The sequence below is a fragment of the Saccopteryx leptura genome, chromosome 3 (assembly GCF_036850995.1).
Source record: "Saccopteryx leptura isolate mSacLep1 chromosome 3, mSacLep1_pri_phased_curated, whole genome shotgun sequence".
NCBI lineage: Eukaryota > Metazoa > Chordata > Mammalia > Chiroptera > Emballonuridae > Saccopteryx > Saccopteryx leptura.
In genome coordinates this window covers 244,160,000-244,292,706 of record NC_089505.1, presented here as the reverse complement: position 1 = coordinate 244,292,706, position 132,707 = coordinate 244,160,000, and the positions used below count along the sequence as shown (strand labels likewise).

General features: G+C 47.3%; 5 protein-coding genes across 8 annotated transcripts; 3 read left to right on the top strand and 2 right to left on the bottom strand.

Annotated features, from left to right (window-relative positions):
* Positions 1-15,349: 15,349 nt before the first annotated feature.
* NOTO (notochord homeobox) lies at positions 15,350-20,936 on the top strand. Its single transcript, XM_066372711.1, has 3 exons — positions 15,350-15,737; positions 18,108-18,322; positions 20,739-20,936. The coding sequence occupies exons 1-3, from the start codon at positions 15,350-15,352 to the stop codon at positions 20,934-20,936; spliced, it is 801 nt and encodes a 266-aa protein (XP_066228808.1).
* A 1,763-nt stretch (positions 20,937-22,699) lies between these two features.
* Positions 22,700-37,093, top strand: SMYD5 (SMYD family member 5). Its single transcript, XM_066377977.1, has 13 exons — positions 22,700-22,841; positions 28,350-28,458; positions 29,207-29,346; positions 30,078-30,199; positions 30,604-30,673; positions 31,275-31,379; positions 32,296-32,358; positions 32,583-32,653; positions 32,945-33,051; positions 33,441-33,497; positions 34,301-34,395; positions 35,476-35,546; positions 35,641-37,093. Exons 1-13 carry the CDS (start codon positions 22,746-22,748, stop codon positions 35,777-35,779), a joined length of 1,245 nt encoding a protein of 414 aa, XP_066234074.1. The 5' UTR covers positions 22,700-22,745; the 3' UTR covers positions 35,780-37,093.
* A 438-nt stretch (positions 37,094-37,531) lies between these two features.
* Positions 37,532-41,481, bottom strand: PRADC1 (protease associated domain containing 1). Its single transcript, XM_066377978.1, has 5 exons — positions 41,329-41,481; positions 39,363-39,463; positions 38,735-38,844; positions 38,313-38,480; positions 37,532-38,087 (listed from the first exon to the last, which is right to left on the bottom strand). Exons 1-5 carry the CDS (start codon positions 41,393-41,395, stop codon positions 37,967-37,969), a joined length of 567 nt encoding a protein of 188 aa, XP_066234075.1. The 5' UTR covers positions 41,396-41,481; the 3' UTR covers positions 37,532-37,966.
* A 241-nt stretch (positions 41,482-41,722) lies between these two features.
* CCT7 (chaperonin containing TCP1 subunit 7) lies at positions 41,723-62,320 on the top strand. Of its 2 annotated transcripts, none has more exons than XM_066377976.1 (12): positions 41,723-41,879; positions 47,738-47,891; positions 48,505-48,611; positions 52,409-52,534; positions 53,213-53,265; positions 54,434-54,605; positions 58,115-58,279; positions 59,040-59,228; positions 59,837-59,934; positions 60,310-60,442; positions 60,912-61,118; positions 61,946-62,320. In XM_066377976.1, exons 2-12 carry the CDS (start codon positions 47,864-47,866, stop codon positions 62,165-62,167), a joined length of 1,500 nt encoding a protein of 499 aa, XP_066234073.1. In that variant the 5' UTR covers positions 41,723-41,879; positions 47,738-47,863; the 3' UTR covers positions 62,168-62,320. The 2 variants fall into 2 exon arrangements, with proteins under 2 accessions (XP_066234073.1, XP_066234072.1); XM_066377975.1 differs by lacking the exon at positions 41,723-41,879 and adding an exon at positions 42,490-42,650.
* A 2,617-nt stretch (positions 62,321-64,937) lies between these two features.
* FBXO41 (F-box protein 41) lies at positions 64,938-103,121 on the bottom strand. 3 transcript variants are annotated; one of them, XM_066377971.1, is made up of 13 exons: positions 102,651-103,121; positions 76,336-77,374; positions 73,979-74,204; positions 73,447-73,520; positions 72,813-73,168; positions 71,742-71,983; positions 71,384-71,499; positions 71,110-71,262; positions 70,837-70,932; positions 69,459-69,577; positions 69,127-69,285; positions 68,246-68,361; positions 64,938-68,111 (listed from the first exon to the last, which is right to left on the bottom strand). In XM_066377971.1, the coding sequence occupies exons 1-13, from the start codon at positions 102,778-102,780 to the stop codon at positions 68,049-68,051; spliced, it is 2,889 nt and encodes a 962-aa protein (XP_066234068.1). In that variant the 5' UTR covers positions 102,781-103,121; the 3' UTR covers positions 64,938-68,048. The 3 variants fall into 3 exon arrangements, with proteins under 3 accessions (XP_066234068.1, XP_066234069.1, XP_066234071.1); XM_066377972.1 differs by lacking the exon at positions 102,651-103,121 and adding an exon at positions 93,066-93,304; XM_066377974.1 differs by lacking the exons at positions 64,938-68,111; positions 68,246-68,361; positions 69,127-69,285; ... (7 more) ...; positions 73,979-74,204; positions 76,336-77,374 and adding an exon at positions 100,609-102,247.
* Positions 103,122-132,707: the final 29,586 nt, after the last annotated feature.

Genomic DNA, 132,707 nt, shown 5'->3' with positions numbered 1-132,707 from the left:
CACTTGTGGAAGAGCCTTAAAAAGGTGACGAGAGGCTGGGAGAAGTTCTGGACTGCTATGCAGGGCCTGTGACGAGTCTACCCTCTTCTCTCTGATCCTTACCCCCCAACATCTACCTGCAAGACACATACCTACACCCCACCATCAGCACCACAACCACCACCACCATCATCACATCACCATCATCATCTCTGTTATCCTCTTTTCTGAGCACAGAGACCTCTTTCCAGGTTTCTTTCCCTGTCCAACTCCATCTGCTTACAAGACTCTTAGAAAGGTCACATGCATCACAACCCAACTCTTTTTGTGCCTTTTTTTTTTTTTTTTTTTTTTTTTACAGAGACAGAGAGTGAGTCAGAGAGAGGGATAGACAGGAACAGACAGACAGGAACGGAGAGAGATGAGAAGCATCAATCATTAGTTTTTCATTGCGCGTTGCAACACCTTAGTTGTTCATTGATTGCTTTCTCATATGTGCCTTGACCGCGGGCCTTCAGCAGACCAAGTAGCCCCTTGCTGGAGCCAGCGACCCTGGGTTCAAGCTGGTGGGCTTTTGCTCAAACCAGATGAGCCCGCGCTCAAGCTGGCAACCTCGGGGTCTCGAACCTGGGTCCTCTGCATCCCAGTCCGACGCTCTATCCACTGTGCCACCGCCTGGTCAGGCTCTTTTTGTGCCTTTCTATTTCAGCAGTGCCCCTGAGTTTTTGGACACTCAGGCCACATTTGAATGTTGATGATGCAAATTAGGGCTGAAGCCAGGTAGGTTGTGATTTTTTAAAAACAACTAATACTTTTGCTTGGTTCTTATACTGGTGTTGGAAGTTCAGTCAGTTAAGACGAGTTAAGACTAGTTAGTCCTTAGAAAGAATTTACTTTTTCATACTCTCTTCTCTCACAGCTCCATCCTCCATTTACCCTCAGGGAAAAAGCAATACCCCCTTCCTCCTCTAAGAGCTGTGAGCACAGAGGAGAAATCAATTCAATTCAATCCAATTTCAGCCATTTAAATGGACACTTTCATTGTGGGATTTAGAGTTAGTCAGACCTTGGTTTGAATTCTGACAGTTCACTAGCAGTAAACAAATCGCTTAGCTCCAGACCCAAAATGGGAATCACGGCATGATTGTGGGAATCAACAAGGTGCATAAATGTGTACCCTACACGGTGCCTGCACCACAGGGGTTCGGTAGAGACCACTCCTCTCTCTCATCCCTTTCTTTGGACTGGACAAATAAGGGGAAAACAGAATTTGATTCAAGAAGTATACGCCTGACCAGGCGGTGGTGCAGTGGATAGAGCATCGGACTGGGATGCAGAGGACCCAGGTTTGAGACCCTGAGGTCACCAGCCTGAGCCTGGGCTCATCTGGTTTGAGCAAGGCTCACCAGCTTGGACCCAAGGTTGCTGGCTCGACCAAGGGGTTACTCAGTCTGCTGAAGGCCCACGGTCAAGGCACATATGAGAAAGCAATCAACAAACAACTAAGGTGTCGCAACAAAAAACTGATGATTGATCGGTCCCGTCTGTCCCTATCTATCCCTCTCTCTGACTCTCTCTCAGTCCCTGTTAAAAAAAAAAAAAAAGTATGGGTTCATCTACTATGTGCTAGGCACTGTGGTATTCATGGCTAGTGGATAAAACAACGAATACAGTGCTGACTGGGGTTTGGGCTTATCACAGGGCATGGTATAGAACATGACCTAGAAGCTCAGAGGCCTGGACTCAGTTTTGCCTTTTGGGCAAATAACTCCCAATTTAGTTGGATCTCAATGTCTTTCTTTTTCTGTACAATAAATGTCTTTGACTAGTTTGCTGCTAACTTTTCAGCCAGCTCCAAAGTACTCTAAGAGGGTAGAAAACAGACTAGTCTCACTGCCCAGGGTTGTTTGCCCTGGTCCTCGTCCTTCCTCCCAGATCATTCCTTTTTTCCTCTGTTGCCCATCCTTAGAGTTGGGAGTCCCAGTGGATCCATAATAGCTAGCCCTTCTCCCTTCTCTTACAACATTTTCTTTCTGCATAACCTCACCCACTCCTTGCCTTCCTTGGTTTTCCTCTCTTCAGAGGTATGTGCAGAGAAAAGCCTCCTTCAAGGGGCCTTCCTGAACTTTGAAGTTCTAACTGATCTTTGTCCTTCATATTCCCACAGAACTTGCCCCTTTAGATTGACAGTTGTATTACTTAGTTTTGGATGAGTGTCCCTGCTCCTTCCTCCCCTGTCATGAGATTGTGAGTTCCCAATGGGGAGAAACTGTTTTCTTCATTCCTTTGTACCCCTCATAAACCCAGCACATAAAAAAGGCCTCAAACAAATAGATGTTTGCTGACTTCAGTCTAATTGAAGAGTGTAGAATTTCAGGGACAGTCTTAAAAGCAGCATACATTTAAAAAAAGTTAGGGAACAGTAGGTAACTGCAAAGTGTAATGTGTGTTAGCAAATACAGTGCCTCCTCTGTGTCACTGTGCATTCCGGGGAGGGAGGAACAAACAAACAACCTTGTTTGCTCTTGCCTGTCAGGTGCAGGGGACTCAGGAGGGGCAGAGGAGGGGAAGAGCAGGTGTGTGCTGGAGCTGAGACCGCAGCGCAGAGGGAGGCGGCGTGGGCTTCCCCCGAGGTAGCCCCAGGCCTGCTCATCCTGCAGGCTGGCCTTCATTCGACACCTGATGTGTGGGGGCCTCCATCTCAGCTCCAAAGACCTGCATATTCCCCAGCTTGCACATTTCTTCTGGATGAAAAAAAACCTCCCTTTGGAAAGATAAAAGAGAACAAAAGAAACAGAGGGAGACCCTGTAAGAGAGTGAAAAAAGAAAAAAAGGGACCAGGATTCACAAGGGGTTTGGGAGAAAGGGCAGTGCAGGGGCCTCCCAACACATCTTCCCCAACACGCTAGGTCCCCTTATTAGAGGATCCTGACTAGGGCTCAAAATGCTGCTGTCTACAGCTATGCTTCTTCCTCAATTGTAAGGAAGTGTCTACAGAAATAAAAGCTTTAGCTCACCAAGAATTTATTTGAACATACCAATTAGGGGGTTGTTTTTAAGTACCCTGAAGAACTTGGAGAAAGAACATGAGTCAGGGCTTTACATTCCCAGCTCAAGGTAGGGGACCTGAAAGTGTCTATGGCTGTCCTATGGGACAAATTACGTTCCTAACCTCACAGGTCTCTTCTGTTAAAATTAGGTAACTGATTGACAAGGACCGTGGAAGTTGGGATGAGACATATGTGGGCAGATTCCAGTAAACCTGTGGGCCTTGAGTCCCCAAGTTCTTCTGAACTTCCTTTCTCAGTAGAAATAGCCCTTCCATCTCTATCTGAAGAGTCTAGTCTCCCCTAGCTTGAAAGACCTGCAGAGGCTTTCCCTGAAGGGGTGGTCTTGATTTTTCTCAGGATCTACCTGCATCACTTTTCATTGCTTATAGACTCAAGTCCAAAGGGTGAAATGCAAAGCATGATTCATGAGAAGGTATGATACTCACCAAAATAATTGCATAATTTTGCCAATTTATATTAACAGAGTCCTAGGACAATGTATAAACATAGATCCCAAAAGTGTGGGATCGGAGTGGAAGGAATATAGTCAGATTGAGCTGAATTAATTATGAGGGACTAAGCAGAGATTCCTGATTCAATGTGTTAGCTTGAGTGGTTCTAACAGTTTGCTCAGTTGGTTGATTGCAATCTGGAAGCTGAAATAATCAAACTTGTTTGTATACTATAGAAGAACGGATCCAAAGGCTAAGGAAGATTGGAATGCTAGATTTATTGTATAAGACCTGTTTACCTGTTCCCTAAGTATGTGCCCAGGAAGGTCCAGAAGTCACTTCTTTTACCAAGCCTGTGAGAAATACATTAATGAGGAAAGGCCTGATATCCTTGAAGAGCTCTATTGTGGCTATTCTCTGTAAGCCAGAACTAATAGCAGGATTTTATGCCATTGAACCTGGCTCCCTAAATTCAATGGGGATGATAGGATCCCAGGTTAGTAGGGACCAAGTAATGGTACTTAATCACCAAAGACAAATAGGTATGGCTACTGTAATAGGCTCATAAAAATGTGGCCATGGTAGAAGGAATGGGGGCTCTACATATGCTTAGTAACAGATTCCCACTCACCAAGAGCAATCTGGCTATAGCCATTGCTGAGTGCCCAACCTGCCAATAGCAGAGACTGACACTGAGCCCCCAATCTGAAAATCAATCAGCTAATTGGCGTCAAGTTGGTTACATAGGAAGGAAGTGGTTTGTTCTCACTGGAATATCCAGTTACTATGACATGGATTTGCTTTCCCTGTCCACAATGCTTCTTCCAACATCACCATCCATCAAGTTATAGAATGCCTTATCTACTGTCATGGCATTCTGCAGTCACATATCAGGTTTCTATATGTACCTGGGTCTGTTTCTGAGGTCTGCGTTCTGTTCCACTGGATCTATCTCCGTTGTTTTTTGTTTGTTTTGGGTGTTTTGGGTTTTTTTTTGTCATCTTTTGACTTGGATTCTTCCCATTCATTTATTCAGATCTTATTTTATGTCCTTCAACAGTGGAAGGACATTACAATATACATATCTTATTTCTGATTTTAATTGGAACTGCTCTGAAGTCTCACGTTTTAATATGAATCTTGCTATAGGTCTTTGATCACTTCCCTTTATCTTTTAGTGTGGTAAAAGGTATACTTTTAAAATAAATGTTGAATTTTATAATTTTTCTGTATCTACTAAGATCATTATATATTTGTCTTTTTTTATATAAAACTTTATTCATTCATTTTAGAGAGGAGGGGGGAGCAGGAAGCATCAATTCCCATATGTGCCATGACCAGGCAAGCCCAGAGTTTTGAACTGGTGACCTCAGTGCTCCAGGTCAACAATATACCCACTGCACCACCACAGGTCAGGCTATATTTTTTTCTTCAATCTGTTTTTTTTTTTAATTTAACTTTATTTATTCATTTTTAGAGAGGAGAGAGAGACAGAGAGGGAGAGAGAGAAGAGAGAGAAGGGGGAGGAGCTGGAAGCATCAACTCCCATATGTGCCTTGACCAGGCAAGCCCAGGGTTTCGAACCAGCGACCTCAGCATTTCCAGGTCGATGCTTTATCCACTGTAGCACCACAGGTCAGGCTTCAATCTGTTTATATAGAGTACTACTTTGATGACTACCTTTTACCCTGAAGTTTGCTAAAAGTTTTCATTTTTAAAGTGATTTTAGAACTTTATCAAATGTTTTATTCTGCATCTATTAAAACTATTACATTTTTCTTTAATCAGTTAGTATGATATACTCCTTAATAGATTTTATGATGTTGAACTTTCTTATATTCTTGGGACAAACCTGATCAAGACCTGATCATATTATTATTATTTTGTTTTAATTTTTAATTTATTGTGTTGCCATGGTTTCATGATCATATTACTATTTTTATATAAATGGCCACATTTGATTAAAGATATTAATACCTTTAAATTTTTTTTTATTTATCAATTTGAGAGAGAGAGAGAGACCCAGAGAGAGGACACTTTGATTTGTTTTTCCACTTATTTCAGCATTCATTGGTTGGTTCTTATACGAGCCCTGACAGCGATCTTTCTTCTGTTTTCTTTAACTTTTTTCTATTGATTTTTTTTCCTACTTAAGTTGAACACAGTTCCTTTATTGTCAATCTTTATTTTAATTGTTACTTTTTGTTTTAGAAAGTTTTAAATATAAACAAAATCAGAAAGAATACTATAATGAAACTCCTTGCCCTGGCTGGTTTGCTCAGTAACAGAGCAAAGGCCTGCCATGCAGATGTCCCAGGTTCATCCCTGGTCAGGGCACACATAAGAAGTGACCATCTGGTTCTCTCTCTCTCCCTCTCCCCCTATCTCTCTCTTCCCCTCTCGCAGCCAGTGGCTCAGGTCAAACATCAGCCCTGGGCACTGAGGCTAGCACAGTTGATTCGAGCATCAGCTCCAGACAGGGTTGTCAGGTGGATCCTGGTTGGGGTGCGTGCGGGAGTCTCTCTATCTCACCTCCTCTCCCTTAAAAAAAAAAAAATCCTGACCAGGCAGTGGCACAGTAAATAGTGTCAACCTGGTACTCTGAGGACCCAGGTTCAAAACCCTGAGGTTGATGGCTTGAGCACTGGCTCACCAGCTTGAGAGCGGGGTTGCTGGCTTGAGTGTGAGATCATAGACATGACCTCATGGTTGCTGGCTTAAGCCCAAAGGTCGCTAACTTGAAGCCAAGGTCACTGGCTTGAGCCCAAGGTCTCTGGCTTGAGCAAGGGGTTACTGGCTTGGCTGGAGTCCCCCAGTTGAGGCACACATGAGAAAGCAATCAATGAACAATTAAGATGCTGCAACTATGAGTTATGTATCTCATCTCTCTCCCTTCCTGTCTATGTGTCCCTGTTTGTCTCCGCCCTCTCTCTCTCTCTCTCTCTCTCTCTTTCTCTCACTTTAAAAAAGAAAGGAAGGAAGGAAGGAAGAGAAAAAGGGAGGAAGGAAGGAAGGAGGGAGGGAGGGAGAAGGGAGGGAGGGAGGGAGGGAGGAAGGAAGGAAGGAAGGAAGGAAGGAAGGAAGGAAGGAAGGAAAGAAGGAACCCCATGCACTTAACAGCCAACTTCAACAATTTGGCCAATCTCATTTTGGCCAGTCGCCAACCCGAGATTTTTTTAAATCAAATTTGGACACCATTTATTTTTATGTATAGTCATTAGGTTTTTCTAAAATATAAAGACTCATTATACTTTAAAAATACCATTACTGTACCTCTAAAAAAATCCATCAGTAATCTTTCATGTCATCCAATATCCAGTTCACAAATTTCCTCAGTTACTTCATAAGTACTTTTATAGTTCCTTTGGCTCCTAATAAGTTTCAATTATTGCAATTGGTTCGTATGTCTCTTATGACTCATAACCCATAGGTTCTCTTTCTGTCTTTTTATTTTCCCCTTATAATTTATTTGTTGATGAAGATGACTAGTATGTCCTATAGAGTGTCCCATAGCCTGGATTTTGCTGACTACATCTCTATGGTGTTATGATGTTGCTCTGGCCAGTATATTTCCTATGAATATGTAGTTAGATCTAAAGATTTGATCATATTTGTGTTTGATTTTTTTCCCCCTTACAACAAACTTTATAGGTAAAATTGTATATACTTCCATGAGCGGGCATATAATTTCTGGTTGTCTTTCTGTTTGTGATGTTAGGAGCCAGATCATTGCCATTATAATTTATGCTGCTTTCTTTCCCATCATTTGTGTTTCCTGAAGTTCTCTCTCTAGTAGATTCTTCAGGCAGAGATTGTGGAAACAATAGTCCCATATTTTTTTAGCCCCTCACAAAAACATCTTAAAAGCAATCTGAAGAACCATATAACTAGGAAAACCTATCCTGGTCTACCCTCACTCTAGAATATAAACAATCATCTCACTTAAATACAGGCTAAAAGTCTCTGTCTTTTATGTCATGTGAAATCTATTTTGTCTGGATATTAGTATAGACACTCCTGCTCTCTTTTAGTTGGTATTTTCATGGAATATCTTTTCCCATCTTTTCACTTTCAATTTGCTTTTGTTTTTAGATCTCAAACGATTCTCTTGAAGGCAGCATATAGTTGAATCTTATTTATTTATTTATTTATTTGTATTTTTCTGAAGCTGGAAACGGGGAGAGACAGACAGACTCCCGCATGCGCCCGACCGGGATCCACCCGTCATGCCCACCAGGGGCGACGCTCTGCCCACCAGGGGGCAATGCTCTGCCCCTCCAGGGCGTCGCTCTGCCACGACCAGAGCCACTCTAGCGCCTGGGGCAGAGGCCAAGGAGCCATCCCCAGCGCCCGGGCCATCTTTGCTCCAATGGAGCCTCGCTGCGGGAGGGGAAGAGAGAGACAGAGAGGAAGGAGGGGGGAGGGTGGAGAAGCAAATGGGCGCTTCTCCTATGTTCCCTGGCCGGGAATCGAACCCGGGTCCCCCGCACGCCAGGCCGACGCTTTACCGCTGAGCCAATCGGCCAGGGCCGAATCTTATTTTTTATCCATTCTGTCCATTCCTGTCTTTTGGAGAGTTTATCCATTTTCATTTAAAGTAATTATTGATAAAAAGGGACTTACTTCTGTCATCATGCTGTTTTCTATGTCCTTCATTTCCTACATTACTGTCTTCTGTTTAGTTGATTTTTTTATAGTGAAATGTTTAAATTCCTTTTGTGTATATTACATAGTTATTTTCTTGTATATAAATACTAAGGGAATTACATTTAGGATCCCAATGTTATAACATCCTAATTTGAATTTATACCAACTTAACTTCAATGATATACAAAAACTCTGTGCCTTTTCAGCTCCATCCCCACTTCTTTTGGTTGTTGATGCAAAAAAAAAAAAAAAATTACATCTTTATACACTGTATGCCCCAAGACAAATGCATTAGTTTCTTAAATTATGTAGAAAATGGATTTGGAGTTAAAAACCAAAGTTATATTAATATTAGCTTTTACACTGATAAGTATTGTTTTGGTTTAAATATATTAGTCTCTTAAAGCATGTAGAAAACAAAAAAGTAGTTAAACTATTGATACAATTAACTTTTATATTTTAAATTCATTTAAAACTTTTGTATTTCAATTTCAAATTTTGTATTTAAAATTTTGTATTTCAATCCATCAATATTTCCTTTATAGCTTCAAATTTTAATTCATCTTTTAAATCTTTTTCTTGGCCTGACCTGTGGTGGCGCAGTGGATAAAGCTTCGACCTGGAAATGCCGAGGTCGCCGGTTCGAAACCCTGGGCTTGCCTGGTCAAGGCACAAATGGGAGTTGATGCTTCCAGCTCCTCCCCCTTTCTCTCTCTCTATCTCTCCTCTGTCTCTCCCTCTCCTCTCTAAAATGAATAAGTAAAAAAAAAATAGTTAAAAAAAAAAAAAAAGTAAATCTTTTTCTTAAAACCTACTCAAAGATTGATTTTAGAGCTAATTGTAACAGGTTAAATAATTAAGTATCAAAAAATAACAGCAGACTATCTTCATGACTTGGAATAGACAAAAGTTTCTTTTCAAGGACACAAGAGCAAATCATTAAACTTTATGAAAATTAGTATTTTTTTCATAAAAAATTAAAACAGCCTGATCAGTGGAGGTGCAATGAATAGAGCACTGGCCTGGGACACAGATCCCAGGTTTGAGACTATGAGTTCGCGTGCTTGACCGTGAGCTCCTCCGGCTTGAGCGTTGGCTCACCAGCTTGAGCAAGGGGCTACTGGCTTGAACATGGGATCATAGACATAACTCTGTGGTCGCTGGCTTAAGCCCAAAGGTCGCTGGCTTGAGCAAGGGGTCACTGGCTCGGCTGGAGTCCCCCAATCAAGGCACATATGAGAAAGCAATCATTGAACAACTTAAGTGCTACAAAGAATTGACACTTCTCACATCTCTCCCTTCCTGTCTGTCTGTCCCTATCTGTCCATCTCTCTGTCTCTCTCACTAAAAAACAAACAAAAAAACCCACTACATTTTGCTAAAAGTCATATAGCTAAGGGATTTCAACTTACATGGTCTATTAACTTCTCTTGGTCTAGTTACTGTTTACTTATATGTAAACTAGAAAGCCCGGTGGTCATACGAAATGACCGCTGTTCTAGATTTATAAATTGTAATTAAAATGATTTGTGCAAAGGTGTCTGCTAATTCAAACTGAATTACCCAGGGCAGGCGGTGAGGACGCCCCTTTGCTTACTGCCCCATGGGGTTTCCTCCTTCTACTTGCTTAATTGCTTAAAGTAGAGTGCAATGAAGGAAACCACTGGCGGTACATTTCTTAAGAGCCACCGCTAGCTCAATAAATAAAGGTGATTTAAATAATAAAATGTTAATTCACATGTCAAAGATCTCTTTACACAACATTTCTTGTGTAGATCTTTCCATCATTTTTAAGCTCGCCTTGCAGAGGACCATCAATTATTTTTAATTTTACGTCCGTTCTTTCACGAACTCTTTTTTTTTTTTTTGTATTTTTCTGAAGCTGGAAACGGGGAGGCAGTCAGACAGACTCCCGCATGCGCCCGACCGGGATCCACCCGGCATGCCCACCAGGGGGTGATGCTCTGCCCATCCAGGGCGTCGCTCTGTCACGACCAGAGCCACTCTAGAGCCTGGGGCAGAGGCCAAGGAGCCATCTCCAGCGCCCGGGCCATCTTTGCTCCAATGGAGCCTCGGCTGTGGGAGGGGAAGAGAGAGACAAAGAGGAAAGAGAGGTGGAGGGGTGGAGAAGCAGATGGGCGCTTCTCCTGTGTGCCCTGGCCGGGAATTGAACCTGGGACTTCCGCACGCCAGACCGACGCGCTACCACTGAGCCAACCGGCCAGGGCCCTTTCACGAACTCTTGAACAGGCAACATAAAGTTGATCATGTCCAAATGCAGGCTCAGGTAAAAAAATGCCAACACGCTTAAGCATTTGGCCCTGAGACTTATTGATGGTCATAGCAAAGGCAAGTTTTACAGGAAATTGTCTACGTCTCAATTGAAACGGCAACCCTGTTTGAGATGGAGCCAAATCAATTCTTGGAATGACATGTATTTCACCTTTAGAGGAGCCAGTCAAAGACTTAGCTATTATGACATTATTTTTCAATTGGAGAACCTCTAGTCTTGTACCATTGCAAAGACCCCTTCTGGTGTTAAGATTTCTTAACAGCATAATAATTGCTCCAATCTTTAACCTCAATTTGTGAGGTGGCATGCCAGAAGGCGGGACTATTTGAATGCCATGGCAACTTCACCCCATTGGCTAGTACAGTTACGCAAGCAACCAATAAGCTATCGGCGACAAACAGACACTTAAGCCGCATATAATAAAGATTTGAGATATTAATGTCTATCCTCAGCCTGACCTGTGGTGGTGCAGTGGATAAAGCATTGACCTGGAACATTGAGGCTGGTTCAAAACCCTGGGCTTGCCTGGTCAAGGCACATATGGAAGGTAATGCTTCCTGCTTCTCTCTCTCTCTCCTCTCTAAAATGAATTAAAAATCTAAAATAAGTAAATAAATAACAAAGTAAGGAATACAGTGCAGAGTGTGGTAACATTTAGGTTTTTAAAAATATGTGTGTGTGTGTGTGTGTGTGTGTGTGTGTGTGTGTGTGTAGGCTTGCTCACATGTAAGCATAGGAATAAGAAAAAAAAATGTCGGTCTGCACAATTTGGCTCTGTTGCCCTGTGTCAGCCATATGTGGCTGGCATATTTAATAAATTTCCTCCTTTAATAAAACTTTTCAGCCTGACCAGGCGGTGGCGCAGTGGATAAAGCGTTGGACTGGTATGCCGAGGATCCAGGTTCGAGACCCCAAGGTCGCCAGCTTGAGTGCGGACTCATCTGGATTGAGCAAAGCTCACCAGCTTGGACCCAAGGTTGCTGGCTCAAGCAAGGGGTTACTCAGTCTGCTGAAGGCCCGCGGTCAAGGCACATATGAGAAAGTAATCAATGAACAACTAAGGTGTCGCAATGCGCAACAAAAAACTAATGGTTGATGCTTCTCATCTCTCTGTTCCTGTCTATCCCTCTCTCTGACTCTCTGTCTCTGTAAAAAAACTTTTCAAAAACTTATTTGGATCACGTGCCTCTATGAATACCCGCGGATTGATGGATTTAGTTACTTTACAACATTTGGCGCCCAACGTGAGGCCTACGGTGTTTCACGTCACCGAGTAGAGGCACCCTGAATTGGACGGACTCTACGGGGAGCTGCCCAGGGCCCGCTTGAGAGCCGAGGAGAGGTGCGCCACCTGAGACTTCCAGGGCTCCTGGTCCTCCTGTGGGGTTCAGACAGTTCCCTGGTAGACACCCTCGGTTCCCACATTTGACAATTTGGACTATTTGGCAGAGAAATAAAAGAAGTAAGGAAAAAAATGTCTATCCTTGGGAACTTACAGTCTGAGGAAAAATCAGTGAAATAACAGAAAATAGATAATTATGTACTGAAATATCATTAATTATGTACTAAAAGTCCAAAAACTAGAGATTCACTGACCATACATTTTACCTAAAAATCAGCACCAAAAGACATAAGAAAATGTTCATAAGCCTTCCACTATATCAGTTTTGTCTTGCTGCTGACTGATTAACCTATCGAGAGTCTCAGACCAGATACAAGTACTTTATAAATCTGGCCCCATCCTATTTCTCACTGCACCCTATTAAGAAACAGTCCAGCTCATCTACCATTGTAAATGACTCTTTCCTCCCCATAATAGTTACCACTTAGCTAAAGACACAATCTCATTTAATTCTTGCAACAATCCCATCAGGTAAGTATTATTTTCTTACCTAAGAGATCACTCCCTTTTACAAGAAATTGAGGCTTACAGTGAATAAGCCACTTCTCCAGAGTCACTGAATTGTTCAGTAATAGAGCTGGGATGTGCAGGCAGGTTTGTCCAACTCCCAAATCCACATTTTCTGTCACTGTGCTCCAATGTTTCCCAACAGCATGAACTGCTGTCTTTGTGGGTCTTGTCCCCCTTTTCACAAAGCATGCATTGGCGCCCTGGCACTGCTATCTGGGTGGGTCTTGGGGTCACACAGCCCCTCCCTCCCAGTGGAAAAGCTCCTCAAAAAGAAACATGTTGAGCTTGACCAGGTGGTGGCGCAGTGGATAGAGCGTCAGACTGGGATGCAGAAGACCCAGGTTCGAGACCTCAAGGTCGCCAGCTTGAACACGGGCTCATCTGGTTTGAGCAAAGCTCACCAGCTTGGACCCAAGGTTGCTGGCTTGGGCAAGGGGTTACTCGGTCTGATGTAGCCCCACGGTCAAGGCACATATGAAAAAGCAATCAACGAACAACTAAAGTGCCACAACGAAAAACTGATGATTGATGCTTCTCATCTCTCTGTGTTCCTGTCTGTCTGTCCCTATCTATCCCTCTCTCTGACTCTTGCTCTGTCTCTGTAAAAAAATAAAAATTAAAAAATAAAGTACTGCCTGACCAGGCGGTGGCGCAGTGGATAGAGCGTCGGACTGGGATGCAGAGGACCCAGGTTCGAGACCCCGAGGTTGCCAGCTTGAGCGCAGGCTCATCTGGTTTGAGCAAAAAGAGGTCACCAGCTTGGACCCAAGGTCGCTGGCTCGAGCAAGGGGTTGCTCAGTCGGCTGAAGGCCCTATGGTCAAGGCACATATGAGAGGGCAATCAATGAACAACTAACATGTCGCAACGAAAAAAAACTGATGATTGATACTTCTCATCTCTCTTTGTTCCTGTCTGTCTGTCCCTATCTCTGACTCTCTGTCCCTGTAAAAAAATAAATAAATAAAATAAAAAATAAAGTACTCTTTAAAAAATAAGAAAAATTAAAAAAAAAAAGCTCATCAGCTTGGACCCAAGGTCGCTGGCTCGAGCAAGGGGTTACTCGGTCTGTTGAAAGCCCGTGGTCAAGGCACATATGAGAAAGCAATCAATGAACAACTAAGGTGTCGCAATGCGCAAGTAAAAACTAATGATTGATGCTTCTCATCTCTCAGTTTCTGTCTGTTCCTGTCTGACTCTCTCTCTGTCTCTGTAAAAAAAAAGAAACATGTTGAGAAATGGGTTGGGGTGGGGGAAGGTCTAGAATCTTGACCCCAAATCTCCCAACACACACTGGTTCTGACCTTAGGTGAGAACCCTTCCTGAGAGTTTGCATCCCACCCACGCCCCTTCCCCAGGCTGTACCCTTATCTCTAGCAGCTCCTGACTGACCACAGTAAGCCTAGACCTAGGTAGGACCAGTTGGGTCACTTGCCCATCGTTTTACCCACAGCCTTATGCTCCAGGTTGCGGGGGAGGGGGGGGGCGCTGCTCAGAAGGCGGAGCCAGTATTTGTTGAAATGGGAAAGGGGGAGGGGCAGGCAGCTGCCCACCCAGCCAGGTCCCTCTGGCTGACACTTGCCAAGGCAGCAGGGGAATGTTTGTATCCGAGTTGATGCCTATCACCAATGACAAGGAACTGCCCTGCACCTGATTGACTAGTTTCAATACTAGGAATTGATTTGGGGGGGGCAGAATGCCATGGGTAGCCTGGCAATCAGGCCTTCCCCCCAGCCCCACAATGATAGCATAGTGCTCACCATGCACAGATCAATTTTGAACGCTTACATGTGTTACTTAATCTGCACAGCAACTCCATGAAGTAGCTACTGTACTACTATCACCATTTTCCAGGTGAGGAAATAAAAACAATAACGTGTAATATGACCAAGAGCAACAGCTAGCAAGAACTGGTTATCCATCTTTAAACAGGGGTAGAATGCCTGCCCATCATCTAATGCAGGGGTCCCCAAACTACGGCCCGTGGGCCGCATGCGGCCCCCTGAGGCCATTTATCAGGCCCCGCCACACTTCCGGAAGGGGCACCTCTTTCATTGGTGGTGAGAGGAGCATAGTTCCCATTGAAATACTGGGCAGTTTGTTGATTTAAATTTACTTGTTCTTTATTTTAAATATTGTATTTGTTCCCGTTTTGGTTTTTTACTTTAAAATAAGATATGTGCAGTGTGCATAGGGATTTGTTCATAGTTGTTTTTTTATAGTCCGGCCCTCCAACGGTCTGAGGGACAGTGAAATGGCCCCCTGTGTAAAAAGTTTGGGGACCCCTGATCTAATGCAAGGAATTTTGTAGGCCATCAACTCCCATGCATTGACAACAAGTTAGTGTGTGCAAATCTGGAACCGTTACAGTCCTTCCACCTCTTCGGATATAAGAAAGACTTTTCCAGTGGAGCCCAGTTAATGTGGGTACAGAAAGTTCCTGGAAAGGTCCTAAAGAAGTGGTAAACAAAAGTGTTGGCCGACATGGAAAGTGGCTGGGTAGACCAAGTGAGAAATTTACTTTTCACTGTGATTATAAACAAGATATTTAAATTTAACTTAAGCAAATGTAAAGGTCTGCGTAGTCACAGGTGAATCTGGCTCGGGCTTCTGCTCCAAAGACGGCGCGTGTAAGCATAGGCCTGACGGAGCCTCGGTGGCGGGCTGGCCTCGCCCACCATTACCAGCGAGCTACAAGAGTCCCTCCCGACGACACCAGACGGGGCATTCGTAAATGAGGAAGAACGGAGGGAGTCTGCTCACTGGCGCTCTGCGCCCCTCCTCTCGCCCGGCACTCGAGCGTCCTGAGCGCACAAGCTTTGGAGGGTGGAGGCCCCGCCCGGGCCGCAAGAAGAAAAAGTCGCCCGCTCCGCCCTGTCCCGCCCCGCCCCGCCAAATTTAAGAGCCTCCGCCGTCGGCTGGGACTGGCCCTGGCCAGCAGTAGGTCTCCCTATTGTAGGGTGTTCTCACTCGGCCCTCGCGCTGCCCTCCGCGCGCGGTCCCGGCCAGGACTGCGCCATGCCCAGCCCCGAGAGCGACCAGGTGCGGTCCCCGCGCTCAGGCTGCTCTCCAGCGCCCGAGCCCCCCGCGCTTCAGCGCAGCTTTGCGGACCCGAGCAGGTCCCGCGCTCCCAGGCACCTCGAGTCCTCGTTCTCCGTCGAGGCCATCCTGGCAAGGCCCGAGCCCCGAGCGCCTGCCGCCTCCCTGCTGCCCGTCTCTGACTGCGCCGCCTCGGGCATCTGGACCGCTCCCTCCTGGTCTCCGGCCTCGGTTCTACCTTGGGCGTGCCCGGCTACATTGCTGCCCGCCTACCTGAGCGTGGGGCTCTACCAGCCGTTCCCCCAGTCCCCTACGCTGGGGCTGCGCGTGGCTCACCTCTGCGGCCGCCAGGGCCTCGGCGTCACAGGTATGAAGTGCTCCGGTGCCCACGCCCAGGGAAGCGGCGGGGTAGCTGAAGAGTGGAGGCCACGACAGTATGCAGAGAATAGAAGTCCCTGAATTTGAGAACCGCACACGGCTGGAGTGGGAAGGGGCCCTATGACACTTGACCTTGCAGTTGAAGCTAAGGCCCGAGGGAACTCGCTGAGAACAGCCGCTGGCGCCAGACTTCCCCGCAGGCTGCTGAGGGGGGGAGAAGGTGTGTGTGAGGGCGGGTGCAGAGCCAGAGACAGGCCAGTGGGCCAGCGCAGGGCTCTGAAGGCTACCTAGGCCAAGGTTGGAACTGCAGGGGACTCCGCCCAGGACTTCGTCCTTGATGAGGGATTTATAGTCCTTTGCTCCCTCCCACATCCCCTTTGGAGAGCGCTTGGAGGCACAGACTATTTTCCAAAGTAGCTCTCATAGTGAACTCATAGCCCTGTCTTAGCCAGGTGAAGCAGATGCTACAGGCGGTGCTGTTCAGCGGGGAGCTGCTAGGAGCTGGCCAATCCCCAGAACCCAAGGCAGCCTTGCTGTTCACGTCTGTCTGAGCTTATCTCCACACTGAACCACTCTGAGCCTGCTTGCTTCTAGTGCTCTGGAGTGCAGACACTTATATCCCTATGAGAATTTCACTGCTGTGGCAACTCTCCTCTAGCATTAACGTTCACCAGTAAGAGAAAAACCCTTTGTGGCTCTCTAGTTCATGCTTCCCCATGTCTCCATGAAGAAAACCAGCAAAGTCAGTGCAAGCCTTATCAACCCACATAAGATTGTTGTAACACAGTCCTACCTATTTCTACTCCCTGCGCTTCTCCCACCTTCTCTTTCCTCAACCCCTTTCAGTTGGAGAGAAACCCTAGGTTCCCAACCCCATCCAAATCCATGCCACTGCAGCTGGGAGCGATGTCCATCACCCCAAGTCACATTTTTCCAACCTCCCCACATGCCTGAGGTCTGAATTGCAGTTACTACTTAATATTAAAGTGGTCTCATTTTCAAGTTACTGGTAGTTTTTGCATAGGTATTATAGTCACACAGTTCAAATGTCAAAATATTTACTTAGATGGAGAAATTTCTTCTAACACTAGATGGCTGACCTCCAGTCACCTAGTTTCCCCCACCCACAAGCAACCAATGACACCAGTTTCTTTATTTTTCCAGCAGTATTTTATGCATATTTAATACCTGACTATAAACACACATACTTTCCTCCCACACCAGACACTCTCCTCTGCACCTTACTTTTTTCAGTTGACCATATAGCTTGGAGATTTGTCCATAACAATCCATACAGACCTTCTTTACACCTCAAAGTGGTCCACTGTAAGGATGTACTACAATTTATTTAATCAGGCCTCTTGCTATTATGCTGATGCTTATGGTAAGCCTGGTGGGCCCAGTGGTTGGTGTCCTGGGCAGCCACGGTCCTGGCCTCACTCCGCCTTCACTGGAGCAGCCTGGGAGCCTCCCCAAAGCTAATGGGAACTGAGTGGCTTCGCACTAACTTCGGTTCCTCTATCCGAAACACTCCCCTTCCAGATCACGCAATGGCTCACTTTTTCATTCTTTTTTAGTTATAACTCAGGTACTGTGCCTTGGTAGACGAATCTTCAACCTCGGCGAGCTAAATAGCACCTTTGTGTGTATTAGAAAAAGTCACTTCTTCCTTCAGGCAGACACAGCACTTTGTCAGGGGGCAACAATTGGCCTGTGGAGAGTAGGCAGAATTTCAGACTCCACTTACGCTCTCAGCTGAGTACTCATGCACAGGGCACAAGCTGTACATAGTGGCTCCGTTCAAATGAGACCTCAGTGAGGTGGTTCACCTTTCTAAGGTTGCAAACTATCCCCCACAGCATACACACACACATTCAACTTTTCCTTCCCTGCTTAAGTCTTTGTGTTACCACTAATCATTGTCTGACATACTCAATATTTTCTACTTTTATACAGGGATTTTCTATTTTGTCCTGGAACCATGCCTGACACATAGTAGACATTCAGAAAGTATTGGTTTAATGAATGAAGAAGGGGAACCCTTGAGGGTCCCTTCTCTGCCCATCCTGTAGGGTTTGCTGAGGTAGCCAAGGAGAGACGGAGGTTTGGCAATGCCTCTTAGGGCCAGAGGTTAACCACTCAGCTGGAGAATAGTAGAGGCAGAAGAAGTCACAACATTGTCCCTCTATCTCACTTGTTCTCTATTATTTCTGGACAGTTTCTTCCCATTATGTCTCTTACTGTGTTACCTGGCCAAAGGCAAGATGGAGCACTGGGGCTGTGAGCTTGCTTTCACCCCTCCAAGATGGATAGGTTGGTGGGTGCTGGCTAACCTCCTCTCCTGCTGGTTACTCTTTAGGTTTGGAGCTGGCTCACTGCCCAGGCCTCTGGAGTCCCCCAGACTGTGCCCCAGCAGAAGACTTTCAGGACACTGAGAGACCACAAAAGAGGATTCGAACTATGTTTAAGTTGGAGCAGCTGGAAGAGTTGGAGAAAGTGTTTGCAAAACAGCACAACCTAGTAGGAAAGAGCAGATCCCAGCTGGCAGCCCAGCTCAACCTTACAGAGAACCAGGTAGGAGCAGGGACTCCTGTGTGGCCCAGGCTGCAGCTAGGACAGCCACTGTTCTCCGAAAGGCCCTGTGCGGTGGCTGGAAGACATGGGCTTCCTTCCTCTGTGCCAGGCAGTTGGCGGAGACAGCCCTAACTATTGGCATACTCTCTGTGTGATGAGAAAAATGGCCCCATTTGAAATTACATTATGGAAACAACACATGATATTAATCTAGATATTAATCTAGAACTTTATATTTCCATGCTAAATAAGGGGCTGACAGGGAAGTTAAGTAGCTAGTCAAAGAGTTAAATATTAAAAATAATAAACATGCCCTTGACCCTTCCCCCACACTCCCTTCCAGCTACTGCACCATTTCTCTGCTCTTTCCATGGACAAATTTCTCAAAAACTAGTTATGTTCATTGTCTCCATGTCCTCACTTCCCATCTACTCCTTAATTCATTCCAATACGAATTCTTGCCCTATCATTCCTTTGAAACTTCTTATCCAGGTCTCTAATGACCTCTGTGTTGTCAAAGTCAAATTACGCTTTCCTTTCTTATCTTACTCCACCACTCGGTACAGTTGACTTCTTATTGAAACACACTCTTCTCTTGGCCTCCAGACACCACATTCTCTTGGTTTCCCTCTCAGCTGTCCGCCCACTTCTTCTCTGTTGTTGTTATAGGCTATACTCCCCTTTGTGACTTCAAAATTTTCTCCCCAGCTGACCTCATTTACTCCCCTGGTTTTAAACACCATCGATAAGCCGATGACTCCTAAACTTGTACATCTCACTACCTTCTGGAGGTTTCCACTTGGATGTCTTATGGGTAGGCATGTCAAACTTGCCTCTAAACCTCAATTCTTTTTTTTTAATTTAGATTTTATTTACTCATTTTAGAAAGGAGAGGAGAGAGAGAAAGAGGGGAGGAGCCAGAAGCATCAGCTCCCATATGTGCCTTGACCAGGCAAACCCAGGGTTTTGAACCAGTGACCTCCAGATTGATGCTTTATCCATTGCACCACCACAGGTCAGGCCTCTAAATTTCAATTCTTGACTTTTTTTTCCTCCCCAAATCTGTTCCTTTCCCCACAGATGATCCCACCATCCATCCAGCTGCTCAGAACACCTAGATTTCCCCTTTGCTCCCATTTCCAATCCATCAGCAAGACTTGTCACCTCTACTTCCAAACACAGCTGGAATCGCTTCATATCTCTCCCCTGCCCCAGTCCATTTTAGCCCCAGCTCTCCCTAGAACAGCAAGAACCTCCCAGCTGTCTCTTTGCCTCTCCTTTCATCTTCACAAAGCAGCCAGATGATGTGCCATACACTTAAGATATAAATAGGACTATGTCACATGCCACTTAAAAGCCTTTTTAAGTTGCCTGACTGGTAGTGGTGCAGTGGATAGTGCATCAACCTGGGACTCTGAGGCCCCAGGTTTGAAACCCCGAGATCACTTGCTTGAGCATGGGCTCATCCAGCTTGAGCACAGGTTCACCAGCTTGAGCACAGGGTCACTGGCTTGAGCATGGGATCACAGACATGATCCCACAGTCACTGATTTGAAGCCCAAGGTCACTGGCTTGAGCCCGAAGGTCACTGGCTTGAGCCCAGGGGTCACTGGCTTGAGCAAGGGGTCACTGGCTCAGCCTGAGCCCCCCAGTTAAGGCACGTATGAGAAGCAATCAGTGAATGACTAAGGTGCTGCAACTATGAATTGATGTTCCTCATCTCTCTCCCTTCCTGCCTGTCTCTCTCTCTCTTTCTCTCACTAAAGAAAATAAAAATTTTAAAAAGGCCTTGAAGTTGACACTGCTTTCCCCTGACTTTCCTGGTCCTGGGTAATCTGGCCCTCACTGATCTCTCTCAGTTTCTCTTCCTTCACTTCCCCTCTAATTCTCAGTTGTGCCAGTGATGCTGTCCTCCTCTCTGGTTCTCAGATACTCCAAGCTTGGTTCTACCTCAGAGCCTTCCTATGGGTCATACCCTGCCCTGGCCTGCTTTTCTCTGTCCCCACCAGGCTGGCCTCCCATCCTCTGATATAAGTGCTAGCTCCTCAGGGAGGCTGAAACGCATGTGTGTACCTCCAATTGTTTACATATTTGTTTGTTTTCATGCTTGTTATTAGTCTCTCTTCACTAGACTGTAAGCTTCATGAGGGCAGGGACCATGCCTCTGTTTTTCTCCACTGTATTATCATCACCTAGCGTAGTGCCCTAGTACATGCTAGGAGCTCAATAAAAACTTATTGGATGAATGGATGACAGAATGGCAACTGGAATTACAGGGAAGGATGTTTTGGAGGCAATGCTTCCCTTAGAAGAAAGAGCAAATTTTGGTCAGAGTAGAGTGGGTACTGTGGAAATGGGAGAAGCAGTGGGAACTGCTGGTCACATTCTGATCTCTGCCCACTGCCTCCAATTACAGGTGAGGATCTGGTTCCAAAATCGCAGGGTCAAGTATCAGAAGCAACAAAAGCTGAAACCATCAGCCGCATCTGCTGTGGCTGCTTCCCAAGATGAGCCCTCCAGCAGCTCTGACACCATCACCCAGAGAGAAGATGCTGAGTCAGGGGTAGACAGCCAAGGACTGGGATGGAGATTCAACCCAGGCTGTCTGGGCTAGCTCTTCCAGAGGACACTATTGGACCTCCCTGCCCCACATCTTAACAAAGAGCCTCATTGGTGTCAAGGGGCACCAGAGGAATCTGAACTGTTGAGAACTTTTCAACATTGACTCCTGGGAATTGCAATAACGCAATGGAAAGGAGCACAGACTTTGGCCCTCAGCTATGTTCTTGGCCACATTACTGAACTTCTGAGCCTTTTTTCTTCACCTGTGTAATGAGTGTGTTGATACTTTAGACTTCCTAGGACTAAGATGATGTCTGTAAAGCACTGACAGTACGCTAAGCCCGGTGCTAAGTATGCAGCAACTATTAAGGCTTATAGGCCCCCTTCACTTGGGAGAGTGGTGCCTGTCTCAGCCATAGCTTCTCCAGGGATTAATCTTTTCCTGGCCTGGCTGTGGAGGAGAGAGGGCCTCCTTGAATCAATGTCTGGGCATAGAAGACTCTTCCCCAACAGAAATGGTAAAGTTGACAGTAAAAAGGAGAGAAGGGTGGTCCATTTTGTCCACTTGTCCTCACAGGGTTCCCCAGAGTTTTCTTGTTTTGTCTGAACTGTTAACACTCTCAGAAGGAGCTCAGGCCCAGCTGCCTCCTTGAAGCAGATACTCCACCCTGACCACCATCTTTCTTTCTAGCTATTCTAGCTACCCTCCCCCCCACCTCATTTTTATATAGACTAGAGAAATTTGGCACTGCCTTTCGCAAGGTTGACATTTTATCATAAACTCTGCTGTATTTTCACAGGGCATTATTTATCCCTCTTCACGATTCTGACTCATGGTTGGTTTAGCTCTAAGAAGCCTAACTTCCCCAGTGAGGACGGCCACCAGCACTTCCCAAGCTGATTTCGCTGGGTGCTGAGGTGAGCAGGTGAAAGGAGGTCTGCCCTGCCACCTGGTGGTGAAAGAGGGCAAGGCCCCCACTGCTCTCGCGTTTTCCGAGACAGGAAGGTAGGGAGTCGAGTCAGTCTCGGAAAACCACCTGCTTCCCAAGGCGGCAGACCATCCTCTCCTGGACACCAGGCTGCAGGCTTGAGGGAGGCCAAGGTCTGGCTCCAAGAATCCTTCACATTCGTAGGACTGTCTGCCCCGCGCTCAGAGGGCCCACGGAGAAGGGAAATCTTGTGCCGGACTTTTTGGCGTAAACTAGTCCGTTCCTTTATTTATTTATTTTAAATTTTTTTTTAATTTTATTTTTATTTTAGAGAGGAGATAGAGACAGAGAGAGGTGGGGAGGAGCTGGAAGCATCAACTCCCATATGTGCCTTGACCAGGCAAGCCCAGGGTTTCGAACCGATGACCTCAGCATTTCCAGGTCGACGCTTTATCCACTGTGCCACCACAGGTCAGGCTAGTAGTCCGTTCCTTTAGATTGAGGGTCAGAGAGGGTAAGAGTAACGCTGCCCGCTGCTGTCCTATCCCTCGGCTGCGTCCAAAGACTGCTTTACTCAAGACCGGCCAGTAAAAGGAAACACAAACATGAACTGAGACAGATGCACACATCAAAACTATACATGCACACCGGCTCTGATACCAATACACACTGGCCCCGAAGACAGAGACAGACGCAAAACTGCACAGATGTAAAAGCACAAAGGCAGGCCCAGCTCCACCCAGTCAACAAACCAGTATACCTAAACATAGACCTAAGTGACCCAAATTCGGCTTCACGAGTAAGTAGGTAAACCCTAGCAAGCCAACGGGACCTTCACGTCGGGGGCGGGGCCAGGAGGGGCGGAACCAGGAGGGGCGGGATCTCCCGGGTCCGGTCGGGGTCATGGGTCAGAGGGCGGAGGCGCGCCCAAGATGGCGGCCTCCGTGTGCGACGTGTTCGCCTTCTGCGTGGGCGTGGCGGGCCGGACCCGGGTCCCGGTGGAAGTCCGCTTCGTGAGCAGCTCCAAGGTGAGGCCGGAGACGAGCCCGCCCCATCCGGCCTTGGAGACAGCCCCGTGGGAACCCCATGCCCGGAGCCTAGAGGCTCCGACGCTATGGCTCAGCCCCTGCTCGCGGCCGGGGGGCTCTCTGTCCCCTTGCACAGGCTTCCGGGGCGGTCACGCGGTGTACCCGAGCCTTCAGAATCTCTGTGCGCGCCCCTTTCCCACGAAACCGGGCCGCCAGCGGGCGGCGGTAATGCGGCTGTGTCTGGCAGAGCTGGGGGCGCCTTGGGCCTCCCGACCCTGATGAACAACATTGCTTCTGGGCTCCGGGAGCTGCGGGCGGGGAGGTGTTGAGCACTGGGCACTGAGGTATAAAAAAGCGTGGGTCCTCGGGGACCTTTCTGAGTGAGAGTTGGGTGGGAGTGAGGAAGGGCCTGGGACTGCTAGGGAATTTGGACCAGAGCCTGAAGCCTGTGGGAGCTTTTGAGGGTTTGAACAGGAGAATGATGTGATTTTGTCTTTTTATTAGTTTTTTTTTTTAAGTTCGTTGTAGAAAACAATTGAAAGTGCATGTAAAGAAAAGATAAAAGTCACTTAAAATCCTTTTTTTGTGCAAATGTATTAAAATATAGAAAAGAAAGGCCCTTAGCATGAATAACTCTTAGCAGAACTTACTTTCTCTAAAACAGACTTTTGGCAGGACTTACTTTTCTAAAAAGACTCCCTATTCCTGGCTTTGAGTCTGGTCTCCCAAACTGTGGCCTTGGGCTAGCTTTGCAAGGTTGCAAGTGTTCTCAGAATGTTTCTCCCTGAATTAACCCTATAGATAAACATTGTAAGAAAGCTTGTTTCACTGCTATGTCCTACTGCTATGCTTCCTCTCCTCCCCATTCCTCAATCAGTATGTAATTTTGTCTTTAAAAGCCAGCCCCAAACTGTGTTCGCCGCCGCATTGATTTGAACGACTTAGGTCTCCATGCGGTCGCTCAGCCGGGTTAATAAAGATTTCTTAATTTGGCTTCTTGATTGTGTGTTTGGCAAGATGTCTATTTCTCACTGTTCCAATACAACAATATGTGTATTAAAATCATAATTTTAGAAACTGCGTTTTGATACTGCAGTAAATCTATACCAATAAACCTTTTTCTGTGTATTCATTTTTAAGAGCTAAAAAATAGTTTTAGTTTATTTCATGGGAGGGTTGCAGTTTCCTCAACCAACTATTTCTTTATGGGCCCTTATGTTGTGTCTTATTTTTAATCCCTGTGGTCAGAGATCTGGGAGCTCATTTTCTGGGTGCATATCCTTTTCTCCAGCACTATTTTCTTTTCTAGTTATCTTTGCCAGTTGATATGTGCAAAATGGTATTGCTTTGTTCTCATTTACATCTCTGTTTATTAGTGAGGTTGAATATTCTGTGCAGGGCCTGTATGTATCCTTAGTTCTTGCCCCTCCTGCTGTCAGCATCTTCATACTTATCCAGTTGCCCAACCCAACTTTCATTGTCCTCATATTTCTTTTTTTAATTTTTGTTTATTGATTTTAAAGAGGAAGGCAGAGAAAGAGAAACATTGATTTGTTGTTCCACTTTTTTATGCATTCATTGGTTGATTTTTTTTTTTTTTTTGTATTTTTCTGAAGCTGGAAACGAGGAGAGACAGTCATACAGACTCCCGCATGCGCCGGACCGGGATCCACCCGGCACGCCCACCATGGGGCGATGCTCTGCCCACCAGGGGGCGATGCTCTGCCCCTCGGGGCATCGCTCTGCTGCGACCAGAGCCACTCGAGCTCCTGGGGCAGAGGCCAAGGAGCCATCCGCAGTGCCCGGGCCATCTTTGCTCCAATGGAGCCTTGGCTGTGGGAGGGGAAGAGAGAGACAGAGAGGAAGAAGAGGAGGGGAGTGGAGAAGCAAATGGGCGCTTCTCCTATGTGTCCTGGCCGGGAATCGAACCCAGGTCCCCCGCACGCCAGGCTGACGCTCTACCGCTGAGCCAACCGGCCAGGGCCCATTGGTTGATTCTTGTATGTACCCTGATTGGTTGATTCTTATATGTACCCCAACTGGGGAATTGAACCCGCAACCTTGATGTGTTGGAACAGTGTTCTAACCAGCTGAGCTAACTGGCCAGTGTTGCCCTCTTTTCATACAAGGGACACCTGGAGCGTTCCTCTCCATGAATGGAAAGTTAACTTTCTTACATCTCAGCCTCAGCTGCTCACGTCTCCATCTTCACCCCAGGGCCTCTAGTACTTACAGATTGATGGTGTCTCAGTTGCATCACTCCTGGCATGGAAAAATTTTCACCTTTACCATCACTTAGCTCTCTGTCTCACATCCCCTTTCTTTCTTCACTTCTTCTGTCTCTCTTCATTACTTCAGCCCATCTGCTTGCCTAATTGTCCTGTCCCATCCTTCTATCAGAACCTAGGCCCTGGAAGAATGAGCTGGCTGCCCACTCCATGACTACACCTACTGTGCTGCCTGAGAAAATCACATGCCTACCCAGACTTAGTGACTAGGTAGATTATCATGGGCTCTTTGCATCTATATTCATCAAACGAGATTGGTTTGTGATTTTTATTTTGTGTCATTTCCCCAGTTTACCACATCAGTTATGCTTATTTTTTAGTAAAAATGGAGAACAATTTTCTCTGTTATTAAATAGTTTAAATAGTATGAGAAATATTTGGTTTGACAGAGCTGGCTCATAAAATCACATAGACTATGGGCCTCAAGTCGGGTGGTTCTGAGCACTTTATTGCTACTATAGGTACTGTATTGGCAGGAATTCTTTTTAAACATTTACCAATTATTATGCCAGGGACATGACCAATCACAACAGAAACCTGATCAAATACAGTGATGCCAACCAGCATGCCATACTGGTGCATGGTGCATATCAGCCACAAAATAGCACTGCTTATTAGTCTGTATGGGCTTTATTGCTCTTAAGTTCAGCTTTGGCAATTTATATCTTTTGTAAAGTCATTCATTTAAAAAAGGTTTTTAAATTTACTACATAGTCTTAGAGTTTTGTGCAATCTTTTTCATAAAACTTACTTTTCAAATTGGAAATATATTTGCATAGTTTGTGCCTTTTACATTCAGGTTCAGTCCCCTCCAAGCTTCTTAGAAATATGAATTAGAGCCTTTTCTTGAAACACTTTCTTTTTTTGTTTTTTTTTATTAACCCATTTTTAATGTTGCCTTATACATTTTTAAAATAATTTTTGTTAGGATTGTACTCTGGATGGTCAGGAGGCATGAGGATGTACATGAACGTTCGTACTACTCGAAGGGTTAAGTGAGAGGTGGGGAGGCAGAGAGAAGAGAGACAGACTCCAGCATGTGCCCTTCCGGGATCCACCCAGCAAGCCCTTTACGGGGTGATGGCTGCCCATCTGGGGCTGCTGCTCCATTGCTCAGCAACTGAGCTATTTCAGTGCCCGAGGTGAGGCCATGGAGCCATCAGCACCTGGGGCCAACTTGCTAGAACCATTGGAGCTGGTCTAGCGGGAGGGGAAGTGAGAGGGGGTAGAGGGGTAGAGAAGCAGATGGTCACTTCTCCTGTGTGCCAGACAGGGATTTGAACCCAGGATCTTCATAGGCTGTGCTGACACTCTACCGCTGAGCCAAGCAGCCAGGGCCTTGAACCACTTTTGTGTGTTTTGGGATGAATGGTTTTGTAGAGGAACAGCTCTACTAGTTTTCACTTTATTTTGATTACTAAATATTTTCTATATTTGGTTCTCAAGAAAGAAATATTTATCTAATATTGAGATTTGAGATTGTCAGAGATAATGTTCATGTCTTTTTGTCCCATAGCAGAAGGCCAAGTTTTTATTTTGCTAGATTGAGTCCCAGGGGTTGCAGGGCATAGAGCAGTGGTAGCCAACCTGGTCCCTACCGCCCACTAGTGGGCATTCCAGCTTTCATTGTGGGTGGTAGCGGAGCAACCAAAGTATAAATAAAAAGATTTAACTATAGTAAGTTGTTTTATAAAGATTTATTCTGCCAAACTTAGCGAAAATCCGACATAAAGTACTTGGTAAGTAATTATTATATGCTTTAACTTGCTGTAACTCTGCTTTATAAATTTTATAAAGTAAAGTTACTCCCCTACTTTATAAATCACCATTACTGTAGAACCGGTGGGCGGTTAGAAAATTTTACTACTAACAGAGATACAAAAGTGGGCGGTAGGTATAAAAAGGTTGACTACCCCTGGCGTAGAGGCTCGTTTGCTGGAAAACAACCAAAGTGCACCTATGGCTTTGTGCAGTGGTGTTCCAGTGGCCTCACTCTACCGTTAGAGCTCTGGGAGCTGTTCAGAGGGTTCAGATTTGGGGCTCATGGGTTACTGAGTGCCTGTCCTGGTCTACACTTCCCTGCTGCTTTGATTTTGGGAGGTGCCCCTGTCTAGCCAGAGCTCCATTGCTAGAAGAAAACAGGGTGCTACCCATGAAACCACATGACAAGACATTTCACTGCTGTGCTGATCATTTTTCTGTCCCTTTTTGTGATAGTTCAGTGTTTGCAAGGTCAGCACCTCCTTCTCAAGTAAACAGTGGGAGTAAGTGCCTGGTAGTGCCAATAACTTCTCTAGGTTCTAAAGCTGTCTTCTGATTCCCTTTGCACTTCTGAGAGATGGCAATTCAGCAGCTGTCTTCACATCTTCTGTGAAAACTAGGGTGCTTTAGACCAACATTTCTCACTTTAACTGCATGTGAATCACCTGGACATCTTGCTAAGGTAGGGCCCGAGATTCTGCATTTCTAACAGTCTCCCAGCTGATGTCTACAGCCAGCCCATCCACTCACTTTGAGTCGTAAGGAGCTAGAGCTCGTGAGGCACATTCACCTGTGCTGTCACTGCATCCTGGAAACTACCTGGTTGATACTAAATACACTTTTCTGTGGGGAAACATCCAAATAACTGAAGCAATGGTCAAAGGTTCACAGCAAATAAACATTAGGATTGGGGTTAAGATTAGTCATTCCTTTTCAGAGTAACCCCTGAGAAGTGTCAGGTGCTAGGAACTATGCCAGGTGCTGTGAGTATCACTTGACCAGGGAAGTAGGGTACATGCCCTCCCGCAAAGCTAGACCTCCTAACTGGGGTAGAATTTCTTTGCAGCCATTAGCAGCAGCAGCACTGCCAGCAGAAGGGACATGTGGGTGACTCAGAGAAGGCTGCCCTGCTTTATCAGCTCCTGGTACAGGAGGCCCTATAGGCTATGAGTTTGGCCCTTCTCTGGCCATTCTAAAAATTCTCCTGCAGGTGGTCTGAGGTGGCTGACATCCCAGGCCCTCTGTTCTGAACAAGGTGAACAAAGTACAACTGAAAGGTCAGAGCTGCATTTTCAGAGGAGGCAGCTCTGGGAGTGCTGACCATGCTCCATGAACCCTCCAGAGGCAGAGGCCTGCTGAGAGGCAACATATGGGGGTGAGGCTAGGTGGCCCTCCGGGAGCCTTGAAACTATCCTATGTCTCTTCTAATGGCCGTCCTGTTCCTTCTCTGTTCTCTTAGGGAAAGGGGCTATTTGCCACACAACTGATCCGGAAGGGGGAGATCATCTTTGTAGAACGGCCCCTGGTGGCTGCACAGTTTCTCTGGAATGCACTTTATCACTACCGAGGTGAGCACATCTCTCCTGCTCCTCAAGGCTGCTGGGCCCCACTGCCCTTGTGCAGGGAGGAGAGCTGCATATATCCCTGCTGGCAATGTCTCTGGGACTCTAAGCGGAAAGGCTCTTCTGTTGGAGAACTGCCCCGGAGAACTATACCTCTGTGAGATCTCAGGCTGTCTGCGACTGTGAGCCTATAGGAAAGAGGCTCTTCTGAAGTGCTCCCTGGTGGAGGACTGTCACTCAGGTGGAACTCAGTCTAGCCTCATAGTATAAGGGACTGGACGTCTTGATGAAGGGTTCTGTGCCAAAGTGGAGCCCGCTACCAAGAGGTGGCCGCATGCCCCTTGGTGAAAAAAGGCTGTGTTGGTGATCAGAAGCCAGCCACATCCTTTTTCCCCATACTTTTCTTAGGCCACAGAGAAGCTGTGGAAGGTGGATCAATTTCTTTCAGAATGTGGAGAAAGCCTAATCTGGGGAAGGGAGGGGAGCCCCACAAACTAAGTCCCATTGAGAAGCAGGGTGATTGTAACAGGAAGGATGGGGACTTCAGAGAGGGAAGAGGGAATCATCTACCTTTGACTGCATGTGAAATTCATTCATTCCTCTCATTCTTCACCATATTCATTTACTCACTTCCCAAACATTTCAAGCACCTATTATGTATTTGGTACTATTCTAGCCCTGGGGATACTGCTGTGAAAAGGACAAATGTGGCCTCTGTTCTCAAGACACTGTCATTTCCGGCTTTCTCCTTCAGCCTGTGCCCACTGTCTGCGGGCACTGGAGAAGGCAGAGGAGAATGCCCGGAGGCTGACTGGGAAACCCGGCCAGGTGCTGCCTCACCCTGAGCTGTGCACTGTGCGCAAGGACCTTCACCAGAACTGTCCCCACTGCCAGGTGAGTGTCCTTGGGGAGTGTCCCTGAAATGGACTGATGGGAGAAACTGTAGTTGAAGTCCTCTTTGCAGAGACAGAGCAAAAATGGACCTGGTGCCTGACCTGTGGTGGCGCAGTGGATAAAGCGTCGACCTGGAAATGTTGAGGTCGCCGGTTCGAAGCCCTGGGCTTGCCTGGTCAAGGCACATATGGGAGTTGATGCTTCCAGCTCCTCCCCCCTTCTCTCTCTCCTCTCTGTCTCTCTCTCTCCCTCTCTCTCTCTCCTCTCTAAAAAATGAATAAATAAAAATTAAAAAAAAAAAAAAAAAGATTTCACTCCTTTAAAAAAAAAAAAAAAAATGGACCTGGTCATGGCCCTTGAGGAATAAGACATTGTAGGATAAGACATTGAAAAGGTTTGCTACTGTTCCAGTTTTGTCATCCCTGTTCCAGTCGTCCCATTGTCTGGAAAATAGGATGGTTGGTAACTTGCCCTCTTCCTAAGAGCCTGGTGGGGGCTTTCCCGCTATGTGCTATGTTGTTTTTCTGTCCCATGGATTTATAAGCCTCAGTGAGTAGCCACCCCCTCACATGCCCTTTTATAAGCCTCAGTTAGTAGGCACCCCTGGAGCACTGTGTGCTTTCTTATGCCCCAGTGCTGCTGCTCTACTGCTCAGGGGCCGTTTGTGGAAGGAATGCAGTTAGAGGAGGCGAGTACCATATGGGACATCTGACCTCCACCCGCTCCAACAGGTGATGTACTGCAGTGCAGAATGTCGGCTAGCAGCTGCTGACCAATACCATCGCGTCCTGTGCCCCGGCCCCTCCCAGGATGACCCGTTGCATCCTCTCAATAAGCTTCAGGAGGCATGGAGGTAGGTGGCATTTCATCTAATTTTATCTTTATCCCTACCTTCCTTCCTGCCTCACTGCCTGCCTGCCTGGGCTCAACAGGTGCAGCCATTTTTTTAAACTTACCGTCCCCCCAAGATTTCCCCCACCCCTTATTCTTAGGGTTAAACAGAAGTCACACCATCCAGCCCCCTGCCATTAGTTTGAGCTGCCAGTCCCACTATCCTCAGCATTTTGCACACTCACAAGAAGAGCCCCATTAAGCCCACAGGAATGTACAGTCCTGTGCAAGTCCTTGCTGATGGCTTTCTCTCTGGTTATAAATGAGGTTCATAGGAAGGATTCTTTGTAGCAATCAGACTGGACTTCCTTAAAATCAGCTACTTGGGAGGAACTTTCTCAGCTAAACCTTTTTCTTTCTCCCCAGGAGTATTCACTACCCCCCTGAGACTGCCAGCATCATGTTGATGGCCCGGATGGTGGCCACAGTGAAGCAGGTGAGCCCACATGACCCTTTTAGGAAAGCTGATTCTGGCCTCATTCAACCCTTGGCCTCAGTTTTCTCCTTACCTCTAGATCCTGGCTTGGATGCAGAGTTCCTCCGGGGCTTTCCAAAGGATAGCTTCTTACTATGTAAATCTTAGAAGTCATGAACCATAAATCTAATGGGGGTATGGGGGCTCATCTTGCCTGTAGTCTTTGACCTTTGAAAGGATTTCTTATGCAACAGCAATCCATTTGATTTGTAAGCACTGCTTTTTTAGGATTATGTCTCTGACATAAAGCAAGAGAAGCCATACTAACCCCTTCTATGAAAATATTGTTGCTTCTCGGCCTTATTCTGCTGTTTTTCCAAGTGTTGTTGAATTGGCTAGATTAGCCCCAGTTGGGGAGATGGTTAGGAGGAAGTCCCTAGTCAGTGGAAGGATCTACCTCCAGGCTCGGGTGAGATGGTATTTCTCTCATGGAGGGGCTTTAGAACACAGGCTACCCTTCTCACAGGGGTGACAGTAAGAATGTGGGTGTCTGTCAGTCCATGTGTGCATATTCATGCACAGGTATTTCTGAATGTGACCCTGAAACATTTGTTCACTGCAGGCTAAGGATAAGGATCGTTGGATCAGGCTCTTCTCCCAGTTCTGTAATAAAACAGCCAATGAGGAGGAGGAAATTGTCCATAAACTCTTGGGGGACAAATTCAAGGTTGGTCTCCTGTAACCCTTCTTCCCCAATAGCCTGGGATATTCTTTTTTTTTTTTTTTTTTTTTACAGAGGAGAGGGAGAGACAGAGAGAGAGAAGGGGGGAGGAGCTGGAAGCATCAACTCCCATATGTGCCTTGACCAGGCAAGCCCAGGGTTTCGAACCGGCAACCTCAGCATTTCCAGGTCGACGCTTTGTCCACTGCGCCACCACAGGTCATAGCCTGGGATATTCTGTGGCTTCCTGAGGGGAGCTCTACATTTGGTCCCTTCCCTGCCAAAAATCTGTTCGAGGACTTACATTCCTCCCGCCATTTGCCTGGGAAGTGGGGTGATGACAAAGGAAGGAGGGGTGCCCTGATAGGAAAAGCAGGACCTCATGAGAGGACAGTGGTGGGCAAATCAGGTATAATGAAAAATGGAGAGGTGGGGGTCCACAGGGTCAGGGAGCAGTGTGGAACAGGAGAATTTCAGCTGCCAGTGTACTGAGTGCCCTCTCCCAACCAAAGAATTACAAATTCTCACAGAGGAGAGCAGATTTCCCGCAGGGGCTGCCTGCAGGTGGAAGCAGATGTGTGAAAGGCATCTGGAGGGGGCCTTCCTGCACTGAATTCTGGGAGTTAGGCTGGTCTGCAGGCTAGTTAGGGGAGCCTGCAGGGTGGTGGTGAGGACAGATGTTCTAACCATGCTTCCGCAGCCCTGCTGGTATGAACACTAGAAGATAGGGAGGGATATGGGGTTTACCACTGAGTTGAAGGATGTTGGGAGATAAAGACTGTGTGGTCTTCCTTTGCCCCCAGGAAAAGCTCAGTCTACAGAGCTGGCCCTTTTCCTTCCTCATAGGGCGTTCTGGGCCCTGCCTGGGTGCTAATGGGAAGTCCTCATAGATGCATGTCTGTACCTGTTTTTCCTAAACCAGGGCCAGCTGGAACTGCTTCGGAGACTCTTCACGGAGGCCCTTTATGAAGAAGCACTCAGCCAGGTGAGTGTGAGGTGGGTAGGACCAGTGTCCTCCACAGTCACTCCAGCCAGCTCTCTAGCAGCAACTGGTTCAGCATCTTCTACTGGGGCAGCCAAGCCACAGCTGACTTAGTTTTCTGGAGTTGGGATGGGACTGACTCACAGAAGACCTTCTGAACTGAGTTGTATCAGGAAAAAAAGCAAGGGGCTATAACCTGAGTTCTCATTTTTCTTTCTTCTTGACAGTGGTTCACTCCAGATGGATTCCGATCTCTATTTGCTCTTGTTGGGACCAATGGTCAAGGAATTGGGACCAGGTTAGGAAACAGTCTTCTAGCTATATTAGATGTGTCTCTTAGGGCTCTACTGGGAAATTGAGGAAGGTAGTCACGGCTCCTTTCCAGATGAGGGTGGGGCAGGGTGTGACTTTGGTCAGAGTGCTAGACTACACACAGTAATGGGGATCAGACTGAGCTAGGAGTCTGCTCCTCTTGGGAGCCTTGGTCTGCTGGGGAAGACAGGGTCCCCACCCTGTAACTTGCCTGGAGGTGGAGAGCCCTGGGAGCTAGGCCTGCTGCTCTCTAACCACGGTTGCTTGGGACCCCCAGCTCCCTGAGTCAGTGGGTCCACGCCTGTGATGCTCTCGAGCTGAAGCTTCAGGACCGCGAGCAGCTGGATGCTTTCATTGACCAGCTGTACAAGGACATCGAGGCAGGTTGGTGAGATGGAGACCCCCCCCCAGTCCCATGGTGGATACAGTCTTCCCTCAGGAACCTCCAAGTTAATGGTGGGAGACATAATCCTATGTTCCTATGGGAAGCTTCAAATCTGTCCAAGGGACACACAGATGAGAAATGGCCGTTAAATCCTCACACTCACTTGGCAGAGGCTTGATGCTGGTGGTGGGAGACTGCTGGACAAATAGAATACAATCATTTATATAAAAGCAAGGCTTCAGAGGTTTAAGTTCAGGTGAAATGGTAGGGATCGGGTACATTAGTGTTGTGGGGTGGCAGGACAGTGAGGAAGTATCTTTCCTTATAAACCTAGTTTCCTTTTCCCTGTAAAATGGGTAGACTAACATCTGCATGTTACTTCTTACAGCAACTGGCGAGTTTCTTAACTGTGAAGGATCAGGCCTCTTTGTGCTTCAGAGCTGCTGTGAGTCCTGGCATTGAGGAGGGTGGCCGTGTAGTTGCAGTTCATCTTTTGGTTTGCCCCTTCTAAATTGAGAGGGTGGAGTCTGGAAGTGGGGTTAAATCTGAGCTTCCTTGGCGATTCTTCTGGTTGGTTTTGGTCCATCAGTTTTTCATTCATTCCTGCACTGGACTGCTGGTTCCTTGAATTTATACATATATAAAACTTTCCAAGTGGGCCAGGCCCTCTGCCTGGCAGGGCATTGAGCTCTGATTCTCTCAAAAGGTGCATGAGCTGTGCACCTCCACTGCCCTGTGAAATTTGGCAGGGAAGTGTGAGGACCTGGGCCCTCTGGACCTGCCCTCAGGGAGCAGGCAGTCCCCACCTGCTAGGAAGTAGAGTCAGCTCAGACTATTATCTCTTCTAGATTTCAGCCTCCCAGCCTCTGGCTTCCTTACTGCAAACCCCTCTTCCCAGGTTCCATCCAGAGCCACTCTGCCCTCCCAAACTAGGCTCTCAGAGGGCTTGGCTCAGCTGTTACCAATAAATGTCCAGTAATAGACAGGACTGAGTGAGTGGTCTGGCATGGGCAGCCCTTTCATAGCCCTGCCCCTCTGTGAGACACTGGGAACACAACGTGGAATCAAGGTGACCAGTGAGGAGGAAAATGGGCAGGCACGGACGGTGGGAGAGGGAGTGGTGTGGGCATGCATTCGTGTCTGCTTTATGCTCTTCAGGAAAGGGCCCTGGACAGGGAGTGCTCTGCAGAGTTGGGGCTGTTATTTGTATTAGTTAGCTTTTCTCATTAGCTGCCTCTCATGACTCAGGCAACCACAGCTGTGTCCCCAATGCAGAGACTTCCTTCCCAGAAAACAACTTCCTTTTGCATGTCACTGCCCTGGAGGATATTCAGCCAGGAGAGGTGAGAGGGCTGGGAGCTGTGGGGAGTATAGGGGTGGGCAGTGGGCCTTGTAAGTTTTCTCTAGAGATTGGGACCAGCAGTGGCTAGGGCCCCAAGTTCAGGCTTTGAGTTGAATCCGCCATACATCAGAGCATGTCTTTCTGCCTATGAAAATGCTCTAAGCCCACCCCACTTTAAAAAATAACTCCAGGAGGCCTCAGAGCAGTTTTTGAGAGATAGCTCTGTGCCAGGTTCTTGTCCCCAGACACCTTGTTTTATTATTATTATTATTATTATTATTGATAGAGAAACTGATTTGTTGTTCCACTTATTTATGCATTCATTGGTTGATTCTTATATGTGCCTTGACTGGGAATTGAACCTGCAACCTTGGCATATGGGTACCACATTCTAACCAACTGAGCTACCTGGCTAGGATCCCCAGCCACCTTTTGGTTAACTAATCTACAGGGTTTTGTTTTTTTTTTTTAATTTATTCATTTTGGATGGCGGGGGGAGAAAGGGGAAAAGGAGCAGGAAGCATGAACTCATAGTTGCTTCTGTTTGTGCTTTGACTGGGCAAGCCTGGGGCTTCAAACCTGTGACTTCAGCATTTCAGGTTGACTATCCCCTTCGCCACCACAGGTCAGGCTAAGCTGCAGATTCTAAGAAAGCAGGAGATAGCTCTTTGTGGCTTGGGCTATGGGGAGCTAGTGTGGGTTTGGGGTCTTGGCAGCACAAAGCCTGGTTGAATCGTCTTCCAGGGCAGGTAGCATCACACCAAGATAATTTCTGAACGAAGATAGCCACTGACCTTAGCCCTTAATGCCTCTAACCATGGCCTGAGGCCAAGGCCAACTGCAGTCCCCTCTTTGCCTCAAATGACCTGCTTGTTAGGTGACCTCAGGTTGTTAAAGCCTCTTAGAGATCTGCTTGCTGAGAGCACAGGGGAATGGGTCAGGGCTGCTCACACCTTCATAGAAGGGCAGCTCAGGCCTTTGGGGACGGGGCAGAAGGTGGGGATAGGGTAGTGGTTGGTGAGGCCCTCATCCCATTTAATAGAGAGCACAGACTGTCGGTCCCCACTTCTCTGCCCTCCAGGAAATCTGCATCAGCTACTTAGACTGCTGTCAGCGGGAGCGCAGCCGCCACAGCCGCCACAAGATCCTCAGGTGCCAGCTAGGGGAGTGGCGGGCAGCTGGGCTCGGGTCCTGCATCTCAGTGGCTGTCTGACTTTTCACTCTCACCACCCTCTACCCCCTGCAGGGAGAACTATCTATTTGTCTGTTCCTGCCCCAAATGCCTGGCAGAGGCTGATGAACCCAATGTGACCTCAGAAGAAGACGAAGAGGAGGAGGGAGAGCCAGAAGACGCAGAGCTAGGAGATGAGATGACTGATGTGTGATGTCACCCTGCCTGGAAGGGGCCCTCCCCAAGACTGTCAGAAAAGGGGGCCTCCCCTCAGAGAAGAGGCTGGAAGGAACTCTTCACCCCCATTGCCTGCTTCACCCCTTTTCTAGCTCTGTTTTTGCCAGAGGGTAGGACAGAGGCTGGACCCTAGGCCCTCCACCCCCCTCCAGACTTCATGCCCTGGACACTGCTGCTGAGTGGCTCAGGTTCCGTGCTGTCACTGAGCCTTTCAGAATTGGCCTCTCCTGAAGTACTCCACTCCAGAGTATGAGCAGCTGGAACCAAGGTCAGGGTCTACCAGTGTATCTTCTCCTTTGGCCCCATGGCTATGCCTACCCACCCATTGGAGGCTTCGCCCCTCTCTACTTGCTGTAGAGGGGCAACAAAATGGCAATCTGAGAACAGCCTTACTTTATTGAAGGAGAGAGGTGAGTTGCCCTCACCTTCTTCCCCACCTTCCACTGTTGTAGCTCATAAGGCAACTGCCTGACTACTACTAGCACACTGAGGGGGGCAGATAGGGGGAACTGGGCCTCCAGAGCACTTTCCCTAAGACTCTGCCAGGGAACACTGAACCGGGGGAAACTACCTCCCTCTCCCCACCTTCCCATTCCCACCACGTGGACATCTGGGGGAGTGGAGATTAACCCCTCCCCTGAGCTCCACAATCTCTGTATCTTGTGCCTTGCCTTTCAGGCCCTGGCACAGTGGCTGATTCCATGGGGTATAAAAAGGTCTCTGCCTCCCTCAGGAGGGACATGTGAGGGATCATCACCCCTTCCTCATACCCTTTTCCCATCAAGGACTCTGGCAGCATGGCTAGACCTGGGGAAGGGGGGGGGGCGGGGTGACAGGCCTGTCTGTGTTCCTTAGGAGCTCTAAGTTAATGTCGAGGGGCTCTCTTGGCTTCAATCTCCATCGTTAGGGTCTCCACAGGAACAACAAAGTCTTCCAGAAACCGAGAGGAGCTGGGCTAGATACTCAGGAGATCAGCCCTGACTGTGTCCCCTTATGTCTAAATTAGCACTACCCCCCTCAGTCTTAGGTTGGGTGCTGTGGGAATTATAACCCATCACTCACAGTTCCTTTCTGCCTACCTTCCCCAAGGGGTCTTCCACATCCCCCTGCCAAGGGGTCCCGGGAAGGCCGGTGCCTGTCCCTCGGGCCCTTCCCTAGATTATGAGCCAGGTGGAACCTGCCTATCTGGGCTGCTGGACTCATTCCTTCACTGCTTCACTGCAGCCAGGATCCCCTCCCACCACCTCCTGCCCACTGTTCTCAATAAAATGAGTGGTGACAGGCCTCTGAAGGAGTGCTTGGTGGAGAATGACTTGACAAGCTGCCAGAGCACGCAGCAGTCGTGTGGGTGGTGAAAAGGCGCATAGGATAGACCTGGTAATGGCAGTAAGTGGGAGTGCTAGCTCCTTAGTTTGGGCTCATCTCTGGTCTCATCTACACTCTGCTGTGCTAATATTTTAAAGCCCTAGAGCAAGGATCCACTGTGGTGAAGTATGGATTCCCAGCACCAAGATGAGCCTTCTCCCCAGGGAAGTAAGGCTCCTAAGATCTTAAGCAGGAGGCTGAGTTGAATCCAAGATTAGCAGTCTGAGCAGTAGTCCTAAAGGATCTTAGGTCATTTATTGTCTTTGGGTCTCAATTTCCTCCCCTCAACACAAAGGCATGGGACCAGAATAGTGATTTTGAAGGCCTCTCCCACCCATGTGCTCTTACTCTAAAACACAGTTGCAACCCTGATGAGAGGCTTTATTGCTAAAATGTCAGTGAAGATTTAAGTCCCCAAATACTAGCTCCTTAAACCACTCCAGCAGCTGCTGTGAAGGACACTGTGAGGATACCCTGGGTGGGGGAGGCTTCAGTCAGGTGGGATGTGACAGGTCACAGATGGCTCTCAGGCTACCTGTCTTTAGCCCCTTTAGTGCCAGATTCTAGCCAATTAGCCCTGGGCCATGATGGGTCTTACATCTTCCCATAGCATGAAATACCCTTAGGGACCCTGGGGAAGAGGAAACAGTGGCATGGCTTCCCTTAGCCTAGCCAAAGCCCAAGCCTTTTTCCTCTCCCTGGCTCCACCTTCCCCAAATGTTATCTCAATGTCTCAAATTCCTGGATTTCCACTCCCCAGCCCAGAGTTGCTTATGGCTGGAAGGTAGAACCAACTCTTCTACCAGAAGGTCCAGGGCGGTTGCAGCAGCTCAAAGGTGGGGATGCTGGTCACATTGACTGGGATGGAAATGATGGCCCACGGCAGTCCATGCTGTTCCAGGGAGCGGCGGATCATGTAGCTGTGAGGGCATGAAGAAAAGTGGTGATGGTCACTTTCTCAGCACCCCATCATGCCCGACTGTCCCCACCACTCTGGGAGTTCCAGAGCCCAAGGACATTTCTGGCCCTCCACCTGGGGCACCCCAAGATGAGGCTTGCGGGAAGGGACTGGTGATTGCCCTTGACCTCCCCAAGTCATGGCACCCAGCCTGGCGCCAACACAGCCAGAGACAAGGAGCCCTCACCCATCTCGGCCGAGCAGAAAGAGGGCAGGGATGTCAGCTGTGCGCTGGGTACTGTCCTGGATCATCTCCACGTAGAAGCTGTCATTGTCAACTGCATTGTCGGAGATGATCACTGCCCGCCCACCGTGCTCCTGCACCACCCTGGTCTTGGAGAGGAAGGAACAGCCCCTGGAAGAGATCAAAGGAGAGGCAAGGCCTTAGCTCCCCCTCCCCCAAGCCATCACCTAGGAGCATGAAAGAAGGACCATGGGTAATTTTTAATAAAGGCTCATAAATAAATGGCCAAAAGGCATGGATAATCTTTAAGACCCTTAAAATAATAAATTATTTAAAAACAATTTCAAAGGACCACCACCACCATTGATCTTAAAATCTACCCTATTCTTGCCCTCCCCTTGTGCCAGTGCCTGTCCGCTCCTCACCCCCTCTCCACCAGAGCAATCTGGTCCTGGATGAAGAAACCGTTGCTGAGTTCTCCACAGGCCTCTGAAGGTTCCGCGGGGACAAGGTGAATCTGCTCATACCTTGTGTGCTGAAGAACATTTAGATAGATCAGACTGTGAGAAGAGGCATCTACTTTAGGATTGGGCTGATATCCCACCCTATCAGTTCCTCACAAAATGTAAAGGAAAGGTGTGGAGAGGTTTTTTGAGTGCTGGGCACTTGATTCTCACAAAGGTTTATCTAGTCATCCTTACCTCTTTCCACAGGATAAGCAGCGGAGTTGGTATAGACCCAGAGAGAGGAAGTAACTTGCCTTAAGTCACATTATGAAGAGGCAGAACTAGCAGAACCCTTGGTTTTTCACTATTTCATTTTCCCAAAGATAGCTGGTCCCTCTATGGTGCCCAGGTCTGTATGATACCTAGGGAAGTAGCTGGGAGCCCTTCCATCCTGCACTGCAGCCCCTAGAGGGCAGAGTTGTATTCTGTTCCCTTCCCTGTCCCAGCACTCAGGTACTGGTTGAAAGGATGAGAGGGATTAACACTTCAGTTTAGTGGAAAGAAGATGGTAACAGGATCAGAGAGGAGGGAGCCTCCCTCGACTTACAAAGATACCACCAAAGTCCTTTGCAGGTGTAGCTGTGAAAATGTATCGAATGTCTCCAGGACTCAGCACTTGAAAGTACAAATAATCATGTATGCGTAAGCCTGAAAAAGAAAGAGTACAGGTGAGAAAGCTCCATGAACCCTGTGTCTTCAACTAGGCTGTCTATAGTCTGGGCCTCGGGCCCCAGCTTCAGCCAAGCGGATTCTCCAGCTGGGTGGAATAGAGGGTCCCTTTCCCAGGGAGGATAGAGTTGATGCAGAGTTAGCAATCCCTGAAATTTATAAATGCTGCTGCTTACAAAGGTGAGCCAGGAAGGCTAATAGCTCTAGTGTCATCTTCGAGGATTAATCTATCTTTGCTCTGAAGTGGACCTGAAAGGTACAAGGTGGAGATGTGGTAGTCTGGGTAGAAAACAATTCTCACTAAAATGTAAAAGTTGACTCTCCCGTCTCACTGCTATCTTCCTAGTCCACCACTATCATTTCTTGTCCTGACTGACTGGTTCATCTTCCTCCATTCTTTTTTGTGTGTGTGACAGAGAGAGGGACAGACAGGAAGGGAGAGGGATGAGAAGCATCAATTCTTTGTTGCAGCACCTTAGTTGTTCATTGATTGCTTTCTCATATGTGCTTTGACCAGGGGGCTACAGCAGACCGAGAGACCCCTTGCTCAAGCCAGTGACCTTGGGTTCAAGCTGGTGAGCTGTTCTCAAACCAGATGAGCCCGCGCTCAAGCCAGCAACCTCAGGGTTTCGAACCTGGGTCCTCTGCATCCCAGTCTGACACTCTATCCATGCACCACCACCTGGTCAGGCCATCCTCCTCCATTCTTGCTCCCTAAGGTCTATTCCCAAACAACAACTAAGGATCTTTTTTAAGTGAGAAGAGGGGAGACAGACAAAACTCCCACATGTGCCCTGACCAGGATCCACCTGGTAACCCCCGGCTGGGGCCAATGCTCAAACCAGTCAAGCCACCGGCTGTGAGAGAAAGAGAAGAGGTAGAGAGCAGATGGTTACTTCTCATGTGTGCCCTGACTGGGGATCAAACCTGGAACATCTGCGTGCTGGGCCATTGCTCAATCCACTGATCCAACTGGCTAGGGCCCAAGGATCTCCTTAAAACATCTTAAAGCAAATATGATCATGTCACCCCTCTCATGGCTTCAATACCCATCAACAGCTTACCTTTGGACTTAAAATCTAAACTATGGCCTGAAAGGCCCTCCTCCATCTGGCCTTTGGCTGCTACTCCAACCTTATCTCCTTCCTCTGCTCAAGTTACACTAGTTCCTTCACTTCCCTGTGTGCCAGGGTTGGGACTGATTGTGCCTTTAGTTGGCCTTGTCTACTGCCCAAATCATAGCCACCATGTAGAGCTCACATGCCTTGGCACTGGGCTAGGCATCCTTTTATCCTGAGAATGAGGGCTTGCCATCAGATACAGATACACTTCCAGGAAGCCTTCCCACTAAACTCTCCCTCCACCCCCATCGTTGCCTGGCTTTTGCATCTGTTGATATTTGTAAATTAAGCGTGGTATACATATGAGTACAGCTGTTTATATTTCTCTGCTCTTACAGGTGCAAACAGGTTGTCTGTGTACGTATGTGCTTGTGTGTGAGCCCACGTGTAGGAATGTGTGTTCCTGTATGTGTGTGAGTGCTCACATACGTATCACCAACATGTAGGATCTCTAGTTGTTCCTTGCTCCTCCTCTTGGTCGCTCACTGAGCCACCTGGGTGGGCATTAGTGGGGGTAGAGGGAAAGTCTTGCTTCAACGTGGGGAGATGAGGCTCAGAGCCCACCCTTAGGCCGCGTCTAGCTCAAGTTCCGGAGGAGCAGCACCTACCCACTCCAGCACGGGCGAACTCGCCGGTTTCCAAGGTGACCCATGGCCCCCGGCCCCAGCTGCGCGCAAGCCAGAGGGCCTGCCTGGAAGCACAGCCCCGCCCATTGCCGCTCACCGTGAGTCGCGATGCACGCGGTGAACCAGAGCGCGAGACAACACCAGCTCGCGGCGCCGAGGACCATCTCCAGGGCCCGGTACTGCGCCGCGCTGCCTTCACCCAACCCGCCGCGCGTTGCTATCCGGACTTCAGCCTGACAGCTGCTCCGGCCTCCCGCCCCCAGACCCGCTCTTGCTGTTGGTTGGCGAATGGCGAACGAGTCCTATGGCTGATTGGCTGAGGGGCCTGCTCATTTAGCCACACTTTCCACCTCTGCGCCTTAGCCCACTTCCTATTGGTCAAGAGAAGTGGAGCCGAGGGTTGATTGGTCTAAACTCTTAACAATAACTGCCCAGCCACGCCCCAGCATTTCTTAGTTTGGATTGGATTTCCCTGGACCTCGCGGGTGGTTGGGCTGTCGGAGGAAGACTGGAAATTGTAGGTGGGCTCCTGAAAGAACTCGCTTCAGCCACCGAAAGTCTTGGTTATCACTTCTTGTGGTCTTGGCACGATTATGATTTGCCTTATCCCAGCTGAGCTTTCCTCCTCCACGACCCCTCCTTGGAAAGGTATTCGTTTAGCACCCAGGTGATCTCCGGAGACCCCCCCGTTGTGCTCGTTCTCTGCCCAGTTTCGCCAGTGCTTGCGCGTTCCCAATGGTAGAGCTGAAGACGCGTCCAGATGTAGCCCACCCTTGAGGAGGCCCTGACCAGTGCAGAGCCAGAAAGTGGGCATTGATTGGCGCTAGGTACCCACGCCAGCTTTTCTACCACTTACTGTGCAACTGTGACTTTGGCTACCTTTCCTAAACTCTCAGCCTCCGTTTCCTCATCTATAAAATGGGTACGAAACAGTACTAACGTGATAGGGTTGTGGGCATTGAATGAGATCACTGATGTTTTGAGCTTACTTAGCATAAACTTTGCCCCACAGTCAGCGTTCAGTAAATGTTTGCATTTATTTCGTTCCTTCGTCTGGAGTCCGGGGCGTGGAGAGGGGTTATGCAATTAGGGATAGTAGGTATTATGGTCCGAGCAAAGATCCTTCAAGCTCAGAGAAAAAAAAACGAACACGACTAAAATTTGGCGAATCTACGATAGCAAACGCTTCTCCCCAAAGCGCCTTCCGAGGCTCCGCCTCTGGCCCTTTTAGCCACACCTACTCTCTGGTGGCGAACCATAGAGGGGCGGAAGTGGTTCGTCCCCTTCCTCTCCAATCCAGCGGCTGGTCGAACGTTCTGGGGACTTTTTTGGCGCGGGGAATTGTGGGGTTGTTGGGCGGCCCGGACGCGGAGCTAGGAAGAGGAGTTGCGAGCCGCTGAAAAAGCTTCCAAGATGATGGTGAGTGGCGTCTCGCACATACTTCGCTATCCGCCGTCATCCGCTGCCATCTGGCCCGTGGCGGCGACGCCTGTCCTGGACCCGTCCCATAGGGCCCTCCACTGCTTACTATTTCTGTCATCGCTCTGATACTCTGTCTGTGGGCGACCCTGGTCCGCGGTGGCCTGGCTCGGCCCAGGCGCGGAGCAGGGGCCCTTGGCTAGGGCTATGTGGGACTTCAGTGGAGGCTCTAGTCCGGCGGGCTGGGGACTACAAGTCCCAGGGTGCTTCGGGGTAGCGGACCCGCGTCGGGGACCCGATTTTTAGATCCCCCCACAATCGTAATCTCTGTTACACTAGTGCGGGTTGTGCGTGCATAAGCAATCGGTGGCCAGATTTAGGAAGTCTTGGCTGCCCTGGGAAATGCGGGTGTAAAAAAGTGTGCTTCCTAGAATAGATAGAGCTCAAAGTCTCAATTTTGGTCTGTTGATGTACCCCACCCGCCTGTTGCATGTATGGAAACAGACCTCTCTGCTCATGTTTCATTTATTCACTCATTAAATAAACACGTTTAGTGCCTACGGAATGTACCATTCCCCGCTGGTTGTTGGGGTGTAACTCCTCAGCTAGGAGAATGGGCAGGGCAGGAGGAGATATTGCATTAGAGGTGGCCCTCCGGATCTGACATTAGACCAGGCTTTCTGTTTGGCCACCTAACTGTTTCATTTTCTAGATGGGGGGAGGGAGGGAGTGAAGCCTGGAGGCTCCCAGTAGGCCCCCTCCACCCCACTTCCACACAGCGCATTCCTTTTTTCTCCATCTCATAGCTGCAGGTACCTTTCATGGGTCCCAAGCCTCTGTGGTAGCTCTTGAATTGCTGTTGAACAGGTCCAGCTTTTAAAAGGCTGTGTGTTTCTGTTTTTGCTTTGGGTGAGGGTGTATATATTTTTTTATTTTCCAATTACAGTTGATATTCAATGTTATTTTGTATTAGTTTCAGGTGTACAGCATAGGAGTTAAACAGTCCTAGTTACAAAGTGTTCCTCCTGATATTTCCATTACTCACCTGGCACTAAGGAGGGAGATGTTTAAGGGAAAACCCTGACTGAGGTACTGCTTTCTGTGCACTTGTCTGTACACATTCATTTTGGCCTATCTGAATCAGTGCTCTGGGTTGTTGTTTTTTTCCGTGCTTCCTGTAGTTTCTCCCTGTCTTGGTAGATATCAAACTGACACATATGAAGTAATCATTCTACTACCAAATGTCCTGTGAATCCACCTTGTATCCAAAGTAGAAGGAGCCTGGCATTAATCTGTGTGTCTTGTCCCCTTCATACCTCCAGTAACTGCCATTTTTCAGTCCATCTTCAGCATTACTTATTCCTAAAGTCATCTTTATCTTCTGTGCAGAGGCAGCCTAGTAGGACAATGAGAGTTAGGGCTCTGGAGCCATGCTGAATGCCTAGTTTTATAATTCAGCTCTGCCTCTTACTAGGTGTGTGACTTTGAGCATGTTATTAAATTTATGGTCCTTAGTCTGTTATAGGGGGTTATATTAACTGATACATACAAAGTGTCCAGCATGTAGTAAGCACTCAGCAAATGTTGGCTATTTCTCTAGGTAGTGGCTTGTTTTCTTTCCTCCCCATAATCCATCCTCATGCAAAGGCAACCATGAGAGTTTTGGTTGCCTTTCACAGAACTGAGATCAGAACCAAAGTTCTGTCTGGCTATAAAACCCTTCACTAAGGTGCTCCAGACCGCCACAGTTTTTTCCTGAACTGAGCCCGGCTCTGGTTCCCTGCTGTATTGTCTATGTGAATGTGAAATTTCTATCACCAAGAATCTTCCTTGCTGTCATAGAATTAGTTCTTTATATTCTAGAAACCTTCTGTGATTGGAAGAGAGGTAAAAGGGTCCCCTGAAATCTCAGCCTTGTGACTTTGGCACAGTTTGTACAGAATGTATGTCTTTGCCTTTGGTGTTGAGCACTGTAAACCTTGAAATATAAATACCTGTTGTGGTTTTGTAGAACATAATGCTTAATAATGCTTCAGGAACATCATTAAGCTGCAGTTTCCAAACCTTCCGTGATACTTTTGGCAGATGACTGGATTCTGCAATTGTTTCTCTAATTACGCAAAGATGAGTGAAATTAAAAAGTAACTTGGGGACAGAAGTTGGGCTTTCCATAGCAGTGCCTACCCCTGGGCAATTGATAGCAGAGGACTCATCCTGCTTCACCTGGCTTAGCTCAGTCTAACTCCGCTACCTTTCCCTCCCCATAGGCTCTTTACCTGCCATTTCCCAGGGGCCTGCAAAGCATGGGGAACTTGGGAACAGCATGGTCAGCTGCTTCCCAGCCTTTCTTGCTTTGTACTTCATTCTCAGTGAATGCAGTGTTACCATATTAGCAATGCTTTTCCAAAAATAAGCCAGTGCTCTCTCTTCATTGCTTATATCAAGCACTTTCAGGTACATATATTTAACAGTTCAATTTTCAGCATCAAAAGTTGCTGAATATTAATTACTTCATAAGTGGCCAAATCTAGGCACTTTACAAATTGAGATTGTTATAGTCCTTACCTTTGGGAAGTTCATCCTTTAAGAAAGGATAGCAGCCTCACCTGTGGGTGGTGCAGTAGATAAAATGTTGACCTGGAATGCTGAGGTCATAGGTTCAAAACCCAGGCTTGCCCAGTCAAGGCATATGTGAAAAGCACCTATGAGTTAATGTTTCCCTGCTACCCCCCCTTGCTTTCTTCTCCTTCTCTCCCCCTCCTTTCTTCCCTCCTTTCCGTTCTCCCCCTTTCGCCTTTCCCCCCTCTCTAAAATCAATAAATCCTTAAAAATCTAAAAAACTTAAAATAAAAATCTTTTTAAAAAGTGAAATAAAAAAGAAAGGATGGCAGTATAAAAGCTGTGCACAGGAGGAAGTGAAGACAGCGTTATGGGATCCCATGTTCAGGATGCCCCTGTTAGCTGCTGTTGGGAACTCCCTAGGAGATGGGGGCTGTGAAGAATTGCTGGCCTGGTGGTAAGAAAGTGGTGTTGAGAGAAGTGGCCAGTGGCTCTGTAGATGTACAATTTGAAGGGGGAGGTGAGAAAGGTCCACAAAAGTGTTGGATAAGTTAGCCCTTTGGAGGGATAGGAGAATCTGTTGAAGGCAATAGGAAGGAATTTAAGACTCAAGTTGGTTTTTACTTTATTTTTATTTTATTTTATTTTTTGGGGCAGAGACAGAGAGAGTCAGAGAGAGGGACAGACAGGAAGTGAGAGAGACGAGAAACATCAACTCTTTGTTGCAGCTCCGAGTTATTCATTGATTGATTTCTCATATGTGCCTTGACCATGGGGCTACAGCAGACCAAGTGACCCCTTGCTCGAGCCAGCGACCCTGGGCTCAATCTGGTGAGCCTTGCTCAAACCAGATGAGCCCACGCTCAAGCTGGCGACCTTGGGGTCTCGAACCTGGGTCCTCCGCGTCCCAGTCTGACGCTCTATCCACTGCGCCACCATCTGGTCAGGCCGGTTTTTGCTTCAAAGTGAAGACTTCATCTAAACCAGCAACCTCAGCATTCCAGGTCGCCACTTTATCCACTGCGCCACCACAGGTCAGGTAGCACGTATATTATTTCGTTCAAACACACAGTCACAATCACTGGGAAGACTGAGTCTAGTTTATGAGCTCATCTCTGAAGGTTAAAGCTTGAATGCAGAGGCAGAGAACATTGGAGCAAAGGTATTTAAGCAGGCCCTTTAAAATAAGAAAGTACCCCTTCCTGTCTTACATAGTTCCTGCAGCAGGTCTGCAAGTTAAACCTCTATAGGGGCCTGACCAGGCCGTGGTGCAGTGGATAGAGCATTGGACTGGGATGCGGAGGACCCAGGTTCGAGACCTTGTGAGCATGGGCTCATCTGGCTTGAGCAAAAAAAAAAAAAAAAAAAAAAAAGCTCACCAGCTTGGACCCAAGGTCGCTGGCTCGAGCAAGGGGTTACTCCATCTGCTGAAGGCCCACAGTCAAGGCACAAATGAGAAAGCAATCAATGAACAACCAAGGTGTCACAATGAAAAACTGGTGATTGATGCTTCTCATCTCTCTCCATTCCTGTCTGTCTGTCCCTATTTATCCTTCTCTCTGACTCTCTCTCTGTCCCTGAAAAAAACCGCACAAAAAACCTCTATAGGGATAGTGACTGTTTTGGAGGCCGTTGCAAAATAGAAAGATAAACTTTGGGATATCTGATTGGGGATGAGTCACAGGAAGCTTTATGGAGCCAGTATGAGAAATGGAAAAATTGCTGTGTGGATTAGATTTGTTGTCATTTTGTGAGGCAGAACAAAGGTACTGTTTGCTTCTCTGCCTAACTACAGTACTTCCCTACACGCCAGCTAAATATTGGTACAGCTGCCTGCTTGGGCATCTCCAGGACAACACCTGAAGCTATGACACCTTGGGTTTTGCATCAGTGCCCCATCTACTTCTCTAGGATTAAGCTGTAATGTTAATAAGTGGATGTTTTGCTGGAGGGTGAACACTGAGCATGGCCTGCTGCTTCCTCCTGTGCTGTGACCTAATTCTTCAACACGGAATGGGGTCAGAAGTTGAAAAGGCTGTGCTCATTCAGCTGGGCACTGGAGAACATATTACTATTTAATTTGTTCTTTTAAGCAAAATCATTGCTTCTTAAACCATTTTCTAGCATATCTACCAGATATGCTGTGGGTTTTTTTTAAATGATTATTTATTCATTTTAGAGAGGAGAGGGAGAGACAGAGAGATAGAAGTGGGGGAGGAGCTGGAAGCATCAACTCCCATATGTGCCTTGACCAGGCAAGCCCAGGGTTTCGAACCGGTGACCTCAGCATTTCCAGGTCGACACTTTATCCACTGTGCCAGCACAGGTCAGGCCGGATATGCTGTGATTTTAGCAATGTGTTGGAGACAGAGGCTGTTTAAGGAATGGATATGGTGGACAGTGGGGGAATGTGATTTAAAAAGACTTGCAGATATTTATGTTATGGGAGTATTTTTCCTGCCCTTCCGTTTTGAGTCTCATTGTAATAGATGATTTTTTAAAGCAGTTGATTGTTCTTTCTTTTCTAGCCCACACCAGTTATCCTGTTGAAAGAGGGGACTGATAGCTCCCAGGGCATCCCCCAGCTTGTAAGTAACATCAGTGCCTGCCAGGTGATTGCTGAGGCTGTAAGAACTACCCTTGGCCCCCGTGGCATGGACAAGCTCATTGTAGATGGCCGAGGTAAGTCTGCAGGGTTCCTTAGGCCAGTGTGCAGGACAAAAGGCTTCTGGGGTGCATTGGAGTTGGCAGAGGTTGGCATCAGAAAACTCCTTGCTTTTCAGATCTCTAAGGGATTGCTCGCTATGAGTGGCTCCATTTCATATGTGGTTCTGAAAGCTGAGCCCTGTGGGAATACAGGGAAGAAACTGGTCTCAGGAACTGTTGCCTTATAGAGAGATACAGCCTAGAAACATGAAATAGAACCATCTGGCATTTCCTGTGATCACTTCCATTGTATCATGTTGCCAAGACAAAGAGCAAGTTTCCTTTTATGTTTTAGTGTATTAATTGACATGTGAGATACTAGGATATTAACTACGTTAAGAATATCTAAATGTTTACTCTGAATTGTTTTAAAAACATTTTCTATATTCAATTGCAGTGTGCTAAATGCTGCTCAGAGAAAAGTAAAAACTCAATCCTCAGAAGCTTATGATTTTAGGAGGCCTTTTGTGTACAGAACCCTCTATAAAAAGATCAGTTTATTCCTGCTATGATCCCCTCTGCCCCATCCCAGTAAAGGTGCATTAGCTTCAAGTCTTTACGTTTTTACTTTGTATTTTCGCCTTTTAAGGGAAAGCCACAATTTCTAATGATGGGGCCACCATTCTGAAACTCCTTGATGTAATCCATCCTGCAGCAAAGACTTTAGTGGACATTGCCAAATCCCAAGATGCTGAGGTAAGAAAATCAAGCAGATGTGTTCAAATGGAGGTTTAAGCACATGCCTGCTTGCTGCTTCATTCTCTTCTTAAAAGTCTTTGATTATATATCTAAAACTATCATTTCAGAAGTATGTAATACATGCTTGTTTAAGTAATACTACAGTGTGTCCATAAAGTCATGGTGCACTTTTGACCGGTCACAGGAAAGCAACAAAAGACGATAGATATGTGAAATCTGCACCAAATAAAAGGAAAACTCTCCCAGTTTCATACCTATTCAGTGCAGTTCAATGTGGGCTCACACATAGATTTTTTAGGGCTCCTTAGGTAGCTATCCCGTATAGACTCGTCACTGACTGATGGCCTACCAGAACGGGGTTTCTCCACCAAACTGCCAATTTCCTTCAACTGCTTATCCCACTGAGTAATGTTATTCCTATGTGATGGCACTTCATTATAAACGCACCTATATTCACGTTGCACTTTGGTCACAGATTCGAATTTAGCAAGCCACAGAACACACTGACCTTTCCTCTGTACCATCTACATCTCGACTGGCATGGCCGTGGGCTGCTCCGCTGTATACACGGTGTTACGTCATCATCTGTGCATGCGCACATGCTGCCACATCATCCTACAGAAACTGGGTTTTCCTTTTATCTGGTGCAGATTTCACATTTCTATCTGTCTTTTGTTGCTTTCCTATGACCGGTCAGAAGTGCACCATGACTTTACGGACACACTGTACTTAAAATTTGTACCGTTCCACCACTGTAGCAGAGATCTTAGGACTGGGTGCTGTCATTCATATGAGTTCTTAGGTAAATAATTTAAGCTTATAAGATGGAAACTTTTTTTTTCTTATTTTTTATAGAGACAGAGAGTCAGAAAGAGGGACAGATAGGGACAGACAGACAGACAGGAATGGAGAGAGATGAGAAGCATCAATCATTAGTTTTTCGTTGGGACACCTTAGTTGTTCATTTATTGCTTTCTCATATGTGCCTTAACCGTGGGGCTTCAGCAGACAGAGTAACCCCTTGCTCAAGCCAGCGACATTGGGTCCAAGCTGGTGAGCTTTGCTTAAACCAGATGAGCCTACGCTCAAGCTGGTGACCTCGGGGTCTCAAACCTGGGTCCTCCGCATCCCAGTCCAACACTATCCACTGCGCCACCGCTTGGTCAGGCGGGGCTGGAAACTCTTTAAGATTTCCAGTCCCCCATCCCCAAACCCCGCCTTTTTTAATGGTAGTAAAATTTACATAACAAAATTGATTGTTTTAACAGAAATTATTTCTAATGTTGGAGTCTTTATAGTAAATGTAGAGAGAGACAGGTTTGTATTTTAGAAAATTACAGATGTGCCCTGAAGTTATATGGAAAAGTTTATTAGGACCCTATACCCTATAAAACAGAATGGCTGTTCTAAAATTAAAGTGAGAAGAGTCTAGGTTTGACCTGTTAAAGGCTTTTAGCAAGTGAATAATATATTCTGGCCAGGAATTTGGCAGCTTAAACCCTTTGTCACAGTAAACCTTTTCCCTCTTGAGAAGTTTTTACATTACACAATGGATATTAGTAAGTTACAAATAAAATTTTTCCAAATCAGAGATTTTGAGCTCTTACTCTTTCTCCCTCATTAGAAATAATGTTAAATGTCATTATAAAAAATTGCCATGTAGGCCCTGGCCGGTTGGCTCAGTGGTAGAGCGTTGGCCTGGCGTGCAGATGTCCCGGGTTCAATTCCCGGCCAGGGCACACAGGAGAAGCGCCCATCTGCTTCTCTACCCCTCCCCCTCTCCTTCCTCTCTGTCTCTCTCTTCCCCCTCCCGCAGCCGAGGCTCCATTGGAGCAATGATGGCCTGGGCGCTGGGGATGGCTCCTTGGCCTCTGCCCCAGGCGCTAGAGTGGCTCTGGTCACGGAAGAGCGACCCCCGGAGGGGCAGAGCATCACCCCCTGGTGGGCAGAGCGTTGCCCCTGGTGGTTGTGCCAGGTGGATCCCGGTCGGGTGCATGCGGGAGTGTCTGACTGTCTCTCCCCGTTTCCAGCTTCAGAAAAATACAAAAAAAAAAAAAGATGAATAGCCTGACCAGGCAGTGGTGCATTGGATGCATTGGATAGAGTGTCGGACTGGGATGCCGAGGACCCAGGTTTGAAACCATGAGGTTACCAGCTTGAGTGTGAGCTCATCTGGTTTGAGCAAAGCTCACTAGCTTGGACCCAAAGTCGCTGGCTTGAGCAAGGGGTCATTCGGTCTGCTGTAGCCCTGTGGTCGAGGCACATATGAGAAAGCAATCAATGAACAGCTAAGGTGCCTCAATGAAGAATTGATGCTTCTCATCTTTCTCCCATTCTTTCTATCTGTCCCTCTCTCTGTCTCTGTCACAAAAGGAAAAAGAAAGATGAGCAGACTAGTAACGTGCTTATTCCAAATAGTGATTAACATATAAAGGACTTTGCCTGGTCCTGGGAGGTTTGTTTTAGTGGGACTTGACTGTAAAATTTTTTTGCCTGACCAGGAGGTGGCACAGTGGATAGAGTGTTGGACTGGCACGTGGAGGACCCAGGTTCTAGACCCTGAAATCGCTGGCTTGAGCCCAAGGTCTCTAGCTTGAGCAAAGGGTCACTTGGTCTGCTGTAGGGCCCCCCCCCTCCCCCCGTCAAGGCACATATGAGAAAGCAATCAATGAGCAAGCAGTCAACGAACAACTAAGATGCTGCAATGAATAATTGATACTTCATCTCTACCTTCCTTTCTGTCTGTCCCCGTCTATCCCTCTCTGTGACTGTCTCTGTCAAAAAAAAAGTTCTTGTAAACTCCTAAGGGCTTTGTACTCCTTAAAGAATATTTATCTCATGCCTCTTATTACCATGGCTATTTGTTTTTTATTTATGGGGTGACATTGATCTCTAAGAGTACATGATTTTCAGGTAAACATCTCTATAGCATTTGAGCTGTTGATTGTGTTGTGTACCCATCACCCAAAGTCAGATCATTTTCTGTCACCATATATTTATCTCTCTTTACTCCCCTCCCCCCCACCATTCTTCCCCTGGTAACCACTTCACTTTTATCTATGTCTGTGAGTCTCAGTTTTATCACACACCTATGTGTGAAATCACAGTTCTTAGCTTTTATGATTTACTTGTTTCAGTTAGTATGTTCTCAAGGTCCATTCATGTTGTTGAAAATGGCATTATGTCATCGTTTCTTATGGCTGAGTAGTATTCTGTTGTATATATTTACCACATCTTCTGTATCCAGTCCTCTGTCGATGGTCACTTTGGTTGTTTCCATGTCTTAGCCACCATGACTAATGCTGTTACGAACATGTGGGTGCATGTGTCTTTGCATACCAGTGTTTTTGAGTTTTTTTGGGTAGATACCGGTAAAGGAATATGGTAATTCTATTCTTAAGTTTTCTGAGGTATCACATGGTTATTTGTGACATTGTATTATAAATATGACTGGGACTGTTTTATTCATTATAGTGCCTTTTATGTAATAGATAAGTTTGCATATATGGTTTCATATCCCAACAAAATTTAATTGTCCAAATCAGGCTTCTTTGCAGAATGGGCCTGGCTGGGGAATTAATTTTGTAGCACAGGACTATTTGATGGAATGGATACCTGACTTACGGTATCACCTTCCTTCCTTCCACTTGTTGCAAACACCTATGCTTTCATATTAAAACTTCACACCCATTTTAAAAGTGCCATGTTTAAAGGGGTAGGTTGCTGGAAAATGGAGTTTTGGGGCTTTATCCCTGATCAGGAGAAAACATGAATTTCCTGTCATTTTCTTCCAGGTTGGTGATGGCACCACCTCAGTGACCCTGCTGGCTGCGGAGTTTCTGAAGCAGGTGAAACCCTATGTGGAAGAAGGTTTGCACCCACAGATCATCATCCGAGCTTTCCGCACCGCCACCCAGTTGGTATGGGAATCTTGGCTCAGTTGGCCTTGTGCCTGGGCACCTTCATATTTCTATTAGGATGATAACTGTTACTGAGTTGTAGAAAGACTGGGCAGAGTTCCTTGGATATTTTCTGAATTCTCCCTAGGAACCTCAGTTCTGCCATTCTGCAGCTATTTGAGATGTTGCTTTTATGGACTTTTGACCTTCATTCTGTGACCTGTCACAAGTCAGTTCCTCTAGGCCTCACTTTCCCCCTTCATTATCTCTGTTTCAGGGTGGTGAAATTAAAAGGAGATATATGAGAAGCGAGATATATGTACATCTAATTAATATATACAGTGCTAGAAATTTTGCAGATGTTTTTTATAAGCCAGAAGGTTTGGCTTAATCTAGAGTCCTAGCTTGTTTTTATTCATTTGTTATTGTGTGTTACCTGCATAACCAGAGCTAAGTCCTGGACGTATCCTTATGATTCTTCACAATTGTACCTGTTCTACATTTCAGATTATGGGAGTTTCCCAGACTATAGATATTTACATTGTTCTGGACAGCTACCAGACTTAGAAATGTTGCTTCAGCAATAGAGTAGAAATGCTTAAGATTTGAAATAAACAGATGAGAGACTTGTAAGAGAGGTTGAGATCCACTTCACCAGTTGGTAGGGTGAGAGACTCACTCAGCTTCTGTTCTTTACAGGCAGTCAACAAGATCAAAGAGATTGCTGTGACTGTGAAGAAGGAAGATAAAGTGTAAGTTATGGGGCTTTGTCAGAAGCTTGACTTCCTGTAGCCAAATTGGGTGCAGAAGCATGTTGTAATCCCTATTATGTGCCTGGGACTGTTTGGCTTGCTAGACCAGGGGTCGGGAACCTTTTTGGTTGAGAGAGCCATGAACGCCACATATTTTAAAATGTAATTCCAAGAGAGCCATACAACGACCCATGTACATTAAGCATTATCCAATAAAAATTTGGTGTTATCCCGGAGGACAGCTGTGATTGGCTCCAGCAATCCGCAACCATGAACATGAGCAGTAGGAAATGAATGGATTGTAATACATGAGAATGTTTTATATTTTTAACATTATTTTTTTTATTAAAGATTTGTCTGCGAGCCAGATGCAGCCATCAAAAGAGCCACATCTGGCTCATGAGCCATAGGTTCCCGACCCCTGTGCTAGAAGACCCTTGACTGTGCCCCAGTCCACGCTGCACAAAAGAGGCTGGTAGACTGCAGTTTAAAAGCTGTCATATATGTGGTCATTGGCTGCAGTCACCATCTGTCACTGATAATAATGCCTTAATGATACAGAAGAAATTGATGAGGTGGAGCTCCAGTGGCGCAATCGGTTAGCGCGCAGTGCTTATACAGAAATTGATGAGGGCTGAATTTAGAAGCTAGAATGGAAATCACCTCCACACTGCAGTAGAATCAGACAAGAGGGGCTTTTTTTTTTTTTTTTTTTTTTTTTATTTTTTATTTTTTTTCATTTTTCTGAAGCTGGAAACAGGGAGAGACAGTCAGACAGACTCCCGCATGCGCCCGACCGGGATCCACCCGGCACGCCCACCAGGGGCGACGCTCTGCCCACCAGGGGGCGATGCTCTGCCCATCCTGGGCGTCGCCATGTTGCGACCAGAGCCACTCCAGCGCCTGAGGCAGAGGCCACAGAGCCATCCCCAGCGCCCGGGCCATCTTTGCTCCAATGGAGCCTTGGCTGCGGGAGGGGAAGAGAGAGACAGGGAGGAAAGCGCGGCGGAGGGGTGGAGAAGCAAATGGGCGCTTCTCCTGTGTGCCCTGGCCAGGAATCGAACCCGGGTCCTCCGCACGCTAGGCCGACGCTCTACCGCTGAGCCAACCGGCCAGGGCAAGAGGGGCTTTTTAAGAGCTGATGCAGGCTCCTACCCTTGTGTCCCAGGGAGCAGAGGAAGTTGCTGGAGAAGTGTGCCATGACCGCTCTGAGCTCCAAACTGATCTCCCAGCAGAAGGCCTTCTTCGCTAAGATGGTGGTGGATGCGGTAATGATGCTTGATGATTTGCTGCAGCTTAAAATGATTGGAATCAAGAAGGTACAAGGTGGAGCCCTGGAGGTAAGCCTGCTGCAGCTTCTCTAGGAAGCTCCTGCTCTCACATTGATCTGTCAGCTTGGAATCAGAGGAGAGCACACATTACAGGGTAGAGGAACACATGTAGGACTGGAAGTCACGCTTGGGCTGTATTCTCCACACAGCCACGATTGGCTGTGACTGTAGGTCCATTGAGTAACCTGTGTGGACCTATATTTACTTGTCAGCAGAGTGAAAAGTGAAGTGGCTGTTTTTCATATCTCAGTGTTGATGTGGGAGGGACCACAGCTAGCTCTGATAAATTATCTCTGACCCTCTCCATTAATGAATCTGAGGAGTACTTCTAGTCCATTCTTCTCCAAAAGTGTTACACACTCCCTTCTTTATTCATTTATTTTGAGTAGATGATACATAGTTCAAACTGTATTAAAGGACCTAAAGGAAAAAAATAAATGTCCCCTATGCCACTTCTGCCCAAGTCGACCACTATAAAGTGTGTGTCCATTGAGAATGATCTGTGTTTCTATAAACATATGTAAATACTGCTTTCTTAAACACAAGTGCTTGCTTATAATATATAGTTTTTTGTCACTTGTTTTTGTTCATTTAACAACATACTTTAGAACAGTGGTAGTCAACCTGGTCCCTACTGCCTACTAGTGGGTGTTCCAGCTTTCATGGTGGGCAGTAGCAGAGCAACCAAAGTATAAATAAAAAGATAGGTTTAACTATAGTAAATTGTTTTACAAAGATTTATTCTACTAAACTTAGCGAAAATCCAACATAAAGTACTTGGTAAGTAATTATTATTATATGCTTTAACTTGCTGTAACTCTGCTTTATAAATTTTATAAAGTACAGTTACTTCCCTACTTTATAAATCACCATTACTATGGAACCGGTGGGTGGTTAGAAAATTTTACTACTAACAGAAATACAAAAGTGGGCGGTAGGTATAGAAAGGTTGACTACCCTTGCTTTAGAATATGATCCATATTACTTGTAGCTCTTAATTCAGTGCTGCCCAGTTAAACCTCCTGTGATGATACGGTTAAATATCTGCACTGTCCAGTATGATGGCCATTAGCCTGGTGTGACTACTGAGCACATGAAATGCAGCCAATACAACTGAGGAACTGAATTTTGTATTTAATTCCATTTATTTAAATTTAATAAGCAACACGTGGCTCATGTCTGCAATATCTCACGCATAGCTGTAGCTCATTTTTTCTCCACACAGTAGTATCTGTCTGGAAACATTCTTCGATGCTGGTGTCTCCGTGCTGCTTTGGACCTTGTCCAGTCTCTGGCCTGCCCTACTTCTTACTAGACTCTTCCTTTGTGACTTCAGCCTGAAGTGATTTGGGCAGGGCAAGACCTGCTTGACATATTATAGCCTGGCCCTTCCCTTTTTATCTTTGACATTTACCCTTCCAAATTGCACTCCCACTCTGTTCTCCTCCCACTCTTGTCACGGCACATGTCAGTGGGCTGAGGGTCTCTCTGTGTCATAAAGCTGTGAGGACTCTGGAAGTCAGCTGAGCCATGTCTGTTGTTGGCTGCAAGGACTGCTCATTTTCCAACCCATTCTCTTCATTGTGGCTTGATGACTTTGCTAACAATCATTTCATCATCTCCTTGGCCTTCCTACTTCTGTAAACCCTTGAGATTAGACTGGCATCCACTAAACTCTAAACTAGACATCAGAACTAATAATGTGACCTTTGGGAGAAAGCCAAGAGCTTTAAGTCACACCTGTGTTTTCCTTAGACTTTCCTACATTCCTTAAATGCATGTAAACACTAACAAAACCTCACATAAACAATTCAGTGAATGATGGTAGTAATTGTTTACTTAGTCTCAAGATTAAACTGATCTTACCTTTATCTTCAGCCTTCTCTCCTGTGAGCCTCATGCTCCTATATCTAACTGCTGCTGAGCCCATTATCTTATCCTCCAAACCCATTGCATTTTCTGTGTTCCTTGACGTAGTTGGTATTACCGCCGTATTCAATCATGCAAGCCAGAAATCGGGTCATCCTTGAAAACCTTTACATCTCCTCACAACCTGTCAACCATTGTCTTATTTTTAACTACCAATTTACTATTTAGTTTTTTTTGTCAATTAATTTGAAAGAGAGAGAGACATCAACCTGTTCCTATATGTGCCCTGATTGGGGATCAAACCCACAACCTTTGCATATCAGGATGATGCTTTAATTAAGCTATCCAGCCAGGGCTATTTACTTTTTTAATTTGTGTCTTTTACTATTCCCATGACAACAGTAACCACCCTTCCTCTAGTCTTGTATCCCCTAAATCCATTCTACTTTCTATGGTAGGGTGAAGTTCCCCAGTTTATTACCTTATGTGTAAAACCTTTTGGGTTTCTACATTCACTACAGGAGAAGAGCCAGGCCTTAGCTGAGCTAGTAAGATTCTCCTAAACCAGTCCCTGATTTCTGCTTTATATTCCAGAGACTGCAAATGCCTTATTATTCCCCAGTTCCACCACACTGTCTCTGCCTCTTGGCAACACCTCTTTCTTCCTTTTTTTGTATTTGACTAATTTCTGCTCAGTCATCTTGACTCAGCTAAGGCTTCACTCCCTTTAGGAGACTGTAGATTTGAAGTTTGCAGGAATCTGTTCACTGATAGGCTGCTGTATTATAGATCAGGACTGTAGATTAGCACTGGCAGAGGACATTCAGGTCATTGAACTTAATACTCCTTTTTATGGAGTAGGTAGGTCATTTAGTAAAAAAGATTTGAGATATGAATCTAAGTCTTCTTATAGTGCTAATGTCAGTCCCATGTGCTTTCTGTTATGCCTTGCTATTAAATCCAGCCCATAGGAAGCTATGTTACTGAGCAAGAGGTAGGAGTTCACATTTTAAGGGATTGAGATGTGGGAAGCCACAGTACTAGCCTGAGAACTGTGCAGGAAATTTTTGACCTTTATGATCTTTTGGTTTCATCTGAGAAGAGAAAGCATCAAGGCTGCAGCAAACACGTCAGAGAGAGAGAAAAAGAGAGTGTGTGTGTGTACATACACATATATACGTGTATGTGTATATATATGCAGTGCAGGTAGGGAGGACTATGTGTAGGTGTATGCAGTAGAAGACTCAGGTTAGGAGTTGGGATCAGAGGGGAAAGCATTGGACAGCCTTTGCCTTATTCATAAATGCCTGTCTCATTTGCTGTCACTGTAGGTAAATACTTAAAGCCGTATCCTTTGGCACCTGCATTGGAGGCCAGTCTTAGAAGAAAGCTTAAACGGGCCTTTACCATGCCCAGCCTCTGCAAACTGAATGATTTTCCTTCATACTAGAGAGATAACCAGAATATGTTTTGTATTTTTCCCCTTTTATGATAATAGAAAGGTTTTGTTGCAACAGTGAAATAATGACACGGTTAACTCTTAGGTTCACAGGAATGGATGTGCATTAGTCCAACACACCACTGGCTTGATTTCACTTCATTCCAGTAGTGAACTGTTGAACTGTTCATTTTTGTTTTTTTTTAAACAGGACTCCCAGCTGGTAGCTGGTGTTGCATTCAAGAAGACTTTCTCTTACGCTGGGTTTGAAATGCAACCCAAAAAGTACCATAATCCAAAGATTGCCCTCTTAAATGTTGAGCTGGAACTGAAAGCTGAGAAGGATAATGCTGAAATCAGAGTCCACACAGTTGAGGTATGCCTGCTCCCTGGAAGTGGCGTGGAAATGAGCAGCTCTCAAAATCTTGAGTCTTGTGGTTGTCTCGGGTCCAGCTCTGTGGGTCCCATTATCCCCCTGTCCCCTAAATATTGATGTCTAAATACTGAACCCCTTCTTTCCTTGCTCTTCCCTGAGTGACCTGGACTTGAAAGGATTTGGATAGGACAGACCTACTGAAACGTTTTCCTCTGGCCCCAGAAAGGGGCTGGCCAGGGCTCTCTAGCTACATGGCGAGCGAGCCTGGTATTTTGATTCCTTTGGTTTGGGCAGATGTGGGCTCTTCCCATTTGAGACTGGGTCCTATGCTGCAGAGACAGGTGTACTCCCATCATTGATATAACCAAGGCTATCTCTGGAGGTAGCAGTGTCACCCAGCTGTAAACAGGTACTCTTAGGAAATTCTTCCCCAATGCAGAAGGGGTATTGATGTTGGAAGTTCCATGGGTGAGTACTTTGGAGGCGGTTAGAATTAATCCAAACTAAACTGTTTTTCACACCTTGTCAATGCCAGCTTTTAATCCTGGGGTTACTTTCTGCTTTCATGTTTGGAAGTTTTAGGGGGTTCCTCAGTTATCTTACAGGGTCCTTGTTTATTTGGACTGAGGAGAGGCTCTTGTTTGCCCCTGTTGACTCCCAAATAAATTGGCATACTTTTATCGTGGGAGGTATATTTTAGCTCGCCATATATGCTGACCTCCACTCCAAAGCATCCTCATCCTTTTCTGGGTCTCCTCAGGATTATCAGGCAATTGTTGATGCGGAGTGGAACATTCTGTATGACAAGTTAGAAAAGATTCATCATTCTGGAGCCAAAGTCGTCTTGTCCAAACTCCCCATTGGGGATGTGGCCACCCAGTACTTTGCTGACAGGGACATGTTCTGTGCCGGCCGAGTGCCGGAAGAGGATCTGAAGAGGACGATGATGGTAACTGAGTTTTCACAGGCTGCTACTTGGCCTTTGTGGCCCTGGCAGGGGTGGGGGATTATTTACCTCTGGCAGACAGGAGTGCACTGTCAGGGTGGCATGTGACTCTAGGCCTGTCTTAACCCTTTTTGCCTTGAAGCACTTCATTCCAGTGTGCATGTACTCATGTACAAAAATTAGTCTCACCAGAACGAGTTAGGAAATCTGATTTTAGAGAAAACCCAGCAGTAATGCTGTGACTAGCTGAATGCACCCAAGTATTGATGCTTCCGGCCAGTATCTCACCAGACGCCCAATCCTGACTTATTGGCTGGGCCTAGGGCACGCTGGTTTGGGGGACGGGTGTTGGGTAAACCAAAGAGTCCCCATCCATCTCTTTTCAACTAGGTGGTTTGCCCTTCATATGTCTTAGTTTTATTTTGTTTTCTTCTTTCAGAGGAGTAAAAGTCAACTAGAGGCCAAGGGTGAGGATGGGTTGGCCAGTGCAGAGGGCTCTGGGTCACCAGCAGAATCCAGCATGGGAACAGGCTCTGAGGCTAGGTGGCGGGAAGCTTGCTGGCCTCAGTGAGCCTTCACTGCTGGATGTTCTTGCCTTCTTTGCTCCTCAGGCCTGTGGAGGCTCCATTCAGACCAGTGTGAATGCACTGTCAGCAGATGTGCTGGGCCACTGCCAGGTCTTCGAAGAAACCCAGATTGGAGGCGAGAGGTGAGCTGCACGCCTGGGCTGCATCTTGGCGGAGCTCAGGAGACTTGCCTGCATCTGGCTTCCTGCCATTCTTGGAGTGTGCTATACAGCACGTGCTACTCTCTTTTGAAGTCTTGCCTCTTGGGGCATAAATAGCTCAGATATAATGGTATTTTGGAAGGGAAGATCACACTGGGCCTAAAGTTTGACTCCATAATCTTTTATGTCCCAGTGGTATAGCCCCAGACCTTCCTAAGAAAGTATGTTTAAGGGTGGGATTGGGGAAACTTAGTGAAAAACAGAAGAGCAACTGCTGAGTGTTGGGAAGACTGGTGAGGTCAGAACACAGCAGCATGGCAACAAGAGGTCACAGATTTGATTTGACCTTGGATGTAGGTACAACTTCTTCACCGGCTGCCCCAAGGCAAAGACTTGCACCATCATCCTCCGCGGGGGCGCTGAGCAGTTTATGGAGGAAACAGAGCGGTCCCTGCACGATGCCATCATGATTGTCAGAAGGGCCATCAAGGTACTGGACTGGTGGCTTCCTGTCTGCACAGCCCTTTCTCCCTTCCAAGCTAATGAGACTGGATTTGTGTGTTGATTCCTTCCCTGAGTGGCATTCAGGCCTTGATTTGCCTCACAAATCATAGAGAAACAGCCTCAGTCTCTCACATAAGTCATGCTGCCTTAACGGCCAAGACTTGTTCTTATGAGCTAACTGTGGAGCTGAGGTAGTCAGCCATCCCCAGGGTGTGCCAGTGTCCTCAAGGTACAGATGACCTTGAAGATGGTCAGAAACCATGAAGTTCAGTAGGTTGAAGCTGGGATGTGCTAGACAAGGTCCATGTTTAGGCTTCCTGGAGTTTGGGATGAGGGAAACTATGAGGAACCATTCTATGAGTTGGGGACCTACTGGCTAAGTGGCCCAATTTTTCTGTGGCTGGAGCTTGGGCCAGGGGGTTGCTTGTATTGAGAGATGAGTTTGGTCCCTACAGAACGATTCCGTGGTGGCTGGTGGCGGGGCCATTGAGATGGAGCTCTCCAAGTACCTGCGGGATTACTCAAGGACCATTCCTGGAAAACAGCAGCTGTTGATTGGGGCATACGCCAAGGCCTTGGAGATTATCCCACGCCAGCTGTGTGACAATGCTGGCTTTGATGCCACAAACATCCTCAACAAGCTGCGGGCTCGGCATGCCCAGGTGGGTGCTGCCTTTCCTTCGGGTCCGGGGGTCGGAGGGGATGGGGCTAGATTCTGAGTGTGCTGTGAACATGGAAACTGTGTGCTCAGCTCAGATAATGATGCAGGAACTAAACTCAGTACCAACTAATTGTGCCTCCTTTGAGTGCAGAGGCAAAGCCACAGTGCCAGGACTGGGGGTCCCAGGGTTTCTTCAGTGCTTCTACCAAGGGTGTGATCACTCCTCACAGGGCAGTAAGAGGAACTCGAGGAGCCCTGTGGCCCCTGCCTGGAAGCACTGACTGGTGACACATTCCCAAGCCTGGCTGACACTCAGACCAGCCATGGTGCTATCACCTCCAAGTTGTCACCTCATTGAGAACTTTGTTATTTAGCAAATGTTTAAGTGCTGGGCACTCTGACACAGCAGTACTCTATGAGTGACCTTGCTTCTGACTTGTGTTACACAAGTCACTTCACCTGTGTCTCAGTTCCTCATATAATGAGGACTAATGGAAGCAGCGAAGTAACACAGTGAGATAAGGGATTGCACAATGTTCTCTTGAGAAATGTGGTTTGATATGTTTTAAGGTGACCTGAGGTGAGGTTTCCCCAAAACAGCAGCTTGCCAGGAAGAGGGCCATCTCCAAGGTTTGAAGGGGGTGGTTGTCAGGAGCAGGACTTCCAGGTTCCTGTTGTGATACCACAGGCTGGTGCCATTTTCCTCATAGCAGTGCTGACATGTTCAGAGAGCCGGGGTTGCTAACACGCCAAGTGTCTGGGACAGAGGGTGGGTAGAAAATGTGAAAGCAGTTCCATGTTACCTCCTCTCTTGTCCTGATCTTTCAGGGGGGCGTGTGGTACGGGGTAGACGTCAACAACGAGGACATTGCTGACAACTTTGAGGCCTTTGTATGGGAGCCAGCTATGGTGCGGATCAATGCCCTGACTGCAGCCTCAGAGGCCGCATGCCTTATTGTGTCCGTAGATGAAACCATCAAGAACCCTCGTTCCACAGTGGATGCACCCCCGGCTGCTGGCCGGGGCCGAGGTCGCGGCCGCCTCCATTGAGAGGTAGCCCGCCCTCCCAGGTGACTGGCAGGCTGGTAGCAGGGCGCGCTCACTCTCATCTCGGTCTGGAATTGCTTAATTACAAGGAATGAGTGGTGATAGGCCCACTCTGTTCTAACTGCAGGTTATTTAAATAAACTTTAAGACTGCAAATTATTGTGGGGCAGGAGTTTTACTTATAAATATGTTGACTACAGCTCAGGATTTAGAAAAATTGTCTTCCCTCCTTTGAGCTGTCTTCAGCGGCTCTGGTTAAGACAGAGTGCCTGCAGGGAGCTCCACCTGAGTGGCCCCTGTCCCGAAGTTTCACTTTGGTATCTTAGTCCCAGAAGTGGCTGGGAAATGTGGAGTCGCTTCCTTTTCTGAATTTATCTCAGCCCTGGCCTAGCCGGACCTTGCTTCCAGAGTTCTTCTGGATATGAGTAAATGTGTTAACCTGACCTTGTCTGCCCCTTCTACCTCTATATTCTTTTGGTTCAGTCTTTTGGCGTCTCTTAGTCAAGGTCCTGAGGTGGAGGGCTCCTGAAGGAACGTTTTAGGTCATTTACTTTTTAAACCATAGTGACTTTTTTTTAAAAGACTTTATTTATTCCATTCTTTTTCAGAGAGGAGAGAGAGAAAGAGACAGAAAGAGGAAGAGAGAGAGAGAGAAAAGGGGGAGGAGCAGGAAGCATCAACTCCCATATGTGCCTTGACCAGGCAAGTCCAGGGTTTCAAACCAGTGACCTCAGTGTTCCAGGTCGATGCTTTATCCCACTGCGCCACCCAGGCCAGGCTGTGGTGACTTCTTAGAAGTCCATGAGGACATGGCTGAAGGAACACCCACCTGGTCTCATTTTGCTCACTTCTTACCAGTGCAAGTTTGGATTGGCCAGCACATATTAGCTGGAAATCAGTGTCTGCCTCTTGTGGTACTAGTTCTGAGAGCTGGCCTGCAGCTAGCTGTCACTGGTCATTGTTGAAACTAGAGGTAAATAATAGGTCATATTGAGCCACTGCAACTTTTGCTGGATACTGGGAAGTGATCTCCTCCCTCCACCCACCGTTTGGGTAGTGTGTGTGTGTGTGTGTGTGTGTGTGTGTGTGTGAGAGTCCAGCCACTCCTGGGTGTGTGTGTGCATGGTGTGTGTGTTGTGTGTGTGTGTGTGAGTCCAGCCACTTCTGGACTCAAAAGTGTGTGTGTGTGTGTGTGTGTGTGTGTGTGTGAGTCCAGCCACTTCTGGACTCAAAAGTGTGTGTGTGTGTGTGTGTTTTGTATGTGTTTGAGTCCAGCCACTCCTGGACTCAAAAGTGGAATGGGGTAAGGTGCAGGTCTAGATTTTGGAATCCAGCATAACTCCTCTAACTTGATAGCCTTTGGGTAAACTAATTTTTCTGCATCTCAGCTATAATAAACATAACAGCTGGCTCAGAGTTGTGGGAATAAATGCTCATCTACTTGTTTGATACTAGAACCACACACAGTTTAGCTTAAACACCAGTTTGTTTTTCTCATTTTTAGTATTTTAAGACCCGAGTAACCAAATCAGTGGGGCCTCATTTGATAAAATAAGGAAGTTGAAGCCAGACTATGTTGGGCAACATGGTCTCTCCTAGGCTAAAACCTGATTGGTTAGCTAGAGCCTCCGGAGGCAGCAGCCAAGCCAGTGAGGGCCTGCCTGCTGCTCCTGCTGTACTTTTGCTGTGGTTGCCCTTACAGGTGGTTTCTCCTGGCTCAGACATGGCATCCCAGACCCTGAAAGGGAGTGAGCTGTGGCAGGGCACTAACCAGCATGGCCTTCCTCCAGTGACATCTGCAGCCCAGAGACAGGTTTTCTAATGCTTTGGTAGCCCTGGTGCCAATCAGGTCCTCCACCTCCTTCAGCTGCAGAGGGCTTGGCAACACAGACCCAAGATGTAGCTACCTACCATTTATTTCCCCGAGGCACATACTCCAGTTTCACCACTTTTTATTGGATACAAAGCCATAAATTCTCTGATGCCCATGTGAGTCCTTTTACATACATACTCAGGTACATTCAGCAAAGGGCACCAATGGGTGGCAAGGAACAAAGTGCTGGGATGGTGATGCCTGGGTGGGAAAGAAATGGGGCTAGTGGAGGCCCCCTGGGGGCTGGAGGTACAGGCACCACTTGAGAAAACAAAACCAAAAAACGCGCTCCACCCCTCTGCCTGATGTGCTTGGGGTGGGGGAAGCGATCCTCACAGCAGGCCCATTGCAGCCTGGCTGTGCAGGGAAGGCAGGGCCTGGGGGTCTGTGTGGAGGTCCCCACCAGCAGTGGCCAGCCTAGGTCACCCCGAGCCTCTGAATGCATAACCCCTGCCCATGCAGAGTTAAGGCTGGGAAGCCCAAGGCTAAGCCTCCCTGGGACCATGCCAGTGATGACAGGTAGAAGCTTGGACTCATGGTGGGGAAGCCTGCCTGATTGTCAGGGCAGTCTTGGGACTGGCCAGGTTCCCAAGGGTTTGGGGAGGGAGTAGGAGCTGGCTGCCTTACTTGGCCCTGGTATCTTTTTTCTTCACCCAATCCTACACCTTATTCTCAGGCAAGGGCTGCAGAACACACTTGTCCAGGAATAAATACATACACACGATACACAGCAATATATACAGAAATGCAGGCCTTGGACAGGCTAGGTGAGAAACCAGGGCTAGAGATGTGCTAGGCCCCTGGGGGAGGGAATGACAGGCTGGGACAGAGCCCATCAGTTTAACTCCTCTGGGCACTTCGGCCCTGACCCACTCACCATCTCTCCTGTTTTCACCCAAGTCCAGCAGGAACTGGGTCTTTGGCACCGATAGTCACTCTGTTAAGGTCTTCAAGTTAGCGCCTTAGAAGGACTGGGACCTGGGCAGCTCCCCACTGTGGCCCAAAGGACTAGAGACAGGACCAGGGGGACAGGCAGGACCCAAAGGCAAAGGATGGAGCCAAACCTTGGAGCAGCAGGCCTTAGGAAGGAGGTGGCTTTTGGGGGGAAGCAATTCCTGAGGGGCTGGCTCAAACTCCACTCATGGTCTATAGGTGGTCTCTCCTGGCCAGTAAAGAGCCCCAGTTCTTGGCAGCCCATTCCCTCTGGAATCCAATCATCTACAGCTTTTCCTTGTTCCCTGCCAGTGTGGAGGCAGCTCAAATAAAGCAGGACATCACTCAAGCCAAATATGCCACACTCCCCAGGTGCTGGGGTCAGGCTGTGTGGCAGGGAGGTTGTAGGGACACCAAATGGCCACCACCCATGGGCCCTCCATTCATGCCTGGGTCCCCTGGAGCATGCCTGCCTTGGTTTATTCTCTGAACCTCCTCTTTGCATCATTACCTGTGAGATACAGGTGAGTGAAGGATGGCTGGACCCTCCATCCCTGTTCCCCAACATCAGCCCAGCTGTATGGTTGCCAAAGTGAACAATGGAGCATTCTAGCCAGCAAATGCTCCCCCCTTAGCAGTGGGGCTCATCCCCCTGAAGAGGCAAAAATAGCACTGGGTTGGTAGTGTGGGGGCCTGCAAACCTGCCAGTTCTTGGGACAGGCATGAAGTCTGAGCCACATGTCTGTCAACCCGGGGGCGAGTGTGCAATGGGACATGCCATAACCATGTTCCTATTGACAGAGGCCCAAGAATGTGCAATATACACTTATACACATTCTTCACTTGGCTGGAAAATAAAGGGTGGGGAACTTGGTGGGTTTTCTGGGAACAGCCAAACCCATGAGGCAAACTTCCCGCCAGCAGGAGATGGTCTTGTTCACTCAGCAGCCCGCAGTGCGGTGTTGTACAGGGCTCTCGCACAAATGAATGAATGAGCGACTGAACCTACTACTGGCATCAGTCCTTTCAGCACCACCTTTCTCCCACTTCAGCTCACTGCCCATGCACTGTGACTTCCTCTCCCAGTGCTGATGCTGGGCCATCCCAAAGGGCACCTATCCAGGGAAATTGCCCAGAACCTGTCTTCAGGGACTGAGGCTTCCTGAAGCAGAAGTCCCTCAACAGGGCCGACTCTGGCCAAGCAGAGCATCCCTTTGTGCTTTGTCCAAGAGACAGACAGGGCAGCACCTCATGGGGAGCAGGGGCTATGGAGGGTGCAGTGAGAAAGGACACCCAGGGCAGCCAGGCCCTAAGTGGACTTCCACCTCCCTTCTAGGCCAATAAAGTTGTGCTTCTTCCCATGATTTCTGGGGACAAGGCTGGAGAGATGGGAGTCAATAGAGCTGCTTTGGGATAGGCTTTGTGCAGGGCAGAGCAGGGAGTTAACATGACACCCTTGGTATTTGCAGTCTACTAGGAGCAGGGCCAGAACAAGCCATGGGAAGAAAAGCCATCAACAATGAAAAGAGCTGGGTGTAAAGCCAGGGAGCCTGGGTGCGCTACTGAGTTTGGGGCCCAGGGGTGGGGGGCTCGATGCAGGGTAACCCAGGGCTGGGGCTTGATGTCCAGCCAAGTTGTGGCATAAAGTTGGGTCCCTGGAAGGAACTGAGACACTAGAACCCAGTCCCAGCCAGGCCCTGTGCAGAAGAGATGGAAGCCCTACAATGAATCTAGGTGAATGTTTGAAAGGACTTCCCAAGTGAAGGTTGGCAGGACCACAACCTCTGAGACACTGGGAATTCTGAGGAGGAACTGGGAGACCTGAGTCTTTAGAGCCTCAGTGCTGGGACCTGGTCCTGTGGGAACCATGTTGGGGTCAGTGAAAAACCTCTCTTGCATTCTGTGGCTTCTAAGCCAAGTGGTTCTGGTTTGGGCCCCAAAATGGCACCCCAAACAAAAAACTCCCAACAAAGCCCTCAGCCCATGGGACTAGTTGTGACCAAGGAGGGGACAAGTTCAATGAGTGTGTTCAGCCTCGTTCTTGGCCCCACAGGCCTAGCTCCCTTCCAAGGCCATATCTATAAGAAAACTAGCCAGACAAGGAAGCAAAACAGACCACCCTCCTCTGGCCTCCCAGAGGCCCCAGCATAAAGGTTAGCCCTGTGACTCCCTCCCATACAGCCTCAGGGACCCAAAGGCCATCAGAGTCCTGTCCAAGCACCTGGATTAGAAGGACATTCCATGAGGACAGGAACTGTTTCTCATAGGTGACGGGGTTCCCAGGGCCTTGCCCCCCAAAGGCTTGAGATTGCTGATAGGTATTTAGCTCTGGTGTTTTGTGGGGTAAGTGGTTGTTGGGAGGAGGGGTCTTATTTATATCAATAAAAACGCTTTTTTGTCTTCCTGGCAATTTACCCCTTTGGGAGGGATGGTCTCAATGTCCTTGGGGAGATCTGAGTGAATGTTTACCCTTCCAAGCCCACTCCCACCACCTTGCTGTACCCCCGACCTTTGGCTGACCACTTGCCCAGACTCCTAGGCCTGTGTTATCCCAGAAGAATGTAGACCCAAGCCCAAGTAGGCTGTCTGAAGGGTTGCTCCATAGAGGGCTGGATCAGAGCAGAGTGGGAGAAGAGCCCTCCTTACCAAGTCTGAGCTGCCTGGAGGAGCCCCCTCTGGCCTGGGACTTAGCAGAGGACTCTGACCAGGAGGTTGGGCCTCAAGAATGGAAGCCGAGCCAGAGCAGCCTGAGCAGCCAAGGAACCACTGGGGGGCTGGGGGGGGGGGAGTATTGCAGATCCTCAGAGAAGACACCAGGTACTGGTGGTGACCCAGCTTGGGGATTGGGTGGGGGCTGGGGAGCTTCTGTTCAAGCTCCTGTCCCGGAGAGGTGGTGCCCAGGGTCAGGTCTGTTACTCTGCTGTCCCAGAAGGAAGACAGGAAACTGTCAACCCCTCCCTAGAAGCCAGAGATAACACCAGGCTTCCAAAGTTCCAGTCCAAATCAGGGTCCCTCTGGAGGTCCAAAGAGAGTGCCCTGGTGTGGGGCTGGCAGGGGCCCTGCCGCCCCGCACCCGGGTTAGCAGCCGCCTTCCACCTTGATGTGCAGAATCTTGGAGAAGCCGGGCCTCCTTCGCAGGGCCTGCAAACCAAACCTGGGTTAGTTCCCTCAGGGTCAAATCATCAGGGTCACACAGGTGAGGCCTGCACATCACACTCCCGTCACCGCCCCAGACTTGGGCCCTAGGGTCTTAGGTGGCCTCAGAGCCAACTCACCTGGAGTTTTGTCACCATGTCTTCAAACAGTTTCTGGGCCTCAGGACTGCTAGGCTCTTTGAAGTAATCGGCAATCCCAATCTGGACCACAATGGACTTGAGGTTCCGGCAAATGCCTGGGGAAAGGTGGGTAAGGTGGGGCCTGTGTTTGGCCTGGGCAATGGGGCTGCCTTCTCTCCTCTCACTAGTGAAATCATCGCCCTCCCAACAGACAGTCAAATGCCAGAAACTGGGACCAGTTCTGGGAGCAGACTCAGGCTACTTGGGGGTTCAACCAGACAATGGGACATGGTGGCCAGTGGTATTAAAGGGCAGAGGCTGTGGTGGACTCTGGGAGGATGAGTGGTCAACGGCTGTGCAGGGACTCTGGGAATGTCACTGGCAGAGGGACCATGGTGCTCCGGCCTGGGCATTTAGAAATGAATCACAAAGACAGAGCAGCTGAGGGGAAGCTAGGGCATGGAGGAGGGGAGACAGGGAGCAAACAAGTTGGGAGCAGAGGGCTTAAGGGATTGGACATTGCCATGAAGTCAGGAGAGGAGGAGCAGGAAGGTCAGGAGGCTGAGAGGGTCCTGGAGGTCATGATTTTGAAGGCTGAGCACTTAGTCTGGCGGTCAGTCCAAGGCACAAGTGTGGGTAGAGCACAGCACAACAGATGTCTGTTGAACTGAAATACATGGACCAGATGCTGGAGGGCCTTGAATCACACTGGCCTCAGAAGACAATGGTGGCAAAGCCAGGACTAGATCCATCCCTGGTCAGTCTAACCCACTGGCGCTTGCTGACTAGGAGTGATAGGGAGCTGGTTATGCTACTTGCTGACAAGGGATGATAAAAGGCAGGCAACACTTGTAGCCCACCCTGCATTCCTCATCACTCACTGTTGAAATGCAACAGGGCCTTAGGGGTGACGGGGGTAGCCGTGAGCACCAGCATCTCTAGTCCTTTCAGGCCTTCCCGGCAGACCTCAGCCGCCACCTCCTGGGTGATCTCCGACACGTGGTCCAGCTCCAGGACCTGCAGCCGCATGCAGTTTCTTGCTAGGAAGGGGGAGAAAGGAGAGGTCATGCTGACAAACTCCACAGGTCATCTCCTACCCAGTTCCCTGACGTTCCTCTCACCACCCAGGCTGTAGCCCAGAGTTCCTCTGAGATTTCAACGTCACACCCATGTCTGCTTCCCACTAAGTCCTCGGGCTCAAGGAAAGACTCACCAAGTGATGCCAGGCCCTGTACTCCACAGCCGGCGCCTCCAACCCCCAGAGCCCTGAGGTGGGGCCAACAGCGACCAATCATCTGCAGGCAGCGGTTACTGAAACGCGTGGGCTGCTGGCTGGAGAACAGCGGTCGGGGAGGGAGGGCCATCAGGAAAGCCTCTGGTTGCATGACACCGTAAGCCTGCTCCTTCTCAGGATCCCCCCAGGCAAGGGCCTCACCAACCACCCCAGTTGCTCAAGTCAGAAACCTGGGACCATCCCTGAGTTCTCTTCCTTCACCTCCTGATTCTGACCCACGAATTCTGATTCCTGAATAAGTCTTCAACCTACAGTTCAGACCACCATCAATATTCACCGGGATTATAACTAGACTCCCTGCCAGTTCATCCTCCAAGCTGCTGACAGTGAGCCAGTCATTCCTAAAATACTTAAAATCAACAAGTGATTTTAAGTAAGCCAAGAACAACTGAGCTAGGCCCTAGGGATATAGTGGTGATGACACAGACATGGTACCAACCCCGAACGAGTGGATAGTGGGTAAAGGGGGGGGACAAAGAATGTTACTTGTCTGATGTAATCCTTTTTTTAAGATCTAAAATACCACAATTGCTTCCCCATACTTTCTAGATAAAATGCAAAATCTAAACCCTAGGCAAGGTCTTCCTGAATTTGCCCCACCCTGCCTTTTCACAGTCACTGCTTGGCTGTGCCTACCACTCACACCAAAGTTTCTGTTTCCCTGAACACTTCATCCCTCAATCTCGCCCAGGCTACAGACATCACTCTGGCGTCTGTCACATGCTTGGTACCATGGATGTGGATATGGACATTTACAGCCTCTGACCTGAGAACCATAGGTCTTGTGGAGACTGAAATATAGAGAAACTATTGCAAAACAGACTACAGCAGAGGTCAGGAAAAGGTACAGTAGGAATGAAGGCAGGAGAGCAGTGACAATTCTACCAGGGTGTTGGTGAAGGGACACTGGAGGGCCTGGAAGGAGTTGTCAAGTGAAGAGAGGGCTTGGAGGGCAAGGTGCTGGGAGCAGAAAAGCCTGACCCTGACATGTTTGAGGAGCTCCAAGGAGCACCATAAATGTGAGCTCACACTTTGGACTCTTCAACAAACAGCTTTTTTTGTACTTTATACACTGACCATCCTGAACTGCCTTTCATATGCCAAACCAACCAATGTCCTTCTAGCTAGGACATGACTCCAGGTCTGATTTTAAGCCTTGCTCCTAACACCTAAACACACAGATTGAAGAATGTGAATTTGTCTCCCAACCAGCTGATGGAGTGGGCCCAGATCTGCTCAGTCCTCAACGCCAGATCCCACCCAACTCTATCCCCTGCTCACCCCCGCCAAGGCTCACCAGGGATGAAGTGGCGCCACCTGGAGGGAGACAATCTCTCTGCAGCCTGCACCCAGGGCCCAAATGACCTCATGGCCAACGGGATCTGTGGCACTCCTGTTGAAAAGACAGAGCTAGGGCCACCCACCCTGGTGGCCTCTGCTCCTTCCTCTGGGACATACAGCTCTTAGGTCCCTTAGCCTGAGAGCCCTGGGGGAAGGGTATGCAGAGCCCAGGGACCCCTTGGGCCTGAGGCCAACCCTCTTAAGGTTGTATCCGGTGGGGTGGACCCACCTGTAGGTGACAGCCTGCAGGGCACGGCAGTAGCAGCTGGCCAGCCAGAGCGAACGATCGGTGAGGATGTTGGGACAGTGGGAGATGCGCAGAATCAGCAGGTTGCCCCCCGCCGCTTTCAGCAGGGATTCCAACCCTGCTTCCAGACAGCCACTGGGGATGGCCAACAGGTCAGGGGGTGGCTTGTGGCCACCTCCTGCTCTGGGAAGCATCCCCACTTAATTCTGGGTCTGTAGCCCTGGAGCACCCACCCACCCACCCACCACGGCCTCACCGGGTGCTCCGGGCATACTCCTCCTTGCTCTCCTTCTTGCCTCGCTGCCGAGGCTTCAGATTCTGCAGTGTCAGTGAGTGGGCCTGGGTGCACCACTGAGCCAGCATTGCCAGGAACTGCAGAGAGAGAAGGGTTACCTGGGGATGAGGGTTCTGAGCTTGGTTGGCTGGAAGGACAGCTCCAGGATAGGAGGCCCTGTGAGAGCATTTCAGGAAGCCAAGCAAGAGCTGGGGTCTTGTAAGAGTGGCAAGGACCAGACGTGGAGGGGCTAGACACTGGAGAGGGTGGTGGCGGGGGCTGGGGTCAGTTCACAGCATGGATGAGTGGGAGGGCAGGGGCAGCAGGCAGACACTGGCACCTTGGAACAGACTCGGGCATTCTCGAGCAGCACCCGCGTCCAGACGGCGGGGTGGCGGGCCACAAAGCGCCAGTCCCGGCAGACCTCAGCAGCATGCAGGAGTGTGCGTGTGTCCAGGTAGGTGAAGATGCAGAACAGGGCGGCTCGCATCTTGAGGATCTCCGGGCTGATGACCTCATTGGAACGCGAGGGGCTGCCTCTCTCTGCTCGCCGACCCCGCCCACTGCCTCCCTCAGAGCGGGCTGCACAATACCAAAAGGTCAAAGGTGAGTGTGGAGGATCAAAGGCCAGCATGGGGATGTGGACGGGAGCTAGGGTAGGTTAGGAGCTGCAGGGGGAATGGGCATGAAAGACTCCTGCTGGGGAACCAGGCCTTGGGAGGGAGGACAAGAGGCCTCTGCTTCCTCCTCCTCTGCATCACCTCCATCCTTAATTTTCCAAATAAGAAAAAGGTAGCCTTTCTTCAAGTAAATTCTTTTTAAGATAATATATGATCCCATAGTCTAAACTCGCCCCAGATGAGGTAACTGAGTCAAGTTTGGAGAAGGAGAGGGTTTAGAGGGCTAAGGCAAGGCTGGATAGAAACGGGGACTCTATGAACAGAAGGCAGGTGGAAAGCTGCCCAAAGCAGTCACGGGGGTGCGGCCATACAGCCTTACCGGAACCCTCTCCCTTCCTGACCTTCACCCAGCCACATATGTCCATGGCCTTGTTTGTATATGGGAAGGCACCCCCTCAACTGCTCCAGGGACCTCAGAGTCCAGAGTTAACACTCAGCTACTCTCCTGTAAATGTCAATGAGCCCACCACATAAATGGACTCCTGTAGATGTGGCACCCCTGTGCAAAAGCCAACCTGGGTGCCCTGTGCTGCAGTGTTGCCCTGTCACGCAAGCTCCTGCCCAGGCTTGCAGGGTGCTGTGGGAATGTATCATTCTCATTGCAGAAAGTCTGGGGCAAGTGGAAAGGAGGTGCAGGAGCCAGGGAGAGGCACTGCCTCATCCCTGTGTCCTCTGATGGGGCCTGTACCACAGGACAGCCTGGCCTCTCTGCCCACCCTCCTAGGACTCACCTGAGAGCCGGCAGCTACTCAATGGCCCAGCCACAGCAGGCCCAGGACAGGGGACATCCGAGGGGCCCTCAGCCTCTGACTCGGTGGTTCGGGAGCCCACATCCGAAATGTCACCCTCCTCCCCCTCCGTGCTGTGTCGGCGGGGTCTGCGCTGCCAGTTCTGAATGGCTTGGCGCCGCAGGCCTGAGATTCGAGGGGCCTGAGCCCGCTCTGAGCCATTGGCAGCCTGGGCCCGTGTGGCCAAGCCCCCAGGGCCACTGTCCTCCGGGGCCCCCTCTTCTGGCCGGGGCAACTCCAGACTGTCACTCTCATAGCAGCCTGAGCTCTGGGATGCAGCTGGGACACGACTGGAGGCCCTGGGGTGGGGTGGACCAGATGGTAACAAGTGAGAAGAGAGGGGCACCAGTCATGCCTGAACTCCCCATCCCACCCCCACCACCAGCCAAGGGCAACCCACCCACTCTACTTTCCAAGAGTCCCCCTCTAAGTGTGAAAAGGCAGACAGACAGAGGTGACCCAAGGAAGATGGGGAGAGGAGGAGCCAAGCCTCCAGACAAATCAGCCATCCAGTGGGCCATTGGATCTTTCCAGGGTGAGGGTGGGCTGCGTGGGGCGGGCCGGGCCCGAGGCTTACCCTGTGCTGGGAGAGGAGCCATGCCGTGACACGGCATATGTGCTAGGCATGGCCAGGCCCACGTGGTGTTCTCGCTGAGGGCCCCCAGAGCGGGAGGGAAGGGAAGGGGGGGCAGTAGAGGCAAGAAGATGAGAAGGAGCAGGTAAAACGGTACAAGATGGAGAGAAGAGGAGAGAGAAGAAGAAAACAGTTGGGAAAGATAGACAAATAGACAGACAGACAGCTCAGAGAGGAAGGCTCACCAGCCCCCTCCGCACACCCATCCAGCACCCCAGACCCCATTTGTGGTTCCTGGACTAACATTTGCAGGGACAGACCTCTGAATCACACCTCACAACAGGCTCAGGGGCCTGCACTTCTGCTATTTCAGAGGGTCTCCCCTGTTCCTGGACCCCCTACTTCAGGCCTAGAGTGTGCTCATGGGGAAGAGCCAAAAGAGGGAGCATTTCAGGGGAGATGTCAGGCCATATGTGAGGGGTATATGTGGAAGCCAGGTGTGCAGGTGGAGGAGGGAAGGCAGGCGGGCACTCACCATTCTGCCTGGGCCCCGGGGCCCGGGCCCCGCACCACTGCCCCCAGCTCCACGGCCCAGGCTGGTGCTCGGTGTGCTGCCACAGCTGCTGCTGATGACCTGCAGCTGCCGTTCGGCACGGTCAGCCCGCTCCAGGAGCTCCTCAATGAACTGCTGCAGCCGCAGCTTGGCACTGGCCTCGCGTGCTGCCGTCTCCTTCAGGAACTGGTCGATCTGCACCACCTCCCTGGGCCCGGAGCAGCCTCTTACCCCAGTGCCTCAGCCTGGCTGCCCACCCACCGTCTGGAGGAGGCCCTGGCCAATGGGGAGCAACATGCGCACAGCTGCCTACAGCGTCTCCTTATGGTCACACGGGCACACACAGAACAAGCCCAGGCGAACTGTGCCACACAATGGCATACACAGAAATACCAGCATATACTCACACCTCGCCCACCGGCCCCAAACACACAACTGGACACTTCTGTTCCCCGTGGAAATACTCATAGGTATACTTAGTCACACACAGCCGCCTCCTGCCTCCAGACACACAGGCTCACAGTCATACAGCCAAGTAGGCAAAGTCCAATATATAGCCCCACACTCAAATATGTGTGTTCATCCTGTTCATTCACAGCACACACAGTCTAAGACAGGCACAGTCCCACCCATACATTCAAACCCCCCCCCCCACATTTTTCAGACATGTTCTCAGATGCAGAATCATATTTCCAGTTGCACTACCACCCTCTAGGACAGTGGTTCTCAACCTGTGGGTCGTGACCCCGGTGGGGGTCGAATGACCAAAACACAGGCGTCACCTAAAGCCATAGGAAAATAAAGCCGAGGTTGAACGACCAAAACACAGGGGTCGCCTAAAGCCATGGGAAAATACATATTTATTATACAATACATTTTTAAATAAAATATGTATTTTCCGATGGCTTTAGGCGACCTCTGTGTTTTGATCGTTCGACCCCCACAGGGGTCGCGACCCACAGGTTGAGAACCGCTGCTCTAGGACATGCACATACACAGAGTATACAAGAGTATGTAGTCCTAAATGCATTCACAGTTGTTCATGCATCTACTCAATATTGACTGAGCACGTTCTCAGTGCCAGGCACTGTTCTTAGGTATTGAGGACACAGCTGTGAAGAAGGCAGAGAAAAATTCCTGCCACCACAGAGCTTATATCACTATGGGGACAAATAACTTATACATATTTCATAATCCTACATCTAAAGACCTGAGACATAAGGAGAAAGCAGCAAAGAAGACTGAGAAGGAACAATGAGATAGAAGGAGATCCCAGGAGAGCATCCTGGGAGCCAAGTGTCTCAAGATCAGCTGTGTCAAATGCTGCTGACTGGTCAAGTAAGATGATGGCTTGGCCTTGACAACATGAAGGTCACTAGTGACATGGAGGGCAGTGGTGGAGGTGAACACCTGATCAGAGTGAGTTCAAGAGAAAACGTGGAGAAAGAAATTGGAGACAAGGAGGATAAACAATACTTAAAAGAGTTGTTCTGCAAGGAGGAGAGAAAAGGGGCAGCTCAAGGGAAAGGGAGGTTGGGGCAGATAGGAGAAACAAGCTTATGTTTGTGTGCTTTTAGGAACGATACAGTAACAGGGAATATCTGATGAAGGCAAAGGACACTGAGAGAATTGAGCTGTCTTTTAGTGGGCAAAAGGGAAAAGGACCTGGTGCCATAACACAGGAGCTAGCCTTGCCTAAGAGAACAGAGGCCCTGGCCGGTTGGCTCAGCGGTAGAGCGTCGGCCTAGCGTGCGGAGGACCCGGGTTCGATTCCCGGCCAGGGCACACAGGAGAAGCGCCCATTTGCTTCTCCACCCCTCCGCCGCGCCTTCCTCTCTGTCTCTCTCTTCCCCTCCCGCAGCCAAGGCTCCATTGGAGCAAAGATGGCCCGGGCGCTGGGGATGGCTCTGTGGCCTCTGCCTCAGGCGCTAGAGTGGCTCTGGTCGCAACATGGCGACACCCAGGATGGGCAGAGCATCGCCCCCTGGTGAGCAGAGCGTTGCCCCTGGTGGGCGTGCCGGGTGGATCCCGGTCGGGCGCATGCGGGAGTCTGACTGTCTCTCCCTGTTTCCAGCTTCAGAAAAAAAAAAAAAAAAGAGAACAGAAAAGGAAGAGTAATAGTCTTCACAGACAGGCACACGGTCATACTGCCAGGGACTCACAGTCCTAAACACACAATGTCAGGACAGTCTTGGCCTCACATGCACCACCATTATATTCTCAAGGCCCGTGAGCCACATCCCGTAAGCCAAAACCACATACACAGACACACACACACGGGCATCCGCTCAGGAACATTCGCAGGCACGTTCACCAACAGGGCCCTGCAGGCAACTCACTGCTGCTTGCGGCTCAGCTCCTGTTCTTTGTGCACCAGGTCCTGCTTGAGTGAGGCCAGCAGCTCCACACTCACGTCCACCTGGCGCGAGAGCTCAGAGGCACGCTCTTCCAGCTCCTCCTTCTCGCGCCCCAGCCGTGCACTCTCCTGCCTCGCGGTCTCCAGCTCCGCGGCCTTGCGCTCTAGCTCGGCCTGCAGCCGGCCCACCTGGCCTGCGATCTTCTGCTCCACCTCTTCGCTCAGGCGCTCCAGCCGCCGGTCCACCTCCAGCTTCTCCAACGCGCGGATCTTGAGACGCGCCAGGCCCTCCTCGTAAGCCACATCGGCGGGCGAGGGGGAAGCGGGAGAGGCAGAGGTGGGCCCGGGGCAAGGGCTGGGACCCGGGCCGGGCGGCGGCGTTGAGCACGCCGAAGAGGCCACGGACTTTCGAGCGAACAGCTCCCCCAGGGGGATCTCAATCTCGCGCAGGGCGTAGCGCGCGGCGGCGGCAGGCACGAGGCCGGGCTCCGCCAGCTCCTCGCAGGGCAGGCTGGCGGGCACGAGGTCACCAGGGAAGTGGGCGAGGGGCGCGTGGTGAAGGTGGTGGTGCAGCAGGTGGGGCGTGGCGGGCGACGGCCCGGCTGCCTGCTCCTTGCCCTGGAAAGACGTACTTTCGAAAACTTCGCGCCGCGCGCCAGGCACCGCCAGCAGGGCGGCAGGTTCGGGCGCCAGCGGGAAGCCAGAAGCCGCGGCTGCAGCGGCCGCAGCAGCGGCACCATCGCAGATGCTATTGGTCTTGGAGAGGATGTAGAGTGTCTCGTACGTGTGGCTGTACTCTAGGTGTGCGCGCAGCGACGACAGGCTCCGGAAGCGTTTGTGCTCCCCGCAGCGCGGGCAGCGGTAAGGCAGGTCCAGCGAGGCCATGGCCCCGCCGCCCCCGCGGCGTCCCAGCTCCACCGCGGCTGCCCCGCCGGTCAACCGGGCGCACTCATGGAGGGCTGCGGAGACTTCCCCTGCGGGATCAGGAAGGCTCAGGGCACCCGCAGCCAGGGGCAAGGAGGCTAGAAAAAAGGGAGTAAATCTTAGGAGGGGGTATCCCTGCTCCTCCTTCTCAAATCCCGTATCCCCACCGGTGAGAAAATTGACTTGCCAGGCAAAAACCTGCCCATAAGAGAGGCGTATGGGGAGAGCCATGGCCTAACCTAAAGGGGGCTGGCCTGAGCATTCTGGAACCTGTATGAGGGTTTGTACATGTATGAGGGTGAAAAAGAATGAGAATGTTTTAAGGGGGGGGGAAAGCATTGTTTTATTTATAATAGTTCTAACCTGGACATAATCCAAGTGCTCAGTAGTAGTAGAATGAATAAACTGCAGTATATTCATAATGGAATATTACCCAGCAATGAGAAAAGGAACAACTGGTACATGCAACAACATGGAAGAATCCATTTGATGTTATGTTACATGAAAGAAGCCAGACAAAAGTGCATACTATAGGATTCCACATATGTGGAGTTTAAGAACAGACTAAATTGAAGATGACAAAGTCAGAATAGAGGTTACCCTTGGTGGCTCTATGGACTGGGAATGTACAGGAGGGAACCTTATGTGATACAGGTGTGTATATATGTAAACAGTCAAGCTGTACACTTAAGATTAGTGCACTATACGTACTTGACTATATGTATGTTACATTTAAAAAAATCCGTAAAAGAAGATGCTTATTTCCATGTCATGCAAAATATACCCATAAGACAGGCTGGACTACTGGTACCATGTTGCAATGACCAAGATGTCACTTCACCTGATAAAACCTCTGTGTGTGTCATTATTTGTTCCTGCCCCTGCTTCTGTACCACACCCTCCCATCCCTGCCACTCCAGGAACGTAAGTCCTTTTCTCATATTTCTTTGCTAGGTTGTTTTCCAATAAGTGGCCCTGCTCTGCCCTTTGCTCCTAGTGCCATGATATCTGTCCTTCCCAGGCTCCTTCCGGCAAAACCCACCATCCTTCCTAGAATCCCACCTCTGGTCCCTGACCTTCAACTCCCACTGTCCATCCCTCATCATCTCTGGCTTCTGCTCACCCTTTCCCTGCTTCATTCCTCACTGCCATCCTCTTCCTAACTGCCTGCAAACAGGTTTTAACCACCCTCTGCTGTCACTGTGCTTGGCCCTGGATCACAGACCACCTGCTAATCAGTTCAGTTGTCACCAGGAGTCTTCACCCACTTGATCCCTTGGCTGATCCTCTTTTTTTTTTCTTTTTTTCTTCTTTTTTTAGATTTTACTTATTCATTTCTTAGAGAGGAGACAGAGAGAAAGAGAGACAGAGAGAAAAAGGGGGGGAGGAGCAGAAAGCATCAACTCCCATATGTGCCTTGACCAGGCAAGTCCAGGGTTTCGAACCAGCGACCTCAGTGTTCCAGGTGGACACTTTTACTCACTGTGCCACCGCAGGTCAGGCTGATTGATCCTCTTGATCCCTCAGTCTTCATAGGCTGCCATTAAAGTGCCTAATTTGGATTCTCTGACCTCTTCCTCTTGCTGCCTTCCTAATCTTCCTGTCTCCTGATGGGAAGTCTTCACACCCCCTTTGCCTCTATTTTCTCCCAGGCAGTCTGATTTACTCCCATAGGTTAACTCACACCTTAAACCCATTAAGTCTCAGCTCTGCCTCTCCATCCTGACCTGCTCGAGTTCCATTTGCTTTGGCATTTCCACATGGATGTATGGGTGTATGATGTCTGTTACCTTTAAAAAAATATATTTATTGATTCATCTTAGAGAGAGAAGAAGAAGAGGGCAGAGAGAGAGAGAGAGAGAGAAACGCGATTTGCTGTTCCACTTACTATGCATTCATTGGTTGATTCTTGTATGTGCCCTAACTGGGGATTGAACCCGCAACCTTGGCATATCAGGACAACGCTCTAACCAACTGAATACCTGGCCTGGTCCTGATGTCTGTTCCCTTTGCAGCCCAGCACCCAGCCCTCCTCCTGAGAAAAGCACCCTGCCAACACTTTGGGGAACCATTATTCCTTTCTTTCTATGTGGCCTGGGGCGGGGGTTGATGGTTCACCCCTGTGATATAAGCCTTGTTGATCAGAATCTTAGGATGGGCACATATCACTCAACTTGAATCAGAGTCTTTTGTCATTGAGTTAATGAGTTCTTTCTCAAGGACTTCTCTAGAACTATAGGGGCGGGGGTGGGGGGAAGCATCCTCTTTGAGCTCAGGTTTCTAAGCTAATGGTGAGGGCCAGAGCTTCGAGGGCCACCTTTGGGAGGAACCGCTTGGGAATGAAGTCAACACAAAGAAGCAGAACTGAGATGGAGAGAGATTCTTCACACTGTTTGAGATCCTGGTCTGTTCAATTCTGTGAGCCAGTCAGTCAGTTCCCTTTTTTGCTTAAGCCAGTTGGATGTGGGTCTGTGTTACATGCACCAGGAAAAAAGTCTTAACCCAGAAATTAGAATCAGGAATGGAACTTTTTTTTTAAAAGTAATAGACTTTAAAAAGGAATGAGCTGAACTAAGGGGAGGGGTAAAACAATAGCTCCTGCTCACTCAGAAGTCGGTAAACCCTACTACACAGCAGCAAAGCAGCGGACTAAACTCTCCCACTGCCTCTGGAGCACAGATGGTATTCCCACCAAGGCTGGAACTTTAGGGAACGTGCAGAAAAATGTCAGTGTTGGGGTGTATCCTTTTCCATAGCCTCAGTAAGGTCCAGTAAGAAAAATACACATGGGCTGAAGGGGCCCATCTGAAAGCAGAGAGGAAGAAAATGCTGCTGTGCCTAAAGAAGCTCTTTGCCTCAGGCCAGTAATACAATATGGCTGAGAGTCAGATAATTAAGAGCTAGTTCTCTGCTTCTAGCTAAAGTCAGCTCAGGCAAAGACAGGGAGGCTGGAAACACAGAGAGAGACAAACCTGGGGCCTGACAGGCTCCTAACTCCCCAGACCCTCCTGAACCCCTCCTGCTGTGCCCTCCCAGCTCAACAGAGGCAACCACTGCTTTCATGATAAGCAGTCTCCCACTGGGATGCAGGTTGTGTGGGAAGGGGCAAATGAACTGTGCCTCCCACTCTAGAGTAGGGATTTGAATTGCCCAGTGGCAGAGGCCTAGCTGAGGCCACAGAACCATGGGGCTCCTGGGATGTGCAAAGCACCAAGGCCTGTTGCTAAGAGACAACTCCTCCTTCTTCCCCAACACCATCACCAGGGACTCCATTCATGAAATAAAACTTCCAGTGAGGTCTCTAGTTTGGTTAATAGCTCTGAGGATGACTGAATGCAAATTGACTGAAAGCTTCCAAATGATTAGGGAATTGCATTGCCAGACCAAAAAAGAACCCACCACCCCCAAACCTGGAAAACAAAGGCCAGGAAATACTTAGCTCCTACAGTTGCCCACCCACCAAAGCTGCACCAATGGAAAGGGACTCCTCAGTGGCCACAGAGCAAAAGCACAAGGGTGGCTGTCTGAAAGAGCAGAACCAGCACCAGAGCAACCAATAGGGAGCTAGGGAATCTCATCCTCACCAAGTGGCTGGGCATGTGGAGCATGCTATGGACTTGTGACCACTGAGTGCTTTTCCTCATCTCCCCTCTTCAACTGGGACGTGTTTGTTTCAGCTATCTGATTGTTCCTCCATCACTGTACTCTGGCCACACACTGAAAGACCCTGAGGGGCTAGCTCAGTACCTTGCCAGACAGCCCACCAGCAAGTAGGGCTGGATGTGGTACCTAAGTGAGAACTTGGAATGTCTCCTTCCAAAGATAGAACAGTGTGTTTTGATTTTTGTAAGGTATAGTTGCATCATGATTTTTTTTTTTAATTTTTTATTTTATTTATTTATTTTTACAGTGACAGAGAGAGAGAGACAGATAGGGACAGAGAGACAGAAACGGAGAGAGATGAGAAGCATCAATTATCAGTTTTTCGTTGTGACACCTTAGTTGTTCATTGATTGCTCTCTCATATGTGCCTTGACTGTGGGCCTTCAGCAGATGGAGTAACCCCTTGCTTGAGTTGAGCCTTGCTCAAACCAGATGGGCCTGCGTTCAAGCTGGCGACCTTGGGTCTCGAACCTAGGTCCTTCTGCATCCTAGTCCGATATTCTATCCACTGCGCCACCGCCTGGTCAGGCTGATAATTTTTTTTTTAAATGCATGGAGCAGGGAGAGGATGGGTAGATCTTGGATAGCCAAGAGGTAGAATATAGTGAACATGTATTTTTCTTCTTTTTTTTTTTTGCTGCTCAGCTCCAGTCCCCCTTTGTGGATAGACCCCCAATTTTCCCTTAGAGAAACATTCCCCCGCTTTGAACAGTTGTTTGGGTAGGGCTGACCCCCTCCAGGTGAGCACACATGACTCAGCCTGTCCTTCAGTCACATGATCCTTCAGTCATAGGCCAACTTAGCCACTCAAGGACCTGTGCTCAGCTGGTAGAATGTAAGTCTGGATCTGCTCTGTCTGTCCCCTCTTTGGGCAAGAAGAAAGAAAAAAGACTCCTGATGACATTCCCTTGAGTAGCCAGATCCAGGTGTGCCTGAAACTTTAAACCAAGATTTTTCCATTGTGAGAGACAGCAAACTCTTTTTGTTGCTTAAATCACTTGAGTTGGTTGCCCGTCACAAGCAATGAGACTTTAGACTAACACAATGACCCACGGTGTCAAAAAACAAAACTTGGACTTCCTCTCATCCCCTCCCCAGCATCCCTATTTCCTTCAGTGGTGTCACTGTCCTCCCAGTCACACCCTATCCACTGGCCATCTTAATTATTCTCTCTGCTAACCATCAAGACCTACTGATATTTCAACCCAAGTGTTTTCATGCTTCGTGCTTCTCTGGGCCACTGCCTCCTCACACCTGGACTGCTGGCCCAGCCTTCAGTCACACAGCTCTGTTGCATCCTGTATTAGGCACCAGATCCCTGTCTACAAATGACTCCTGCTCATGCTCCTTCAGTGGCTCCCCATTGTCTATTAACTGCATCGAAACTCTCAGCTTAACACTTTGGCCTCACTGTACTCCTCCAATTTGAATATGAAAAATGGCCTGGCTGTTTCACTTGCATTTCTTTACTATGGCTGGACATTTTTTTCACATGTTTATCAGTCATCTGCATCACCTAATGGCTTGCCTATGTACATTTTTATACTAAACATTCATATTTTCTTATTGATTTACAAAGGCTTTTTATAATACTGATCCTTTGTCATTTATATACTACCAATATTTTTCTCAAATGTGTTGATTGGCCTTTCCTTTTACTTATGGTCTTTATTGATATACTGATGTTTAAAATTTGCTGCAGTAAAAGTTTTATGATTTCTGATTTTGTTATGCTTAGGAAGTCTGCCCCTACCAAAATTTATATATAAAATTACATACATTTCCCTCCTTCCTTCCTCCTTTCCTTTCCTTTTCCTTTCTTCCTTCCTTCCGAGAGATGCAGACCCCCATATGATCCCTAACAGGGATCTACCCGGCAAACCCATCTAGGGCCGATGCTTGAGTACCAAGCTATTTTTAGCACCTGAGGCTGATGTGCTTCAACAGAGTGATCCTCATCACCTGGGGCCATGCTTGAACCAATCAAGCCACTGGCTAAGGGAGGGGGAGGGGGAAGAGGAGAGGGGAGAAAAGGGTAAGAGGGAGGGGGAAGAAGCAGATGGTCACTTCTCATGTGTGCCCTGACCAGGGATTGAACCTGGGACATCCATATGCCCGGCTGAGGCTCTATCCACTGAGCCACTGGCTAGGGCCAATGTTTTCTTTTAGTACCCTGTAATTCCTTTTTATAAAAGTACAGAAAACATTTTTTTTATTGATTGATTTAAGAAGGCAGCAAAAGAGAAACATGCATGCATTGGTTGATTCTTGTGTGTGCCCAAACTGGGGATTGAACCCACAACTTGGTGTACTGGGATGATGCTCTAATCAATTGGTCTACCCTCCCAGGACCCAGAAAAAATTCTTTTGTTTTTCCACTTATTCATTGGTTGATTCTTAATTGTGTCCTGAACAGGGAATCAAACCCACAACCTTGGCATATCAGAATGATGCTCCAACCAACTGAGCTACCCAGCCAGGGCCCAGAAAAAAAAATCTTAATTATGAGCTTTAAACAATCTTAAAACCATAAACTTACAATGACTCGGTAGTATGCAAATACCTCAGGCTGTGTGGCTTTCTTTTATACACTGGAGTTAATCCAGCTAGATATTTTTGGCATGTGTCATGAGACAGGGATCTAAAAAACCCCAACTTTTTGTTATGGTCATTTTCACACATATTCAAAAATAGAGAAAATATGATGATGAATTCCAATGCACCTGTCTTCCAGCTTCAACTATTATTATCGTATTTCCCCAAGTATAAGATGCGCCCATATATAAGATGCACCTTAATTTTGGGGCCCAAAATTTGAAAAAAAAATGTATTATGTAAAGTTATTAAACTCAAGTTTTATTAATCATAAAATTCATACAATTCCTCATTCTCGCAAAAAAGCAGGAAGTGCAAGTAAAATCTACAATCACTGTAGAACATGCACTCAGTTTTTAGATCCCAAATTTTTTGGAAAAGGGTGAGTTTTATACATGGGGAAATATGGTAGCTCACAGTCAGTTTTGTTTCATGTGTATACTGCTTCCCTGTTTCATACTTGCCCCACCTGCCACTGGGTAGTTTTGAGAGAATACTAGGTGTCATATTATTTCACCCCAAATACCTTATTTTGTATAAGACAGGACTTAATTTATTTTTTAAAAAACTAATATTTAATAATTGTTGTAGTATCACCTTCCTTGAGCTATATATATTAAACCCCCAAAGTACCCTTGAGCATTAAATACAAAAGATGTTTCTCTGAAAAGACCAATAAAATAGCCTTCTGGCAAATCTATTCAAAGAAAAACAAGAAAGAAAACAAATACATAAAACTATAATGACAAAAGGGATATAAATGACAGACAAGATTTTTTCAAATTATGGAACTGCTACTAGGTACAACTTGGCGCAAATTTTTGAAAATCTAGATAAACTGAAAGCTTTTCTATGAAAATATAAATGATCAAAACTGGCTCAAGCCTGACCAGGCAATGGCACAGGGGACAGAGCATCAGACTGGGACACAGAGGGTCCACGTTTGAAAGCCCAAGGTCACCAGCTTGAGTGCAGGCTCATCTGGCTTGAGCACAGGCTCATCCAGCTTGAGCATAGGCTCACCAGTTTGAGTGAGGGGTCGCTGGCTTGAGCGTGGGATCATAGACAGGACCCTATGGTCGCCGGCCTGAGCCCAAAGGTCGCTGGCTTGAGCCCAAGATCACTGGCTTGAGCAAGGGGTTACTCGCTCTGCTATAGCCCCACACACACCTGGTCAAGGCACATATGAGAAAGCAATCACTGAACAACTAAGGAGCTGCAACAAAGAATTGATGCTTCTCATCTCTTTCTCTTTTTGTCTGTCTGTCCCTAGCTGTCCCTCTTTCTGGCTCACTCTCTGTCTCTGTCAAAAAAAAACAAAACTGACCCAAGAAGAAATAGAGCCTGACGAGGCAGTGGCACAGTGATAGAGCATTGGACTGGGATGCAGAGGACCCAGGTTCAAAACCCTGTAGTCGCCAGCTTGAGTGTGGGCTCACCAGCTGGAGCATGGGATCACAGACATGACCCCATGGTCTCTGGCTTGAGCCCAAAGGTTGCTGGCTTGAAGCCCAAGGTTGCAGGTCACTCATTCTGCTGTAGCCTCCCGGTCAAGGCACATATGAGAAAGCAATCAGTGAACAACTAAGGTACCACAACGAAGAATTGATGCTTCTCATCTCTCTCCCTTCCTGTCTGTCTGTCCCTATCTGTTCCTCTCTTTAAAAAAAAAAGAAAAAAGAAATAGAAAACCTGAATAGACTAATAACTATAGATAAAACTGAAAAAGTTGGCAAAGTGACTAGGGATATTATAAATAGCGTTCAGTTCACATACATACCACTGTTCAGGAACAGGGTTATTCTGTAATGTATGGTCAGCATGGCGTTAAGACACTTGTGTGCCTGTCCATCCCAGTGAAGTGCTGGTCCCTCCTGTGGGGACACCTTTCAGGGCCTCGGAAGTAGCCAGCCTTCTCCCCTCCCCCATGTGCTTTTGAAATACCCTTTGCCTCCGCAGTACCCTGATGGAGTAAGGGGAAGGGAAAGTCTGGGGGTGCAGGCCTGTGTGTGGATGTGCAGGGTAGAAGAAGGAAGGGGCCTCTAGGGTCCAGGTGGCTCTTCACCTGAGGCCTGCCTTCCACAGAGTTTCCCTCCATCTGCTGAAGCTAAGGAACGACTATGAATGATTCTTAGGGATATTTTTGCCTACATGCATATACCTCTTCCACGTGAACATGAAGCTTTGCCTAAGTTCAGGCAAGAAGGTGATGGAGGCAGGGGGAGGAGCAAGAGAAAATATAAGAAAAATAGAAGTGTTGTCTATTCAAATTCCATCAGAATTCTGTACTATGAGCACCATGGCAGAACAGTTGGAGGTTTTCCTTTGTATTCTAGTCTCCCCAAATCAGCAACCTCTGCAGCCCTGAGAGCCTGCCTTCTTTCAGCAGCCTAGCGCTGCCTCCTCAGCATCCCAAATATCTGTTATGCTCCTTCCGCCATCTGAGAAGCCTATCTCAAGTCTACTTTCTTTTTTTTTTTTTTCAGTGAAAGGATGGGAAGCAGAGACAGACTCCTACAAGCACCCCGACCAGGACCAACCTGGCAAACCCACTAGGGGGCATGCTCTGCCCATCTGGGGCATTGCTCTGTTGTTCAGCAACTGAGCTCTTCTTATAATGCCTCGCAGGAGAACATGGAGCCATACTCAGCATCCACAGCCAACTCATTTCAATTGAGCCATGGCTGCAGGAGAGGGAGAGGGAGAGGGAGGGGGAGAGAGAGAAAGAGAAGCAACAGGGAGGCAAAGGGGAGGAGAAGTCAATGGGTGCTTCTCCTGTGTGCCCTGAATGGGAATCGAACCCGGGACATCCACATGCCAGGCCGACACTCTACCACTGAACCAACCAGACAGGGCCTCAAGTCTACTTTCATTTAAGTCAGCGGTTCTCAACCTGTGGGTCGCGACCCTTTAGGCGACCCCTGTGTTTTGGTCGTTCGACCCCCGCCGGGGTCGCGACCCACAGGTTGAGAACCGCTGATTTAAGTCCAGTTCAAGGTTTTCTTTGGGTAGAAGAACCAATCAGAGACATTATCTTTTTTTCTTTAAGGCTTTCAAAATAGGTGAGCCTCATCTCAAATAAGACCAACTATCTCAAGATGTGTGTCTTCTCTGGCTCCTGTCTCCTGTCACATTCTTACATGTTGACTCCACCAGAAACACAGATAATCTTGCATTTTCATGGCTTCCACTGTCACGTGGTCACTGAGAATTCTTGCAGCGAATATTTCCTGCAGTGAATGTTATTATTTTTATCTGTTCAGCAATTCTTCAATAACAACATACTGTCTTCTTTGGTGAGCTATTGCTCCCCACTTCATGTGGTTCTTACAGGGCTACCAATCCTAACAGGGTGGACACATGACCCAGGCATGGCCAATCATAGTACCCCCATCTTTTTGGCCATAATGATTGACCCAGGGATGGGCACATTCCTTAGGCTGAGCCAACAGAGTCCTTCACTGAGAATTTATGTGAAAGATTAAGGACTCCTGTTGTCCCTCTGGGATCATACGCTAGGATAATAAAGCTGTGCATGGCCTTGTGGAACCTCCAGCCACCACTCATGCATGGTGGGAAAAAATGTGGCAACACTCAAAGTAAAGCTGAGCTACAGGCTGGAGTCTCTCTTCATTATTGAGAACCTCGGTAGTTATGCCCAAGACCCACTCATCCCCTTTCTTTCTAATTATATGAATTGAAACACTTTTTTGCTTTAAATAGTCTGAGTTAGATTTCTGTCACTATCAAAAGTCCTAACTGATACTCTCGCAAATCCATATTTCTACCTAGAATTCTTTCCTACACTCTATTCAAAGATGGGTTCATTCAACGTACATTTACTGAGTACCTGCCCTGTGCCATGAACTATTCCAGGTGTTGTTCTAGGTAAGTTGAAGACACAGCTGACAAGATCCAATCCTTGCTTTCAGGCAGCTTGTGATCTTCTGGGGCAGATGATGGTACTGGGTGAAACAGCCATGAGAAAAATGCTGGCATGGAAATCTACACTTAAGTTAGCCTGAGGACCCCCCCCAGAGGTAATAGTATCTAGAATGACTCTTAAAGAGGAAAATAATCAGGTGAAGAATGGCAGTTATGAGTTTGGTGAGTGGAAGAAAGGCAGAAAGTAAGAAGCGGAACAGCAGGTACAAAGGCAAGGAAGTGAGGAAGAGTATGCCTCCTTCAGGGAAGGGAGATGTAAGCTCCATGAGGTAGAAACATTGTCTCAGTTACTGCCACTTCCCCAGCTCTTAAAAACAGTGCCCCGCATGGGGGAGGTGCTCAGGAAGTGCTTGTGGGATGATGGAACTGCAAATACTGAAATCAGAGATACAGTTTAGAGAATGGACGACAAAGGGCCAAGGTAAGGAAGAAGGATGTTGGAACATGAAGTGGAAATTGTTAGACAATGTAGCAGGAGTGCGAGTGGGGAGAAGGATGGTTATAGGAGCAATTAAGGAAGGAGAGTCAAGGAAACTTGGTGACAGAATGATCCTGGCCAGTACATAAGGGAAAAGTCCAGGCTCAGGCTCAGGTCTGGGTTTTGAGAATCTAGATAGATGGGGATGTGGTTCAGAGGGTTTTGGGGAGAGAAAATGAATCTGATTGTAGAGTCCATGAATTTGAGGTTCCAGTCAGCCTTGGAAGAGATATTCAGTAGGTTGCAATATGGAGCCGAAAATACAGTTTTGGCAACTTGAGCATAAAAACAAAGGTGGCCTGACCTGCGGTGGCACAGTGGCTAAAGCATCGACCTGGAACACTAAGGTCGCTGATGTGAAACCCTGGTTTTGCCTGGTTGGGGCACATATGGGAGTTGATGCTTCCTGCTCCCTGCCCCGTGTCTGTCTGTCTGTCTGTCTCTCTCTCTCTCTCTCCTCTCTAAAATGAATAAATAAAATCTTAAAAAAAAACCAACAAAGGTGGATGAGCAGGACCAGGGAGAAGGTGCAGAGAGGAGAGGTAGGGGAAAGGTAGATCCTTAGAGAGGCAGGGAAGGGAGAAGAATCCAGAAGTTACTAAGAACCAACAGCAGAAATGGGAATTTTGGTGGGAAATCTAGGGAGGAGAAGATGGAGGGAGGGAGGGAGGGATGGAGGAAGGGAAGGAGGGAGGGAGTGAGGAAGGAAGGGGTGGGCAATAGTGTGAAAACCATTGTAAACAACAGGGGATGACAACTCACATCATAGCAGAGTGTTGGAAAGGTCCACTGGTGACTTTAGACAGACTGCTTCGATAAGCCTGGCTGCGGGGCGTTGAGGAGAGAGTGAGGTAGCAATGTAAATAGAGACAGAGTGGACACAAGCAGCTCAACCGTGAAGGGAAGGTGCTCACATGGGAGAATCCAGAAGTGATAGTGAAGATGAGAGACACCTGAATATATTTAAATGCGTCTTAGAGATAATCTAATTCTAACCTGTACCATCATTTCCGCTAACCTGAGGCACCAATAATTCAATGCCTTAGACCTGAAATTTATAGCAATTCTTTTTTATATTTTTAAAAATTATTTTTATTTACTTATTCGTTTTATTGCACGTTGCAACACCTTAGTTGTTCATTGATTGCTTTCTCATATGTGCCTTGATCGCGGGCCTTCAGCAGACTGAGTAAACCCTTGCTGGAGCCAGCGACCTTGGGTTCAAGCTGGTGGGCTTTTTCCTCAAACTAGATGAGCCCGCACTCAAGCTGGCGACCTCCGGGTCTTGAATCCGGGTCCTCGGCATCCCAGTCCAATGCTCTATCCACTGTGCCACCGGCTGGTCAGGCTATTTATTCATTTTAGAGAAGAGAGAGAGAGAGAGGGAGAAGGGAGTGGAGGAGCAGGAAGCATCAACTCCCATATTTGCCTTGACTGGGCAAGCCCAGGTTTTTTTTTTTTTTTTTTTTTTTTTTTTTTTTGCGTTTTTCTGAAGCTGGAAACAGGGAGAGACAGTCAGACAGACTCCCGCATGCGCCCGACCGGGATCCACCCGGCACGCCCACCATGGGGCGATGCTCTGCCCACCAGGGGGCGATGCTCTGCCCATCCTGGGCGTCGCCATGTTGCGACCAGAGCCACTCTAGCGCCTGGGGCAGAGGCCACAGAGCCATCCCCAGTGCCCGGGCCATCTTTGCTCCAGTGGAGCCTTGGCTGCGGGAGGGGAAGAGAGAGACAGAGAGGAAAGCGCGGCGGAGGGGTGGAGAAGCAAATGGGCGCTTCTCCTGTGTGCCCTGGCCGGGAATCGAACCCGGGTCCTCCGCACGCTAGGCCGACGCTCTACCGCTGAGCCAACCGGCCAGGGCAAGCCCAGGTTTTTGAACCGGTGATCCCAGCATTCCAGGTCAACGCTTGATCCACTGCACCACCACAGGTCAGGCCTATAGCAATTCTCTTTTAAAAAGATGCTTCTTAGAAGTAGCAAGTAGAGAGGGAGAGGATGAAAAGGATATTTCAATGTTAGGTGACTCAAAGCTTAAGATGCTAGCAATGAACTCACAATGCTACAATACTCACCGTCAAAAGTACTTATGTTTCCTAACTTGACTAACATCTTTATTATCTATCTACTCAGCACCCTGGTATCTCTGAATTCTCAAAGTCCCCCTGAGATCTCATCAATTACTGATTTTTGTCTATACTATCTTATAATTATTTGACTCTATGTCTTGCTTTTTCTATAGCCACTGCTCCAGCCCTATTATCCTCTTCTATCTGGGCCATTGATACTGTTTCTAACCGAAGTCTCTTACTCTTGTCAGCCCTATCTTTTGCCTGTTTGCACATCAAATCCTGCCCTATATATACATTGCAGGGCAGGAACAATGCTACTGACTCATACCCTGCATCACATACAGGAAAAATTATATATTCTTAGAGGAATCACACTAAATAATGGATGAATTGATTGGTTTATGTAACCAAAGTGATTTCTACTACTTATTATCATGGAACTGGGTAAATTTGGTTATAGCTAAATCAATCCAAGAATCACCTCAAATAACAAGTGTTTCCCTGGCTCTGCTCGTCACCCACTGGGAGGTAAGAACTTGCTGTGTCTTCCCAACATTGTTGCTCTAGCAGAGCTCCAAGGCTTAAGACTTGTCATTCTATTTTATCCGCTCAACAAAATTATGTCAAACGCATTGCCTGTGCCAGGCACTAGGGACACAAAGATGAGTAAGACAGTCATGCCTTCACAGTGCTTGCAGTCTAATCATCAAAACAGTGAACATTTACCTACTAATTATTCTGGTCAGACACCACACTACTCATTTAGTCCTCAAGATAGTGCTGCCAAGTAGGGGTATCGTCTCCACTTTAAGATGAGGAAATCAAAGCTCAGAGTGGCCAAACCACTTGCCCAAGGCTAGTAAGTGACCACAACAGACTGTTGTTTTGATACAAAGAATACCTCCTAATATTCAGTCCTTATGTGGTCCCTCCCACATAGACACAGAGCTTGGCCACACGACTTACTTTGGCCAATGGGATGTCAGCAAGCCTGAAGCAGGCAGAAATTTGATAAACAGTTATACATTAGGGCTTATCCTCTTAGAATATTTCCTCTTGGGATCCAGCTGCCATATAAAAAACGTGGGCTAGACTACTGAATGATTAGATGCCATGTGTAGAGAGACCCAAATGTGTGAAAGGCCATCTTGATATTCCTTTCCAGCCAGTCTCTTAACTGAATGAAGCTGAGAGGTGCCAAGTGAGTCCACAGTCACAGCTAATCCACAGACCATGAGAAATAATAAATCATTGCTGTTTTAAGCCCCTCAATCCTGGGAAGGTTTGTTACACATCAGTGAATAACTGAAACAGTGACAAGGCAAGTTTTGAACCCAGGACTTCCTGAATGACTTCAAAACCCATGCTGTTGGTTTCCCAACACTATGTTCCTTCTGGTTGGGAGTGGACTGTTGTACCAATACTACAAGAGTCACAGGTTGGCCCACAGGACCACTCAATATTTGTTGAACGAGTAAATAAAGGATAAGATGTGCTACCAAAGAGGTAGGACAGTCCAGGGAATTCAAAGGCAGAATGGCAATAACCTTAAAACAACTATGACAACCCCTTTACTGCTACAAATGTTCCAAAAACAAAAACAAGGTAGGCATCCCTAAATCTAGAAACAAGTACTGTATGTGGGCATCACCAAAATCCCTCTCTGTGTCATTTTCTCTGTTAAATGAAGATTAGGCAAAATTGAGAAGTTAAGAGAGCTTGGTTATTTATGGTCATTTGCCCTGTCCCCAACTCACCACCATACTGCTGGCATCTCCTCTCCTTCCCACTTGGCCTTCTGGGCCCTCTTTTCATATAAAATCCACATACAGAAAAGAAGCAGAAAAGATAGAAATTACAGAAATGGAGGAGGAAGATTTGGATGTTAACAGATGACCTCATAGGACAAAGAAATGAAGCTGTAGCTCAGTTGTTTCATCTGCCAACAGGTGGAAGGAGGTACTCTAAGGATGAGGAGGCAGCTGGAGTGGTCCCTGTGGGTGGAAATAAAGGAAGGTCCCCTGACTCTCTAAATGCCTCTGAGTCCCCCAAGACAGCAGGAACCCTAGCTCTCCACACCAGAGGCTGTGGCCCCACCATGTATACCTCCCAAAGTAGTCACTAAAGACTGGTGAAGACCCACAGGAGTCGCAGGAGTCAATGCATCCAGGCCTCTACTTCCTGGCAGTCCTTGCACTGCCTACTCTGTGCTAAGCTTCCCCTCATTCATTCTCCAGCTCCTGCAAGCAGGCACACACCTCCCAAGGTCACATAGACATAGCTCCCGCACCTGGACCCCACACCCAGAAAACCATCTAGGCCCCTCGCTGCACACGCAACCTAAGGAGAGAGCAGGCCCCACTCTTACTCACAGGTAGGAAGTGGGAAGTGCACACAGGTCTGTATCACACACCCACATGCAAAGCAATGCAGTGGGGCACAGGCATCCAGATCACTGTGGACAGTCACCAGCAGAAGCACTGGGATATGAGGAGACAGAAACATGGGGGCACACACATGCACCCCTCCAGACCTTCAGACCTTCACACGTGCACACCAACACGCACACAGACACCTAAACCCTCCCACCCTCAGACACCTTCACAGGTGCCCAGGCAGGCCTCAACACCAAGCCCTTCCCCCACCCCCTTTCAGAAGCAGGTGGGGAGGGCTGGGGTTTGAGGGCGCTCCCTCTCCTTCCCTCTGGCCCCTGCTCTCCAAAGTCCAGAGTCCCAGTGGGGTCTGGAGCCCGCCCCGCCCCCCAACCAGGCTCGGGAGCGACTAGCGGGGGTGGGGTGGGGGGTGGGGGGATGGGAAGCCTGGTCTCAAATTGTTCTGATTTTAATTCCTTAAATTAACCCCTTCTTTGCCTACGGCTTGGCCTGCCCAGAATTCCTCCCAGTCGGGTCTGGCAGTTTCCGGGCCTCCAGAGGGTTGTGGGTGAGAAGGAAGAGGAGAGGGAGGTAACGGCTGGGGTCCTCCCTGCCTCCCCTCTCCAGAAGGAGTCCCGCAGCGCGCCCGCGACTCGCCCTTACCTCCTCCACCCCGCCGCGAGGCCAGGCCCCGCGGCCCTCGGATGGGGGTGCAGAGGCAGCCCCCGCGTGCCTGGTCCAGATGTAGGGCCGCCTCGGGGCCTCGGGTCTCGTTCCCCTCCTCAGCCTCGGGTGGCAGCCGCGGCTTGCGCCCCCGCCTCCCTCTCGGGGCGGGAGCGGCCAAGCCTCCCAACCAGTCGCAGAGGGAGGGGCCCACAAACCGGGTGGGGGAAGGATGAAGGAACCGGAGGAAGGAGGGGGCGCACGGCCAGAGGAAAGGAGAAGAAGGGGGAGGGAGGCAGAGAGGAGGTGGGGCGGAGCCGGCCCCTCCTCCGGGGCGGGCTCTCCCGTGAGGTGGGGAAGCAGCAGATGCCGCCAGAAGCGGCTGCGCCGGGACCCCAGGTTTTGCTCTGAAGGTGGCTTAGAAAGGGGAGGGGCCCACGGCGCCACCCTAGGGGTGCAGGGACCAAAAGGGCCGCGCTGGTCCTGAGTCCCTGCCTTCCCAGCTCCCAATACCGCCCAGTGCACTCTTCCTGCCCGGGCACCTCCGGTTGTGGCCTCTGCTGTCCACCTTTGATACAAATATCTCCACCCTCACCCTACCATTCTGGCTTGGACCTCTCCACTCCCACTCGGGGCAAAGCCTGTGGGAGATTCTAAAGGATCAGAAGAGGGAAGGCGCGCAGCACTACTAGGATGCGCACCAGGGTTCCTAAGTGGCCTCATGGACTGCACGCCTGGGCTACGCACTTGATGACCTCGGGTCAGATGTATAGTCGTGGTCTCTGCGCAGACTGCTTGGGTCATTTCTCTCTAGGTATCGTAGGAAACCAGAGGACCTGGGTGTGGCTGCGGCCAGGCTCGTTATCTTGCCCATGAGGGTGCCATCTTGCCATCTAGGAGCACATGTCCCTATCACGAATTTTATCCACGACATAGAGGAGGAGGAAAGGGGCAGTGACCTCCAGCCCAGGTTCCTTCCCACACATCCCCACATCGAACTTAGTAGGAAAGAAGTCCTGGTGCTTGGCCTATCAAAGCTATTAAAGCAGGCCCAATCTGGCTGTCCTAAACTTGGAGGAAGTCCACAGGGCTGCGTGGGGCCTGAGATAACAGACAGGGTATTGAGACTACCAAGCCCAGGGCTGAGCTGGGCTTTGGATGAGGAAAAGGAGAGATGGCATTTCGGGCTAGGGGTAATGCATGGGCAAAGGCACAGAGACGAGCTTGGGCAGGATTGAGCACCAGGGACATGAGGGACAGTCCAGCTGCAGCAGAGCAGAAATCGGGCATAGTACTCTATGATTCTTTAATGAATGAGGCTGATTGGGACTTTCCTTGACCTCATCCTACTCCTGCTAAGGCAGAGGCATTGGGCATTAGTATCAAAAAGGATAATTTGTAGACTTGTCAGGTGGCTTTTGGGAAGAGGCAAATTTAATAAGGACTGAGGCTGAATAATTGCCAGACAAATCAAACTCCCCCCACGCCCATATCTCCTCATCCTTCCCCTAGCTCTCAAATTTCCTCCTCTAGAAAGTCTTTAGATTGAATAAATGAGAAACCACATTTACTAAGACCTAAATAACAGCTCCCATTAACCAATTTCTAAGCATCATACTAATCGTTGTATGCATATTATTCAATACTCCTAATAAACCTAATAAGTAGGTATTATTATTGTTCCCACTTTACAGATGGGGAAGTTAAAGTTCAGTGGGCAAGAAATGATACAGTCAGCACTTGAATCAAGTTACTGAATTCCAAAATCTACGCTTATATGCAGAGACTTCATGCCACCATTTTGCTGCATTAAGTCTACGAAGCGTTCCCCTGCTAAAATACAGTTTCCTAAATCTACCTGCTTTCCAGACAGCCAAAAATATCCATATATTGTCTGGATTTTACCATCATTCTAGTGATGTTTTTCTGTCTTCACTCTGTGCTTCCTATAAACATGCAAAAACAATTTGGGGCATGCTTGTATATGTATGTATATATATATATATATATATATATATATATATATACTTTTGTGCATGTGTGCATACATGCATGTGCATGCAGGTGTATACTTATGCATATGCACATGTGTGTTTGTGAGTGCGTGCATTTCTGAATGCATGTGTACATGAGGATGTATGTTGCATATATGAGTGGTGTGTGCAAGTGAATACACGTGTATTATGTGGGCATGCATATACGTGTGTATGCGGGTGTGCATGTGCGCATGTGTGCCCATGCTACATTTCAAACAACAGTTCCTGCTTGGTTGTTATGGGAACCACAGTTCTAAAAATGTTAAACTGAATCTCACTCCATGTGGGCCAGAGAAACCAAAAGAGAGATAGAGAACTGAATGACAAATACATCTGGGGGCCCAGAGTTAAGGCAGAGAACCACGGGCTCAGTAAGAACTGAACAGGCACAGACCTCAGTCCCGCTTCCTTCCATCTCTTCCTCCTGATTCTCTCCCTGCTTCCTGCTCTCTAATCACCTTTCTTCTGTCCTCTTTCCCCTTCTGTTTTCCTTTCTCCTTTTAAGCATTTAGGCTGTGTGTGTGTGTGTGTGTGCGCGCGCCAATGAGTCCACACAAAAATTCAGCAGTTAAGTGTGGCTTGGTGCTATGGCAGCCACAGTGTGAATCAGAAAAGGTCTGTCCTTGAAGGAGCTCAAGGGTGGGAGGATTTGGATAATACATGAGGGGAGGGAAGAGGGCAGAACAAAGGGAGAGATGACGGAGGAAGATGAATTTGGGTCAGATATGGAGGGCTTTAAATGGAGTGTATGTTTTATAGGAAGGTGGAAACTATGGTCACTTTGGAATAAAACACCACGAATAATATTTTAAGAAAATTACAACAGTAGTGATGTGCAATGTGGAATGGAAGGAGAGAGAATAAAGGCAGAGGTACCACAGGAAGCAGTTTGATATATTGCAGGCTTGTCTTAAACAGGACACAGGGGTTGGGGTGAAGGGGGAGGACACAGAAGACATTCTGGGTTGCTTTATTGAACTGTCCCCTATATTCCACCGCAACAAGATTCTTATTATTGTTCCCTCTCTCTCCAGAGTGAGAATCAGGACTTGAGTGAGATTCTGTTACTGATGTGTATGTGTCAAATTCCTCAGATGCCCTGGAAAGGAAAAAATTGGGGGACCACTGGCTCAGTAGATGGTAGGCACTCAATAATACCTGTGACTGGATATATGGATAGGCACTGGTCTTGGAATGGGAAGGCCTTAATTCAAGGCCCACTTCACTTTTATCATCTGTGGGTCTCAGTTTCCTTCTCTATTCAATGAGAGGTCAGACAGGATATTCTTATAAGCTCCTTCCAACTACATGTTATGAGATTCTATGTGATTGTCACAACCAAGGTGTTCATGTATGTGGAGGGGGTGGCATGAATGGAGGTGCTGGCAGTAGGCACAGAGAGGATAAATGTGGGGAATATTTTTAATAGAGAAGTCAACATGTTCTGACTTTAGTTTTCAGCAATATTTTTGAACAAATAACCCCAAAGTCCTCCTAATACACAATAGGGAACTGATTCACAAAATATCAGACACCTGAAATGCTTAGCTGAGCTTGCAAAAAAGGAAAGAAATCTACATAAACCAGAACAAAGGAACTGAGACCAAGAAATGTAATCATGAAATGTGCTGTGACTAACCCCAGAAGGTATGGAAAAGGAGGAATATTGTTTGTCTGTTCTCACCTCGGTCCAGCTTAGTGTAGGAGTAGTTGTCTTTGAAAATTTATAACTGCATGAGTTAGAGTTTGAATTCAACACTGGCATGGTACAGGAACCTCAGGCCAAAAAATTAATGTAAGGATTGGTTTCCATCACGATACTCCTGGAATGCGTGGCACAAACAAATACAAAATTGCTGAGAAGAAACATACCCTCAACCCAGGCCACAGAGTATTACTGCCTAGGTAAATCCCCACTGATGATTAGTTTACAGGATAAAAATAACAATATATATAAGGAAACAATGTTCCATGAATGAGAGTAGATAAGACCCTAAATAACTTCAGTGAGATCCAACAGGTTTGAGTGACAGCCTTGATGTGGGGAAAAGAGGGGAAGGGTCAAAGGTGAATTCCATGGAAGAATTGTAGTTATTTAAGTGAGTCTAGAGAGAACCAAACAAATGATGGTTGCCATTAGCAGAAATTAGGTATATGGAAGGATAGTTTGATTTTAGACAGATTGTATTTGAAATGGTGGTGGGACACCTGTATGGAGATGCTCATTATTCAGAACCAAGGTGCTGCAGGGATCAGGGCTGGCTCACTTAGAAGTCATCTATGTAGTCGTGATAGATGAAGGCCTGGGAGTGAACATGCTTTCCAAGGAGAGTGTTGAAATAGGGAAGGAGAGTGCTCAGAACCAAATCTGGGAAACACCCACATTTTGAGGAACAAATGAAAAAGAGAAGCAAATAAAGAAAATGAGCTCTCGCCTGACCAGGCGGTGATGCAGTGGAAAGAGTGTTGGACAGCCTGACCAGGCGGTGGCACAGTGGATAGAGCATCACACTGGGATGCTGAGGACCCAGGTTCGAGACCCCGAGGTCGCCAGCTTGAGCACGGGCTCATCTGGTTTGAGCAAAAGCTCACCAGCTTGAACCCAAGGTCACTGACTCGAGCAAGGGGTTATTCGGTCTGCTGAAGGCCCATGGTCAAGGCACATATGAGAGAGCAATCAATGAACAACTAAGGTGTCGCATCGAAAAACTAATGATTGATACTTCTCATCTCTCTTTGTTCCTGCCTGTCTGTCCCTATCTATCCGTCTCTCTGACTCACTCTCCGTCTCTGAAAGAAGAAAGAAAGAAAGAAAGAAAGAAAGAAAGAAAGAAAGAAAGAAAGAGAGAAAGAAAGAAAGATGAGCTCTCTGTTAGTCCCTAATTCTGCTTGGGTCCTGGGTATGGACTGGTTTTCTGATTGTTTGATTTTAGTTCTATCTCCTTAACATTCTTTTCCCTCAGTATCCCTACAGGACACTTCAGAAAATACAGCAGTTTCCCTTAAGAGTAATAGGAGGGACTTCTCAGCTGGGAGTACTACAATCAGGCTGGGCTCTGGTACTAGCACTAATACTAAGTCAATTTTCTCATCAGTGATATTGGGCCTAGATAGGTGTGAAGACTAGATGGGGCATAATAGAGCGGAGAGTACTTGATGGAATGCTACTAGAGAAGGCAAGGGTGGGGTGGTTAGATGCCACCCACCCACAGCCTGTCTGCCCTTTTTCCTTTATTCAGATTGTGTGTTTTGTTATCCTTTTTTTGTGTATGACAGAGACAGAGAGAGACAGTGAGAGGGACAAATAGAGACAGACAGACAGACAGAAAGGGAGAGAGAGATGAGAAGCATCAATTCTTCGTTGCGGCACCTTAGTTGTTCACTGATTGCTTCTTCATATGTGTCTTGACTGGGGGGCTGTAGCAGACCTAGTGACCCCTTGCTCAAGCCAGCGACCTTGGGCTCAAGCTGGTGAGCCTTGCTGAAACCAGATGAGCCTGAGCTTAAGCTGGTGACCTTGGAGTTTCGAAGCTGAGTCCTCCACATCCCAGTCCAATGCTCTATCCACTGCACCACCGCCTGGTAAGGCTGTTATCCTTTTTTTTTTTTTTTTTTTTTAAGATTTTATTTATTAATTTTAAAGAGAGGAGAGAGAGAGAGAAAGAGAAAGGCAGTGGGGGAGGAGCAGGTATGTGCCTTGGCCAGGCAAGCCCCGGGTTTCAAACCAGTGACTTCAGCATTCCAGGTCAACGCTTTATCCACCGTGCCACCACACATCAGGCAAGGTTGTGTATTTTGGGACCAGGTGCTTGAAATCTGAGCCTTGTGCTCTTTCTTACCTACTCTGCATGGAAAGTGAAGTCAGGTGGTCCATGAATATAAGTGAAAGGTGTGATCACTTAAATAGTAAGATAAGAGTCATCATTATCTTATGTCTACATGAATTTACCACTTACCTATCATAATATCTGATGAGCCACCATTTGAACCTCTCTCTAGGGTTAAACATTGCCCTCTGCAGGCTACTCTTTTAAAATGTCAACTCTCCTAGAAGAGCTAATACCAAATCCTTTCTCTCAAATTGGTATATAAGATACTTAGATATAAGATACTTAACTGTGTGAAAGCACTTATCACCTTGGGAGAGAAATGGGTGGAATTTTCTGACTTGATAATTTTGTCTCTGGTCAACTGGATAGTGGGGTAAGAGGTTAAGGAGGTCTGAGAGTAAAGGGAAGAAGCAGCTAGAGGATCAGAAGCTGGTTTGATCTGGCACCACAGGACTATATGGCTTAATTCAAGAATAGCATACCTCAGAAGAGAAAAGAATGAAGCCTCTAGACATACCCTATCCTTTTCTTATCAGACAGGAGTCGTTGGGGAGGAGAGATGGAATGTGTGACAGGCTTTTAACGCCCCAAGGTCTGCCCAAGGTGGCAGAGTGTAAAACCTTCTGGGTTGGGAGTAAAGGCAGGCCAAATAAAACCTCGCTTTTCCCATCACCCTCTTAGCTGCACCCTCCCCCACAAAGTCATGATGGGGTTCTCCTAGAGGAGAGTTAAAGGGGCTTGGCAAGTGCAGAACTGGACGGTAAGGGGGCTGCTGCCTCCCGGAGAAGATCCTTTGTAGAAAGAACTAAGGTGGTTGTGAGCCTCTGGCAAGCACCCTCTCTTTTCTAGAGTTGGCTCTGCCCTAGATGAATGCCGAGTCCCTTTTGGCACTGATAGCATGTGATTTTCATAAATATGCAAGGCACCTGCTGTAACCTCTGTGACACCCAACACTGGATGTTCATAAACAGCACTGAAATACTACAGTTTTCTGCTGCGATCACTACTGCCTGGGGCTCCTTATAGTTGTGGAACCTATTTCACCGCCTGGCAGCAAGATTTTCCAAACAGTGCTATTAAGCTGAGGTGCTTCTATTCTTGGGTTGGCAAATAAGCACTGGCTTTACAGCCAGACAGATCTGAGTTTGACCCTGTTCCTAGCTAGATTACCCCAAAAGTTAACTACTTTGCTTCCTGAATCTTTGAGATGGAGTATATGATTGCTGTACTCAAGACTGTGAGAATTAAGAAGGATAATATATGCACAACTTCCAGAAACATCTTGAGCCTTTAGGCTAGTTGTGATTAAGTCCATTTGTTAATTTAGTACATATTTATTGAATGCCTGCTATGTGCCACAGTGCCAGGCAGTAGGAGGGTAATTGCTCCATGAGTGTGAGGAACTCCTTTCTTTACTGGCACACATTCTTCTGGGGTAAGGTGGAGGGGAAGGGTCAGGAGCTTGGATGGCAGATTCAGTAAGCTTTTAGCACAATAATTTTAATTGCAAAAATAAACAGTTTTGCCAATTGCTTGAGAGTAGCGTCTGCTTTACAAATATTAACAACAACAAAAAGGAAATAACCCAAAGCAAAACGTTACATCCAATGGCTGCTGAAAACAACACTGCTGTACAAAATACCGCTCGAGACCGGCTCGACGCCGCCCCAGCCTGTCTCTGGGGGGCGAGGGAATAGGGGACGGTGTGGGGCGTGCGCCAGGTCCAAAGCACTGTCTTCAATCACAGGGAAATGCCTATTCGGTGGGTGGCCTGAGACTTCCCTCAAACGCGACTGACGCGGACCGAGACAGTGCATGGACAATCGGAGCTGTCCACGGAGATGGTGCTGAACGCGACGTGTGCAGCGGGCGCTTCAAAGAACTTGAAAGCCGGACCAGAGGCCCGCCCGGGGCGTGCTGGGAAGAAGAGTAGGGAAGGGAGACGCGCCGGGTCTTTCCCCCCCGCGCCGGGCGGCGGCGCCCCAATCTGCAAACCTACTTTCTCCTCACAGGGCACCGAAGGAGAGGCCCAGAGAGTAAAAGCCAAGGCCCTTGAGCCGTTCCTCCGCGCGCGCCTTCTGCTTTAGGTGCACCTTGCTGTGCCGTTTCTTTTCATCACTTCGCGCGAAGCGGCGGCCACACACGTCGCAGGCAAAGGGCTTCTCGCCCGTGTGGGTGCGCACGTGTGTAGTAAGGTGGTCGCTGCGGCTGAAGTTGCGGAGGCAGATGCGGCACTGGAAGGGCTTGTGGCCAGTGTGGATGCGCAGGTGGCGGTTGAGCTCGTCAGAACGCGCAAAGCTGCGCACACAGCTCTCTACCGGGCAAGCAAAGGCCTTGGCATGCGGCCGCGGGCAGAAGCAGCGTGAGCTGCACTTGCCGCCCCGGCGACCCTTGCGCCGCGCCTTAACTGGAGGGAATGGGGCCGGTGGGCCAGGAGGCTCAGGCACGCCACTGCTCGCACGGATGTCCGCCACAACAGGTTTCGGGAAGTCCGCCGCGGCGCTGCGAAGGCTCAGCGGGGAAAGCTGAGGCTGCGTACCAGCCAAAAATTCTCCGCCGTCGCCGCTACTCCCTCCTTCACCACTAGGAGGGGTCAAGAGCCCCGGGAGGCCTTCTGCCCCCTCCCCTAAGTTACCCGGGGTCAGCGGAAAAGCGTCGTAGGCCCCCGTGGGGTAGGATCTGTTGGCCGAGTCTGCCGGTAGCTCCGCGGCACAGCTGATGGACAGCAGATCTTCAATCTTGGCCCCCATCGGGGGGAAACGGGCCTCGGAGGCGGCTTGGTAGCCTCCCTGTGACCCACTGCTTCCTAGGGCCCCTGCTGAAAGCAGTTCCCAGGGAGCGTAGGGACCTTTGAAGGCCGAGGCAATGTCCATCGCCGGAGAGGCCGGAGGAGCCCGGCGTCCTGGCTTGACGTCGGGTGGGGAGAGCTGAGGCTCATACAGGCACTGAGAAGAGGCGCCAGCCAAGGGCGAGGCCTCCCATAACGCCTCTGGGAAGGCGGCAGCGGCCAGATCCGGAGAGTAAAGATCCAGCGGACCTGGCAGCAAGGCGTCGGGGCCTGAGGGAAAAGAGGCGTCCAGCGAAGACCGGGATGCTGCCATATCAGGGCCAGGGAAAGGTGCCAGGCCTAGGATGCCCGACATGAGGTTGAAGAGTGATTCTGGGTCGTGCGGGTGTTCCGGCACTGCCTGGATGAAGAAGCTACCACTGTAGCTGAGGCTGGGAGGGGGTGTGGGCGCAGGCCCCTCCAGGAAGCAGGAGTCGGCTAAGTCCCCCCCGGCGCCGCAGCTGCTCAAAGTCCAGCTCAAGAAGTCGCCTGCTGAGGAAGGAGCAGGAATCAACTCCGGGCATATAAAAGGGCGCGCCTCGGAGACTGCAGCCCCTACTCAAGGATCCCTTGGTGCGCATTGACACATATAAAGTGCCTTTCTGCACATTCTGATCCAGTTGGAGCCGGCATACGCCCAAGAAGCACACAGAAACATGCACACGCAAAAACACGTGCACAGGCAAAAAGGACACCTTGATACACGCACAATTTCCCACGGAGGCGCTGGCGGCCCAATGGGGGTATTAATGGCGGTGCGCACTCCAAGGCCCCCGAGCTTCCTACGACTCCTACCCCCACGCCTCGTGCGTGCCTGTCTCTCGCCTGTTCTCAAACACTGTGCGCCCCCGCAATGCGCCGCCGTCTGAGCACCCCCGGCCGCGATCCTTACCTCCGGGGTAGCCAGTCGCCGCGTCCCTGTCGGGCAGCCTGGACAGTTCGGTGCTGGGGTCCTGGTAACAGCCCTCCGCGGACTTGACCAGAAGCGCGTCGGAGCCGGAAAACTCGCTAAGGTGGAGCATGGCGCGGCGGTGGCTGCAGGGGGCCGGGGACCTCGCCCTCTGGGCTTGGGGGCCCGCAAATGGAGGGGAGGTCGGCAGTCGAGGCGCCCCGCGTTTCCGCAGACCCAGGCGCCCGGGCTCCTGGCTTCAGGCGCTCACCTCTGGAAAAGGAGTCAGGGGGCCGTGGCGCCCTGGCTCGTTGGGACCGGTCTCGAGCAGCTGCTCCTCGCCTCTTCAAAGCGCAGCCGGGCTCCCCCAACCCGCGGCCCCCCCACTTATATAGCAGCGGCGGCGTTGGCTCAGGGCTTCCGACTCCCGGGGCCACTGCCATTTCGGGAGGCCCCGGACCTGCCGCCGTGACGTAAATGCCCAAACATGGACACAGGATGTGTGCCGGGGACTCCCGAAAAGGAAAGCTCAGGTTGTGACGTCGTCACCGCCGCCGCCGCCGCCGGGTCCGCGCCGCTGCGTGCGCGCGCTCCTTGAGCGTAGAGCCCCATGCGCGCAGAGGCCGCGGTGAGCTAGTAAGCGCACTTACCGCTCCGCGGCAGAGGCCAAGGGACAGCAAGGAAAGATCGAGTGGGTTTGGGGTTCCACGGTTCGGGAATCTAATCCGCGCTGAGCTGTGTCATTTCATCTCCTTGAATGTCAGTTTCCTCACCTGCTATATGGAGTTATGTATACATGTCTACTTTATAAATTGTCTATAAAGAGTAATTGGGTGAGAACGTATTAAGTTGTATGTACTGGGGCACTCAGTAAACCAGAAAGATTTTTGCCATTATTTGTTATTTGTTCCCACCTGTGTTTTTTATTTTAATAGCTTTTTTTTTTTTAAGTTTATTCTAGGGAAAATAACATTGAAATTATAAATGACCATACTACTTGCTAATGGTGAGAGAAAAAATTAGTATGGAAGGGTATATGCTCAATTGAAAAGTAAAGTTCTTTTCACTCTTCCCACCTCCCTGCTGAGATAGCCACATCTAAGTTTCTTGAGTATTCTTCCAGAAAAAAAGTTACGCATGTTAAGAATACACGCAGCCCTACAATATAATTTTTCCCATTTTTAATAGCGCTGAGACTTTTCCATGTCCAAACATAAAGAGCTTGATCATTCTTTTCTAAGGCCGTCTAATACTCCCTTGTAAAGGAAGTCAATTTGTCTGCTATCCATGATCATATAGGAAGCTTCCAACCTTTTGCTTTTATCAACATTGTTGTAGTTAACGTTCTTGACTATGTACATGTGAATATATCTGTGGGATAAATTAAAATGAGCATAAATTTTGGTCAAATGGTATGTAAAATTATGATGGACAACTGGCAAATAATTTTCCAGAGAAGTAAGGCCAATTCCTGCTTGCTCTTCCTTCACCTACAGGGTATGAGATAATTCTGTTTAATTATCTTTTGCTTCCATATAAATGACTTACTCTAGGGATATTGTTCACGCAATATACAGAGGAGCCACAGTATTTCCCTGGAATGAGTACCTGGAATAATTGGGTTCTTTCTAAAAAACTTAAATTATAAAAAGAAAGAAAAGAAAAGGAAGCCTGACCAGGCGGTGGTGCACTGGTAGAGTATCAGCCTAGGACACTGAGGACCCAGGTTCAAAACCCTAGGTCACCAGCTTGAGTGTGGGCTCATCTGGATTGGGCGCAGGTTCACCAGCTTGTGTGCAGGGTTGCTGGCTTGAGAGTGGGATCATAGACATGACCCCATGGTCTCTGGCTTGAAGCCCAAGGTCACTGACTTGAGCCCAGGGTTGCTGGATTGAGCAAGGGGTCACAGGCTCAGCTAGAGGCCCCCCCCCATCAAGGCACATATGAGAAAGCAATCAACGAACAACTAAGGTGCCACAATGAAGAATTGATGCTTCTCATCTCTCTCCCTTCTTGTCTGTCTGTCCCTATCTGTCCCTCCCTCTGTCTTCCTCTCTCTGTTTCTGTCTCTCTCGCTAAAAAAAATAAAATGGAAAACACCTCCCTAACTTTAAGGAGGCTGTGAATTTTGGCTGTGTCAGTCATCTCCCGTAAAGAAAAGAAGCCTGCCTACTCTCCTGATCTCATCTTCAGTCTTATTTTCTCATCTTTTAAAAATAATTTAAATTCTATTTTGTGTTTTAGCTTATTTAGCTTCTTTCAAGAACCAACTTAGCCTGACCAGGCGGTGGCGCAGTGGATAGATCGTCGACTGGGATGTGGAGGACCCATGTTCGAGACCCTGAGGTTGCCAGCTTGAGTGCGGGCTTACCTGGTTTGAGCAAAGCTCACCAGCTTGAGCCCAAGGTCGCTGGCTTGAGCAAGGTCACTTGGTCTGCTGTAGCCCCCCAGTCAAGGCACATATGATAAATCAATCAATGAACAACTAAGGTGCTGCAAAGAAGAATTGATGTTTCCCATCTCTCTCCCTTCCTTTCGGTCTTTCCCTATCTGTCCCTCTCTCTAACTCTCTCTGTCTCTGCCACACACACACACACACACACACACACACACACACACACACACAAAAGAAAAGAAAAGAACGAATTTAGGAGATTAAATAAATACAGGAGATAGAGTATTTTTCTTTAGAAAGCATTGATTCTTTGTACTCTGGGTGCTGGAAGGTGGTGAGGACAGGCTTCTCCTTCTCTACTTTTCTAGGAATGAGAACAAAGTCATTCAGGGATGATGGGCTATAGCATGCCTGGCCGTGTGTCTCCCAGCCTCCCTTGCTGACCAATGCTCTCCTTTTCAAGAGAGAGTGCCAGGAATGCCCTAACTCCACCAAATTCTCAGGCCTTTCACACTATATCCATTATCTAAGCATTCATTCATTCATTCACTCAATTTCTCAGTGTTCATTCATTCGATATTCATTCTTTTTTTTGTTTTGTTTTGGGGTTTTTTTGGTATTTTTCTGAAGCTGGAAATGGGGAGGCAGTCAGACAGACTCCCGCATGTACCTGACTGGGATCCACCCGGCATGCCCACCAGGGGGCAATGCTCTGCCCATCTGGGGCATCACTCTGCTGCAATCAGAGCCATTCTAGCGCCTGAGGCAGAGGCCACAGAGCCATCCTCAGCGCCCGGACAAACTTTGCTCCAATGGAGCCTTGGCTGTGGGAGGGGAAGAGAGAGACAGCGAGGAAGGAGAGAGGGAGGGGTGGAGAAGCAGATGGGCGCTTCTCCTGTGTGCCCTGGCCGGGAATCGAACCTGGGACTCCTGCACGCCAGGCCGACGCTCTACCACTGAGCCAACTGGCCAGGGCCTCGATATTCATTCTTTAAGTGTCTACTATGGGTCAGACAGGCGGATTTAACAGCAGGTGTACCGGGCACAAGCCCTGGGCCCTGATTTTGGAAGAGCCCCTCAAAACCCCAAATTTACACTTTTTTCTAATAACACCAAGCTTGGTTTCATATGTGCAATTTTAACATTTATAGTACATAATATTTTTTATTTATTTAAAAATATGGTTAACGTGCATTTTTATTTTTCTTGTCTCTCTCCTTTTTTTTAAGGGGCCCAATATTTTCTGCTGTACCCCGGGGCCTCATCTGACCTTAATCTGCCTCTGGGGCCAGAAGGTAGATTTTTATTTTTATTTTACCCTAAGACCCATCTCCATTCTTGATGCCCCACCCCTCCCAACCCACAGAACCCTACAAGTGTGTTCTCAGAGTATGTCATCACATGATCACCTGCAAAACACATGCATACACACTTGCCTTCATCTTCTCCTCCTGTCTGGAAATGATAAAAGGTTTTCTCAGAGTCGTGAACATGCAACATGTCCTAACAAATGTGACAGATATAGTTCTATGTTAGCAGCACTTATGTATGTGTGTAGAAAATTTAGAAACCCAGCACATGTCTGTAAGAATTAGACACACAGAGCACTATCTCTTTTAACTCTATTGCAGACCCAAGTTTGATTCTAATCCAAATGCATGGCCAAAACCAGGTGAGCCCACACCAGACACACAGGGCACACATGTCTCAAATTCATTCTGGCATTTTGCTGCCTGGGAGAGGTGGAGCAAAGGGGTTTGACTAGGCAGGTATCCAGGACTCCCCAGGTTTCCCTTTTGGGCCAGATTGGCCAGCCCCAGGTTCCCTGTCCCTTCTGTTGTTCTTCCCTCTGCCACAGCATTTCTCCTCCTTCTTAGTCATGGATAATTCCCCTTCTGTTTTGGCAAGTTCTCAGGCCATTGCTACTCCCTGCCAGGGGCCCTTGGGCTAGGTTAAGACAAGGGTCCAACTCCTCCCACCCCCAACTTTCTCTTCTTAGAGGCCAGGCCTGGGGGCAGAGCTGGGGAGGCAGGAGTGAGGAGGAGAGAAGATGGGGAACACAGCTTGTGTTCTGGGTGTGGGCTGGCCCTCACCCCCATATCTGCACCACTCACTTTCAGTGGACACACAAACACAAGCTCTCATACAGGGGTGTTTACCTGTAGATGGCAGTTGCATTTGCATTTGGTTCGTTGAGGAGGAGGAGGAAATATAAAGGGAGAGTGGACATTATGCAATCCTTCCCAGCACAGGTCCTCTTACCCCACCCCCACAATTTTTAAAGCTTAAAAAGAGGATCTGGGCCCAGATAGAATAAAGATCATTGGAAGGGGATGAAAAAGAGAGGAGCTTAGAGCTATGAGGTCCACTTTAATCCACATGTCAATTATGAAAACAAACTTACACAGTGGAAAAAAGTGAAATCACATACATTGAGCACTTTACAAACATTTAATCATCACAAAAGCTCTGGAGGAAGGAATTGGAGACCCATTTCACAAGTAAGGAAACAGACTCAAAAAGGTTAAATAACTTGCTCATGGCCACAATTGTATTCAGTGGTGGAACTGAGAGTTAAGCCTAGGCTAAGCCTATCCACAAGATAATTTAAGACAATATAATTCATTACAATTTTTAAAAATTTTTATTTATTGACTTTCAGAGAGAGAGGAAAGGAGAGAGAGAAACATAGATTTGTTGTTCTACCTATTCATGCTGTCCTTGGTTGATTCTTGTACGTAGGATTGAACCTGCAAGCTTGGCACGTTGGACAACACTGTAACCAACTGATCTACCTGGCCAGGGCACAGATAATTCATTTTACAGGAGGATTCACTCTAGAATCCTTTTCAGAGGATCTCCCTCTAGGTTTTCAAGTAGGGTATGATGTGCAAACTCAGTCTGGCTGGCGTCCATCCCTGCAAGAATTTCCTGGAATGACTGTCATGGATAGTAACACTATAGGCCACATCAGAGATGTGCTGAGGAGTGCATACAAGTTTGCTGGAAACCAGCATGAAAGTTGGTGGCGGTGTTTTTGGTGGTAGAGTGGTGGTGGTGTGTGTGTGTGTCATTGTGGCGAGCAGTGAGAGGAGATTTCTGATTTCCATAGTTAGAGGTGGGGAAAGGAGAGTTTACTTTCTAGACAAGCACTGAATAGACAGTCAGTGAATGAATTAATGAATGAACAAATTCATTCATCAAATGCTCATTGAGCATAGCCTTATGTCAGTCACTGCAAGGGCCCTTCAGATGCTGATGCCACAGTGGATGAGACTGGAAGCTGTGGATCCAGGGAGGACGGGGAGGAGGGAGTTCAGGAGGAAGAAGCTTCCCTTCTCTCTCTTCTAGAAAGGAACCAGCCCCTGTCATAGTTTTGATAATGCTACTGCCCCTCCCCCACTCCCTACCTGATCTCTCTTCTCTAAATGTCATTGTGTTCAAATAATAGTGTATGTTTTTTAAAAGACTCCAAGAAGACAGCTGCCTCAGAGTATTAATCATGAAGAGGCCAGCACTCAGTCTCCATGGCGACTCCTGACAGAGAGCAGGGGAGCAGTTCCACATCCCTCTTCCTGGGGCCATGGAGATGCAGGAACACAGTATCTCTCAGCCTTCTCTTTCCTCTCTGCCTCTCCTCCCTCCCCCTTTCTTGTCCATTCTTCTTCTCTCCCATCCCCTCCTTCCATTTCCTCTTTTTTTCTCTTCCTAAAGAATTTATTTAAGAGCCAGCCATCAAAGTAACAGGGAACAAGGATGATGCTGCTGCCAAGATGAAATCTGCCTCCAACTGCAACCTCTGCAGTATACAACTCTCCTCCTCAAGGCTCCTGCGGTACCCCCCAGGCTTTGCTGACCACTGGGCCAGAAAAGTCCGATCATTTGGCCTTGAGGAAAGGGACGCATATCAGGGTCACTCCCTGTCCCCTCCCTCTTCCCTGCCCATGTCAGACATTGGTTTATGGTTTAAGTCCTTGTTGTTATTATTTTTTAATGCCTACAAAAGTAATATAGGCGCATTGGAAAAAGGCAAACGTTAAAATTTATAATAAAAATAGCCTGACCAGGCAGTAGCCCAGTGAATAGAGCATCAGACTGGGATTCAGAGGACCAGGTTCAAAACCCCGAGGTCTCTGGCTTGAGCACGAGCTCACCAGCTTGAGTGTGGGGTCGCTGGCTTGAGCGTGGGATCATAGATGTGACCCCATGGTCGCTGGCTTGAGTGTGGGATCATAGATGTCACCCCATGGTCGCTGGCTTGAGCCCAAAGATCACTTGAAGCCCAAGGTTGCTGGCTTGAGCAGGGGGTCACTCACTCTTCTGTAGTCCCCTGGTCAAGACACATGAGAAAGCAATAAGTGAACAACTAAGGTGCCACAACAAAGAATTGATGCTTCTCATCTCTCTCCCTTCCTGTCTGTCTGTCCCTGTCTGTCCTTCTCTCTGACTCTGTCTTTGTAAAAAAAAATTTTTATAATGAAAATATCTTTCCCAATTCTATACCCAGATATACATTTAAATACTTTCAGGTTGATTCCTATAAATTATTTTTTGTTTTTTAAGATTTTACTTATAGATTTTAAAGAGAGAGAAGAGAGAGGGGTTGGGGAGGAAGAAGTATCAACTCCTAGCTGTTTCATTTTGGTTATTCATGGATTGCTTCTCATATGTGCCTTGACCGGAGGCTCAAGGTGAGCTAGTGACCCCATGCTCAAGCCAGCACCTTGGGCTTCAAACCAGCAACATTTGGGCTCAAGCCAGGGACCATTGACATGATCCCACACTCAAGCTGGTGACCCTGGGACCTCGAACCTGAGACCTCAGTATCCCAGGTCAACACTCTATCCACTGTGCCACCACTGGTCAGGCAATATACTTTTGTAACTAACTTAACATTTTACTATGAATTTTTTTTCTTTTTCCCTAAACATGGCACAAACTAATTAACCTATAGTATTGTTAACAACTTCCCCAGAGTATTTCATTATGTAGTTATACATAATTTTTTAACTTGATAGTTCCCTTGTTTTTCACTATTGTAAAGAATCTGGTTGTGCATAGCCCTTTTATGTGTACTTGGTGCCCTGATGGGGGTAATAATAATCTAGCATGCTAGCTAACATTTATGTATCACTTGCTATGGGCACTATTTACCAGGTATTGAGAACTTTTCCCTCCAGTACAAGAGATTTTAAATTCTCTATTTCATTTTGATTGTGTATAAACTGTTTGAATTCTTCCAGCAACAGGTGAAGTTTCTATAATACACTTATCACACTGGAAGGTTGGAAGAGAGGTCTGTGAAGATTTTACTACCTTTGGGGTGAAATGTGCATGTGCACCTGCTCCGGCTGGCACAGAGAAGGCCTGGTGTATTCTCTCAGCCATGGCTCCATTTCTCGCTGTCCACGCATGCATGGTGTTGGAATAAAGTCTGTTCAGCATGTGACTGCATGTGTTTCTCCGGTACTTGTCTATGAAATCTTTGAAGGCAGGTTATCTTTACAACCTCAGTGCTTACGACTTAGTCTGGCATACACCATTTCCCCAATGATGGATAAAAAAATCTGCTTAAGAAAGTAGGGAAAATCTTCTGAGATTTTATGGCTCAGTTCTTAGATGATTAAGAGACAAGAGTTTCCAAGGACCCATGTTTCCAATTATTTTTTAGTGTGCCAGATTCTTTTTTTATTACGGTATTATTAAAGATTTTATTTATTGATTTTAGACAGAGGAGAAAGAGAAAAAGAGGCAATGGGGGAGGAGTGGGAAGCATCAACTCATAGAAGTTGCTTTTCATATGTGCCTTGATGAGGCAAGCCCAGGGTCTTGAACTGGTGACCTCAGCACTCCAGGTTGATGCTTTAGGTCATGCGTGTGCCAGATTCTGTTCTGGGCTTTTTTTTTTTAATTAAGTGAGAGGCGGGAGGCAGAGACAGACTCCTGCATGTGCCCCGACCGAGATCCACACAGCAAGCCCTCTACCAGACAATGTTCTGCCCGTCTGGGCCGCTGCTCTGCCCATCGGGTCCGCTGCTCCATTGCTTGGCAACTGAGCTATTTTAGTGCCTGGGGCGAGGCCATGGAGTCATCCTCAGTGCCTGGGGCTAACTTTACTGAACTATTCAAGCCATGGCTATGGGAGGGGAAGAGAAAGTGAGCTGGGAGTGGGGGAGAAGCAAATGGTTGCTTTTCCTGTGTGCCCTGATCGGGAATCGAATCCGGGACTTCCACATGCCGGACCAATGCTCTATCACTGAGCCAACTGGCCAGGGCCTGGGCTTGAGAGCTTTATAGAGATTTATTATATACTCACCATTTAATCCTCACACAACAACTTGATGAGTACTAGTGTTACCTCTATTTGATAGATAGGGAGGTTAAGAAATTTGCCCAACCTTACAAGGTTAGTAAATGACGGTGCCAGGACTTGAGCCTATAGTATAATCGTGGTGTAGATTCCAAAAAATGGGATTCCTAGGTCAAAGGTACAACATTTAAAAGTATAATCCATATTGTCAAACCGTCCTCTAAAAAGATTTTTCCAGTTTAGGGGCCAGACAGCACTTATGAGAGCCAACTGGTAAGCAGAAAGAGGCATTCCAGTGGTATTTTAATTCATATTGTAAAAATTACCAGTAAGAACAAGAATCTTTCTTCAGGGCCTTGGTATTTCCTTTTCTGTGACCTAGGGGCCTAATGCTTCACCCAAAGACACCCAAGTGGGAGCCTCCCTCATGCTCCTACTCCCCACAGTGGGCACTGGAGCTGAGTGAGGCTGTTCTGGCATGGATTGGGATGGATACAAATGTGAAAATTTCTGTCTCTCATCATTTTTGTTCCTTCTAGTTTGGATCATCAGGCAGGTGGAAAGAAGGAGAACAAAGTGGCTGGAAATTATTAGGAAAAGCTTTTTAGATTCTTCCAAGACAGCTTTTAAGCTGTTTTCCCACAGGAAGAGGGAAGTTATTCTTTCTGGCTATTTTGTTCTATATCCTACTTTGGAGAAAGTATACATTGGACAGAGTTGAGAGGTAGATGATCACAGAAGAGGAGTGACTGAGATGGATTCTGGGAGGGTCGGAGGCAGGGGGATGGACACAATGACTTTTTTTTATGACCGAGACAGAGAGAGGGACAGATAGGGACAGACAGACAGAAAGGGAGAGAGATGAGAAGCATCAATTCTTTGTTGCAGCACCTTAGTTGTTCATTGATTGCTTTCTCATATGTGCCTTGATGGGGGTCGGGGGAGGCTACAGGACAACGAGTGACCCCTTGCTCAAGCCAGTGACCATTGGGCTCAAGCCAATGACTATAGGGTTATATTTATGAGCCCACACTCAAGCTAGGGACCCTGTGTTTAAGCTGGCAACCTCGGGGTTTCTAACCTGGGTATTCTGTTTCCCGGGCTGATGCGCCACCACCTGGTCAGGCGACACAATGACTTCTGGATGGTACTCCCCACCCTGTCATTTGGCATGAGCCTCCCATCACCCCCTTGTTATTATTGAAACCTGGTTTTCCCTTTGTCAGTTATAATGGAGTTTGATCTTGATAAGTGTTTTTATTTGATTAGGTCATGGTGTTTGGAGTATTGATTTTCAATTCATGAGTTTAGAAGCTGAAAAAGAGACTGAAAAAGAAAAGGCTGTTGAGAGAGTAGACGGAGAGACGAGACCTCTAGCTGTAGAAAAGAACTAGAATCAAAAACACGCCGGCTAAACCTCCTGACCTGTTTCCCTTCTGCCTGGCCTCCTCCTGCTTTCTCTCACCTGAGCTCATCTTACTGTCTTTAATCTTTTCTCCTCCCTATCTTGCAATAGTTTTCTCTAGAGTCCTTTGAAGTGGGTTGGTCGGGATCTGGCACTATAACTGCACAATACCCAGGCAGTGTAACCACAGTTGGGCCACTGAGCCATAGCCTGAGTCTTCTGTGTGTCACTGAACCATAAGGTTAGACATTTGGTTGCAAGTGACAGAAATGCAACCTGAATTAGTTTAGCACCCCCCCAAATAAAAAGGAATTTATCAGCTCACAGAATTCAAGGGAGTGTCAAACAATCAGCCTACAAAGAGGTAGGGACCCCCCACGAGGCTAGTGGGACCAAGAACTAAGAGTTTTCCAAATGCTCCCAGCTCTTCCTCTTTCCTCTCACTGATTACTGAAAACCTGGCCACTGGCACATTCTGTGTTCTCTGTGTCAGCCTGCATGATAGATTCTTGTTCTCAAATTGCAGGTAGGAAAGACCTCTGCTATCCTCCCCAGGACAATTATCTGGCTAAAGGGCAAGGTAACATATAGCTGATAAGATCACTACAGCCTTTTGATTGTGTTTTTAGGGCCACTCTCAGAGAAGAGGAAGCCACTGGGAGCCAAAAAGCCTTCTAAAAGACCTCAATCTCAATTCCTGAGGGCAGGTGTCCCAGTACAGCCCAAGCTCTACCTCGATCAGGCGTCCCTGATTTGATTTCCCCGCACAGTGGGACACTTCTGCTTAACAGCAGGACTAGCAGCCTCTTCAAGACTATTCTTGAGGCGGCTGTGAGGATTCTACTTATCAGTGCGGAGACCAACTGCCACCGGAGGAAAGACATGAGACCGACACACAAGTTACTTACAAGAATCACACAGGTTGCCCTGGCCGGTTGGCTCAGCGGTAGAGCGTCGGCCTAGCGTGCGGAGGACCCAGGTTCGATTCCCGGCCAGGGCACACAGGAGAAGCGCCCATTTGCTTCTCCACCCCTCCGCCGCGCTTTCCTCTCTGTCTCTCTCTTCCCCTCCCGCAGCCAAGGCTCCATTGGAGCAAAGATGGCCCGGGCGCTGGGGATGGCTCCTCGGCCTCTGCCCCAGGCGCTAGAGTGGCTCTGGTCGCAATATGGCGACGCCCAGGATGGGCAGAGCATCGCCCCCTGGTGGGCAGAGCGCCGCCCCATGGTGGGCGTGCCGGGTGGATCCCGGTCGGGCGCATGCGGGAGTCTGTCTGACTGTCTCTCCCTGTTTCCAGCTTCAGAAAAATGAAAAAAAAAAAAAAAAAAAAAAAAAAAAAGAATCACACAGGCAGTTTATTACTCACAAATCCTATTTGGCGTGCCTGGGTACAGCTCAAGGGGGCCCCGTCGGCGTGCTCCCCTCGCTGTCTTTGGTCAGAGCGGCGTGGAGACACTCCACGTTCATGTTGGAGTCGGGGCGACTACTGCAGCAGGTGAGCCCCTCAGCTTTAGTACCTTTTCTGGCCAAAGCCTTCTAACAGGTGTCAATCTACAGGATTATCGCCTCAAACCACCTTTTTGGGAGTTCCTAGCAGGGGGCCCTTTTTATGTCAATCTACTGAAATGTTACATCAAGCCATTTTAAAAATGTTCCTAGGGAAGCCTCCTATCTATGTCAACCTACAGAGTTATGACATCAAGCCACTTCTTATCTATATGTAACTTTACACACACACTAACAGCCCAGCGTGAAAGGCAGAGTCTGTTTATCATATCTGTACACACTATATTAATTCCTATCCAGACGGCATAACTTTATTTAATTTCCTTAATTGCTTTTAATATTATATCCTAATTGTTTTTATATGTCTTCCATATTTTTTTCATATTTCTATATATTTAATTACTATAACCTTATATTACTGCAACATTAGGAGCCTGTTAGCAGTGGGCTCTGGCATGTTCTCATAACAGGGGCAGAATGGATAGCTCCCTCGCTAAACAATGCCCCTGGAGCAAGTTGCCTACTCCATCTGTCTGCTAGCTCCAAGGAACAAAGCCCAAAATAAAAATCCCTAATTAGCAATTCCTGCAATCCAGAGCAAAACAATATATTTGTTTCCTAGAATAATCCAGAGCCACATACGGCTTGGCAACCAGTGTGTCCCACACATGCATGCAGTGTGCCATGTGAAGACTCCAGCAGGGACCTTTACTAAATCAGGGCATGAGGGGGAGGGCTCCAGGGGTCCCCTCCCCAGGCAGCAGCAAACAGGGGCTGTATCAATGCTGTACAGCAGGAGGCTGTTACAGGGTAGGTAGGAAATGAAAGGAACTTCAACAGGACTCCTAAACACCAGTTTCAATGAAGGCCAAACCAGGGACATGTGGCTTTCAGGGTCCTAGAGAATCTATTGTGGATTACTGATCTCCAGCCTGGGAGTTAGGGCAACTAATTCTTCCAACCTCTGCTGTTAGCTTGTTCTGTGATCTTGAACAAATTACCAATCCTTTCTGTGCTTGCATTTTCTCACCTGTAAATTGGGTGCATGTTATTTGCTCTACCCACAGTCGGAGGATTAAGAGCTAGAATGAACACACGGGCAGTTGAAGCAAAAGCACTTATTCCAGCAATGAGAGGTGATATGAGAAGCAATCTATCCAGTTAAGAAATAGTGGATAACCCTGCCCACCCCCAAATGTGCTCCCTATGTTTTCTGGGCACCTCCTCACATAGGAGTGGGATTGGTTGCCATGACCAGAATTTAATGAGTAGCTTTTTTCTTTTAATCCTTGCTTACATTGATTTATTTGTTCATTCATATAAATATCAGCCACTTCAACAAACTGTTACAGAAAGGTGCTGTACATGCTAGTTGGGGATGGACAGGGTGATTTTTTGTTTGTTTAAAAAATTTTTAAAACATTTATTTATTGATTTTAGTGGGAGAAGAAGAAATAGAGAGAAAGACAGGAACATCAGTCTGCTCCTGCATGTGCCCTGAGCAAGGAACAAACTTCAACCTCTGCACTTCAGGATGATGCTTCAACTGAGCCATCTGGTCAGGGCGGGACAGGGTGGTTTGACACACTTGGTTTGAGGTAACCATTTTTCTCAATTCTATCCCTTTGTTTTGTCTGGTCTTGAACATCATACACATGGAATAATTCCTCATTTACAGTTTTGTGTCAGGCTTCTTTTGCTTAACACAATGTCTGTAGGATTTATCTACTCCATGTTTTGCATGTATAAGAATTCTTTTTTTAAATCATTGACTAATATTCCATTTTTTGAATAGACCACAATTTCTTTATACATTCTCCTACTGATGAAAATAGGTTTTTGTTATTGTTTGCTTTTAATGTTTGTTTTGAGGATGTCAAAGGGAAAAAAATTAGAAATAAATGACTGAAAAGGTATAACAGTTATAAATTCTTATGACTTGAGCATTAAAATACTTATTTAAAATTATGAACAAAAGGTCAAATTTACTTAAGAAAAAAACTTTAAAAAATTCTAGTAATAAACTCAGCAATGTGCCAGATGACTATGAAAAGATCTATAAAATTTTCCTGAAGGGCATTAAAAACAGAATAAGTAGGGAAATATTTTTTTTTGGATGAAAAGTCTCAATATATACGTAAGGCCAGGGGCCATTGCCATGCAAGTTCACATGGGACTCAGACAGACGATACAGACGGAGCCAGAAAATGGTGGGCCATTCCATTTATTAGAGTCTCACAATAGCAGACAAGCAAACAGGCAGGGAAAACTGCTTCCCTCTCTCTCTCAGGGCTCCCAAGCCACAACAACCTCTCCGGACTCCCAGGATTTACAGGCCCCCACAAGCAAAACAAGCCGGGCAGAAATACCCCTTCTCTGGCAAAGGATAGCAAATAATCACCTCTCCCCATGGAGGCAGGCAATCTGCAATTTGCAATCTGCTGCCCCGAGGGCAAGCACCTGCAGCCCTCCACAGACCACATGCACGTGGTGCTGCCCCACGCCAATGCAAAATACAAGCGAGCAAACCTAAACACACTTTACAGACTTGTTTGCCCCACAGTGTATTATAAACATGTCAGTCTGTCAGTGTCAGTGGGTTCTTTGTGAAGCAGACATTAACACACAGTTAGGGGTAGGAGGGGTATATTTGGAAGTAACACATGTGAGAGATAACAGCAATACTGGACAGGAAAGTTTCAGTCAACCCAGTGACAAGTTCTAGAGCGAAAACTGCCCATGAGAAGAGTCTTGCTCCGGGGAGAAATGCCAGTTCCCTAGTGCCTTCCCTGTGCACGGTTATTGGAGGGAGCCTTCCTGGAAAAAGCATGACCTTAAAATGAAAAGGAGAATGAAAACAAAACAAAACAGATTTTTAAAAATTCTATCATTTCCAAAAACAACAAAAATAGGAAGTACTGAAATATAAATATAACAAAATTGTTGACATTTTATGGAAAGATATTACACAAAGCTTTAAGTAAATGGAGAGATACATCATTTTCACATATTGAAAATTAAGAATTTTAAGATAGCAGACTTCCCCAAATTCATTGATAATGTAAACAAACAAGATATTAATATTTTCGTGGTGGTTCTTGACAAGTTAATTATGAGATATATTTGAAAATGCAAAGAACCAAGAGTGGTTAAGATGCTTTTTGAAAAGAATGAGGATGGGAGGAATCATGTTGCCTACTATCAGGACAAACTATAAATCTAGAGTAATAGTATAGTTTATTATAAGTAGTACAGAAATGTAATAGACTAGGGAGTCTATAAATGTACCCATGAATTTAAAAAAATGCCAATTAAGTGTGGTAGGTTTTTTTTTTTAGGAATTAGGGTGCAATTTGAAAAATTATAATAAAGTATGTTCGGAATAATATGAAATGATCAAGAGAATTTTAAAAATAATGATGAATGCTCTATTAAATATCTAAACTTATTAAAATAACATAGTACTAGAGCAGGGATACTCAAAAGAATCAGTGGAATAGTAAAACAAAAACAACCTAAATATATAAGGAATTTAGAATATGGTAAAAGTTCCCTGACCTGTGGTGATGCAGTGGATGAAGTGTCGACCTGGAACGCTGAGGTCGCTGGTTCAAAACCCTGGGCTTGCCTGGTCAAGGCACATTTGGGAGTTGATGCTTTCTGCTCCTCCCCCCCTTCTTTCTCCCTCTCTCTCCCCTCTCTAAAATGAATAAATAAAATCTTAAAAAAAGAAAGAATATGGTAAAAGTATAAAATTTCACAGTAATGGCAGAAATTTGAGTATTGAATAAATGGCATTGAGAGAATTAGATAGACCTGTAGGAAAAAAAAGTACAATACATATTTTAAAGATATTCAAAAGTAAATTCCAAGTGTATAAAAAGTATGATAACAAACCTAAAACTATAAAACAGCATATAAAAATCAAATATATGAAAGTATTTTTACAATCTTGATATGAGCACGAAATAAAACACAGAGGCCATATTAGAAGAGATTGGCAAGTTTTTCTATGTGTAAAATTTAAGTGTTGTCTGACAAAGTCACCATAAAATAATTTAAAACAAAGAACAGTTATGGAGAAAAAAAAGTCTCAATATATGTAATAGATTTGTCTTAATATTGAAAGACTGATTACAAGTAAATTTAAGAAGACAAACAACCCAATAGAAAAATAGCCAGAGGATATGACAGGCAACTTAAAGAAGGAACAATATAAATGATAAAAGACAAAAAGATGTTCAACCCCATACATATATATTTATATATATATGTTTCTGGTATGTCTGTGTTTGTATATGCACAGAGAAAGGCCTTGGAGGCCTTTAAACTGTTAAGAGTGTTTAACTCTGGGGAAGGTGTATGGAAGCATTTCTGCATTTTACTTTACATGACTCCTTGTTTAAAATTTTTAAACATTAAGAATGCATTTAAAAATAAAGCTTAACCTGACCAGACAGTGGTGCAGTGGGTAGAGTGTGGGCCTGGGATGCAGTGGACTCAGGTTTGAAACCAGAGGTCACTGGCTTGAGTGCAGACTCATCCGGCTTGAGTGCAGGCTCACCAGCTTGAGCGCAGGGTCGTTGGCTTGAGCATGGGGTCACTGGCTCTACTGTAGCCCCCCCAGGTCAAGGCATGTATGAGAAAGCAATCAATGAACAACTAAGGTGCTGCAACGAATAACTGATGCTTCTCATTTCTCTCCCTTCCTGTCTGTCTGTTCCTACCTGTCCCTCTTTCTGTCTCTCTCATAAATAAATAAATAAATAAATAAATAAATAAATAAATAAATAAAATAAAGCTTAATACATAAGATGTGAAGGTAAAGGGAAATAATAAAGAAGGTATAACTAGAAGCCTGAAAATTAGAAAGGAAAATAATAAAATGTAAAGATGAGGATAGAGAAAGAACAATTGAAATAGTGCACATCAAGACAAAATATGTTCAAATAGCACTGAAACAAATGTCTATTAAATCAAATGTACCTTTTTTAAAATAAGGGGGAGAAGTTACTGGAGGCCAGTTTGAGGTGGGCTCTGGCCCTAGATAGAGGGGGTCCCTCTTCAAAAGCCCCATGTGACCAGGATTACCTTTCAGGGCTGCCACTGGTATCCCTGCATGTCCTGCCTTTGGCGGTCCCATCTCTTTAGGTAATTAATATCTCTCTCTCTCTCTCTCTCTCTCTCTCTCTCTCTCTCTCTCTCTCTCATTTTCTTCTACATGCTAATTTCAGACTTCTGCCAAAGCAAACCTCCTTGGACTTTGCGGACTATATCCATGCCTTTCCTGGCCCTTTGGCTATCACAACTGGATCATTATCCTGGTGAGGAGAGAACAGAGTCCACCGAGCTACATTTTGTGGAGGCCATGTTGCCACCATGCAGGTTAAGGTAGGAAGTGGTCTGCGAATTTGGTGTGAGGACTCAGGAACCTGCTACATCTTTATAAATGCATCCTTTTGGTACACGCATTCTTTAATTTCTCTTGTTTAACAGCTGCCATTGCTCTTACAGTTGTTTTGTTTCCATGACAATGGTTAAGAGAAGAATCAGTCATCATCCCAAGCATGCACTGTCCATTTCCAAATTGGAGAGGCTGGGCTGATTCACTTGCCAAACAGAGCTTTTGTGCTGTCTCTCTCTTCACTGGGTTGCTATTATTTCTACTTACTGGAGCAATGTTGTTGAGCCCCAAACCCCCACCATCGTGGAAGGCCCAGAGTCTCCCAGGACTGTTTGGGAAACAAATGCGAGCAGAATTCACCCAGCTGTTTGGTGTCAGCAGTGAATCCTAGCAAGCAGCACTCCCAGTGGAGCAGGAGCTGGGTTGGGGGGAGGTGTGAGAGGTGAGCCTGGCAGTCTATGGTTACATTGTTGCTAAATTCTGAATTGCTCCTTTCCTGAATGGCTGTGTTGGCTCACCCTGGAAACAGTCACCCTGGCAGCTCCTAATCCAGGCTGCAGGCTGCCTGCCAGCCTCTTTGCCTCCCAGCTCCCAGCTGCCTGGTGGTTGGTTCTGCTGCCTTCAGGAGCCTTACAGTCTCTTGTGCTATCATAGGCTGAGTCTTTCTTCAGAGCAGCAGGAATGTCAAGACTCCCTTCTTTGGGATGTTAGCTTTGTGGGAGCAGCTGGAAGAGATGGAAAGGTGGGAGGAAAAAAGAGGGACTGAAACCTGTGATTTAAAAATATTTAGTCTCTTTTTATTTTAGAAAATTAAAGAATGATGGAACAAACATGGGGTCCAAACTGATTGTTCAATGCGAGGATGAGGTCCCTGCCAATTCCTGCTTTCCTGTAGGGTACCTGCTTTCCAATGGTTGCCCCCCCCCCCACCAAAATGTGGTCTTTGCTGGAGATTTCTTCCATTCAAAGAAGCATTAATGAATTCATGGAGAGACTAAGCCCCAAATCCACTGGCTTCAGTAGTCCATGTTTTGACCAATGGAATGAATTGGCTCTGGATTAAAATGGAATGGACTTTTGCAGAACTCAGTGGGGACAGAGATAAATTGGGCACTCAGGTCAAATGACTAGAGAACAATCTTGGCTGACATTGATGATGGCTAACTATGTGCTAGTATTTCATATTTGTCAACACATTTCCTGCTCATCACAGTCTGAGAGGAAGGTGATTTTATTGTCCACATTTTACAGATGAGGAATCTGAGGAACAGAGAGTTTGTGTTTTAATCCAAGATTAAGGAGCTAGGAAGTGGAGCTCTGGGACAAAAATACAGAAGTTGGGTTCTATACCCATGTACCTAACCACTGCACTCTACTTCCTCACATTCCACGGAGCACCTTGTTACCAGTATCCCACCCAGCCCCTGTTTTGGCTCTCCAACCAGGAAGCCTCCCACCTGATACCAGACTGGCCCCTCCAAAGACAGCCTACCCGGGTGGCAGGTCCTGGGGCTGATGCAGCCGTCATCTTTCCCAGCACCTGTGCCCAGCCCTCCTATCACTTTGGCCACAGTAACCTCATCCTTAGGGTCTCTTGGGCCTTCTGGAAAGCCCAGGAGTTGAGTCAAATTCCAAGCCGACCCTGTTTCATGCCCTTTGTCTTTGTGGCTTCTCACCCACATGTTCTTCACCTTCAAGCAGATGTTATCTCTGTCTCTTCCCCAAACCCTTCACTCAGACTTCTCCAATGAGGCTCTCCCTGGTTTTTCCTCCAGGCCCCAGCACAAGGTGACTCAAATTCTCAAATAGAGTAGTCCTTTCCTTTATCACTGTATGTTTGTTGTGCCCCCCTTTTCAATCTTGGTCAAATTCTGCATTTTTATATAAGATAGCTGTTTATGCAGAAACCTATTTTCCCTGTGAGACTCCAAATTTCTTGAGAGTAGACACCGACCCTGGTCCATCTTTGCAGCCCTGTCAGGAGCCAGCCCAGGGCTTGGCACACAGTGAACACAATGCACATGTGTCCAGATGACTTGCCAGAGGGGTACAGATTGTTCCTGGCCCCAGAGTTTACTCACCATCCATTAAATGCCCTTTACATTTTTTTTCTTAAATTAAATAGAAGTGCTGTCTTTGCATTTGTGTATTTGTTTATTAATTGCTATTCCAGACTTTCCTAACCATTCTCATATTGCAAGCTCATGGGATTCCAGCTTCTGGGTCAGTTCACCTCACACAGATCATCACTTAGACTCACACCATGGCAATTATATGTGTGTAAACACTTTTGAAGATTGTAAAGGGAAATGTTCACCAAGTGACTAGAGGGAATTGAGAAAGCTGAAGATCCCTTGCCTGACCTGTGGTGGCGCAGTGGATAAAGCGTCGACCTGGAAATGCTGAGGTTGCCGGTTCGAAACCCTGGGCTTGCCTGGTCAAGGCACATATGGATGCTTCCAGCTCCTCCCCGCCTTCTCTCTCTCTGTCTCTCCTCTCTCTCTCTGTCTCTGTCTCTCCCTAGCCTCTCTAAAATGAATAAAAAAAAAAAGCACCTCTTACCTAAGAGTGTGCCTAAAAAAAAGAAAAAAAAAGAAAGCTGAAGTTCTCACTATTTTGTAAGTTAGGAAGTACTCACCTCAAGCCTACTGAGATCTCCAGGATTTGGAGTGTGGTGAAGGGACGTTTATAGTTTCCATATCCAAAATATGATAGGATTTTAGAGATGTTTCATCTTTTGTGAGTCTCATATTTTCTAGACATTTGTGTGTGTGTGTGTGTGTGTGTGTGACAGAGACAGAAAGAGAAACAGAGAGAAGGACAGATAGACAGACAGACAAGAAGGGAGGAAGATGGGAAACATCAATTCTTCATTGAGGCACCTTAGTTGTTCATTGATTGCTTTCTCATATATGTCTTAGCCTGGGACTTCAGTAGACCGAGTGACCCCTTGCTCAAGCCAGCGACCTTGGGCTTCAAGCCAGCGACATTTGGGCTCAAGCCAGAGACCATGGGGTCATGTTTATAATCCTACGCTCAAGCCAGCAACCCCATGCTCAAGCCAGCGACCTTGGGATTTTAAACCTGGATCCTCTGTGTCCTAGTCCAATGCTCTATCCACTGAGCCACCTCTTGGTCAGGTTTCTAGACATTTAAAAAAATTTTTACTTTTCCGAAGTAAGAAGCAGGGGGGGGGGGAGGCAGACAGACAGACTCCTGCATGAGTCCAACCAGGATCCACCTGCATGCCCACCAGGGGGTGATGCTTGGCCCACCTGGGGCATTGCTCCACTGCAACCATAGCCATTCTAGCACCTGAGGCAGAGGCCATGGAGCCATCCTCAGCACCCGGGCCAACTTTTTGCTCCAATGGAGACTTGGCTGTGGGAGGGGAAGAGAGAGATAGAGAGGAAGGAGAGGGGGAAGGGTGGAGCAGATGGGCGCTTCTCCTGTGTGTCCTGGCCAGGAATCGAACACAGGACTTCCACATGCCGAGCCAATGCTCGACCATTGAGCCAACTGGCCAGGGCCTAGACATTTTTAAAAAACATTTTTGAGAGTACATTTATTAAAGCTGGGGACAGTGAAACAAGGAAGGGCTTAGGATAGAAGAAGCATCTGACCAGGTGATTGTATAGTGGATAGAATGTCAGCCTTGGATGCTGAGGACACAGGTTCAGAACTCCAAGGTCTCCTGCTTGAGCGCAGGCTTATTTGGCTTGAGTGTGGGCTCACCAGCTTGAGTGTGGGGTTGCTGGCTTGAGCATGGGATCATACACATGACCCAAAGGTCACTGGCTTGAAGCCCAAGGTCACTTGTTTGAGCAACGGGTCACTGGCTCAGCTGGTGCCCCCACCCCCATCAAGGCACATATGAGAAAGCAATCAATGAACAACTAAGTAAATGCAACAATAAGTTGATGCATGAGTCTGTATCTCCCTGTCTGTCCCTCTCTCTGCCCCCTCTCTCTTGCTTTTAAAAAAAAAAAACGGATATAAGAAGCAACGGGAGAGCCTAGGCGGGGCTGTTTTGGCTCACTGGGAATCAGAAAAGGGAGCCTTGGAGACAGGTTCAGATGGTAAGCCTAGGACAAGCTGCTGCTTTCCACTGCTCCCCTCATTGCAAGTCCCATGGGGACCCTTAGAGTTTAGGAGATGCACACTTGCCAGGGAAGAAAAAGTTTTCTAGACATTTTTAAAAATCCCACTTAACAGATAAGAACATGGAATTGCTGAGGGCTTACTGACTATTCTGTTTCACCCCTCATCCTCATTTATAACTTACTTCAATTAATTAATTTTTTTTCTTTAAGTGAAAAGAGGGGAGATAGTGAGACAAAATCCTGCATGTGCCCCATCCAGGATCCACTGGCAACTCCATCTGGGGCTGATGCTTGAATCAACCGAGCTATTTTTAGTACCTAAGGCCCATGCTTGGACCAACTGAGCTATACTCAGCCCCGGGGCTGACACTCAAACCAGTTGAGCCACTGGCCGGGGGGGGGGGGGGGGGAGGGAGAAGCAGGAAAGGGATGGGGAGAGAAGCAGATGGTCACTTCTCTTGTGTGCCCTGACCAGGAATTTAACCCAGGATGTCCATAAGGCAGGCCAATGCTCTATCCACTGAGCAAACTGGCCAGGACCCAATTAATTTTAATAATGCAATAAGAACCCATAAAATCACCACTCACAACAAAACTAAGCCCTGGCATAACCCACATCCATGTTCTTTCTTTGTCCCACCCCTTCACCTTCCTTCACCCAAGGTGATTTTCAGTGCTATACTCAAATCATATTTGGAGTCAGGGGCCTGTCCTGTTAGAGCTCCTCTCATCTGTCCCTGTTGTCACTAATAGGACAAATTTGCTTTACAGGTTTAACATTTCTTTATTTATTTTGGGGTGACATTGGAATAGGCTTAACATTTAAAATATCCTTAAATGGCCTCACTTGGCAGGGAATAAAGTTCAAATTAAATTCTGCTTCTTTTTTTTTTTTTCAGAGAGAGAGAGAGGGATAGACAGGGACAGACAGACAGGAATGGAGAGAGATGAGAAGCGTCAATCATTAGTTTTTTGTTGCAACACCTTAGTTGTTCATTGATTGCTTTCTCATATGTGCCTTAACCGCGGGCCTTCAGCAGATTGAGTAACCCCTTGCTGGAGCCAGCAACCTTGGGTTCAAGCTGGTGAGCTTTTTGCTCAAACCAGATGAGCCCGCGCTCAATCTGGCGACCTCGGGGTCTCGAACCTGGGTCCTCTTCATCCCAGTCCAATGCTCTATCCACTGCGCAACCGCCTGGTCAGGCAAATTCTGCTTCTTGTAACCTAATTTTCTATGTTTAAGAGGAACTCAAATATAGCTGAGAGATTATTCATCTTGAATCCATCAGCTATCAGTTTGGTTATAACTTTCCTTGTCACATTCTAGAAATTTTTTCTTGAGGATAGGACCAGAGCAGCTGACTAAGAGATCCCCACTCCATACTCCCTGCTCACCTCCTCTCCAACACTGATTAGTGTTTTTCCCTCAGCCTCTGTCATGGGGTGGAATGGCTGTTGAGTGATATTCTCCTTCTAGGCTCCTGATTTAGAGGCTGCTGCATGGAGTGACACATGCTGCCATTAGTCACTCCTCCCAGCATTGAGTTTACATCTGTGTTTCGCAGTTACAGACACAAGTAGGAGTCTTAAGACACATGCCTAGACTTGAAGATGGAATAAAAAGAAGAATACATGTTATGGAACCCCCTCAGTTCATCTTTACCTTTGTTGGGAGAGGGTCTCTTAGAATAAAAATTAATTCTGGGAGATGAATTAGTAGGAGAAAGGCCTATTTCTTTTTGTCTTATAAGTGTTTCACAGTGAAGAGTATATAAGACCTAAGGTGATGCACACTTCAAGTGTTGTAAGGCGGTTCCATCTGCCACCAAGAGAATGCAATCTCCAAGACATTGACCACAAGGAGTCTGTTAGAATGGAGCCCAGAGTCTAAAGCCTGGGGGCAGGTTAAGGGCAGCGGTGGGGTGTGAAAGGGGTAGGGTAAGTGGGAGCAGTGAGCGGAGAGAAAAGAGGGAGGGAGAGGAAGGGATTTGGGGCTTCCCACTTAGGCTGATTCGGTCTGCACTGAAGGGCTGTATTAAGTGAAAAGTAAGAACATGTTTAGCATTATCCTCTGAGCTCTGGGTGTCATCACGGCTGGTCACTGGAAAGGTTATTTTCTGTCTGGTCAAGATGTTGCAGGATATAAGAACAGGGTAACATAAGGTAGATCATAAGCATGAGCAAATGTTTGGGTTGGCATTTTGCAGGCCAGAGCTGTAATGAGATGGTGTGCTAAGGTTTATGATGGGCCCTGTGGGAGTGAGCTCTCTGGGTGGTACCTAGCTCATAATTGCTTTTTGCTTGAGAGCTGTCTTCAAATCCCAGCAGTGGGGCCCAGTAACCAGATCTGTATTCTTTAAAATTTCCCCAAGGCAAGTAATTGGTTCAGAGGAGGAGCCCTGGTCCAGGTTGGGCCAGTTGTATCTAACCTTTGGGGAGGATCTGGAATACAGAACCAAAGGACACACATTGGGAATTCCTAGAGTGAAATCACATCAATGGTGTTTGGAAGGAAGCGGATCCTCCAGCCTCAGCCAGGCTTTCGGGCCAGCATTGTGACCTTAATTTAATGAGACTTTTACCAGAGTCAGAATCACTCACTTAATCTGCTTCTGAATTCCAGATCCATGAAATTGTATGAGATAATAAATGTTTTTGTTGGTTTAAGCTGCCAAGTTTTGGGGCAATGTGATATATTGCAATATATAACACAGAAATGTATATACATCTGCAGGGGTCTCAATGAGGAATGTTTTAGGGTAGCAAATAACATAATACTTGGCCAGTCTTAAGTCTTAGGGTCATCTAATACTGTACTTGTTTCCTAGGACTGCCATAATGAAGTACCAAAATGGATGGCTCAGAACAGCAGAAATGTATTGCCTCACAGTTCTGGAGGCTGGAAGTCTGGCACTGAGGTGTCAGCAGGGCGGTACTGCCTCTGAAGGTTCTAGGGAAGGTTTCTCTCCTAGGTTCTGACAGCCTCAGGCATTTATTGGCATGTAGGTGGCTGTTTTCTCCTTGTGTCTCTTCGCGCTGTCTTCCTTCTGTGTGTGTGTGTCTGTCTCTGGACAGACACATTTTGTGTGGACAACAGTCATTTTGGATTAGGGTTCATCCTGATGACCTCACTTTGACTTGATTACCTCAATAAAGACCCAAAGAAGGTCACAATGTGAGGTAGTAAGGGTTAGGACTGCAATATGTCCTTTTCTGGGGTACACAATTTAACCCAAACAAATGAGTTCATATCAAGAAGTCTGGAGGCAGGAGGCCTCAAAGTTGGTGTGGCAACTATGGGATGCCATTAAAAACCTAAACTCCTTTTATCTTTCTTCACCAGCCTTCGTTTTGAGGGAATACTTCTCCATTTCTGCATTTTCCTTCATATCCTCTCTCCAAGGGAAAGGAAGTGACTTACCCCTACAATTCAGGAATGTGCAATTTCAGAAACTTAAGCATCTGAATCATTTGCCAGAAACATTAAGAAGTAACCCAAGAATGGATGTGGATGAATGAAATATTCACATGGGAAAGCTCCCAGTGGGCCAGGATGTGTATGTGGCTTGTCTTATACTCTTGGTGTGGTGGTTTGTTAAGGAAGAAGCACTATCTCTGCATTGGTTTTCAATTCTATGACCCAGGTGATCAGGTTTCAGCTGCCTATCTGGAATTTAGCTCTTTATGTGACTGTTGCTTATGGAGGTTTTGTCCATAGGTGAGTGACTGTTTCTATAGAGCAGTGGTTCTCAACCTCAAATGTGGATTGAATCACTCGAAGGGCTTGTTAAGACAGAGATTTCTGGGTCCTTACCTTTTTCTTATCTTCCCACCAAGGTAATACTCTGAGGCAAGATTGTTCCACTACACGGCTTATCTGGAAGCTGTCCTTCATGGCTGAGCAACCAGCAATGTTTGTGAAGCTCTGGCCAGCTTGGTAGTACACCAGTTTCCAGTTGTTTCCCCTCTGCCCCTGCCTCACTTCCCATTTTCCCTTGCTCCTGCTGCCCTCATCTGTACCTCTCAGTGAAGAACTGGCATGTAAGCTTTGCCTCTGATTCTTTTTGCTAGAGAATCTGGGATAGGAAAGGGCTAACAGGGAAATGAAAATTAAGGGCTTAGATATAGGTGGATTTCCCCCACAGAAAACACTTACTCAAAAATTATGACTTCTAGAAAAAGAGTCCCCCTATCCAGTCTGTACAACTCATAGACATGGCTCAGCTAGGGACGTGGGGATTGGAATTTGGATTTCCCGTTTGTGTCCCACTGAGAACCAGGAGCACTGCCTATGGGCCAAGCAGCAGGAGACCAGGCTCCTCCTCTGGGTCTACAGCCACCTAGATCTCTAACCTTGAGAAATTCTTTTAGTTATTTTGAGTCACAAGTCTATCAAATCACAGGAGTTGAGAACAGAGGGTCATTTCACAGATAGGTGTGTGCAGCATGAAGAGCATTGGAACCAGGAGAGATTGCTAGACCTTCTGAGCCTTAATTTTCTGCATTTATAGACTGAAGGGACAGGAATAAATAAATATCAGGACTTCTCACTCTAAATCATGGAATTTTGGATTTTGAGATTTACTTGGGGTCACAGTAAGAAGTGGTTGGGGACTAACTCTGCTTTATGCCTGTCCCCAGTCTGAGATTCTGGATTTAATACTTGTTGTCTTTGACTCTAGGTCTGTTCTTCCTTTGACTCTTCGGGGTTTGGGCTATGTAGGTTTTGGATTACGTGGGATCTGGTGTTGGCTAAGTGTTTCAAGACTTTCCCATTGCCTGTGGAGACATTGTTTATAGCACCGTGTACTTGGTTTTGTTTGTTTGTTTTATTTTATTTTTCAATTATAGTTTATATTCAATATTATTTTGTATTAGATTCAGGTGTACAGTATAGGGGTCAGACAATAATAGACTTTACAAAGTGATCCCCCAGTATTTCCAGTACCCACCTGGCACCATAGTTATTTTACTATTTTTTTATAAATAAATTTTTATTAATTTTAATCGGGTGACATCAATAAATCAGGGTACATATATTCAAAGAAAACATGTCCAGGTTATCTTGTCCTTCAATTATGTTGCATACCCATATCACCCAAAGTCAGATTGTCCTCCGTCACCTTCTATCTAGTTTTCTTTGTGCCCCTCCCCCTCCCCCTCTCCTTCTCCCTCCTTCCCTCCCCCCCGGCACCCCTCCCCCCTGCCGTAACCACCACACTCTTGTCATGTCTCTTAGTCTCGTTTTTATGTCCCACCAATGTATGGAATCCTGCAGTTCTTGTTTTTTTCTGATTTACTTATTTCACTCCGTATAATGTTATCAAGATCCCACCATTTTGTTGTAAATGATCTGATGTCATCATTTCTTATGGCTGAATAGTATACCATGGTGTATATGTGCCACATCTTCTTTATCCAGTCTTCTTCTTCTTTTTTTTTTTTTTTACAGTGATTAAAACCTTTAAGCAAACTCTTGGCCAATACAGCAAGAATCCATAAAAGAGTAGTGTCCTTGACATCTTCACCAAGCCCAAGTTGGCACCATCACATGCCAAATCCCTGAAAAATGCAACCCAACCCCAGTTCAGTCTGTTAGGAGCTGTCACAAGGAGCAGGAGTCCAGGACAAGTCCACCTCCAGGAAAAGTCCGCATGGCACTGGAATTGTTGTCACAATTCTATACTTTGCAGCTCACATCCAAGTCCCAATGACCGCTGCTTCTAGCTGGTAATGATTTAGGTAGACTGGAAAAGCCATCTGCAGCATGTGTGGAGATGGAGCTTCTGTTCTCCTCTGCCTGGAGAGATGAGACCAGGTTGCTTTTCCCTGGAGCTCTGCAACTGTGGCATGGTAAAGAGAACCTTGGGATACATTAAGCAGTCTTGGTGTGGCTTCTTCAGTGTTCCTTGGTTGAAGAGTCCTCTTAGTTAAGTCCAAAGTTGGTTTTTCCAGATGATAGTTCTTAAAATTAGTTTGTAATCCACTTTGGTTCTGAGAGGTGGATGTTGGTACGTCCGCCTACTCCAGCACCATCTTGTCTTCTCTTATTTTACTATTATTGACTATATTTCTTATGCTGCACTTTACATTCCCATGACTATTTTGTAACTACCAAGTTGTACTTTTTTTTTTTTTTTGTATTTTTCTGAAGCTGGAAACGGGGAGGCAGTCAGATAGACTCCCGCATCCACCCGACCGGGATCCACCCGGCATGCCCACCAGTGGGCGATGCTCTGCTCATCTTGGGGCGTCGCTCTGCCGCCATCAGAGCCATTCTAGCGCCTGAGGCAGAAGCCACAGAGCCATCCTCAGCGCCCGGGCAAACTTTGCTCCAGTGGAGCCTTGGCTGCGGGAGGGGAAGAGAGAGACAGAGAGGAAGGAGAGGGGGAGGGGTGGAGAAGCAGATGGGCGCTTCTTCTGTGTGCCCTGGCCGGGAATCAAACCCGGGACTCCTGCACGCCAGGCCGATGCTCTACCACTGAGCCAACCGGCCAGGGACCAAGTTGTACTTCTTAATACCCTCAATTTTTTTCACCCAGTCCCCCAAAGCCCTCCCCTCTGGGAACCATCGGTCTGTTCTCTGTGTCTATGAGTCTGTTTCAATTTTGTTTGTTCACTTATTTTGTTCTTTAGCTTCCACACATAAGTGAAATCACATGGTATTTGTCTTTCTCTGATTGATTTATTTCACTTGCATTATACCACTGAGGTCCATCATGCTCTTGCAAATAGGAAGATTTCATTCTTATTTGTAGCCAAGTAACATTTCCTTATGTATATGTACCATCACTTTTTTTTATCCTCTTCTCTGTTGATGGGCACTTGGGTTGCTTCCATATCTTGGCTACTGTAAATAATGCTACAATGAACATAAGGGTGCACATATATTTTTGAATTCATGTTTTGGGTTTCTTCAGATATGTACCCAAAAGTGGAATCACAGGGTCACAAGGCAGTTCCATTTTTAATCTTTTGAGCTCACTCCATACTGTTTTCCCCAGTATCTGCACCAGTCTGCATTCCCATCAACAGTGCATGAGGGTTCCCTTTTATTTACATCCCCACCAACACTTGTTGTTTTTTGTTTGTTGATTTATTGATGGTAGCCATTCTGACAGGTGTGAGCTGATATCATATTATGGTTTTAATTTGCATTTCTCGGTTAGTGACATTGAGCATCTTTTCATATGTCTATTGGCCATCTGTATGTCCTCTTTGGAGAAGTGTCTATTCAGGTCTGCCCATTTTTAATTGGATTATTTGTATTTGTATGTGTTGAGTTGTGTGAGTTCTTTACAAATCTTGGATATTAACCACTTATTGGATGTATCATTGGCAAATATCCTCTTTCATTCAGTAGGTTGTCTTTTTGTTTAGTTGATGGTTTCCTTTGCTGTGCAAAAACTTTTTAGTTTGATATAGTTCTGTTTGCTTATTTTGTCTTTTGTTTCCCTTGCCTGAGGAGATATATCAGAAAAAATATTGCTAAGAAAAATGTCAAGAGATTTTATTGCCTCTGCTTTCTTTTAAGAGTTTTATGGTTTCAACGCCTGACCTGTGGTGGCGCAGTGGTTAAAGTATCGACCTGGAACACTGAGGTTACCAGCCTGCCCTTGCCTGGTCAAGGCACATATGGGAGTTGATACTTCCTGTTCCCTCCTCTCTTCTTTAAAATAAATAAATAAAATCTTTAAAAAAAAAAAACCCGTCAAGGCACATATGGGAGTTGATGCTTCCAGCTCCTCCCCCTTCTCTCTCTGTCTCTCTCTCCTCTCTCTCCCTCTCTCTCTCCTCTCTAAAAATGAATAAATAAAATAAAATTTAAAAAAATAAAAAAAAACACCCTACATTATTAGCCTGACCAGGCAGTGGCACTGTGGATGGAACATCGGTCTGGGAAGCAGAGGAACCAGGTTTGAAACCCTGAGGTCACTGGCTTGAGTATGGCCTCACCAGCTTGAGCACGGGGTCACTGGCTTGAGCATGGGATCATGGACATGGCCCCATGGTAACTGGCTTGAGCCTAGACATTGCTGGCTTGAGCCCAAAGTCACTGGCTTGCTGGAGCCCCCTGGTCAAGGCACATATGAGAAAGCAATCAATGAACAACTAAGGAGCCACAACAAAGAACTGATGCTTCTCATCGTTCTCCCTTCCTGTCCCTCCATTTCTCTCTCTCTCCCTCCCCCCCCCCTCAAAAAAAAAGTTTTATGGTTTTGAGTCTTACATTTAAGTCTTTAACCCATTTGAGTTTCTTCTTCTATATGGTGTAAGAAGATGGTCTAATTCAGGGGTCTCATTTCTTTTTTTTGCATGTATCTTTCCAATTTTCTCAACAACATTTATTAAATGGACTATTTTTACTTTGTTGTATGTTCTGTCCTCTTTTGTCAAATATTAATTGACAATAAAGGCATGGATGTATTTCTGGGCTCTCTGTTCTGTTCTATTGATATGTGTCTGTTTTTATGCCAGTGCCATGCTGTTTTGATTACTGTGGCCTTGTAGTATTTGATACCTCCAAATTTGTTTTTCTTTAAGATTGTTGTGGCTATTCCAGGTCTTTTGTGGGTCCATATAAATTTTTGGATTATTTGCTCTAGTTCTGTAAAATATACCATTGGTGTTTTGATAGGAATTGTGTTGAATTTATAAATTGCTTAGGGTAGTATGAACATTTTAGTGATCTTAATTCTTCCTACCCATGACCACAGCATATGCTTCCATTTACTTGTATCTTCTTTAATTTCTTTCTTTAGTATCTTATAATTTTCTGAGTATAGGTCTTTTACCTACTTAATTAAATTTACTCCTAGTTATTTTATTTATTTATTTTTGATACAGTTGTAAATGTGATTGTTTTCTTAGTTTTTCTTTCTGATAGTTCATTATGGGTGTATGAAAATGCAACTGATTTCTGAATTTTTATTTTTCATC

Coding starts and splice junctions, on each gene's coding strand:
- CCT7 (XM_066377975.1), top strand. Junction 59,229..59,836: donor ATCTGAAGAGGACGATGATG/GTAACTGAGTTT, acceptor TTTGCTCCTCAG/GCCTGTGGAGGCTCCATTCA. Junction 60,443..60,911: donor TTGTCAGAAGGGCCATCAAG/GTACTGGACTGG, acceptor TGGTCCCTACAG/AACGATTCCGTGGTGGCTGG.
- FBXO41 (XM_066377971.1), bottom strand. CDS start 102,780: ATGCTCCACCTTAGCGAGTTTTCCGGCTCCGACGCGCTTCTGGTCAAG. Junction 69,578..70,836: donor GTGGCGCCACTTCATCCCTG/GTGAGCCTTGGC, acceptor GCTGTTCTCCAG/CCAGCAGCCCACGCGTTTCA. Junction 69,286..69,458: donor ACAGGGCCTGGCATCACTTG/GTGAGTCTTTCC, acceptor CCCCCTTCCTAG/CAAGAAACTGCATGCGGCTG.
- SMYD5 (XM_066377977.1), top strand. CDS start 22,746: ATGGCGGCCTCCGTGTGCGACGTGTTCGCCTTCTGCGTGGGCGTGGCG. Junction 22,842..28,349: donor GCTTCGTGAGCAGCTCCAAG/GTGAGGCCGGAG, acceptor CTGTTCTCTTAG/GGAAAGGGGCTATTTGCCAC. Junction 33,052..33,440: donor GTACAAGGACATCGAGGCAG/GTTGGTGAGATG, acceptor TACTTCTTACAG/CAACTGGCGAGTTTCTTAAC.
- NOTO (XM_066372711.1), top strand. CDS start 15,350: ATGCCCAGCCCCGAGAGCGACCAGGTGCGGTCCCCGCGCTCAGGCTGC. Junction 15,738..18,107: donor CCAGGGCCTCGGCGTCACAG/GTATGAAGTGCT, acceptor GTTACTCTTTAG/GTTTGGAGCTGGCTCACTGC. Junction 18,323..20,738: donor TCAACCTTACAGAGAACCAG/GTAGGAGCAGGG, acceptor CTCCAATTACAG/GTGAGGATCTGGTTCCAAAA.
- PRADC1 (XM_066377978.1), bottom strand. CDS start 41,395: ATGGTCCTCGGCGCCGCGAGCTGGTGTTGTCTCGCGCTCTGGTTCACC. Junction 39,464..41,328: donor CGCGTGCATCGCGACTCACG/GTGAGCGGCAAT, acceptor TTTCTTTTTCAG/GCTTACGCATACATGATTAT. Junction 38,481..38,734: donor ATTGCTCTGGTGGAGAGGGG/GTGAGGAGCGGA, acceptor GATCTCTTCCAG/GGGCTGTTCCTTCCTCTCCA.